The sequence below is a fragment of the Entelurus aequoreus genome, linkage group LG11 (assembly GCF_033978785.1).
Source record: "Entelurus aequoreus isolate RoL-2023_Sb linkage group LG11, RoL_Eaeq_v1.1, whole genome shotgun sequence".
NCBI classification, from domain to species: domain Eukaryota; kingdom Metazoa; phylum Chordata; class Actinopteri; order Syngnathiformes; family Syngnathidae; genus Entelurus; species Entelurus aequoreus.
The window spans coordinates 73778060-73901185 of record NC_084741.1 but is presented as its reverse complement, the minus strand read 5'-3'; the positions used below and the strand labels follow the sequence as shown (position 1 = coordinate 73901185).

The window sequence follows — 123126 nt, the reverse complement described above, 5'->3', positions numbered from 1 at the left end:
GTCACAATTATACACCTACTGTGTCACAATTATACACCTACTGTTGTCACAATTATACACCTACTATGTCACAATTATACACCTACTATGTCACAATTATACACCTACTGTGTCACAATTATACACCTACTATGTCACAATTATACACCTACTATGTCACAATTATACACCTACGTGTCACAATTATACACCTACTGTGTCACAATTATACACCTACTGTGTCACAATTATACACCTACTATGTCACAATTATACACCTACTGTGTCACAATTATACACCTACTATGTCACAATTATACACCTACTATGTCACAATTATACACCTACTATGTCACAATTATACACCTACTGTGTCACAATTATACACCTACTATGTCACAATTATACACCTACTGTGTCACAATTATACACCTACTGTGTCACAATTATACACCTACTATGTCCACAATTATACACCTACTGTGTCACAATTATACACCTACTATGTCACAATTATACACCTACTGTGTCACAATTATACACCTACTATGTCACAATTATACACCTACTATGTCACAATTATACACCTACTGTGTCACAATTATACACCTACTGTGTCACAATTATACACCTACTATGTCACAATTATACACCTACTATGTCACAATTATACACCTACTGTGTCACAATTATACACCTACTATGTCACAATTATACACCTACTAGTGTCACAATTATACACCTACTGTGTCACAATTATACACCTACTATGTCACAATTATACACCTACTATGTCACAATTATACACCTACTGTGTCACAATTATACACCTACTGTGTCACAATTATACACCTACTATGTCACAATTATACACCTACTGTGTCACAATTATACACCTACTATGTCACAATTATACACCTACTATGTCACAATTATACACCTACTATGTCACAATTATACACCTACTATGTCACAATTATACACCTACTGTGTCACAATTATACACCTACTATGTCACAATTATACACCTACTATGTCACAATTATACACCTACTATGTCACAATTATACACCTACTGTGTCACAATTATACACCTACTATGTCACAATTATACACCTACTATGTCACAATTATACACCTACTATGTCACAATTATACACCTACTGTGTCACAATTATACACCTACTGTGTCACAATTATACACCTACTATGTCACAATTATACACCTACTGTGTCACAATTATACACCTACTGTGTCACAATTATACACCTACTATGTCACAATTATACACCTACTATGTCACAATTATACACCTACTGTGTCACAATTATACACCTACTAGTGTCACAATTATACACCTACTATGTCACAATTATACACCTACTATGTCACAATTATACACCTACTGTGTCACAATTATACACCTACTATGTCACAATTATACACCTACTATGTCACAATTATACACCTACTGTGTCACAATTATACACCTACTATGTCACAATTATACACCTACTGTGTCACAATTATACACCTACTATGTCACAATTATACACCTACTATGTCACAATTATACACCTACTGTGTCACAATTATACACCTACTATGTCACAATTATACACCTACAGTGTCACAATTATACACCTACTATGTCACAATTATACACCTACTGTGTCACAATTATACACCTACTATGTCACAATTATACACCTACTAGTGTCACAATTATACACCTACTATGTCACAATTATACACCTACTATGTCACAATTATACACCTACTGTGTCACAATTATGCACCTACTATGTCACAATTATACACCTACTGTGTCACAATTATACACCTACTATGTCACAATTATACACCTACTATGTCACAATTATACACCTACTATGTCACAATTATACACCTACTGTGTCACAATTATACACCTACTATGTCACAATTATACACCTACTATGTCACAATTATACACCTACTGTGTCACAATTATACACCTACTATGTCACAATTATACACCTACTATGTCACAATTATACACCTACTATGTCACAATTATACACCTACTATGTCACAATTATACACCTACTGTGTCACAATTATACACCTACTATGTCACAATTATACACCTACTATGTCACAATTATACACCTACTGTGTCACAATTATACACCTACTGTGTCACAATTATACACCTACTGTGTCACAATTATACACCTACTATGTCACAATTATACACCTACTATGTCACAATTATACACCTACTGTGTCACAATTATACACCTACTATGTCACAATTATACACCTACTGTGTCACAATTATACACCTACTGTGTCACAATTATACACCTACTATGTCACAATTATACACCTACTGTGTCACAATTATACACCTACTATGTCACAATTATACACCTACTGTGTCACAATTATACACCTACTATGTCACAATTATACACCTACTATGTCACAATTATACACCTACTGTGTCACAATTATACACCTACTGTGTCACAATTATACACCTACTATGTCACAATTATACACCTACTATGTCACAATTATACACCTACTGTGTCACAATTATACACCTACTATGTCACAATTATACACCTACTGTGTCACAATTATACACCTACTGTGTCACAATTATACACCTACTATGTCACAATTATACACCTACTATGTCACAATTATACACCTACTATGTCACAATTATACACCTACTGTGTCACAATTATACACCTACTATGTCACAATTATACACCTACTATGTCACAATTATACACCTACTATGTCACAATTATACACCTACTGAGTCACAATTATACACCTACTATGTCACAATTATACACCTACTGTGTCACAATTATACACCTACTGTGTCACAATTATACACCTACTATGTCACAATTATACACCTACTATGTCACAATTATACACCTACTGTGTCACAATTATACACCTACTGTGTCACAATTATACACCTACTATGTCACAATTATACACCTACTATGTCACAATTATACACCTACTGTGTCACAATTATACACCTACTATGTCACAATTATACACCTACTATGTCACAATTATACACCTACTGTGTCACAATTATACACCTACTATGTCACAATTATACACCTACTGTGTCACAATTATACACCTACTATGTCACAATTATACACCTACTGTGTCACAATTATACACCTACTGTGTCACAATTATACACCTACTATGTCACAATTATACACCTACTGTGTCACAATTATACACCTACTGTGTCACAATTATACACCTACTATGTCACAATTATACACCTACTATGTCACAATTATACACCTACTGTGTCACAATTATACACCTACTATGTCACAATTATACACCTACTGTGTCACAATTATACACCTACTATGTCACAATTATACACCTACTGTGTCACAATTATACACCTACTGTGTCACAATTATACACCTACTATGTCACAATTATACACCTACTATGTCACAATTATACACCTACTATGTCACAATTATACACCTACTATGTCACAATTATACACCTACTGTGTCACAATTATACACCTACTGTGTCACAATTATACACCTACTGTGTCACAATTATACACCTACTGTGTCACAATTATACACCTACTATGTCACAATTATACACCTACTATGTCACAATTATACACCTACTGTGTCACAATTATACACCTACTATGTCACAATTATACACCTACTGTGTCACAATTATACACCTACTATGTCACAATTATACACCTACTGTGTCACAATTATACACCTACTGTGTCACAATTATACACCTACTGTGTCACAATTATACACCTACTATGTCACAATTATACACCTACTGTGTCACAATTATACACCTACTGTGTCACAATTATACACCTACTGTGTCACAATTATACACCTACTGTGTCACAATTATACACCTACTATGTCACAATTATACACCTACTATGTCACAATTATACACCTACTGTGTCACAATTATACACCTACTATGTCACAATTATACACCTACTGTGTCACAATTATACACCTACTGTGTCACAATTATACACCTACTATGTCACAATTATACACCTACTGTGTCACAATTATACACCTACTAGTGTCACAATTATACACCTACTATGTCACAATTATACACCTACTGTGTCACAATTATACACCTACTATGTCACAATTATACACCTACTGTGTCACAATTAACACCTACTATGTCACAATTATACACCTACTGTGTCACAATTATACACCTACTGTGTCACAATTATACACCTACTATGTCACAATTATACACCTACTGTGTCACAATTATACACCTACTATGTCACAATTATACACCTACTATGTCACAATTATACACCTACTGTGTCACAATTATACACCTACTGTGTCACAATTATACACCTACTATGTCACAATTATACACCTACTATGTCACAATTATACACCTACTGTGTCACAATTATACACCTACTATGTCACAATTATACACCTACTGTGTCACAATTATACACCTACTATGTCACAATTATACACCTACTATGTCACAATTATACACCTACTATGTCACAATTATACACCTACTATGTCACAATTATACACCTACTGTGTCACAATTATACACCTACTGTGTCACAATTATACACCTACTATGTCACAATTATACACCTACTGTGTCACAATTATACACCTACTGTGTCACAATTATACACCTACTATGTCACAATTATACACCTACTATGTCACAATTATACACCTACTGTGTCACAATTATACACCTACTGTGTCACAATTATACACCTACTATGTCACAATTATACACCTACTATGTCACAATTATACACCTACTGTGTCACAATTATACACCTACTATGTCACAATTATACACCTACTATGTCACAATTATACACCTACTGTGTCACAATTATACACCTACTATGTCACAATTATACACCTACTATGTCACAATTATACACCTACTGTGTCACAATTATACACCTACTATGTCACAATTATACACCTACTATGTCACAATTATACACCTACTGTGTCACAATTATACACCTACTATGTCACAATTATACACCTACTATGTCACAATTATACACCTACTGTGTCACAATTATACACCTACTATGTCACAATTATACACCTACTGTGTCACAATTATACACCTACTATGTCACAATTATACACCTACTATGTCACAATTATACACCTACTGTGTCACAATTATACACCTACTGTGTCACAATTATACACCTACTATGTCACAATTATACACCTACTATGTCACAATTATACACCTACTGTGTCACAATTATACACCTACTATGTCACAATTATACACCTACTGTGTCACAATTATACACCTACTGTGTCACAATTATACACCTACTATGTCACAATTATACACCTACTATGTCACAATTATACACCTACTGTGTCACAATTATACACCTACTGTGTCACAATTATACACCTACTATGTCACAATTATACACCTACTAGTGTCACAATTATACACCTACTATGTCACAATTATACACCTACTATGTCACAATTATACACCTACTATGTCACAATTATACACCTACTATGTCACAATTATACACCTACTATGTCACAATTATACACCTACTATGTCACAATTATACACCTACTGTGTCACAATTATACACCTACTATGTCACAATTATACACCTACTATGTCACAATTATACACCTACTATGTCACAATTATACACCTACTATGTCACAATTATACACCTACTATGTCACAATTATACACCTACTATGTCACAATTATACACCTACTGTGTCACAATTATACACCTACTATGTCACAATTATACACCTACTATGTCACAATTATACACCTACTGTGTCACAATTATACACCTACTATGTCACAATTATACACCTACTATGTCACAATTATACACCTACTATGTCACAATTATACACCTACTGTGTCACAATTATACACCTACTATGTCACAATTATACACCTACTATGTCACAATTATACACCTACTGTGTCACAATTATACACCTACTATGTCACAATTATACACCTACTGTGTCACAATTATACACCTACTGTGTCACAATTATACACCTACTATGTCACAATTATACACCTACTGTGTCACAATTATACACCTACTATGTCACAATTATACACCTACTATGTCACAATTATACACCTACTGTGTCACAATTATACACCTACTATGTCACAATTATACACCTACTGTGTCACAATTATACACCTACTATGTCACAATTATACACCTACTGTGTCACAATTATACACCTACTATGTCACAATTATACACCTACTGTGTCACAATTATACACCTACTATGTCACAATTATACACCTACTATGTCACAATTATACACCTACTGTGTCACAATTATACACCTACTATGTCACAATTATACACCTACTGTGTCACAATTATACACCTACTATGTCACAATTATACACCTACTATGTCACAATTATACACCTACTATGTCACAATTATACACCTACTGTGTCACAATTATACACCTACTATGTCACAATTATACACCTACTATGTCACAATTATACACCTACTTGTCACAATTATGCACCTACTATGTCACAATTATACACCTACTATGTCACAATTATACACCTACTATGTCACAATTATACACCTACTATGTCACAATTATACACCTACTGTGTCACAATTATACACCTACTATGTCACAATTATACACCTACTATGTCACAATTATACACCTACTGTGTCACAATTATACACCTACTGTGTCACAATTATACACCTACTGTGTCACAATTATACACCTACTATGTCACAATTATACACCTACTATGTCACAATTATACACCTACTGTGTCACAATTATACACCTACTATGTCACAATTATACACCTACTGTGTCACAATTATACACCTACTGTGTCACAATTATACACCTACTATGTCACAATTATACACCTACTGTGTCACAATTATACACCTACTATGTCACAATTATACACCTACTGTGTCACAATTATACACCTACTATGTCACAATTATACACCTACTATGTCACAATTATACACCTACTGTGTCACAATTATACACCTACTGTGTCACAATTATACACCTACTATGTCACAATTATACACCTACTATGTCACAATTATACACCTACTGTGTCACAATTATACACCTACTATGTCACAATTATACACCTACTGTGTCACAATTATACACCTACTGTGTCACAATTATACACCTACTATGTCACAATTATACACCTACTATGTCACAATTATACACCTACTATGTCACAATTATACACCTACTGTGTCACAATTATACACCTACTATGTCACAATTATACACCTACTATGTCACAATTATACACCTACTATGTCACAATTATACACCTACTGAGTCACAATTATACACCTACTATGTCACAATTATACACCTACTGTGTCACAATTATACACCTACTGTGTCACAATTATACACCTACTATGTCACAATTATACACCTACTATGTCACAATTATACACCTACTGTGTCACAATTATACACCTACTGTGTCACAATTATACACCTACTATGTCACAATTATACACCTACTATGTCACAATTATACACCTACTGTGTCACAATTATACACCTACTATGTCACAATTATACACCTACTATGTCACAATTATACACCTACTGTGTCACAATTATACACCTACTATGTCACAATTATACACCTACTGTGTCACAATTATACACCTACTATGTCACAATTATACACCTACTGTGTCACAATTATACACCTACTGTGTCACAATTATACACCTACTATGTCACAATTATACACCTACTGTGTCACAATTATACACCTACTGTGTCACAATTATACACCTACTATGTCACAATTATACACCTACTATGTCACAATTATACACCTACTGTGTCACAATTATACACCTACTATGTCACAATTATACACCTACTGTGTCACAATTATACACCTACTATGTCACAATTATACACCTACTGTGTCACAATTATACACCTACTGTGTCACAATTATACACCTACTATGTCACAATTATACACCTACTATGTCACAATTATACACCTACTATGTCACAATTATACACCTACTATGTCACAATTATACACCTACTGTGTCACAATTATACACCTACTGTGTCACAATTATACACCTACTGTGTCACAATTATACACCTACTGTGTCACAATTATACACCTACTATGTCACAATTATACACCTACTATGTCACAATTATACACCTACTGTGTCACAATTATACACCTACTGTGTCACAATTATACACCTACTGTGTCACAATTATACACCTACTATGTCACAATTATACACCTACTGTGTCACAATTATACACCTACTGTGTCACAATTATACACCTACTGTGTCACAATTATACACCTACTATGTCACAATTATACACCTACTGTGTCACAATTATACACCTACTATGTCACAATTATACACCTACTGTGTCACAATTATACACCTACTGTGTCACAATTATACACCTACTATGTCACAATTATACACCTACTATGTCACAATTATGCACCTACTATGTCACAATTATACACCTACTATGTCACAATTATACACCTACTATGTCACAATTATACACCTACTGTGTCACAATTATACACCTACTATGTCACAATTATACACCTACTATGTCACAATTATACACCTACTATGTCACAATTATACACCTACTATGTCACAATTATACACCTACTATGTCACAATTATACACCTACTATGTCACAATTATACACCTACTGTGTCACAATTATACACCTACTATGTCACAATTATACACCTACTGTGTCACAATTATACACCTACTATGTCACAATTATACACCTACTATGTCACAATTATACACCTACTATGTCACAATTATACACCTACTGTGTCACAATTATACACCTACTATGTCACAATTATACACCTACTGTGTCACAATTATACACCTACTATGTCACAATTATACACCTACTATGTCACAATTATACACCTACTGTGTCACAATTATACACCTACTATGTCACAATTATACACCTACTGTGTCACAATTATACACCTACTGTGTCACAATTATACACCTACTATGTCACAATTATACACCTACTGTGTCACAATTATACACCTACTATGTCACAATTATACACCTACTGTGTCACAATTATACACCTACTATGTCACAATTATACACCTACTATGTCACAATTATACACCTACTGTGTCACAATTATACACCTACTGTGTCACAATTATACACCTACTATGTCACAATTATACACCTACTATGTCACAATTATACACCTACTGTGTCACAATTATACACCTACTATGTCACAATTATACACCTACTGTGTCACAATTATACACCTACTGTGTCACAATTATACACCTACTATGTCACAATTATACACCTACTATGTCACAATTATACACCTACTATGTCACAATTATACACCTACTGTGTCACAATTATACACCTACTATGTCACAATTATACACCTACTATGTCACAATTATACACCTACTATGTCACAATTATACACCTACTGAGTCACAATTATACACCTACTATGTCACAATTATACACCTACTGTGTCACAATTATACACCTACTGTGTCACAATTATACACCTACTATGTCACAATTATACACCTACTATGTCACAATTATACACCTACTGTGTCACAATTATACACCTACTGTGTCACAATTATACACCTACTATGTCACAATTATACACCTACTATGTCACAATTATACACCTACTGTGTCACAATTATACACCTACTATGTCACAATTATACACCTACTATGTCACAATTATACACCTACTGTGTCACAATTATACACCTACTATGTCACAATTATACACCTACTATGTCACAATTATACACCTACTGTGTCACAATTATACACCTACTATGTCACAATTATACACCTACTGTGTCACAATTATACACCTACTGTGTCACAATTATACACCTACTATGTCACAATTATACACCTACTATGTCACAATTATACACCTACTGTGTCACAATTATACACCTACTATGTCACAATTATACACCTACTGTGTCACAATTATACACCTACTATGTCACAATTATACACCTACTGTGTCACAATTATACACCTACTGTGTCACAATTATACACCTACTATGTCACAATTATACACCTACTATGTCACAATTATACACCTACTGTGTCACAATTATACACCTACTGTGTCACAATTATACACCTACTATGTCACAATTATACACCTACTATGTCACAATTATACACCTACTATGTCACAATTATACACCTACTGTGTCACAATTATACACCTACTGTGTCACAATTATACACCTACTATGTCACAATTATACACCTACTGTGTCACAATTATACACCTACTATGTCACAATTATACACCTACTGTGTCACAATTATACACCTACTATGTCACAATTATACACCTACTGTGTCACAATTATACACCTACTATGTCACAATTATACACCTACTGTGTCACAATTATACACCTACTGTGTCACAATTATACACCTACTATGTCACAATTATACACCTACTATGTCACAATTATGCACCTACTATGTCACAATTATACACCTACTATGTCACAATTATACACCTACTATGTCACAATTATACACCTACTATGTCACAATTATACACCTACTGTGTCACAATTATACACCTACTATGTCACAATTATACACCTACTGTGTCACAATTATACACCTACTATGTCACAATTATACACCTACTATGTCACAATTATACACCTACTATGTCACAATTATACACCTACTGTGTCACAATTATACACCTACTATGTCACAATTATACACCTACTATGTCACAATTATACACCTACTGTGTCACAATTATACACCTACTATGTCACAATTATACACCTACTATGTCACAATTATACACCTACTACGATTCGTGGATGAGGAAAAGTGAGAGTGAAGGACTAGAGGGCAGTGGAAGCGATTCAGATAGGGAAGATGCTGTGAGAGCCGGGGGTGACCTGATATTCAGCTGGGAATGACTACAACAGTAAATAAACACAAGACATATATATACTCTATTAGCCACAACACAACCAGGCTTGTATTTAATATGCCACATAACAAACACCTCCCCCCTCCCGTCCATATAACCCACCAATACAACTCCAACACCCGCACAACACACTCAATCCCACAGCCCAAAGTACCGTTCACCTCCGTAAAGTTCATACAGCACATATATTTCCCCAAAGTTACGTACGTGACATGCACATAGCGGCACGCACGTACGGGCAAGCCATCAAATGTTTGGAAGCCGCAGCTGCGTACTCATGGTACCACGTCTGCGTATCCAACTCAAAGTCCTTCTGGTAAGAGTCTCTGTTGTCCCAGTTCTCCACAGGCCAATGGTAAAGCTTGACTGTCATTTTTCGGGAATGTAAACAATGAAACACCAGCTATGTGTTTGTGTTGCTGCAGCCGGCCGCTAATACACCGCTTCCCACCTACAGCTTTCTTCTTTGCAGTCTCCATTGTTCATTGAACAAATTGCAACAGATTCACCAACACAGACGTCCAGAATACCGTGGAATTTTGCCGTGAAAACAGACGACTTAATAGCTGGCCACCATGCTGTCCCAAAATGTCCGCTACAATCCGTGACGTCACGCGCAGGCGTCATCATACCGAGACGTTTTCAGCAGGATATTTCGCGGGAAATTTAAAATGTCACTTTAGTATTGGCATGTGTTGCAATGTTAAGAAGTCATCATTGATATATAAACTATCAGACTGCGTGGTCGCTAGTAGTGGTTTCAGTAGGCCTTTAATTTAGAGTTATTTGGACACTAGGGGAACATATTCTAAGTAACAAAGATTTAATTTAGAGGTCTTTGGACACTAGGGGAACATATTCTAAGTAACAAAGACTTAATTTAGAGTTTTTTGGACACTAGGGGAACATATTCTAAGTAACAAAGACTTAATTTAGAGTTATTTGGTTAGGGTTAGAGGGTTAGGGCCATGGTTAGAGGGTTAGGGTTATAATAAGGCCATGCCGAATAAGACATTAATAAGTACTTAATAATGATTAGTTAAGAGCCAATATGTTACTAATTTGCATGTTAATAAGCAACTAATTAATGGTGAATATGATCCCCACACTAAAGTGTTACCATGTTTTTTTACTGGTGCACTTGATGAAGCGTGCATGAACATCACCTTGTTCAAACAACAGAACCAACATAAACTCACAACAAATGACACACCTGCAAATCAGTCTGACTTCTGCTGTTGTCGTATCCGTAATACGCCGATAGGGAGAAGTTTGTATTTACACCATGAGTCGGGTGTGTTTTGACCTCCGCCGAACCCCTGAGCCCGACTCACCGAACCCCTAGGGTTTCATCCAACCCAGGTTAAGAACCACTGTTTTAGGGGCTATAATTAGTATATGTAATATTTTTTTAAATCCTGAAATGCAAAAAAGTCACTGGCAATGACGGTAATGCATGTTATTTTCAGGGCAGTAAAAATTAGTCATTATTTTTTTTCCAGCCAATACAGATAACTTCCAACTATGAAGTTTATTATTCCATGGCTGTTGTTATTTACACTGTAGATAATAATGTAATACAGATAACTTCCAACTATGAAGTTTATTATTCCATGGCTGTTGTTATTTACACTGTAGATCAGGGGTGGGCAATTAATTTTTACCGGGGGCCGCATGAGCCACCCGAGCACTGCTGGAGGGCCACATCGACAATATTTCAATTAAATTTTGCTCAATATTATTTTTGATATATACCGTAAGATAAATAATAATAATAATAATAGTAATACTTCAACATAGTGTGTGTAACAGCATTCCATGACTAATATATATAAATTAACATTAATAATAAATGACAGTAAAATAAGCACACGTATGACTGAGGAGTCATAGTGTAACTTTGTGTGGTGTTTGAGTTGTCCGACTTTTTGTGTGGCCATAAACGCACCAGTGGTTTAGTGGTATGCGTGTTGGTGACAGATGACAAGTTGCTTTTGGCCTGGTTTGTACGGCAGAAAATGACTAGTTTTTCCAGATAGAAGTTTTTTACTCATGTTTTTGGTGTGGTTATGTCCGAATATAAACAGTTTTGCTCAATAAAGTGATCGATATAATTCCTGGCCTCGAAGCATCTCGATAGACGTTACAATAATTGAACGGTGTTCAATTGAACGGTGTTGACGAACACCGTTAGGGCCGCTTGTTGTCACTGTCACTCAAAGTTGCATTGCAAAATGACACAGAATAAATATGTTTATTTTGTTTAGAATTCAGATGGGATTTCATTTGGTGCACGGCATATACTTGCTGCGCGCAGCAGACGCTTGAGCAGTGCGCAATTGCGCAGGCACGCACCTTAGAGGGGACGTTGCTTTGCAGTTCATGTGTTGTTGAAAACACGCCATTCCTCATCAACTTTTCTCTTTTTAGCGTCTCGGGTGTAAACCGTGCATCACTTGTCGCTGCATGTGCACCTTCACTCACAGGTTACACACGGACACACGCCCATAAATAATACTTTTCAAAATAAAAACAGCACAGTTGTATTGCGCGCAGGACATAGATGTTATTTCAACTTTATTTTGTAATTGCAGTTGTTCACATTCACTCACAATCACACGCATACGTCCACACGGAAGTAATACAAATAACGATTTTCAAAACAAAAGCAGCACCGTTGTATTGCACACTCGACATAGATACTTTTTTAAATTTATTTTGTAATTTATAATTGGCCTCACGCGGGCCGGACAGGGACGCACAAAGGGCCGGATGCAGCCCACGGGCCGCAGAATGCCCAGGTCTGCTGTAGATAATAATGTAATACAGATAACTTCCAACTATGAAGTTTATTATTCCATGGCTGTTGTTATTTACACTGTAGATAATAATATAATACAGATAACTTCCTACTATGAAGTTTATTATTCCATGGCTGTTGTTATTTACACTGTAGATAATAATGTAATACAGATAACTTCCAACTATGATGTTTATTATTCCATGGCTGTTGTTATTTACACTGTAGATAATAATATAATACAGATAACTTCCTACTATGAAGTTTATTATTCCACGGCTGTTGTTATTTACACTGTAGATAATAATGTAATACAGATAACTTCCTACTATGATGTTTATTATTCCATGGCTGTTGTTATTTCCACTCTAGTCACTGAACCAGAAATGGAGTTTCATCTTCTTGTGTACGACAACATACTGAATCATGGATGCATTATGAAACACAAGAAGTGATACCTTGATGTGTGTGTGTCACTTTAAGAAAGAACAGCTGCTGCCTCATTTGACTGTGCAACGCCAACAGGAAGCACTTCTTTCGTACAGGAAGTAATTGGAGACGCAGCGTGCCGTGTTCTGACATCCATTAAGGAAATGGAACTCGGAAAAAGGAAAAGGTCTGGAATTGTAGGATCATGTTGGACTTATAATAATTAGTAGGGTAAATGTTATTTCCCTTTTTTATTATTTGGCATTGTATATTCCTTTCTATACAGATAGGAATTGTATTAGCAGGTCAGATGTAGTGATATTTTAGTCCAGCAGAGGGCGCTCTAATGAAAGACCTGCAGAGTCAACACAGACAAATTTCCCCACACTTTGTGTGTGTGTGTGTGTGTGTGTGTGTGTGTGTGTGTGTGTGTGTGTGTGTGTGTGTGTGTGTGTGTGTGTGTGTGTGTGTGTGTGCACTTGTCTCCCCATCCTTGTGTGGACATACACTTGATAAACCTTTCTGTGAGGATCTTTTAAGTTGTGAGGACATTTGCCTGCTCCTCACAACTACAAAAGTAAAAACATTTTTTTACTTTGTGTGTTTTGCATTCTGAAGTGAGGTTGCAACTAGGGATGTCCGATAAATGCTTTAAAATGTAATATCGGAAATTATCGGTATCGTTTTTTTAATTATCGGTATCGTTTTTTGTTGTTGTTTTTTTTGTTTTTGTTTTTATTAAATCAACATAAAAACACGAGATACACTTACAATTATTGCACCAACCCCAAAAAACCTCCCTCCCCCATTTACACTCATTCACACAAAAGGGTTGTATCTTTTTTGTTATTAATATTCTGCTTCCTACATTATATATCAATATATATCAATACAGTCTGCAAGGGATACAGTCCGTAAGCACACATGATTGTGCATGCTGCTGCTCCACTAATAGTACTAACCTTTAACACTTCATTTTACTCATTTTCATTCATTACTAGTTTCTATGTAACTGTTTTTATATTGTTTTACTTTCTTTTTTATTCAAGAAAATGTTTTTAATTTATTTATCTTTTTTTTTTTTTTTTTTTTAAAGTACCTTATCTTCACCTTACCTGGTTGTCCAAATTAGGCATAATAATGTGTTAATTCCACGACTGCATATATCGGTTGATATCGGTATCGGTTGATATCGGTATCAGTAATTAAAGAGTTGGACAATATCGGAATATTGGATATCGGCAAAAAGCCATTATCGGACATCCCTAATAATAATGTGTTAATTCCACGACTGCATATATCGGTTGATATCGGTATCGGTTGATATCGGTATCGGTAATTAAAGAGTTGGACAATATCGGGATATCGGCAAAAAGCCATTATCGGACATCCCTAATAATAGTGTGTTAATTCCACGACTGCATATATCGGTTGATATCGGTATCGGTAATTAAAGAGTTGGACAATATCGGAATATCGGATATCGGCAAAAAGCCATTATCGGACATCCCTAATAATAATGTGTTAATTCCACGACTGCATATATCGGTTGATATCGGTATCGGTTGATATCGGTATCTGTAATTAAAGAGTTGGACAATATCGGAATATCGGATATCGGCAAAAAGCCATTATCGGACATCCCTAATAATAATGTGTTAATTCCACGACTGCATATATCGGTTGATATCGGTTGATATCCGTATCGGTAATTAAAGACTTGGACAATATCGGAATATCGGATATCGGCAAAAAGCCATTATCGGACATCCCTAATAATAATGTGTTAATTCCACGACTGCATATATCGGTTGATATCGGTATCGGTTGATATCGGTATCGGTAATTAAAGCGTTGGACAATATCGGAATATTGGATATCGGCAAAAAGCCATTATCTGACATCCCTAGTTGCAACTCTCTACTCCCATCTAGGGCTAGATGTATATTTTTTCATCATTCTAGCTATAGTGGAAAGGGGGGCCCTCACAACCCACTAACCAAACGTGGGTCCACACAAAGTAGGCAAGACATGTGTGTGTGTGTGTGTGTGTGTGTGTGTGTGTGTGTGTGTGTGTGTGTGTGTGTGTGTGTGTGTGTGTGTGTGTGTGTGTGTGTGTGTGTGTGTGTGTGTGTGTGTGTGTGTGTGTGTGTGTGTGTGTGTGTGTGAGAGACAATCATTGATACTTGAACTTTAGTGATCAGGTTTGACTGTTGAAGCTCAATATCTTTGCCCTCCTCGTGGAATGTTTGCAATGTTTGTTTACCATAGAGAAGGAGCGCTCAATCTGCTCACCCTTACCATCCTACAGCACCGTACGGGTAATTCCGCCTCTTTTGTAATGTATATATCAGTATGTTGTGTAATGTGTATATCAGTATCAGTATGACGCATACATCCTCATATCTGCCTGGACATTATCTGTCACATATTAAGTCCATGAAATATGCAACATTTCATGGACTTTTTCAATGTATAAAAGCAAGTCTGATTCTTGCGCTAACAAAACCACAGCTGAAGGCATTGTTGTGTTTGGAGCAGAGCAAATGGAAGTCTGCTTTGTGTAATTAGTGATCATAACCACTAGGACTGTGTCAAAGAGAGCAGATTAGAGACGGTCTATTACAAATGAGATTTATTTATACAGATGCAGTCCAATATACATATTAGAATAAATGCTTTGTTTCTTTTCAAACAAAAAGCCCGAACCTACACCACCCAGTTTAAGAAGGCAACACACAAATTGAATCAAGCCCTTACTTCCTAACAACCTGCATCAGCTACTTAATGGGAAACAAGAAGCAAAGTGAGCAGAAGGCAAAAAGGCTGCTAGTGTCAGCGGTGAAAGAGAAAAAGGGTCCTCGGTCCCACCCATCACTATTCATTTAAAGGTGTAGCATAGCATAAATCATCCAGAAGAAAGGTCTTAAAAGGTACAAATGACATGTCCCCTCAGGGAAGTTAGGATTTCAAAGCATTGTCATCTAGTGTTGAATAAATATGTCTTTGTGGACATTTATAGTGACTGTTCAGTAAAGATGGCCATTTCAAAGAAAAAAAGGCTATTATGAAATTGCCAATAACTTGTGATTAGGTTTTGCTGATGGAGCCGCGCCACACGTCTGCTTATCTCCATTTTAAAAACGGCTAAATGCCCTCCAAACTACTAGAGTCCATTGAAAAGAGCTAACTGGAGTGGTCCATGTGTGAGGTGCTGGTCTCTACCCACCTCTTCTTGCTCTAACTCCCAGTCAATTATTCTGGCAGCACATGCCCTTATTGGAGGAGTTCTGGGTGGGCTCCACCGTGATGGGCACCACGTTGGAGGCGGGAGAGAAGTCCGAGTCACTTCGCCCTGACATCTGCCGCTGAGACACGATGTTGTAGATGGCTGAGGAGGGATGGAGAGTGTTAGCTAATGTTGCTAAGTCAGGTTGAGGTATTCACTCCATTAGAGTTCCACTATTATAAGTCAGGTTGAGGTATTCACTCCATTAGAGTTCCACTATTATAAGTCAAGTTGAGGTATTCACTCCATCAGAGTTCCACTATTATAAGTCAGGTTGAGGTATTCACTCCATTAGAGTTCCACTATTATAAGTCAGGTTGAGGTATTCACTCCATTAGAGTTCCACTATTATAAGTCAGGTTGAGGTATTCACTCCATTAGAGTTCCACTATTATAAGTCAGGTTGAGGTATTCACTCCATTAGAGTTCCACTATTATAAGTCAGGTTGAGGTATTCACTCCATCAGAGTTCCACTATTATAAGTCAGGTTGAGGTATTCACTCCATTAGAGTTCCACTATTATAAGTCAAGTTGAGGTATTCACTCCATTAGAGTTCCACTATTATAAGTCAGGTTGAGGTATTCACTCCATCAGAGTTCCACTATTATAAGTCAGGTTGAGGTATTCACTCCATTATAGTTCCACTATTATAAGTCAGGTTGAGGTATTCACTCCATCAGAGTTCCACTATTATAAGTCAGGTTGAGGTATTCACTCCATCAGAGTTCCACTATTATAAGTCAGGTTGAGGTATTCACTCCATTAGAGTTCCACTATTATAAGTCAGGTTGAGGTATTCACTCCATTAGAGTTCCACTATTATAAGTCAGGTTGAGGTATTCACTCCATTAGAGTTCCACTATTCATCTGTGTGGAAATTCCCTGCACTAATGTCAACATGTTTCTACTTTATTACCACCATCTAGTGACTATCATACTTTTACACAGGCTAGTTTCTACTTTATTACCACCATCTAGTGGCTAGCATACTTGTACACGGGCTAGTTTCTACTTTATTACCACCATCTAGTGGCTAGCATACTTGTACACGGGCTAGTTTCTACTTTATTACCACCATCTAGTGGCTAGCATACTTTTACACTGGCTAGTTTCTACTTTATTACCACCATCTAGTGGCTAGCATACTTGTACACGGGCTAGTTTCTACTTTATTACCACCATCTAGTGGCTAGCATACTTGTACACGGGCTAGTTTCTACTTTATTACCACCATCTAGTGGCTAGCATACTTTTACACTGGCTAGTTTCTACTTTATTACCACCATCTAGTGGCTAGCATACTTGTACACGGGCTAGTTTCTACTTTATTACCACCATCTAGTGGCTAGCATACTTTTACACGGGCTAGTTTCTACTTTATTACCACCATCTAGTGGCTAGCATACTTTTACACCGGCTAGTTTCTACTTTATTCCCACCATCTAGTGACTAGCATACTTTTACACTGGCTAGTTTCTACTTTATTCCCACCATCTAGTGGCTAGCATACTTTTACACTGGCTAGTTTCTACTTTATTACCACCATCTAGTGGCTATCATACTTTTACACTGGCTATTTTCTACTTTATTACCACCATCTAGTGGCTAGCATACTTTTACACTGGCTATTTTCTACTTTATTACCACCATCTAGTGGCTATCATACTTTTACACGGGCTAGTTTCTACTTTATTCCCACCATCTAGTGGCTAGCATACTTTTACACGGGCTAGTTTCTACTTTATTCCCACCATCTAGTGGCTAGCATACTTTTACACGGGCTAGTTTCTACTTTATTCCCACCATCTAGTGGCTAGCATACTTTTACACGGGCTAGTTTCTACTTTATTCCCACCATCTAGTGACTAGCATACTTTTACACGGGCTAGTTTCTACTTTATTCCCACCATCTAGTGGCTAGCATACTTTTACACTGGCTAGTTTCTACTTTATTACCACCATCTAGTGGCTATCATACTTTTACACTGGCTATTTTCTACTTTATTACCACCATCTAGTGGCTATCATACTTTTACACGGGCTAGTTTCTACTTTATTCCCACCATCTAGTGGCTAGCATACTTTTACACGGGCTAGTTTCTACTTTATTCCCACCATCTAGTGACTAGCATACTTTTACACGGGCTAGTTTCTACTTTATTCCCACCATCTAGTGACTAGCATACTTTTACACCCTAACCCTAACCCTTTTACACTTTTACTAACCCTAACCCTAACCCGGTAAGTGTGATTATAAAGTGTTTGGCAACACTAGTTGAAGAATATACAAATAAATACTTGTGAATGGAATGAGAATGAAGAGGAAGAAAGTGAGGTAAGATAGAATCACCAGTGAGGATGGTTTGGAAGGCAAGCTCCACATTAGACGAGTCCAACGCCGACGTCTCCAAAAAAGACAAGCCATATTTTTCTGTGAAAAAGACACGCACATTATAGCACCGCTACTAACCCTAACCCTTAGTTTGCTTACTTCCTTGGCGTTAGCTAGTTACCTGCGAAGGCCTTGGCCTCGTCCGTGGGCACCGCCCTGAGGTGACGTAGGTCGCTTTTGTTTCCCACCAGCATGATAACGATGTTGTTGTCGGCGTGGTCTTGGAGCTCCTTCAGCCAGCGCTCTGCGTTCTCGTAGGTCAGGTGCTTGGCGATGTCGTAGACAAGGAGCGCGCCGACGGCGCCGCGATAGTAGCTGCGTGGTAAAGACAACTACCGCTTTCGTATTGGATCTTCTTATTTGACGTGGGTGTGCCTTACGCAGAAGTGATGGCTCTGTAGCGCTCCTGTCCGGCCGTGTCCCAGATCTGAGCCTTGATGGTCTTGCCCTCCACTTGGATGCTCCGTGTAGCGAACTCCACACCGATGGTGCTCTTGCTCTCCAGGTTGAACTCGTTGCGGGTGAAGCGAGACAACAGGTTGCTTTTGCCCACGCCCGAGTCTCCAATCAGGACCACTTACAAAAGACAAAACAAAGAAAGGGATGAGTCTAAGGATCTTCAACAATGCTGGATTGTGGTTGACATCAGGAGAATTTACAAGTCTGTTTTCCCATCATTTGGATTTAACACAACTTTGTGCAAACTTACTGTCGGAGTCATGGAATCCAGGAGTTGTACATATTTTTGTTATTGGAAAGATCTTTTGTAATGTGGATTAAAAGGTTTGCTTTTGTCTTGTTGGTCCCAAAACATAATAATGCAGTATGTTCTGGTACATGTATAATAATAATGCAGTATGTTCTGGTACATGTATAATAATAATGCAGTATGTTCTGGTACATGTATAATAATAATGCAGTATGTTCTGGTACATGTACACATAATAATGCAGTATGTTCTGGTACGTGTACAATAATAATGCAGTATGTTCTGGTACATGTATAATAGTAATGCAGTATGTTCTGGTACATGTACACATAATAAAGAATGTAGAATGTTCTGGTACGTGTACAATAATAATGCAGTATGTTCTGGTACGTGTACAATAATAATGCAGTATGTTCTGGTATGTGTATAATAATAATGCAGTATGTTCTGGTACGTGTACAATAATAATGCAGTATGTTCTGGTACATGTATAATAGTAATGCAGTATGTTCTGGTACATGTACACATAATAAAGAATGTAGAATGTTCTGGTACGTGTACAATAATAATGCAGTATGTTCTGGTACGTGTACAATAATAATGCAGTATGTTCTGGTATGTGTATAATAATAATGCAGTATGTTCTGGTACGTGTACAATAATAATGCAGTATGTTCTGGTACGTGTATAATAATAATGCAGTATGTTCTGGTACGTGTACAATAATAATGCAGTATGTTCTGGTACGTGTACACATAATAATGCAGTATGTTCTGGTACGTGTACAATAATAATGCAGTATGTTCTGGTACGTGTACAATAATAATACAGTATGTTCTGGTACGTGTACAATAATAATGCAGTATGTTCTGGTACGTGTACAATAATAATGCAGTATGTTCTGGTACGTGTACAATAATAATGCAGTATGTTCTGGTACGTGTACAATAATAATGCAGTATGTTCTGGTACATGTACACATAATAAAGAATGCAGAATGTTCTGGTACGTGTACAATAATAATGCAGTATGTTCTGGTACATGTATAATAGTAATGCAGTATGTTCTGGTACATGTACACATAATAAAGAATGTAGAATGTTCTGGTACGTGTACAATAATAATGCAGTATGTTCTGGTACGTGTACAATAATAATGCAGTATGTTCTGGTATGTGTATAATAATAATGCAGTATGTTCTGGTACGTGTACAATAATAATGCAGTATGTTCTGGTACGTGTATAATAATAATGCAGTATGTTCTGGTACGTGTACAATAATAATGCAGTATGTTCTGGTACGTGTACACATAATAATGCAGTATGTTCTGGTACGTGTACAATAATAATGCAGTATGTTCTGGTACGTGTACAATAATAATACAGTATGTTCTGGTACGTGTACAATAATAATGCAGTATGTTCTGGTACGTGTACAATAATAATGCAGTATGTTCTGGTACGTGTACAATAATAATGCAGTATGTTCTGGTACGTGTACAATAATAATGCAGTATGTTCTGGTACATGTACACATAATAAAGAATGCAGAATGTTCTGGTACATGTACAATAATAATGCAGTATGTTCTGGTACGTGTACACATAATAAAGAATGTAGAATGTTCTGGTACGTGTACAATAATAATGCAGTATGTTCTGGTACATGTACAATAATAATGCAGTATGTTCTGGTACATGTACACATAATAATGCAGTATGTTCTGGTACATGTACACATAATAAAGAATGCAGAATGTTCTGGTACGTGTACAATAATAATGCAGTATGTTCTGGTACGTGTACAATAATAATGCAGTATGTTCTGGTACATGTACAATAATAAAGAATGCAGAATGTTCTGGTACGTGTACAATAATAATGCAGTATGTTCTGTTACATGTACAATAATAAAGAATGCAGAATGTTCTGGTACATGTCCACATAATAAAGCTGAAGTTTTAAAAAGGGCAACTGCACTTTTTTGTAGAATGTGGCCTATCACCAGTTCCAGGTCTTATGTGGCTGTCAATGTGTCCCAACTTGTCAGATTATATCAAGGGCCACCTTCTGTCCAGGTGAGAAGCATGATTTGTGATCTACAACAAACTGACGGGCACTCCAGGATGTAAACATCAGCACACAGGAAGTGATCACGGTGCCGCTGTAAATAGTTCATCTGCGTCAGTACTTATAATATTAATATGACTAATACTTGGTAAATATTCAAGTCACCAAATGTAAATGGAGTATTAAAGGCCTACTGAAAGCCACCACTAGCGACCACGCAGTCTGATAGTTTATATATCAATGATGAAATCTTAACATTGCAACACATGCCAATACGGCCGGGTTAACTTATAAAGTGACATTTTAAAATTCCTGGGAAATATCCGGCTGAAACATCGCGGTATGATGACGTATGCGCGTGACGAAGTCCGAGTAACGGAAGTTATGGTACCCCGTAGAATCCTATACAAAAAGCTCTGTTTTCATTTCATAATTCCACAGTATTCTGGACATCTTTTGCAATTTTTTTAATGAACAATGAAGGCTGCAAAGAAGACAGTTGTAGGTGGGATCGGTGTATTAGCAGCGGACTACAGCAACACAACCAGGAGGACTTTGTTGGAGCGCTAGCCGCGCTAGCCGCCGACTTCACCTTGACTTCCTACGTCTCCGGGCCGCCAAACGCATCGGGTGAAGTCCTTCGTCCTTCTGCCGATCGCTGGAACGCAGGTGAGCATGGGTGTTGATGAGCAAATGAGGGCTGGCTGGCGTAGGTGGAGAGCTAATGTTTTTAGCATAGCTCTGTGCAGTCCGGTTGCTAAGTTAGCTTCAATGGCGTCGTTAGCACAGCATTGTTAACCTTCGCCAGCCTGGAAAGCATTAACCGTGTATTTACATGTCCACGGTTTAATAGTATTGTTGATTTTCTATCTATCCTTCCAGTCAGGGGTTTATTTCTTTTGTTTCTATATGCAGTTAAAGCAAGATGCTATCACGTTAGCTCGTAGCTAAAGCGTTTCGCCGATGTATTGTCGTGGAGATAAAAGGCACTGAATGTCCATTTCGCGTTCTCGACTCTCATTTTCAAGAGGATATAGTATCCCAGGTGGTTTAAAATACAAATCTGTGATCTACAATAGAAAAAGGAGAGAGTGTGGAATCCAATGAGCCAGCTTGTACCTAAGTTACGGTCAGAGCGAAAAAAGATACGTCCATCGCTGCCTCTCAAGTCATTCACTGTAACGTTCCTCATCTACGAATCTTTCATCCTCGCTCAAATTAATGGGGTAATCATCACTTTCTCGGTCCGAATCTCTCTCGCTCCATTGTAAACAACGGGGAATTGTGAGGAATACTAGCTCCTGTGACGTCACGCTACTTCCGCTACAGGCAAGGCTTTTTTTTTATCAGCGAGCAAAAGTTGCGAACTTTATCGTCGATTTTCTCTACTAAATCCTTTCAGCAAAAATATGGCAATATCGCGAAATGATCAAGTATGACACATAGAATGGATCTGCTATTCCCGTTTAAATTTTAAAAAATCATTTCAGTAGGCCTTTAAATGGTTACTTATCTGATTTCATGAGCGGACTAGAGGACCTTCCATTGGCTACTCTGGAAGTGGACTTTTATTTCATATTTAAAGAGAAATCTCCATCCGTTGTATATCTTTCATATTGATTGTGAACGAGAGGCAAATTCCCTAAAAAAGAGCAGTTCCCCTTTAATGTCCACCACTGAGGAGAATTATTTATTTGTACTTCCTCCAATTCAGACGCTGTCTTTAAAATGCTTTAGATAAAGAACGTCTAAGGTGACTCATCCTTGCTATTAGGAAATAGGAACTTTAATGTTGTTGCAATTGCATTGACAAAGAAGCAAGTCATGTTTCAACACTGGTATTGCTGCAACGTGTTAGTCATGGCGAGGATGGCCTCACGAGACAAGAGGACGGGGCGGCATGGCGTGGTTGGTAGAGCGGCCGTGCCAGAAACTGCTCCCCGCCTCTTGCCATCCCAATCACAACTGCCGTTGTGTCCTTGGGCAGGACACTGGTGAATGGTGGTCGGAGGGGCAAACTGGCAGCCACGCTTCCGTCAGTCTACCTCGGGGCAGCTGTGGCTACACATGTAGCTTACCACCACCACCACCACCACCAGTCTACCTCAGGGCAGCTGTGGCTACACATGTAGCTTACCACCACCACCACCACCACCACCAGCAGGTGTGAATGAATGATGGCTTCTCACTTCTCTGTGAAGCACTTTCAGTGATATAAATCTAATCCATGATCATTATTAAGACACTAGTCTACTTTAAGTTCAGCTCTAATGGTCTTTACCTTGTTAGGGCAGAATAAAGCAAAAAGAGGTAACTGCGATTATTTGCATGCTGGCTTTCTTTAGCTACTATATATTATTTACAAACCTTGTTGGCGTAGCACTACGCAGCCAGAAGACATCAAACTTCCATTCCAGCTGTAATATTGGATGAAGTAATGATCATAAAGCAGCCGAGCCCAAGCCTGGATGTTCACGTGAACTATGATGCTAATTCTGGGAGGAGGAACCTGTTTGGTCAGATTAGTTGTTGCTTCAAATGGCTTTGCAAAAATATATGAAATGCTAGAACAGGTTACATCACTTTTAAATTGATGAGGGCAGACTAACTTAATGACAAGTTTTTGTATCAGAATTCCGGTCTATGCATTAAGACAGTCCTTTTTCAAAACTATATTTAGGTTTTTAGGCAGACTGGTTCAGGGTTTCCCCTTAATGTGACTGATAGTGGCCTTTCAAGTACCATTATAATGACTAACATGAAAATACAGTAGCGTAACAGGCCCAAGTATTCATTAAAAACAAGGCAGATGTTTTATTTAACAAGTATATCTAACATTTTAGCCACTGTAAGATTGCAAACAGTTTGAACAGTAACACTGCATTTGAATATTTCATTAAGTGATTATTTGGCATACCACTAGATGGACCCTGCATACCAGTGGTGGTACGTGTATCAAACATCACTGCACTAAACACTTGAAACATTCTCAACAAAGTACATTATACAATACACAGCAACAATTGAACAAATATCAAAATATATGTTAGTACTAATTAATCAATACTTTTGGACTGGTTGGAAAACTGGGTGGGGATCTCAGGCACAGTTTTAAGCTGGTTCAAGTCATATCTACAAGATAGGAACTATTTTGTTTCCATTGGTGACTTTGTATCAGAAGCAACCAACCTAAGGTGTGGAGTCCCCCAAGGTTCAATCTTGGGGCCGACTTTATTTAACATCCATATGCTCCCACTAGGACAAATCATGCAAAATAATAACATTGACCATCATTGCTATACCGATGACACCCAAATCTATGTAGCGCTATCGCCAAATGACTATCGCCCCATAGATCTTCTGTGCCAGTGCATTGAGCAAGTCAAACACTGGATGTGCCAAAATTTCCTACAACTAAATGAAGATAAAACTGAGATCATTGTTTTTGCTGCTAAAAAAGAAAGCTTTAAAGTCATCCAACACCTTCAATCCCTGTCCCTGAAAACCTCAAATAAAGCCAGAAATCTTGGGGTTATTTTAGATTCTGATTTACATTTCGACAGTCGCATCAAATCAGTAACAAAATCGGCCTACTATCACCTCAAAAATGTAAAAAGACTTAGAGGGCTCATGTCAGCTCAAGACTTAGAACAACTTGTACATGCCTTTATTACCAGTAGGCTAGACTATTGTAATGGTCTCCTTGCAGGTCTTCCCCAAAAAAACTGTCAGGCAGCTACAGCTTGTTCAGAACGCTGCTGCTAGAGTTCTAACAAAGACCAAAACATGTGAGCACATTACAGCAATTCTTAAATCCTTACATTGGCTCCCTGTACATCAGAGAATAGATTTCAAAATCCTCCTGCTCACATATAAATCCCTACATGGTCTAGGGCCCAAGTATATTACTGATATGCTCCCACTATATACGCCCTCTAGATCACTAAGATCTTCTGAGAGCAATCTGTTAGCGGTTCCCAGAGTAAAGTCCAATCAAGGGAGAGCATCATTCAGTCACTATGCAACAAATAGCTGGAATAAACTTCCTGAAGATGTCAGACTCTCCCCAACTCTGACTACTTTTAAAACCAGACTGAAAACGTGTTTGTTCACCTTAGCTTTCAGCTAAATCTTTTAACTTTCGCACTGTTTTTATTTTTATTGTCTGCATTTTAATTTTGCTTTTATTCTCTTTCATTTCACTTTGTTGTCTGTGAAGCACTTTGAGTCTGCCTTGTGTATGAAAAGTGCTCTACAAATAAAGTTGCCTTGCCTAATAATGACCACATTTGTTTTTAAATGTATGCATACCTTTTTTGAGCCTTTTCAAAGACAATCATACCATAGCAAATTAAGCAAAATATACGACGATTTCACGGTGACCACACCCCCACCCCCAACCACGCCCCCAGCGCCACAGGTATCTTGGCAATCTAGAGAAAGTTCTGTATTTGTCTCATCCATTGATAGACATCTGTTTCATCCATGGACTTTTCTGGGGCTCTAACATTGATCCCTGTGGGACACCATGAAGGTTATATTGTCATTCAGAAGAATATTGAACTGTTATGTCATTAGATAAAGAATGTTTCTGGGGCTCTAACATTGATCCCTGTGGGACACCATTAAAGTCATTCACAAGTATATTGAACTGTTATGTCATTAGATAAAGAATGTTTCTGGGGCTCTAACGTTGATCCCTGTGGGACACCATTAAAGTCATTCACAAGTATACTGAACTGTTATGTCATTAGATAAAGAATGTCTCTGGGGCTCTAACATTGATCCCTGTGGGACACCATTAAAGTCATTCACAAGTATACTGAACTGTTAGGTCATTAGATAAATAATGTTTCTGGGGCTCTAACATTGATCCCTGTTGGACACCATTAAAGTCATTCACAAGTATACTGAACTGTTATGTCATTAGATGAAGAATGTTTCTGGGGCTCTAACATTCATCCCTGTGGGACACCATTAAAGTCATTCAGAAGTATATTGAACTGTTAGGTCATTAGATAAATAATGTTTCTGGGGCTCTAACATTGATCCCTGTGGGACACCATTAAAGTCATTCACAAGTATATTGAACTGTTAGGTCATTAGACGAAGGATATTTCCATGCAGATAAAGAGTTTGTTACTGATACAAGGTATGCAGTACTCTTATTAGTTCAGTCATCTTGAGCTCCAGCCAGTAAAGCGGAAGGAAGCCTGGCGTTGGCGAGTTGGACAACTTCCTGCGCTGATGCCTGACAAGGTGGAAGTAACTCGGACAAAAAGAGAAGCGTTACACAAAGTTCAAAAGCAATACAAATCAAAGGCAAACATTCATTTTGCTGAATGCTCGCACCTTGTCTTTGCTGGGTGACAAAGCTTTTGTACGGCCTTCATGCAGGTATTTCCAGTTTGACAACACATCCTGCTTTGTTTAACTTTCCTTTGCTCTCGTCATCAACATCAGCCATTTTCTCCTAACCAAACGTATTTCTTTGTTACTGTTGCGTTTGACCAGATGTTCCTCCAAGTGGGATGTAAAACGCTGGTCAGTCCCAAGTTCCTTAATGACATATACACTGAACTCAAAGGTACCACCAAGCACAGAATAGGTATTTTGTAATTTATTGTCAAATATTTCAGAATAGAGACCAGCCTCGAACAACACATCCAAATGCGTAGCCCAAGTTGATCTGGCATTCCAAAGGAAAAAGCAACTCTTTTCACACAAAGAAAGCCCCCCCCCCCCCCCCTCCTCTCAACACTGATAAGAAGAGAGACTTGGGGGTTGTGTTCACATTCCTGATGGTTTACGACCCTGTCTAAACAGGCAATCTGAAGACAAAGAGAAACTAGTATACAGAGTATACATGGAAAAATATGAGCTGATTCAAACATGATTATGAAGAAAGAAATAGCTCTTAAACATATGCATTATCCACTGGTGCTTGACCACTAAATATGTCTTTTTGCATACGTGTGCTTAGTCACCAGGCAGTGCTTGTGCTGCCATTGTCAAAGTAGGCCTTAAAAAGGCTAATGTTCCTTTTGCTGGAATAACAATTCATCATATCACCCATCCATCCATCACTCAGTACTTCTTCATGTGGGCTCTTTTCTTCAATGTATGACGAGTGTGCTTGTAGACCTTTATATCACACATGTTGTAGACCTTTATATCACACATGTTGTAGACCTTTATATCACACATGTTGTAGACCTTTATATCACACATGTTGTAGACCTTTATATCACACATGTTGTCAACTTTCACTTCATAAATAAAAGTGAGTTGATGATGTAGGGATGGGCTTCAAGTGTCATTGTGATAGAAGAACCTGCTTAGATGTCATCAATGCAAATGACCCACTGGATGTCCAAAAGAAATAAATCCCACATTTAGTGTTACATCCTGACTTGACATACGTTACTTTCTCTGTCAGATGTGTCACCTTGTGTTTAGAATCCACCTGTGTCTAAATCAAACACATATTCACACTTCACACCTTTTCATCAGTGTTAGTCAGCAAATACAATGTCTATTTTATTTCTGTTTTGTCAACAACTCCATTTTGAAGAGTAGTCCCAGTTTTTGGACCTTCTCAACAGTCACCTAGAACAAAGATGCTTCCATCGCCCGCCTACAAGAGGACTACTCTCTCAACATACAACAAAGATGCCTACAAGATGACTACTCTCTCAACAGACAACAAAGATGCCTACAAGATGACTACTCTCTCAACATACAACAAAGATGCCTACAAGATGACTACTCTCTCAACAGACAACAAAGATGCCTACAAGATGACTACTCTCTCAACAGACAACAAAGATGCCTACAAGATGACTACTCTCTCAACAGACAACAAAGATGCCTACAAGATGACTACTCTCTCAACAGACAACAAAGATGCCTACTAGACTACTCTCTCAACAGACAACAAAGATGCCTACAAGATGACTACTCTCTCAACATACAACAAAGATGCCTACAAGATGACTACTCTCTCAACAGACAACAAAGATGCCTACAAGATGACTACTCTCTCAACATACAACAAAGATGCCTACAAGATGACTACTCTCTCAACATACAACAAAGATGCCTACTAGAGGACTACTCTCTCAACAGACAACAAAGATCCTTACAAGATGACTACTCACTTAAAGGCCCACTGAAAGCCCCAACTAGCGACCACGCAGTCTGATAGTTTATACATCAATGATGAAATGTTAACATTGCAACACATGCCAATACGGCCGGGTTAACTTATAAAGTGACATTTTAAATTTCCCGCTAAACTTCCGCTTGAAAAACTCCTTAGGATATGGCGTATGCGCGTGACGTATGCGTGTGACGTCACGACGGCAAGAGAAGTATTCGTACCCAATGTGTCACCGTACAAACTGCTCTGTTTTCATCGAACAATTCCACAGTATTCTGGACATCTGTGTTGGTGAATCTTTTGCAATTTGTTTAATGAACAATGGAGACTGCAAAGAAGAAAGTTGTAGGTGGGATCGGTGTATTAGCGGCTGGCTGTAGCAAAACAACAAGGAGTACTTACTTGGAAAGCAGACGCGCTAGCCGATGCTAGCCGATGCTAGCCGCCACTGCATCTGTGATCGGGTGAAGTCCTTCGTCGCGCCGCCGATCGCTGGAACGCAGGTGAGCACGGGTGTTGATGAGCAGATGAGGGCTGGCTGGCGTAGGTGGAGCGCTAATGTTTTTATCATAGCTCTGTGAGGTCCGGTTGCTAAGTTGCTAAGTTAGCTTCAGCGTCGTTAGCAACAGCATTGTTAAGCTTTGCCAGGCTGAGAATTATTAACCGTGTAGTTACATGTCCATGGTTTAGTAGTATTGTTGATCTTCTGTCTATCCTTCCAGTCAGGGATTTATTTATTTTGTTTCTATCTGCATTGGAGCCAGATGCTATCACGTTAGCTCAGTAGCTAAAGAGCTTCGCTGATGTATTGTCGTGGAGATAAAAGTCACTGTGAATGTCCATTTCGCGTTCTCAACTCTCATTTTCAAGAGGATATAGTATCCCAGGTGGTTTAAAATACAAATCCGTGATCCACAATAGAAAAAGGAGAGTGTGTGGAATCCAATGAGACCTTATACCGAAGTTATGGTCAGAGCGAAAAAAGATACACCCTGCACTGCCTCTCTAGTTCTTCACTCTAACGTTCCTCATCCACGAATATTTCATCCTCGCTCAAATTAATGGGGTAATCGTCGCTTTCTCGGTCCGAATCTCTCTCGCTCCATTGTAAACAATGGGGAATTGTGAGGAATACTAGCTCCTGTGACGTCACGCTACTTCCGCTACAGGCAAGGCTTTTTTTTTTATCAGCGAGCAAAAGTTGCAAACTTTATCATCAATGTTCTCTACTAAATCCTTTCAGCAAAAATATGGCAATATCGCAAAATGATCAAGTATGACACATAGAATGGATCTGCTATCCCCGTTTAAATAAAACACATTCATTTCAGTAGGCCTTTAACAGACAACAAAGATGCCTACAAGATGACTACTCTCTCAACATACAACAAAGATGCCTACAAGATGACTACTCTCTCAACATACAACAAAGATGCCTACAAGATGACTACTCTCTCAACATACAACAAAGATGCCTACAAGATGACTACTCTCTCAACATACAACAAAGATGCCTACAAGATGACTACTGTCCAGCACACAACAAAGATGTTTACAAGATGACTACTCTCTCAACACACAACAAAGATGTTTACAAGATGACTACTCTCTCAACACACAACAAAGATGTTTACAAGATGACTACTCTCTCAACACACAACAAAGATGTTTACAAGATGACTACTCTCTCAACACACAACAAAGATGTTTACAAGATGACTACTCTCTCAACACAGAACAAAGATGTTTACAAGATGACTACTGTCCAGCACACAACAAAGATGTTTACTAGATGACTACTCTCTCAACATACAACAAAGATGTTTACAAGATGACTACTGTCCAGCACACAACAAAGATGTTTACAAGATGACTACTCTCTCAACACACAACAAAGATGTTTACAAGATGACTACTCTCTCAACACACAACAAAGATGTTTACAAGATGACTACTCTCTCAACATACAACAAAGATGTTTACAAGATGACTACTGTCCAGCACACAACAAAGATGTTTACAAGATGACTACTCTCTCAACACACAACAAAGATGTTTACAAGATGACTACTCTCTCAACACACAACAAAGATGTTTACAAGATGACTACTGTCCAGCACACAACAAAGATGTTTACAAGATGACTACTCTCTCAACACACAACAAAGATGTTTACAAGATGACTACTCTCTCAACATACAACAAAGATGTTTACAAGATGACTACTGTCCAGCACACAACAAAGATGTTTACAAGATGACTACTCTCTCAACATACAACAAAGATGTTTACAAGATGACTACTGTCCAGCACACAACAAAGATGTTTACAAGATGACTACTCTCTCAACACACAACAAAGATGTTTACAAGATGACTACTGTCCAGCACACAACAAAGATGTTTACTAGATGACTACTCTCTCAACATACAACAAAGATGTTTACAAGATGACTACTCTCTCAACACACAACAAAGATGTTTACAAGATGACTACTCTCTCAACACACAACAAAGATGTTTACAAGATGACTACTCTCTCAACACACAACAAAGATGTTTACAAGATGACTACTCTCTCAACACACAACAAAGATGTTTACAAGATGACTACTGTCCAGCACACAACAAAGATGTTTACAAGATGACTACTCTCTCAACACACAACAAAGATGTTTACAAGATGACTACTGTCCAGCACACACCTCTTGGCTTAGCTTGAAGCGCTGGAATCCGCGGAGAGCTAAGGTATGCTAATGTTCAGACAAAATGCTTACTTATGTTACAGCAGGTGCATTCAGCCGCCGGAAGGAGAGGAAATACACGCCGGAAGGAGAGGACATACACGCCGGAAGGAGAGGACATTACACGCCGGAAGGAGAGGAAATACACGCCGGAAGGAGAGGACATACACGCCGGAAGGAGAGGAAATACACGCCGGAAGGAGAGGACATACACGCCGGAAGGAGAGGAAATACACGCCGGAAGGAGAGGAAATACACGCCGGAAGGAGAGGAAATACACGCCGGAAGGAGAGGAAATACACGTCGACTTGGGTCAGGTCAGTCAGGTGTTGTGTTTAGCTCGCTAGGAAAACAAAATGGACTCACCTTTGAAGAGGTAATCATATTCATCTTCTCTGCCTGTCATAGTTTCTCCTCTTCGCCTTCGTCGAAGCGGGCTTTTCTCCTCCTTGTTGTGTAGTTTCCTGCGAGGAGACGAGAAGAGGAGAAGAAGAAGAAGAAGAGCACGTCCTTGTCAAAGCACACGTCAGCTGATGAAGAAGAACTCCTCCCTTCTCTTCTCTTCTCTTCCTCACTAACTTTGTCGTCGTCGTCTTCCTCGCCTCCTGTCACTTCCCTACAGCTAAGGCGTGACGTCACAGCCTCCGCTGGGCTCCCATTGGTCCAGCAGCGCCAGACACCTGTCACGCGCCCTAAGACGATTGGTCGGTCGAGGTGTCACTCATGCTCCTCCCAGTGGCTGACGTCACGTGGCGGCCGTACAGGAAGTAGTATGTGGCTGGGAGCCTCAACAGGTGCGAGGTAGCAGACGTGCTTTTAGTTGGTGTTTCAAAAGTGCTTTTAGAGACAATAATAGCACAAATAAAAATATTAAAAAGTGCTTAAGTAGAAAGAATGAAGTGAAATGAGAAAGAAAAGTACTGCATGCAAGACTATTAGTTACAATTGACTATTAGTTACAATTGAAAGCAATTCCAAAATGACTTTAAGGGCTGATGATGCTTTATCAGTATCATGCTTCATCCCCCACTTTGAAAGGTGTGCTCATTGTAGTCATTAATCAGTCATTCATTAAGGGGACAGCGTGGGAGAGTGGCCGTGCCAGCAACCTGAGGGTTCCTGGTTCGATCCCCACCTTCTACCAACCTCGTCACCATCCGTGTGTCCTTGAGCAAGACACTTCACCCTTGCTCCTGATGGGTCTGTGTGCGAATGTGGAAATAGTGTCAAAGCGCTTTGAGTACCTTAAAGGTAGAAAAGCACGACACAAGTATAACCCATTTACCATTTATTTACCATTTATTTACCATTTATTTACCATTAATCCTGACTTCCTCATTTTCATTTATAAAAAAATGTGCACAAATTGTTGCTTTAACTTTAGTTTTGTAGGATAAGGTGTTTTATATTGTGCTCCTTATCAATTGTCATCAATTTGAATTCATTAATATTTACTTTGTTTATTTATCACAGTTGTCAGTATCAAATGACTCAAGTTGGACTAAAAACAATGTTATTAATTGTTGTAAATTGTATTTAGGTTTTTTTTTAATGTTAAAGGCCTACTGAAAGCCACTACTAGCGACCACGCAGTCTGATAGTTTATATATCAATGATGAAATCTTAACATTGCAACACATGCCAATACGGCCGGGTTAACTTATAAAGTGACATTTTAAAATTCCTGGGAAATATCCGGCTGAAACGTCGCGGTATGATGACGTATGCGCGTGACGAAGTCCGAGTAACGGAAGTTATGGTACCCCGTAGAATCCTATTCAAAAAGCTCTGTTTTCATTTCATAATTCCACAGTATTCTGGACATCTTTTGCAATTTGTTTAATGAACAATGAAGGCTGCAAAGAAGACAGTTGTAGGTGGGATCGGTGTATTAGCAGCGGACTACAGCAACACAACCAGGAGGACTTTGTTGGAGCGCTAGCCGCCGACCTCACCTTGACTTCCTACGTCTCCGGGCCGCCAAACGCATCGGGTGAAGTCCTTCGTCCTTCTGCCGATCGCTGGAACGCAGGTGAGCACGGGTGTTGATGAGCAAATGAGGGCTGGCTGGCGTAGGTGGAGAGCTAATGTTTTTAGCATAGCTCTGTGCGGTCCGGTTGCTAAGTTAGCTTCAATGGCGTCGTTAGCACAGCATTGTTAACCTTCGCCAGCCTGGAAAGCATTAACCGTGTATTGACATGTCCACGGTTTAATAGTATTGTTGATTTTCTATCTATCCTTCCAGTCAGGGGTTTATTTCTTTTGTTTCTATATGCAGTTAAAGCACGATGCTATCACGTTAGCTCGTAGCTAAAGCATTTCGCCGATGTATTGTCGTGGAGATAAAAGGCACTGAATGTCCATTTCGCATCCTCTGACCACACATTAATTGTCTTATGCTCAGGTTTAATTGATTTAAAAACAGATTTATATGTGGGTATTAGATGTATGGTGTTGTGATCCGAGTTGGAAAGGGGGGGCTTTGGTTTTGCTGAGTATCCCCCCTTTATATTGCCATAGCATTCATCTAGAATCTTGTCATTTCTTGTGTCACATTTGACAAATTGTTCAGTCTCCAGTTTACAATGGTTAAAGTCACCCAAAAAGAAAACTGGGTGGGACATAAACAGCGGCTATGATGATGTTGCCAAACTCTCTAGGCAGGTAGTGAGGTCTCATTGATAAACACAGCAGTTCTACGTCGGGGCTTTTTTCACAGTGAGCTGTTTACACCACTTGTCACTCACGTACACGCCGACTCCGCCCCCTTTTCTCTTCCCGGAAGCGTCAGAGCGGTCAGCTCGTACGAGTGACAATCCCAATAAACACAACAATTGAGAGGAGACACAAACACCACACACAACAATTGAGAGGAGACACAAACACCACACACAACAATTGAGAGGAGACACAAACACCACACACAACAATTGAGAGGAGACACAAACACCACACACAACAATTGCGAGGAGACACAAACACCTAAGTTAAGGGAGTGTACAGTGTAGTGTTGTTGCTAAGGGGAGAGTACAGTGTAGTGTTGCCGCTAAGGGGAGTGTACAGTGTAGTGTTGTTGCTAAGGGGAGAGTACAGTGTAGTGTTGTTGCTAAGGGGAGTGTACAGTGTAGTGTTGTTGCTAAGGGGAGTGTACAGTGTAGTGTTGTTGCTAAGGGGAGAGTACAGTGTAGTGTTGCCGCTAAGGGGAGTGTACAGTGTAGTGTTGTTGCTAAGGGGAGAGTACAGTGTAGTGTTGTTGCTAAGGGGAGTGTACAGTGTAGTGTTGTTGCTAAGGGGAGTGTACAGTGTAGTGTTGTTGCTAAGGGGAGAGTACAGTGTAGTGTTGCCGCTAAGGGGAGTGTACAGTGTAGTGTTGCCGCTAAGGGGAGTGTACAGTGTAGTGTTGTTGCTAAGGGGAGTGTACAGTGTAGTGTTGTCGCTAAGGGGAGTGTACAGTGTAGTGTTGTCGCTAAGGGGAGTGTACAGTGTAGTGTTGCCGCTAAGGGGAGTGTACAGTGTAGTGTTGCCGCTAAGGGGAGTGTACAGTGTAGTGTTGTTGCTAAGGGAGTGTACAGTGTAGTGTTGTTGCTAAGGGGAGTGTACAGTGTAGTGTTGCCGCTAAGGGGAGTGTACAGTGTAGTGTTGCCGCTAAGGGGAGTGTACAGTGTAGTGTTGTTGCTAAGGGAGTGTACAGTGTAGTGTTGTTGCTAAGGGGAGTGTACAGTGTAGTGTTGCCGCTAAGGGGAGTGTACAGTGTAGTGTTGCCGCTAAGGGGAGTGTACAGTGTAGTGTTGTTGCTAAGGGAGTGTACAATGTAGTGTTGTTGCTAAGGGGAGTGTACAGTGTAGTGTTGTTGCTAAGGGGAGTGTACAGTGTAGTGTTGTTGCTAAGGGGAGAGTACAGTGTAGTGTTGTTGCTAAGGGGAGTGTACAGTGTAGTGTTGCCGCTAAGGGGAGTGTACAGTGTAGTGTTGTTGCTAAGGGGAGTGTACAGTGTAGTGTTGTTGCTAAGGGGAGTGTACAGTGTAGTGTTGTTGCTAAGGGGAGTGTACAGTGTAGTGTTGTTGCTAAGGGGAGAGTACAGTGTAGTGTTGTTGCTAAGGGGAGTGTACAGTGTAGTGTTGTTGCTAAGGGGAGTGTACAGTGTAGTGTTGTTGCTAAGGGGAGTGTACAGTGTAGTGTTGTTGCTAAGGGGAGTGTACAGTGTAGTGTTGCCGCTAAGGGGAGTGTACAGTGTAGTGTTGTTGCTAAGGGGAGTGTACAGTGTAGTGTTGTTGCTAAGGGGAGTGTACAGTGTAGTGTTGTTGCTAAGGGGAGTGTACAGTGTAGTGTTGTTGCTAAGGGGAGTGTACAGTGTAGTGTTGTTGGCCCAGAGAAGCCGGCGGCGTTTCTGGGTGTTGTTGATAAATGGCTTTGGCTTTGCATAGTAGAGCTTTAACTTGCACTTACAGATGTAGCGACCAACTGTATTTAGTGACAGTGGCTTTCTGAAGTGTTCCATGTGGTGATATCCTTTACACACTGATGTGGCTTGTTGATGCAGTACAGCCTGAGGGATGGAAGGTCACGGGCTTAGCTGCTTACCTGCAGTGATTTCTCCACATTCCCTGAACCCTTTGATGATATTACGGAGTGTAGATGGTGAAATCCCTAAATTCCTTGCAGTAGCTGCTTGAGAAAGGTTTTTCTTAAACTGTTCAACAATTTGCTCAGGCATTTGTTGACAAAGTGGTGACTCTCGCCCCATCCTTGTTTGTGAATGACTGAGCATTTCATGGAATCTACTTTTATACCCAATCATGGCACCCACCTGTTCCCAATTAGTCTGCACACCTGTGGGATGTTCCAAATAAGTGTTTGATGAGCATTCCTCAACTTTATCAGTATTTATTGCCACCTTTCCCAACTTCTTTGTCACGTGTTGCTGCCATCAAATTATAAAGTTAATGATTATTTGCACAAAAAAATAAAGTTTATGAGTTTGAACATGAAATATGTTGTCTTTGTAGCATATTCAACTGAATATGGCTTGAAAAGGATTTGCAAATCATTGTATTCCGTTTATATTTACATCTAACACCATAAGATGGCAATTCTAGATTGTTTTTGCTGAAAAGTCGTTTTTTGTACATTTGTGCTTGAATATTATTGTAACTCCAGCTTTATAGTAGCATTTCTTGGATGAAGACTTTCCCTGCAAGCATAATGAGACATACAGTATGTATTAGAAAGAAGAGCACATTGTGAGCTAAAAGCTTTATTTGTGGCGTCACACCCAGCAGCGACAGCACCTCAACTATTAGCCACCAAGCAAAAAACACCAATCATTTCTTTTTGAAATATTACAACTTCTTCTTTTGTGGACGGACATAATGACACCTAGTTGCATGTTTCACCCAGAGGATCAATTGGCGGGAGGGTACGAATTCATAATAATGAATCATCAATGTGCAGCCTCCACAAGTCCTAATCAGTCGTTGGATGTGCACGCCGGGCTCAGGGGGCGGTCCGACCACACCCGCCCCGCCCTCCTTCCTCTGTGCTCCGCCTCCCCTGAGGGTGCTCAGATGTTCTTGCAGCAAGGCTTCTTCTCCTCCGGGTGTGGCACTATGGTGGGGCTGAGGGTCACGGCGCTGATGGAGCCTCGCACCACTTCCCTGCCGCTCACCTTCTTGTGGATCTCTAGGGGTGGACATTCAGCACAAGTCACAAACACAATCTAATGTTCAGAAGAATGCTTCTTGCTTCCTTCCTAAGCAGCAACATGGAGAGGGAATAATGTGGGCAAGCAGTAAGTAATATCATTATTATAACCCCCAGCAGTGAGCCACCACATCCAGCAACACACTTGCTAGCTATCACTTTGTCACACCCACCTGCGGCAGGTGTCAAAGTCCAGCTCTCACAAGCCTGCCGTTAAGTGCTAAATGTCCTCCACTTCCCATTTGGACAGAAAGAAATACATTGACTGCAAGCTATTTCATGTCTTTGAAACAAATGTTAGAATGTCATATATTCCTAACAATTGTTTTTGTTCAAACCACAATTCATACCTAAATATCGGCTTGACTCAGGATTTCAAAGCAAGTTGTCCATCAAACGGTACGCTGTCAAAGTGATGCTTACGGTAGACAACTGGTAGCTCAGTCGCCCAATTTGTATTTTTAAGTACTGTTTCTCATTTACAGTAACACACTGTAAAACGAACTGTTGATTTTACAGTAAAATAATGGTACCCAGCAGGCATGGAAACAAGGTTGAGAACTTGTTGAATTAGGTCCTAATGTTGAGCAACTCTAACATAACCATGAAACAACTCTAACATAACCATGAAACAACTCTAACATAACCATGAAACAACTCTAACATAACCATAACCCTAAACAATAAATATTTGTTGTATAGTTTCATTATTTAGTGTTCCCAGCGAGGGCAGCCATGACTGCCATGCTAAGCAAGGACAAGAGTGGTCAGTCACTAAGTGGTCAGCTGTCAATCAAAGGGAATAAGTGGTTAGCTGTCAATCAAAGGGAACATTTATGATTTAACAAGCTGAGGGCCCAAAAGAGAGGAAGTACCTGTTAGGACGGTGTTGAACGCAACCTCCACGTTAGTCGACGCCAGAGCGGACGTCTCCAGAAACAACAGGCCACTTTTCTCTAAAGAAAATGAGAAAATCTACATATGAGATGAGGATGTTTCACATAGCGAATGACAAGAAAGGACTGACATTCTGTGCTCTTTTATTCTTCTTTATTGAATCGTGACCACACCAAAAAAGATCTGCTTTTCTGTTTGGGCCACAGAGGTTCTCCGCTGTAATACACCTTTCCACCACCTGTGGCAGTAATGCATCAGTCAGGTGACTGAGTGACGCATGTCAAACTCAAAACGATCAGAAGAAGTCCAAAACTAAACTCAATGGGATTTTTCGGACGCAAAAATGATGATTAATAATTGAATGTAAGTCCCTTTTTCTGCATTCATGTTTGATGGAAGCTGAGTTGTTGTTGTTCATGTGAGTATTCATAAGGGACTAACACACACTTTCATGTTGAACTGTACGTGGCAGGACCTGGACTATGGGTGAGGGCTGACATCCGGGCAACTGAGCTACTACATACGGGTTCTTGGAGCCATAGCAACCAGACTGCCGGGTTTAACCTACGCTGGTTAAACCTGGCATTCTGCCTCCAAAATGCCGAAAAACGGTGTTGTTTTTGGTTGTGCTAACCACAACTGGAAACAGGGAAAACAAAGGTTGTATTTTGTTCTGCCAAAGCGTGATAAAAGCCCACAGAGACGAGACAAATGGCTCGCAGCTTTACACCGGGAAAACGAGGACGGTTCTCACTGGAGTCCCCCAAAGTCCCGGGTCGTGTGTTCGGATCACTTCGTTTCTGGTAAATATAAGGAACAAAAATCCACCTTCTTAACCACAACTTGGCTATACCGTCCGTGCTAATGTTGTACTTGTTGAATTTGTACCTTTAAAACGTTCGACAGCTGAAGTTGTTGTACAAAAACAACATGCGGTATATACTATATAGTCTATAGCCTAGCTAGCTATTTTCGAAAACCGGTTTCGTTTAAATTTGCACTTAACAGTTGGGTTTTTAAAAACCAATAAAGCCTATAATTTTCATGTTGCCATTCAATACATGTAGCCCTCAAATCTCTCAATATTTTATACACTAACACTCGATCTTGTTGTTGATAACTTCCGTGTCTCTTTCTTAGTAGCGCGCAGGCTAAGCTAACTAGCAAGCTAAGCTAAGCATGAGAAGCTTTAAAGTTCACTGAGACGAGTCTGACGCAAATAATACATTTTCGTTTTTTTCACACGATATGCGAATAAGTAAAAATGCGTAAATGAAGGATTTAACGCCGACTTCCAAGCCACAACGCTCGTTAAATGCTGGTTCTGTCAATGCTGTGTTCGCTGTGAGCTGCTTTGTTTTCAACCAATTCCCGGTTGCTAGGGGATTGGTAGGCGGAAGTGACGTAGGTCCGCCCTCACCCATGGCGGCGCAAATGACTGCACGGATTGCTTTCCCAGGAAGCAAAACAATTAGACTGGACTTTGCTTGAAGGTAAATATATAAATTATAAATGATAAATAATAAATAAAGCTGATAAAGATGATAAATAATAAATAAAGCTGTCCTGCCAGTCTGCTGTGTGTCACTGCCAGAGGAGGTTCTGTCCTGCCAGTCTGCTGTGTGTCACTGCCAGAGGAGGTTCTGTCCTGCCAGTCTGCTGTGTGTCACTGCCAGAGGAGGTTCTGTCCTGCCAGTCTGCTGTGTGTCACTGCCAGAGGAGATTCTCTGTCCTGCCAGTCTGCTGTGTGTCACTGCCAGAGGAGGTTCTGTCCTGCCAGTCTGCTGTGTGTCACTGCCAGAGGAGATTCTGTCCTGCCAGTCTGCTGTGTGTCACTGCCAGAGGAGGTTCTGTCCTGCCAGTCTGCTGTGTGTCACTGCCAGAGGAGGTTCTCTGTCCTGCCAGTCTGCTGTGTGTCACTGCCAGAGGAGGTTCTGTCCTGCCAGTCTGCTGTGTGTCACTGCCAGAGGAGGTTCTGTCCTGCCAGTCTGCTGTGTGTCACTGCCAGAGGAGGTTCTGTCCTGCCAGTCTGCTGTGTGTCACTGCCAGAGGAGGTTCTCTGTCCTGCCAGTCTGCTGTGTGTCACTGCCAGAGGAGGTTCTCTGTCCTGCCAGTCTGCTGTGTGTCACTGCCAGAGGAGGTTCTGTCCTGCCAGTCTGCTGTGTGTCACTGCCAGAGGAGGTTCTGTCCTGCCAGTCTGCTGTGTGTCACTGCCAGAGGAGGTTCTGTCCTGCCAGTCTGCTGTGTGTCACTGCCAGAGGAGGTTCTCTGTCCTGCCAGTCTGCTGTGTGTCACTGCCAGAGGAGATTCTCTATCCTGCCAGTCTGCTGTGTGTCACTGCCAGAGGAGATTCTGTCCTGCCAGTCTGCTGTGTGTCACTGCCAGAGGAGGTTCTGTCCTGCCAGTCTGCTGTGTGTCACTGCCAGAGGAGGTTCTCTGTCCTGCCAGTCTGCTGTGTGTCACTGCCAGAGGAGGTTCTGTCCTGCCAGTCTGCTGTGTGTCACTGCCAGAGGAGGTTCTGTCCTGCCAGTCTGCTGTGTGTCACTGCCAGAGGAGGTTCTGTCCTGCCAGTCTGCTGTGTGTCACTGCCAGAGGAGGTTCTGTCCTGCCAGTCTGCTGTGTGTCACTGCCAGAGGAGGTTCTGTCCTGCCAGTCTGCTGTGTGTCACTGCCAGAGGAGGTTCTGTCCTGCCAGTCTGCTGTGTGTCACTGCCAGAGGAGGTTCTCTGTCCTGCCAGTCTGCTGTGTGTCACTGCCAGAGGAGGTTCTGTCCTGCCAGTCTGCTGTGTGTCACTGCCAGAGGAGGTTCTGTCCTGCCAGTCTGCTGTGTGTCACTGCCAGAGGAGGTTCTGTCCTGCCAGTCTGCTGTGTGTCACTGCCAGAGGAGGTTCTGTCCTGCCAGTCTGCTGTGTGTCACTGCCAGAGGAGGTTCTGTCCTGCCAGTCTGCTGTGTGTCACTGCCAGAGGAGGTTCTGTCCTGCCAGTCTGCTGTGTGTCACTGCCAGAGGAGGTTCTGTCCTGCCAGTCTGCTGTGTGTCACTGCCAGAGGAGGTTCTGTCCTGCCAGTCTGCTGTGTGTCACTGCCAGAGGAGGTTCTGTCCTGCCAGTCTGCTGTGTGTCACTGCCAGAGGAGGTTCTGTCCTGCCAGTCTGCTGTGTGTCACTGCCAGAGGAGGTTCTGTCCTGCCAGTCTGCTGTGTGTCACTGCCAGAGGAGGTTCTGTCCTGCCAGTCTGCTGTGTGTCACTGCCAGAGGAGGTTCTGTCCTGAGCAGGAGTTTGGGTCTCCATGCATCAAACATCTACTGAGGTGATTATTTTGATGATGAGATGATGTTGTTGTGTTGTAACCGCTTAAATTTTGTTGATTGCTAATTGATTTTGCTAAATCTGTTTTGATTATTTAATTCTTTACTTTGACATATTTGATTATTGACCTTTGATTATGAATACATGTATTTTGTTATAATGGATGAATTACATTTTGACTATTTTTAATATGCTTATTTTGATTAATTATATAGGCCTATTTAACGCATGCAACTTTGAAATGTTAATATAAATGTACTATATATAATATACGATACTAATATTGCCTCTGTTTATTACCATTACAGATTGTGGGTGCTTTGTTTTTCCTGTTGTTGTTCACCTTTTGACACTTTTGGGATTTCAATAAATGTTTGTAAACTGTTACCAACTGCGTGCCTTGCCATCCTTGATTTGAAAGTCTGGTTTGCAAAGGTTACATTACCTTCACCCGAGGCGGGGTGTGACAAAAATAATCATATATATAAAAACATGAATTAATGCCCACCACACTGTCTATAAGTCTCTGCTTAGGTAGCAACTTCTACTGTAAAATAATCATATATAAAAACATGAATTAATGCTCACCACACTGTCTATAAGTCTCTGCTTAGGTAGCAACTTCTACTGTAAAATAATCATATATAAAAACATGAATTAATGCTCACCACACTGTCTATAAGTCTCTGCTTAGGTAGCAACTTCTACTGTAAAATAATCATATACAAAAACATGAATTAATGCTCACCACACTGTCTATAAGTCTCTGCTTAGGTAACAACTTCTACTGTAAAATAATCATATATAAAAACATGAATTAATGCTCACCACACTGTCTATAAGTCTCTGCTTAGGTAACAACTTCTACTGTAAAATAATCATATATAAAAACATGAATTAATGCTCACCACACTGTCTATAAGTCTCTGCTTAGGTAACAACTTCTACTGTAAAATAATCATATATAAAAACATGAATTAATGCTCACCACACTGTCTATAAGTCTCTGCTTAGGTAACAACTTCTACTGTAAAATAATCATATATAAAAACATGAATTAATGCTCACCACACTGTCTATAAGTCTCTGCTTAGGTAACAACTTCTACTGTAAAATAATCATATATAAAAACATGAATTAATGCTCACCACACTGTCTATAAGTCTCTGCTTAGGTAACAACTTCTACTGTAAAATAATCATATATAAAAACATGAATTAATGCTCACCACACTGTCTATAAGTCTCTGCTTAGGTAACAACTTCTACTGTCGGAATGTAAAAGAAAACTGTTTCAGTTTCCGGTCAGTTTCTTCGGTCCTGCTGACTTTTATGTCAATCAAGCTGTTTTTGAATCAAAGGATTGCTTTTTGACAGGAAAAAAGAAGGCTTTGTTTTTGTTGACATTTTTTGGAGGTGGAAATGAAAGTAATGTTCTTCAGGAGCGCGACAAGGACCTAAACACCTGAAAGTTTTGGTCCTACCTGCAAAGTCTTTGGCCTGGTCCATGGGCACCGACCTGTCGGACTCCAGGTCACACTTGTTGCCCACCAACATGACCACGATGTGAGGGTCGGCGTGGTCGAAGAGCTCCTTCAGCCAGCGCTCCACGCTGTCATAGGTCAGGTGTTTGGTGATGTCATAGACCAGCAGGGCGCCCACCGCCCCCCGGTAGTAGCTGTGGAGAGGGGAAGACATTCATTGTCACGTTTGATCTCCGCCCCCGGCCGCTTGAATAATGTTAGCTGCTGCTCAAATGAGGACATTTACACTTGGAATAAGTCCAAAAGCCAAAGATCGGATGACTTTTTCCAGCAATAATCCAATTTGACTGAAGAAGAACTCACGCTGAGGTGATGGCCCGGTAGCGCTCCAGTCCCGCCGTGTCCCAGATCTGGGCTTTGACGGCAAAGGTGTTGAGCTGGACCGTCCGCGTGCTGAACTCCACGCCGATGGTGGTGCGACTGTCGTGGTTGAACTCGTTTTTGGTGAAGCGGGACAGCAGGTTGCTCTTGCCCACACCCGACTCCCCGATCAGGACCACTGAGGGAGGAACATGGTGGCCTTTCAGTCAAGGTCAGAGGAACATGGTGGCCTTTCAGTCAAGGTCACAGGAACATGGTGGCCTTTCAGTCAAGGTCACAGGAACATGGTGGCCTTTCAGTCAAGGTCAGAGGAACATGGTGGCCTTTCAGTCAAGGTCACAGGAACATGGTGGCCTTTCAGTCAAGGTCACAGCTTTAGGAGCCAGTTTGAGAGTTGATTTGACAAAATATTTTGTAAGAAGCACATGTGATAAATGCCAATGTTGTTAAAGACCTACTGAAAGCCACTACTAGCGACCACGCAGTCTGATAGTTTATATATCAATGATGAAATCTTAACATTGCAACACATGCCAATACGGCCGGGTTAACTTATAAAGTGACATTTTAAAATTCCCGGGAAATATCCGGCTGAAACATCGCGGTATGATGACGTATGCGCGTGACGAAGTCTGAGTAACGGAAGTTATGGTACCCGTAGAATCCTATACAAAAAGCTCTGTTTTCATTTCATAATTCCACAGTATTCTGGACATCTTTTGCAATTTTTTTAATGAACAATGAAGGCTGCAAAGAAGACAGTTGTAGGTGGGATCAGTGTATTAGCAGCGGACTACAGCAACACAACCAGGAGGACTTTGTTGGAGCGCTAGCCGCGTAAGCCGGCGACTTCACCTTGACTTCCTACGTCTCCGGGCCGCCAAACGCATCGGGTGAAGTCCTTCGTCCTTCTGCCGATCGCTGGAACGCAGGTGAGCACGGGTGTTGATGAGCAAATGAGGGCTGGCTGGCGTAGGTGGAGAGCTAATGTTTTTAGCATAGCTCAGTGCAGTCCGGTTGCTAAGTTAGCTTCAATGGCGTCGTTAGCACAGCATTGTTAACCTTCGCCAGGCTGGAAAGCATTAACCGTGTATTTACATGTCCACGGTTTAATAGTATTGTTGATTTTCTATCTATCCTTCCAGTCAGGGGATTAATTTCTTTTGTTTCTATATGCAGTTAAAGCAAGATGCTATCACGTTAGCTCGTAGCTAAAGCATTTCGCCGATGTATTGTCGTGGAGATAAAAGGCACTGAATGTCCATTTGGCGTTCTGGACTCTCATTTTCAAGAGGATATAGTATCCCAGGTGGTTTAAAATACAAATCTGTGATCCACAATAGAAAAAGGAGAGTGTGGAATCCAATGAGCCAGCTTGTACCTAAGTTACGGTCAGAGCGAAAAAAGATACGTCCATCGCTGCCTCTCAAGTCCTTCACTGTAACGTTCCTCATCTACGAATCTTTCATCCTCGCTCAAATTAATGGGGTAATCATCACTTTCTCGGTCCGAATCTCTCTCGCTCCATTGTAAACAACGGGGAATTGTGAGGAATACTAGCTCCTGTGACGTCACGCTACTTCCGCTACAGGCAAGGCTTTTTTTTATCAGCGAGCAAAAGTTGCAAACTTTATCGTCGATTTTCTCTACTAAATCCTTTCAGCAAAAATATGGCAATATCGCGAAATGATCAAGTATGACACATAGAATGGATCTGCTATCCCCGTTTAAATAAAAAAAAATCATTTCAGTAGGCCTTTAAAGGCCTACTGAAATGAATTTTTTTTATTTAAACGGGGATAGCAGATCTATTCTATGTGTCATACTTGATCATTTCGCGATATTGCCATATTTTTGCTGAAAGGATTTAGTATAGAACAACGACGATAAAGATTGCAACTTTTGGTATCTGATAAAAAAAAGGCTTGCACCTACCGGAAGTAGCGTGACGTAGTCAGTTGAACATATACGCAAAGTTCCCTATTGTTTACAATGATGGCCGCATGAAGTGAGAGAGATTCGGACCGAGAAAGCGACAATTTCCCCATTAATTTGAGCGAGGATGAAAGATTTGTGGATGAGTAAAGTGCAAGTGAAGGACTAGTGGGGAGTTGAAGCTATTCAGATAGGGAAGATGCTGTGAGAGCCGGGGGTGACCTGATATTCAGCTGGGAATGACTACAACAGTAAATAAACACAAGACATATATATACTCTATTAGCCACAACACAACCAGGCTTATATTTAATATGCCACAAATTAATCCTGCATAATAACACCTGCGTGTTTGTTATGCTAGCTCCTAGCTCCTCTGCTAGCTCCTAGCTCCATAGAACACGCCAATACAATTCAAACACCCGATCAACACACACAATCACTCAGCCCAAAAGACCGTTCACCTAACCCAAGGTTCATAAAGCTTATATATTTTTAAAAAGTTACGTACGTGACGCGCACTTACGGTACGGTACGTGTTATGCTAGCTCCTAGCTCCTCTGCTAGCTCCTAGCTCCATAGAACACGCCAATACAATTCAAACACATGATCAACACACACAATCACTCAGCCCAAAAGACCGTTCACCTAACCCAAGGTTCATAAAGCTTATATATTTTAAAAAAGTTACGTACATACGCAAAAAAAAGCCAAAGCTGCATACTCACAGTAGCACGTCTGCGTCTTTGTCATCCAAATCAAAGTAATCCTGGTAAGAGTCTGTGTTGTCCCAGTTCTCTACAGGCGTCTGTGTATCCAAATCAAAAGTCCTCCTGGTTAGAGTCTCTGTTATCCGAGTTCTTCCATCTTGACTGCATCTTTCGGGAATGTAAACAAAGAAGCGCCGGCTGTGTACTGTTGTGGCTGACTACGTTCGAAAAATACGTCCATTTCGCACCGACAACTTTCTTCTTTGCTTGCTTGGCTTCCTTCTCCATAATGCAATGAACATGATTGAAACAGATTCACGAACACAGATGTCCAGAATACTGTGGAATTATGAAATGAAAACAGAGCTTTTTCGTACCGGCTTCAATGTGGAAGGCATACCCGTGTTCGTCGGGCTACGTCACGCGCATACGTCATCCTCAGAGGCGTTTCGAACCGGAAGTTTAGCGGCAAATTTAAAATGTCACTTTATAAGTTAACCCGGCCGTATTGGCATGTGTTATAATGTTAAGATTTCATCATTGATATATAAACTATCAGACTGCGTGGTCGGTAGTAGTGGGTTTCAGTAGGCCTTTAAAGTTTCTTCATATGTAGTCGTCCTATAGGACGCTGTATCGATCCGTTGTGGTGAAGAAGGAGCTGAGCCGGAAGGCAAAGCTCTCAATTTAGCGGTCGATCTACGTTCCCATCCTCACCTATGGTCATGAGCTTTGGGTTATGACCGAAAGGACAAGATCACGGGTACAAGCGGCCCAAATGAGTTTCCTCCGCCGGGTGGCGGGTCTCTCCCTTAGAGATAGGGTGAGAAGCTCTGCCGTCCGGGTGGAACTCAGAGTAAAGCCGCTGCTCCTCCACATGGAGAGGAGCCAGATGAGGTGGTTCGGGTGGCATCTGGTCAAGGTGCCACCCGAACGCCTCCCTAGGGAGGTGTTTAGGGCATGTCGGATCGGTAGGAGGCCACGGGGAAGACCCAGGACACGTTGGGAAGACTATGTCTCCCGGCTGGCCTGGGAACGCCTGGGGAGAGGAAAGTCTGGGCTTCCCTGCTTAGGCTGCTGCCCCCGCGAGCCCACCTCGGATAAGCGGAAGAAGATGGATGTATGGATGGATGGATGGATGGATGGATGGATGGATAGTGCAATCACATTTTTCACTGCAGGGTTTAGAAGTTTATAAACTATGAGACTGTGCTAAATCTTTTTCTCATGCCATTACATCAGGCCTCAGATAGTGGGGTGCCATGCTTTATCAGTATCACGCAGTATCACGCAGTATCACGCAGTATCACGCAGTATCATGCAGTATCATGCAGTATCACGCTCTAAACGCTGCACTACAAAACATGCTCATTGTAGCCAATAATCCTGACTTCCTCATTTATAGTCTTAAAAATGCACACATTCTTTTATTCATTTTTTTTGATGGTTCAAAGTCTTTAAGTGTGTAATTTTCAGTATCAAATGGTTCAAGTTGGTCAAAAAAAAAGCCCAGTTGTGTCTCCTGTACACAACTTGACAGTCCACAATGTTGCTGGAGCTCAAATCCTCATCAGGTGGAACAAGTTGGGCTTCTATTATGTCACTTTCAGTTGGAAGTGTCTGACTGGCAGAGGGCCAAACGTCACATGGAGACTAGAGAGGGTGTGTTTGTCAACCTGTCTTTACAACGTCACATGGAGACTAGAGAGGGTGTGTTTGTCAACCTGTCTTTACAACGTCACATGGAGACTAGAGAGGGTGTGATTGTCAACCTGTCTTTACAACGTCACATGGAGACTAGAGAGGGTGTGTTTGTCAACCTGTCTTTACAACGTCACATGGAGACTAGAGAGGGTGTGATTGTCAACCTGTCTTTACAACGTCACATGGAGACTAGAGAGGGTGTGTTTGTCAATCTGTCTTTACAACGTCACATGGAGACTAGAGAGGGTGTGATTGTCAATCTGTCTTTACAACGTCACATGGAGACTAGAGAGGGTGTGTTTGTCAACCTGTCTTTACAACGTCACATGGAGACTAGAGAGGGTGTGTTTGTCAATCTGTCTTTACAACGTCACATGGAGACTAGAGAGGGTGTGTTTGTCAACCTGTCTTTACAACGTCACATGGAGACTAGAGAGGGTGTGATTGTCAACCTGTCTTTACAACGTCACATGGAGACTAGAGAGGGTGTGATTGTCAACCTGTCTTTACAACGTCACATGGAGACTAGAGAGGGTGTGATTGTCAACCTGTCTTTACAACGTCACATGGAGACTAGACAGGGTGTGTTTGTCAACCTGTCTTTACAATGTCACATGGAGACTAGAGAGGGTGTGATTGTCAACCTGTCTTTACAACGTCACATGGAGACTAGAGAGGGTGTGATTGTCAATCTGTCTTTACAACGTCACATGGAGACTAGAGAGGGTGTGATTGTCAACCTGTCTTTACAACGTCACATGGAGACTAGAGAGGGTGTGATTGTCAACCTGTCTTTACAACGTCACATGGAGACTAGAGAGGGTGTGATTGTCAACCTGTCTTTACAACGTCACATGGAGACTAGAGAGGGTGTGATTGTCAACCTGTCTTTACAACGTCACATGGAGACTAGAGAGGGTGTGTTTGTCAACCTGTCTTTACAACGTCACATGGAGACTAGAGAGGGTGTGATTGTCAACCTGTCTTTACAACGTCACATGGAGACTAGAGAGGGTGTGATTGTCAACCTGTCTTTACAACGTCACATGGAGACTAGACAGGGTGTGTTTGTCAACCTGTCTTTACAACGTCACATGGAGACTAGAGAGGGTGTGATTGTCAACCTGTCTTTACAACGTCACATGGAGACTAGAGAGGGTGTGATTGTCAACCTGTCTTTACGTCACATGGAGACTAGAGAGGGTGTGATTGTCAACCTGTCTTTACAACGTCACATGGAGACTAGAGAGGGTGTGATTGTCAACCTGTCTTTACAACGTCACATGGAGACTAGAGAGGGTGTGATTGTCAACCTGTCTTTACAACGTCACATGGAGACTAGAGAGGGTGTGATTGTCAACCTGTCTTTACAACGTCACATGGAGACTAGACAGGGTGTGTTTGTCAACCTGTCTTTACAATGTCACATGGAGACTAGAGAGGGTGTGATTGTCAACCTGTCTTTACAACGTCACATGGAGACTAGAGAGGGTGTGTTTGTCAACCTGTCTTTACAACGTCACATGGAGACTAGAGAGGGTGTGATTGTCAACCTGTCTTTACAACGTCACATGGAGACTAGAGAGGGTGTGATTGTCAATCTGTCTTTACAACGTCACATGGAGACTAGAGAGGGTGTGATTGTCAATCTGTCTTTACAATGTCACATGGAGACTAGAGAGGGTGTGATTGTCAATCTGTCTTTACAACGTCACATGGAGACTAGAGAGGGTGTGATTGTCAATCTGTCTTTACAACGTCACATGGAGACTAGAGAGGGTGTGATTGTCAACCTGTCTTTACAACGTCACATGGAGACTAGAGAGGGTGTGTTTGTCAACCTGTCTTTACAACGTCACATGGAGACTAGAGAGGGTGTGATTGTCAACCTGTCTTTTCTAGGTCTAACCAGTCACGTGAGGTCACCTCGGGGAATGTGCTACCTGGCTGCAGGTAATTGCTCACCCAGTTCTTCCACTACTCACTGACTGCTTGTACAAACAACAGCCTTACTTCACACTGGACTCTTGATTCCAGGGAATGTAGCGGGGCCCCCCCGGGGGGTCTCAAGGGTTTTAATGTGTGACCGTTTGGCTTGTTTGCAGCAAAAGTAACAACAATTGTCAAACAATCACAGGGGTGTGTTTAAAAGTAAATATACATGTGACCACACTGGTTAATATTTAAAGAGTGTCTGTTGAACTGTAGAAGTTATTTATTCATGTAGTTGGACAGCCCAGACATGCATTGTGGGAGGACACTATGTTTACTTATTTGTTGTATACTCAGTCTGGTATTGCCACTAACATTGTGGGAGGACACTATGTTTACTTATTTGTTGTATACTCAGTCTGGTATTGCCACTAACATTGTGGGAGGACACTATGTTTACTTATTTGTCGTATACTCAGTCTGGTATTGCCACTAACATTGTGGGAGGACACTATGTTTACTTATTTGTCGTATACTCAGTCTGGTATTGCCACTAACATTGTGGGAGGACACTATGTTTACTTATTTGTCGTATACTCAGTCTGGTATTGCCACTAACGTTGTGGGAGGACGCTATGTTTACTTATTTGTTGTATACTCAGTCTGGTATTGCCACTAACATTGTGGGAGGACACTATGTTTACTTATTTGTCGTATACTCAGTCTGGTATTGCCACTAACATTGTGGGAGGACACTATGTTTACTTATTTGTTGTTGTTTGAAAGACAAATGGTATTCTTGCTGAATGATTTGATGTGGATCAAAGGTGTGACCCGCAGCTCGTCTTTTTCATGACTCACCACCAATAGGGCTACCGCAATGCATTGTGGGGCTGCGGCTGTGTTTACATGGCTGTACTGTAATTGTGAGAGAGATCAACAACCTGGATTCAAATGGATCCTACAAAATCGAAAACTGTACCGAGACAAACTGTACCCAATTCCAAAGGCTGGCTACCTCCAAAAAAGCGGTTAAATGGGTGGAATTGATCCATATGAGCACATCCAATGGACGTGAGCTCCCCCTATTGTCCGCATCTCCTCCATGGAGTCAGTTTTTGTACAATTTGGGAATACAAAGTCTGTTAAGTCTCATTGTCCCATGTTCAAATTGCACGGAATCATTTAGTGAGGGGGTCAGGTTTACCTGAAAATACAAGCAAATTAGTACTTTAAAATACTTTGATCACTGCACTACTTCTCCGAATATAATACTCATTTATGTTTGTGCTTCCACACCACTAAAAGTCAACAGACAACATGCTTTTTTCCAACTGTACGTTGTTTGTAGCCTGGCTAACGCTAAGAGCCTACTAAATGCTACGTATACAAGAGAATAAAACAGGTGTAAAAATGCACCAAGTGATGGCGTTAAAAGTGATGTTTGATGGTCTCACGGCTGCTATTCAGGTGTCTCTTTATTAGCTTACTAGCTCCAGTTCCTTGGCTTTGATTTCACGCTGGAAATGAGGAAAAATCCCACCAAAATGTTTAGTTTTTTTCCTGAAACGATCATGACAACAATTGCGGGAGTTGGTGATGCTGCCGTGCTTTAAACTTGAAGAAAACTTCATCACAAAGTCTGGCATTCAGTGGTGTAAACGAGGTAATTCAGAGGCCTGCAAGACCCACAATGCATTGCTTTTACTACCTATTCTGAAACAGATATTAAGACCAGGACCACACTGAACCAAAAATGGCACAAAGAACCGTATCTATTTGTTTAAGTTTGATTTTTTTACACCACAACCCAAATACATTGGGACCGCACTTCCTGTCTTTGCTCACATTCTAACTAACACTTGACAAAAATTGGTCGTGGAAGAGGAGTTTTGAAAAGCTGCACCATATGAGCAACACCATTATTAACAAAAGCTTTCATTAAGGTAGAACTATTGCATGCTATATTATTTAACATCTTAAGAGTCCACTTTTTTTCATTAATATGCTGGAGCAATAATCAATGTTGACATCATTAAAAGATAAATGTATTAAGAAGCTTACACCCAAGACCTCTTACTTAGCAAGACTAAGTACTAATGACGTGCACCAAGAGAACCCTGGGTGGAAACAAACATTCTTAGCAGCCAGGAATACGTTCTAGACCAGGGGTCACCAACGCGGTGCCCACGGGCACCAGGTAGCCCGTAAGGACCAGATGAGTAGCCCGCTGGCCTGTTCTAAAAATAGCTCAAATAGCAGCACTTACCAGTGAGCTGCCTCGATTTTTTAAATTGTATTTATTTACTAGCAAGCTGGTCTCGCTTTGCTCGACATTTTTAATTCTAAGAGAGACAAAACTCAAATAGAATTTGAAAATCCAAGAAAATATTTTAAAGACTTGGTCTTCACTTGTTTAAATAAATAAATTAATTTTTTTACTTTGCTTCTTATAACTTTCAGAAAGACAATTTTAGAGAAAAAATACAACCTTAAAAATGATTTTAGGATTTTTAAACACATATACCTTTTTACCTTTTAAATTCCTTCCTCTTCTTTCCTGACAATTTAAATCAATGTTCAAGTAAATTAATTGTTTTTATTGTAAAGAATAATAAATAAATTTTAATTTAATTCTTCATTTTAGCTTCTGTTTTTTCGACGAAGAATATTTGTGAAATATTTCTTCAAACTTGTTATGATTAAAAGTCCCAAAAAATATTCTGGCAAATCTAGAAAATCTGTGGAATCAAATTTAAATCTTATTTCAAAGTCTTTTGAATTTCTTTTAACATTTTTGTTCTGGAAAATCTAGAAGAAATAATGATTTGTCTTTGTTAGAAATATAGCTTGGTCCAATTTGTTATATATTCTAACAAAGTGCAGATTGGATTCTAACCTATTTAAAACATGTCATCAAAATTATAAAATTAATCTTAATCAGGAAAATTTACTAATGATGTTCCATAATTATTATTTTTTTTTTTTTTTTTTCAAAAAGATTCGAATTAGCTAGTTTTTCTCTTCTTTTTTTCGGTTGAATTTTGAATTTTAAAGAGTCGAAATTGAAGATAAACTATGTTTCAAAATTGTCATTTTTTTCGTGTTTTCTCCTCTTTTAAACCGTCCAATTAAGTGTAAATATCATTAATTATTAATAATAACATAGAGTTAAAGGTAAATTGAGCAAATTGGCTATTTCTGGCAATTTATTTAAGTGTGTATCAAACTGGTAGCCCTTCGCATTAATCACTACCCAAGAAGTAGCTCTTGCTTTCAAAAAGGTTGGGGACCCCTGCTCTAGATTGTCCTTCAATATTTGACATGTGGCAGAAAGCTTATCAATGTTGTCACAATACTGTTCAAATGTGATGAAGTGACTCTCACACTTTGACTTGTTGCAGATGCATGCATGTGATGGGGGACTAAAAGATTCAAATATACCAGGATCTCACAGCATTTATTCACAGTAAAATGCTGCAATATAGTAATATTACCATACCCTTATATACCCCGTTTCCATATGAGTTGGGAAATGGTGTTAGATGTAAATATAAACGGAATACAATGATTTGCAAATCCTTTTCAAGCCATATTCAGTTGAATATGCTACGAAGACAACATATTTCATGTTCAAACTCATAAACTTTATTTATTTTTTGCAAATAATAATTAACTTAGAATTTCCTGGCTGCAACACGTGCCAAAGTAGTTGGGAAAGGGCATGTTCACCACTGTGTTACATGGCCTTTCCTTTGAACAACACTCAGTAAACGATTGGGAACTGAGGAAACTAATTGTTGAAGCTTTGAAAGTGGAATTTCTTTCCCATTCTTGTTTTTTGTAGAGCTTCAGTCGTTCAACAGTCCGGGGTCTCCGCTGTCCTATTTTAGGCTTCATAATGCGCCACACATTTTCCATGGGAGACAGGTCTGGACTGCAGGCGGGCCAGGAAAGTACCCACACTCTTTTTTTACCAAGCCACGCTGTTGTAACACGTGCTGAATGTGGCTTGGCATTGTCTTGCTGAAATAAGCAGGGGCGTCCATGAAAAAGACGGCGCTTAGATGGCAGCATATGTTGTTCCAAAAGCTGTATGTACCTTTCAGCATTAATGGTGCCTTTACAGATGTGTAAGTTACCCATGTCTTGGCCACTAATACACCCCCATACCATCACACATGCTGGCTTTTCAACTTTGCGTTGATAACAGTCTGGATGGTTCGCTTCCCCTTTGGTCCGGATGACACGATGTCGAATATTTCCAAAACAATTTGAAATGTGGACTCGTCAGACCACAGAACACTTTTCCACTTTGCATGAGTCCATCTTAGATGATCTCGGGCCCAGAGAAGCCGGCGGCGTTTCTGGGTGTTGTTGATAAATGGCTTTGGCTTTGCATAGTAGAGCTTTAACTTGCACTTACAGATGTAGCGACCAACTGTAGTTACTGACAGTGGTTTTCTGAAGTGTTCCTGAGCCCATGTGGTGATATCCTTTAGAGATTGATGTTGTTTTTGATACAGTGCCATCTGAGGGATGGAAGGTCACGCTCATTCAATGTTGGTTTCCGGCCATGCTGCTTACGTGGAGTGATTTCTCCACATTCTCTGAACCTTTTGATGATATTATGGAGCGTAGATGTTGAAATCCCTAAATTTCTTGCAATTGCACTTTGAGAAATGTTGTTCTTAAACTGTTCAACAATTTGCTCACGCAGTTGTGGACAAAGTGGTGTACCTCGCCCCATCCTTTCTTGTGAAAGACCGAGCATTTTTTGGAAAGCTGTTTTTATACCCAATCATGGCACCCACCTGTTCCCAATTAGCCTGCACACCTGTGGGATGTTCCAAATAAGTGTTTGATGAGCATTCCTCAACTTTATCAGTATTTATTGCCACCTTTCACAACTTCTTTGTCACGTGTTGCTGCCATCAAATTCTAAACTTAATGATTATTTGCAAAAAAAAATAAAGTTTATGAGTTTGAACATGAAATATGTTGTCTTCGTAGCATATTCAACTGAATATGGCTTGAAAATGATTTGCAAATCATTGTATTCCGTTTATATTTACATCTAACACCATTTCCCAACTCATATGGAAAGGGGGTTTGTAATATGACAAAAATGACTGTACATTCAAATTCAACGCAGTTCTTCTGAAAAACTGCACTACAAGAGATGCTCAGTGTAATTATTAATCCCCACTTCCTTATTTTGACGAAAAAAAACACAAAAAAAAAACCAGCCCAAAATATTTTATTTATTTTTGTTTTGTAGGTTGAAGTGTTTTATGTAGTGTACTTAATGTTGCGGATCAATTTAAATGTATCATTATTTATTGACTTTACTTTTCAGTATCAAATGGTTCAAGTCAGTCAAAAAAATTTTTACAATTTAAACAAGGCTAAAAAATATTTTTGGAATTTCCGGCAAATTGATGCAGGATTGAAAAAAACAATGTCAATGAAGTTATTTGTTGTAAATTGATCTATATTTCTTGTTCTTTAATGTTACGCAGAGGTGTACTCGTAACAATGTTATAGACAAATGATATTATGTATGTGGGGTGGTGTGAAATATTTTCTTATTCCTGGGGGGTTGGAAGAGAAACTAATGAGAAGCTCTACTTTAAGGGTTGCATAGATACTTTCTTCACCCTTGGGCCGCCAAAAGCGATCCGTATGGGCGGCAGCACTACTCAGTTGTAATGCACTTTTCCACCACTTGTGGCAGTAATGACAATATCAAACAAACAGAAGAAGTCTTGAGATAAAGTCATTTCTTAAGTGCACAAAGTATGACTAATGTGGTTAAAGCTGTGTTATCGTTTGCACTTCAATTTAGTTAAGAAACATATTCATTATTATTTATTATTATTGTTTATTTAGTCAGAATTCATTTATTTCAGCACTGCGTAATTGTATGTACACTTATTTTTCATCATTTTTGATGAGTCCCTTCTTTGCAGTATATTTGATTACAGAAGTACTTATTTTTGTAATTAGCCTGACCTAAGCCTTAATAATAATACTTGTGATTAACACATTCTTTCATAGCAGTTGACTAGGTGTATCCTGTTAAACTCTAAGTAGGTTACATATAATTATTCAACATCATTAAAAGCAAAAGCAAAATGACTAATTCTGTGGTAATATTTGAACAGGCTCAGAGTCTCTGTGTAGTGGGAAAGTTGGGCACTGAGGTGAAAAGGGTGAAGAACCACTGGCACAGACCAGGTTGATAAAGGTTGTTAAAGGTGAAGAACCACTGGCACAGACCAGGTTGATAAAAGTTGTTAAAGGTGAAGAACCACTGGCACAGACCAGGTTGATAAAAGTTGTTAAGGGTGAAGAACCACTGGCACAGACCAGGTTGATAAAGGTTGTTAAAGGTGAAGAACCACTTGCATAGACCAGGTTGATAAAGGTTGTTAAAGGTGAAGAACCACTGGCACAGACCAGGTTGATAAAGGTTGTTAAAGGTGAAGAACCACTGGCACAGACCAGGTTGATAAAGGTTGTTAAAGGTGAAGAACCACTTGCATAGACCAGGTTGATAAAGGTTGTTAAAGGTGTAGAACCACTGGCACAGACCAGGTTGATAAAGGTTGTTAAAGGTGAAGAACCACTTGCATAGACCAGGTTGATAAAGGTTGTTAAAGGTGAAGAACCACTGGCACAGACCAGGTTGATAAAGGTTGTTAAAGGTGAAGAACCACTTGCATAGACCAGGTTGATAAAGGTTGTTAAAGGTGAAGAACCACTGGCACAGACCAGGTTGATAAAGGTTGTTAAAGGTGAAGAACCACTGGCACAGACCAGGTTGATAAAGGTTGTTAAAGGTGAAGAACCACTTGCATAGACCAGGTTGATAAAGGTTGTTAAAGGTGTAGAACCACTGGCACAGACCAGGTTGATAAAGGTTGTTAAAGGTGAAGAACCACTGGCACAGACCAGGTTGATAAAGGTTGTTAAAGGTGAAGAACCACTGGCATAGACCAGGTTGATAAAGGTTGTTAAAGGTGAAGAACCACTGGCATAGACCAGGTTGATAAAAGTTGTTAAAGGTGAAGAACCACTGGCACAGACCAGGTTGATAAAGGTTGTTAAAGGTGAAGAACCACTTGCATAGACCAGGTTGATAAAGGTTGTTAAAGGTGAAGAACCACTGGCACAGACCAGGTTGATAAAGGTTGTTAAAGGTGAAGAACCACTGGCACAGACCAGGTTGATAAAGGTTGTTAAAGGTGAAGAACCACTGGCACAGACCAGGTTGATAAAGGTTGTTAAAGGTGAAGAACCACTGGCACAGACCAGGTTGATAAAGGTTGTTAATGGTGAAGAACCACTGGCATAGACCAGGTTGATAAAGGTTGTTAAAGGTGAAGAACCACTGGCACAGACCAAGTTGATAAAGGTTGTTAAAGGTGAAGAACCACTGGCACAGACCAGGTTGATAAAGGTTGTTAAAGGTGAAGAACCACTGGCACAGACCAGGTTGATAAAGGTTGTTAAAGGTGAAGAACCACTGGCATAGACCAGGTTGATAAAGGTTGTTAAAGGTGAAGAACCACTGGCACAGACCAGGTTGATAAAGGTTGTTAAAGGTGAAGAACCACTGGCATAGACCAGGTTGATAAAGGTTGTTAAAGGTGAAGAACCACTGGCACAGACCAGGTTGATAAAGGTTGTTAAAGGTGAAGAACCACTGGCACAGACCAGGTTGATAAAGGTTGTTAAAGGTGAAGAACCACTGGCATAGACCAGGTTGATAAAGGTTGTTAAAGGTGAAGAACCACTGGCATAGACCAGGTTGTTAAAGGTGAAGAACCACTGGCACAGACCAGGTTGATAAAGGTTGTTAAAGGTGAAGAACCACTTGCATAGACCAGGTTGATAAAGGTTGTTAAAGGTGAAGAACCACTGGCATAAACCAGGTTGATAAAGGTTGTTTATGGTGAAGAACCACTTGCATAGACCAGGTTGATAAAGGTTGTTAAAGGTGAAGAACCACTGGCACAGACCAGGTTGCACACAATAACAATAACAAGACAATAACAAGTTGCTTAGCAATATCATCATCCATAGCAGACAACTTGTGTTGACAAGTGTGATCATGTGGGGTCTATGTTTGTGTCACGTGACAGAGGGGGAGTGGTCACCACAAAGGTGTTTGTGTCACATGACAGAGGGGGAGTGGTCACCACAAAGGTGTTTGTGTCATGTGACAGAGGGGGAGTGGTCACCACAAAGGTGTTTGTGTCACGTGACAGAGGGGGAGTGGTCACCACAAAGGTGTTTGTGTCACGTGACAGAGGGGGAGTGGTCACCAAAAAGGTGTTTGTGTCACGTGACAGAGGGGGAGTGGTCACCACAAAAGTGTTTGTGTCACGTGACAGAGGGGGAGTGGTCACCACAAAAGTGTTTGTGTCACGTGACAGAGGGGGAGTGGTCACCACAAAGGTGTTTGTGTCACGTGACAGAGGGGGAGTGGTCACCACAAAGGTGTTTGTGTCACGTGACAGAGGGGGAGTGGTCACCAAAAAGGTGTTTGTGTCACGTGACAGAGGGGGAGTGGTCACCACAAAGGTGTTTGTGTCACGTGACAGATGGAGAGTGGTCACCACAAAAGTGTTTGTGTCACGTGACAGAGGGGGAGTGGTCACCAAAAAGGTGTTTGTGTCACGTGACAGAGGGGGAGTGGTCACCACAAAGGTGTTTGTGTCACGTGACAGAGGGGGAGTGGTCACCACAAAGGTGTTTGTGTCACGTGACAGATGGAGAGTGGTCACCACAAAAGTGTTTGTGTCACGTGACAGAGGGGGAGTGGTCAGGACAAAGGTGTTTGTGTCATGTGACAGAGGGGGAGTGGTCACCACAAAGGTGTTTGTGTCACGTGCCAGAGGGGGAGTGGTCACCAAAAAGGTGTTTGTGTCCCGTGACAGAGGGGGAGTGGTCACCAAAAAGGTGTTTGTGTCACGTGACAGAGGGGGAGTGGTCACCACAAAGGTGTTTGTGTCACGTGACAGATGGAGAGTGGTCACCACAAAAGTGTTTGTGTCACGTGACAGAGGGGGAGTGGTCACCAAAAAGGTGTTTGTGTCACGTGACAGAGGGGGAGTGGTCACCACAAAGGTGTTTGTGTCACGTGACAGAGGGGGAGTGGTCACCACAAAGGTGTTTGTGTCACGTGACAGATGGAGAGTGGTCACCACAAAAGTGTTTGTGTCACGTGACAGAGGGGGAGTGGTCAGGACAAAGGTGTTTGTGTCATGTGACAGAGGGGGAGTGGTCACCACAAAGGTGTTTGTGTCACGTGACAGAGGGGGAGTGGTCACCAAAAAGGTGTTTGTGTCCCGTGACAGGGTGGGAGTGGTCACCAAAAAGGTGTTTGTGTCACGTGACAGAGGGGGAGTGGTCACCAAAAAGGTGTTTGTGTCACGTGACAGAGGGGGAGTGGTCAGGACAAAGGTGTTTGTGTCACGTGACAGAGGGGGAGTGGTCACCACAAAGGTGTTTGTGTCACGTGACAGATGGAGAGTGGTCACCACAAAAGTGTTTGTGTCACGTGACAGAGGGGGAGTGGTCACCAAAAAGGTGTTTGTGTCACGTGACAGAGGGGGAGTGGTCACCACAAAGGTGTTTGTGTCACGTGACAGATGGAGAGTAGTCACCACAAAAGTGTTTGTGTCACGTGACAGAGGGGGAGTGGTCAGGACAAAGGTGTTTGTGTCATGTGACAGAGGGGGAGTGGTCACCACAAAGGTGTTTGTGTCACGTGACAGAGGGGGAGTGGTCAGGACAAAGGTGTTTGTGTCACGTGACAGAGGGGGAGTGGTCACCACAAAGGTGTTTGTGTCACGTGACAGATGGAGAGTGGTCACCACAAAAGTGTTTGTGTCACGTGACAGAGGGGGAGTGGTCACCAAAAAGGTGTTTGTGTCACGTGACAGAGGGGGAGTGGTCACCACAAAGGTGTTTGTGTCACGTGACAGAGGGGGAGTGGTCACCACAAAGGTGTTTGTGTCACGTGACAGATGGAGAGTGGTCACCACAAAAGTGTTTGTGTCACGTGACAGAGGGGGAGTGGTCAGGACAAAGGTGTTTGTGTCATGTGACAGAGGGGGAGTGGTCACCACAAAGGTGTTTGTGTCACGTGACAGAGGGGGAGTGGTCACCAAAAAGGTGTTTGTGTCCCGTGACAGAGGGGGAGTGGTCACCAAAAAGGTGTTTGTGTCACGTGACAGAGGGGGAGTGGTCACCAAAAAGGTGTTTGTGTCACGTGACAGAGGGGGAGTGGTCACCAAAAAGGTGTTTGTGTCACGTGACAGAGGGGAAGTGGTCAGGACAAAGGTGTTTGTGTCACGTGACAGAGGGGGAGTGGTCAGGACAAAGGTGTTTGTGTCACGTAACAGAGGGGGAGTGGTCACCACAAAGGTGTTTGTGTCACGTGACAGAGGGGGAGTGGTCAGGACAAAGGTGTTTGTGTCACGTAACAGAGGGGGAGTGGTCACCACAAAGGTGTTTGTGTCACGTGACAGAGGGGGAGTGGTCACCAAAAAGGTGTTTGTGTCACGTGACAGAGGGGGAGTGGTCACCAAAAAGGTGTTTGTGTCACGTGACAGAGGGGGAGTGGTCACCACAAAGGTGTTTGTGTCACGTAACAGAGGGGGAGTGGTCACCACAAAGGTGTAGTTTACCTGCACTCAAGGTGTGGGAGTGCACACTTCTTACAGGTTTGAATTCCACGCTCAAAGCAATCCGGTTTCTAATTGTAGAAGAAGCGGCGTTGAGGACGTTACTGGTCAAACAGGAAGTTCCTTCCTTTCAAGTCATTTTGGAAGGAGTCCCACAGCTCTGTATTTACTGGAAATGGCTGCAGTGAAAGTGTGCAGGGGCCATTTTGAAATCTTTGTATGTAAAAAACATGCACAAAGTGATGTTCTATATATCATTTGAGAGCTTCTCATAGTTTTAGATGGGGGGTGTCCACACTGAAAAGTCAAAGCATGCGGGGGCCATTTTCATATTTTTTTGTTTTTAAAAATGCTAAATAAGATATTACACAAAGTACCGGCCAAAAGTTTGGACACACCTTCTCCTCGGTCAATGTCTTTTCTTTATTTTCATGACTATTTACATTGTAGATTGTCACATCAAAACTATGAATGAACACATATGGAGTTATATCCATCCATCCATCCATCCATCTTCTTCCGCTTATCCGAGGTGGGGTCGCGGGGGCAGCAGCCTAAGTAGGGAAGCCCAGACTTCCCATTCCCCAGCCACTTCGTCCAGCTCTTCTCGAGGGATCCCGAGGCATTCCCAGACCAGCCGGGAGACCCCATACTCAGAGGTACGGGGTATCGGACTGTCTGATTGTGGCGGTCTGCTCCTTGTATGATCAGTGTCAGAGCTTGGTCCGCATTGCCGGCAGTAAGTTGGACACGTTTCCAGTGAGGGTTGGACTCCGCCAAGGCTGCCCTTTGTCAAATTCTGTCCATAAAAGTTATGAACAGAATGGGACACAGTCAAGGCGTTGAGGGTATCTGGTTTGGTGGCTGCAGGATTAGGTCTCTGCTTTTTGCAGATGATGTGGTCCGGATGGCTTCATCTGGCCAGGATCTTCAGCTCTCACTGGATCGGTTCTCAGCCGAGTGTGAGATGAGAATCAGCGCCTCCAAGTCCGAGTCCATGGTTCTCGCCCGGAAAAGGGTGGAGTGCCATCTCCGGGTTGGGGAGGAGACCCTGCCCCAAGTGGAGGAGTTCAAGTACCTCGGAGTCTTGTTCACGAGTGAGGGAAGAGTGGATCGTGAGATCGACAGGCGGATCGGTGCGGCGTCTTCAGTAATGCGGACGCTGTATCGATCCGTTGTGGTGAAGAAGGAGCTGAGCCGGAAGGCAAAGCTCTCAATTTACCGGTCGATCTACGTTCCCATCCTCACTCATGATCTTTGGGTTATGACCGAAAGGACAAGATCACGGGTACAAGCGGCCCAAATGAGTTTCCTCCGCCGGGTGGCGGGTCTCTCCCTTAGAGATAGGGTGAGAAGCTCTGTCATCCGGGAGGAGCTCAAAGTAAAGCCACTGCTCCTCCACATGGAGAGGAGCCAGATGAGGTGGTTCGGGCATCTGGTCAGGATGCCACCCGAACGCCTCCCTAGGGAGGTGTTTCGGGCACGTCTGACTGGTAGGAGGCCACGGGGAAGACCCAGGACACATTGGGAAGAAAAACGATAAAATTAAGAGTTATGTACTTAACAAAAAAATAACTGAAAACATGTTTTATTTTCTAGTTTTTCAAAATAGCCACCCTTTGCTCTGATTACTGCTTTGCACACTCTTGGCATTCTCTCCATGAGCTTCAACAGGTAGTCACCTGAAGTGCTTTTCACTTCACAGGTGTCATAGTTTTGACGTGACAATCTACAATGTAAATAGTCATGAAATTAAATAAAACAGTGGCCTGCACTGTTTATATTTGTAATATACCATGTTGACTAAGAATATTATTATTACTTACAGTATTACTTTGAAAATGACATTCCATTCCCTTCTTTGGCTCTTTGTTCTTACATTTTCACTCTTTCTTTTGCTCCTGACAACATGCTGCAGGCCGCACTAAGAACACCCCTGCTGTGAGGATATGTCACTGTAAATGACTGTCAATGTTACCGTGAAAGCAATCATTAGCCAGACATTTGACGACAATTTACATTGAACATGTTCACAGCAGTGCTTTTACTGGCATGTTTCACTAGCAGATATTTGTTACTTGTTTTTTACTGCTTGGCTCTGACACACTTGCATTGTTTTGTTATCACACACTAGCCTGTTAGCTCACATTCTGCAACAACCAAGCAAAATGTTAGCATAACTAAGTGACAACTGTGTAACAACCTATCAAAATGTTAGCATAACTAAGTGACAAATGTGTAACAACCTATCAAAATGTTAGTATAACTAAGTGACAACTGTGTAACAACCTATCAAAATGTTAGTACAACTAAGTGACAACTGTGTAACAACCTATCAAAATGTTAGCATAACTAAGTGACAAATGTGTAACAACCTATCAAAATGTTAGTATAACTAAGTGACAACTGTGTAACAAGCTATCAATATGTTAGTACAACTAAGTGACAACTGTGTAACAACCTATCAAAATGTTAGCATAACTAAGTGACAAATGTGTAACAACCTATCAAAATGTTAGCATAACTAAGTGACAAATGTGTAACAAGCTATCAAAATGTTAGTATAACTAAGTGACAACTGTGTAACAACCTATCAAAATGTTAGCATAACTAAGTGACAACTGTGTAACAAGCTATCAAAATGTTAGCATAACTAAGTGACAACTGTGTAACAAGCCATCAAAATGTTAGTATAACTAAGTGACAACTGTGTAACAACCAATCAAAATGTTAGCATAACTAAGTGACAAATGTGTAACAACCTATCAAAATGTTAGCATAACTAAGTGACAAATGTGTAACAACCTATCAAAATGTTAGTATAACTAAGTGACAACTGTGTAACAACCTATCAAAATGTTAGTATAACTAAGTGACAACTGTGTAACAACCTATCAAAATGTTAGCATAGCTGTGTGACTAAGCAAGGGACATAACTAAGTGATAAGTGTGTGACTAAGCAAGGGACATAACTAAGTGACAAGTGTGTGACTAAGCAAGGGACATAACTAAGTGACAAGTGTGTGACTAAGCAAGGGACATAACTAAGTGAGAAGTGTGTGACTAAGCAAGGGACATAACTAAGTGACAAGTGTGTGACTAAGCAAGGGACATAACTAAGTGACAAGTGTGTGACTAAGCAAGGGACATAACTAAGTGACAAGTGTGTGACTAAGCAAGGGACATAACTAAGTGACAAGTGTGTGACTAAGCAAGGGACATAACTAAGTGACAAGTGTGTGACTAAGCAAGGGACATAACTAAGTGACAAGTGTGTGACTAAGCAAGGGACATAACTAAGTGACAAGTGTGTGACTAAGCAAGGGACATAACTAAGTGACAAGTGTGTGACTAAGCAAGGGACATAACTAAGTGACAAGTGTGTGACTAAGCAAGGGACATAACTAAGTGACAAGTGTGTGACTAAGCAAGGGACATAACTAAGTGACAAGTGTGTGACTAAGCAAGGGGCATAACTAAGTGACAAGTGTGTGACTAAGCAAGGGACATAACTAAGTGACAAGTGTGTGACTAAGCAAGGGACATAACTAAGTGACAAGTGTGTGACTAAGCAAGGGACATAACTAAGTGACAAGTGTGTGACTAAGCATGGACATAACTAAGTGACAAGTGTGTGACTAAGCAAGGGACATAACTAAGTGACAAGTGTGTGACTAAGCAAGGGACATAACTAAGTGACAAGTGTGTGACTAAGCAAGGGACATAACTAAGTGACAAGTGTGTGACTAAGCAAGGGACATAACTAAGTGACAAGTGTGTGACTAAGCAAGGGACATAACTAAGTGACAAGTGTGTGACTAAGCATGGACATAACTAAGTGACAAGTGTGTGACTAAGCAAGGGACATAACTAAGTGACAAGTGTGTGACTAAGCAAGGGACATAACTAAGTGACAAGTGTGTGACTAAGCAAGGGACATAACTAAGTGACAAGTGTGTGACTAAGCAAGGGACATAACTAAGTGACAAGTGTGTGACTAAGCATGGACATAACTAAGTGACAAGTGTGTGACTAAGCAAGGCACATAACTAAGTGACAAGTGTGTGACTAAGCAAGGGACATAACTAAGTGACAAGTGTGTGACTAAGCAAGGGACATAACTAAGTGACAAGTGTGTGACTAAGCAAGGGACATAACTAAGTGACAAGTGTGTGACTAAGCAAGGGACATAACTAAGTGACAAGTGTGTGACTAAGCATGGACATAACTAAGTGACAAGTGTGTGACTAAGCAAGGGATCATTAGACTTCATGTGTGGCACAAAACTTGGTCAACTTCTTCCAGGTTGTATTTTGGACTCATTTTTGTACTGACCGATGCATTGATCTGATCACTGACTGATACATTGATCTGATCACTGACCGATGCATTGATCTAATCATTGACCGATGCATTGATGTGATCACTGATGATGCATTGATCTGATCACTGACCGATGCATTGATCTGATGACTGACCGATGCATTGGTCTGATGACTGATCGATGCATTGATCTGATCACTGACCGATGCATTGATCTGATGACTGACCGATGCATTGGTCTGATGACTGATCGATGCATTGATCTGATGACTGATCGATGCATTGATGTGATGACTGATCGATGCATTGATGTGATCACTGACGATGCATTGATGTGATCACTGATCGATGCATTGATCTGATCACTGACCGATGCATTGATCTGAATACTGACCGATGCATTGATCTGATGACTGACCGATGCATTGATCTGATGACTGACCGATGCATTGATCTGATGACTGACCGATGCATTGATCTGATGACTGATCAATGCATTGATGTGATCACTGACGATGCATTGATGTGATCACTGATCGATGCATTGATCTGATGATTGACCGATGCATTGGTCTGATGACTGATCGATGCATTGATCTGATGACTGATCGATGCATTGATGTGATCACTGACGATGCATTGATGTGATCACTGATCGATGCATTGATCTGATCACTGACCGATGCATTGATCTGAATACTGACTGATGCATTGATCTGATCACTGACCGATGCATTGATCTGATGACTGACTGATGCATTGATCAATGATTGATGCATTGATCTGATCACTGACCGATGCATTGATCTGATGACTGACTGATGCATTGATCAATGATTGATGCATTGATCTGATCACTGACTGATGCATTGATCTGATCACTGACCGATGCATTGATCTGATGACTGACTGATGCATTGATCAATGACTGATGCATTGATGTGATGACTGACTGATGCATTGATCTGATCACTGACTGATGCATTGATGTGATGACTGACTGATGCATTGATCAATGATTGATGCATTGATGTGATCACTGACCGTGTACACAGCAGTACGGTCAAAACAAATTGCATGAATAATTTAATGATTGATGCACTAAGTTAGAGAGATGACTCACATGAGTTGAGAGTAAAAATCCTCCGAGTGACATTTACATGTTTTGTTGTCTTCTTGCTGCTAAAGTATTGTTTTGTCTGGGAAATAGTTGTGTCAAGATGTTATTGATCATAGCCAGGTGAGTTTTGTCAAGATGTTATTGATCATAGCCAGGTGAGTTTTGTCAAGATGTTATTGATCATAGCCAGGTGAGTTTTGTCAAGATGTTATTGATCATAGCCAGGTGAGTTTTGTCAAGATGTTATTGATCATAGCCAGGTGAGTTTTGTCAAGATGTTATTGATCATAGCCAGGTGAGTTTTGTCAAGATGTTATTGGTCATAGCCAGGTGAGTTTTGTCAAGATGTTATTGATCATAGCCAGGTGAGTTTTGTCAAGATGTTATTGATCATAGCCAGGTGAGTTTTGTCAAGATGTTATTGATCATAGCCAGGTGAGTTTTGTCAAGATGTTATTGATCATAGCCAGGTGAGTTTTGTCAAGATGTTATTGGTCATAGCCAGGTGAGTTTTGTCAAGATGTTATTGATCATAGCCAGGTGAGTTTTGTCAAGATGTTATTGATCATAGCCAGGTGAGTTTTGTCAAGATGTTATTGATCATAGCCAGGTGAGTTTAGTCAAGATGTTATTGATCATAGCCAGGTGAGAGTGAGGACAAGGGTGGTCTTGTTGCCCACAATGTCAGCGCGAACATGGAAGGATTCAACAAGGTCAAGACCCAGGAAGGCTGGTATGTTTTTGGAAGTAGAAGAACTTGACTCACCCTTGAAGACAAAATTGTAGGCCTCGTCTGAGCCCATGTTGCATCCATCCACTTCTTCTTCTCCTCACCGAGCAGCAAGACGTCACTAGTCGGAGTCTTCCTGGGTGCACGACATGTTGTTTGCAGGCCTGGGAGCGGCCGGCCTCAGCACGAGGGGCGTGTCTTCAGGCTGAGGCAGGTCGATCTGGTGGGAGGGGCCAGCAGGTGAAATGGAAGGGTTGGTCAGGTGCCCCCTGCTGGTGGGAATAAAGTACTGCATGCAGAAGGTTTCTTGGTAAATCTGTGAGGAATGAACTGGAATAAAAAGCAATGCAAAAACTGATATTATTTATATTAAAAGACTAAACTTTCTGCCAGCTTTACATTATTGGGGACTAAGTATATTATTATTAAATATTAGCTACAACATTTGAGCTTTTACTCATTTGCTCTTTTTTTTTTTTTTTTTTTTAATGTCCTGCCCAGCTTCTCAGGCAAATCATATTGTAGATGTAGATGCCCGTATCGGCTGTTCACATTTACTTTACAAAAGAGAAGTGTAGGATACTTCTCTTGTTGCCTTATTTGTATTTTGACTTTATTAAATGTATTTATATTATCATTTGGTGCACTCATTTGCTCTTTTATCTTACTTTCCCCTGTAAAAATATAATCCTGATAACAGGCGTCCCCTGCTGGCGGGAATAAAGTACTGCATGCAGAAGGTTTCTTGGTCAATGTGTGAGGAATGAACTGGAATAAAAAGCAATTGCATAAATGGAAATGAACATTGGATAGGGGTGTCCAAACTTTTTCCTCTGAGGGCCGCACATTGAAAATGTGGGGGCCATTTTGACATTTTTCATTTCTAAAACAAATACAATATAAACGTGTTTTTCTCCTTTAGATCTCCCTTCAAGTTTATTCCCAGGGCCTGCAAGGGTCTCAGTCATAACAATGTTAAAAATATCTTTGATTTATTTCCTTAATCAAAGCTTAAATCAACTTAAGGCAAACTTTTTGGCTCAGGGGCCACATTGGCTATTGACATTTGACAGACAGGCCGAGCGAGCACACCGTGCATTTCAAAGTTGGAACTAAGAGTAGGCTTCTGTGACTAGAGAAAGAAAAACACCAGGCTTTTTTAGTGTGTTGTGTCGACTGCAGACATTCTCTGTGTGTTTTATGCCGGAAAAGTCTTTGTCCATCTTAAACATTCATTTTTGTTCCACATTTACCCCCGCACGTTACCAGCATTTGTGAACTGTTGACAGCAATTTAAACTACTATTTTTTGTTGGTAAATGAGGTATGATGAGAGGTTGTCATCACACTTCAACATCTCTAACATTTACATTTACATGCTGCCTCTTTGCTGGGTCACCATTGCAAATAAGACTTCTTCCTTTCCTTAACCTGGATGAATAAATATAGAAATACAAGTATACTAGGGAGTGAAGATGACTTTAAGTTGCTAAATGCTTATATACAAGATTACCCAGAAGGCTTAGCGCCGCCAAGAACAACAAAAGAATCACATTGCGTGATGCAGGGGTATAATTTTGCATATGAGAGATGCTACAACCAATCCAAGATAGCGAAATAAACTCCGCTAACTAAACAAAACATCTTAGCTTTGCCTTTTAACTTATAAGTTAGTATAATATCCAGTCTATCATTTATCTTAAAACTGTATCACTAAGTGTTTCATATCAGTTGATATTGATAATTACTTATATTCTTAATGACTTATCGAAAATAAGAACCAGGAGAAAAATATAGGAAATATTAAGGATTGAATGTAAAATGTCAACACAAGCATGGAAAACACTTAATCAATGTAAACACAATTCTAAAATCACACTGAACACGTAACAATAACTTCTTTAAACGAAGGAGCAACAATAACAAAACATGTAAACACAGAGAACAACTAGTTTAGTGGCAGGAAGTTACAGCTGTGTAACATTATGCTTATCTAAGTATGAACATGTATTTATGTTACGCAGTCATTATTATTGCACCAAATGACGATTATTTTAAAGCAGCACATTTGTTATTTATTCAGTCCTGAACTTTAGTTCCTAGCTGTTGTTTCCATACACCCCAACAGCGAACACACCAGGGTTGAAAAGAAGAGGTGAGCGAGACTAAGGACTACGGCACCTTTTGAAAAAAAACTGCAATACTGTCGAGGTGACTTTTCCTCTTTTATCCACAATTTCTTGACTCTCTGCAGCACTGATTTGTACTTTCACTTCTCACTCCATGCAGAGAATCAGGACGGCGCAACCAAATTTGATTGTTGATACTGTTGCCTCATTGGCTGTTTAGTGTCTCTCCCATTGATCACTTCCTGTTTTACCAGAGTGCCTTTGTTCACGCAAGCAACCTTGCTTTGCAACTTCCGAGCCGAGGGAGAAATAATACACACATGTATATTATGAAGAAAGAAAAAAGCTCTGGTTTATTTCTTTCAAAGCTGCACCTGATGAAGGATAGACTACTAAGATGCAGCCACTTGGGTGAGCGGTTCTTCCAGGTACTGCACCAGAGCCTCTGCCTGCAAAACAACAAGATGGCGTTGATGACGGTCACGGATTGATGACAACTCCTGGGATAAAACTCTCACCTTGGCTTTGAGCATCCCAAAGCCCACCGTCTCCTTGGCGTACATGCACAGAAGCAGGTTGGCCACACGAGTGATGGCCACCCTTCCCTCCTGACAATGGCTCAACTTATCACATGATCTCGTACAAATGCTTAGTCTCTTACCATGCAGTCCATAAGGATGAATGATCACACTTATCTTAACTTATCACATGATCTGGTACAAATGCTTAGTCTCTTACCATGCAGTCCATAAGGATGAATTTCAGCTTGTCTTCGTTGAAAGCTTGGTGGCCGTTCTTGTCGTACGCCGCCCAGATGTTGCTGGCGATGGCGGCGGTGACCCGAGCGTCGGTGTCGCCGTAGCCGGAGTACGCCAGCAGGGAGCCTTCGTTGTTCAGTAAACTGACCAAAGTGGAAAGTTAAAGTGCTTCTATGCACACATTGTGACAATACACTTATGAGCAAGCATCAAAGGATGAAGGTGGCACATTTTGCACACTTCTTCCAAACGAAGCGTTAGTCACAAGGGCTGGTCTTAGAAGACTCGAGGTCATGGCATCAATTACTAACAACTTAGTCAATGATATGGCTTTTCTGGGGGAAAAATGGCTGATTTTCTGAGGGAAAGCTGACTTATGGGGAGGTTTTTAATCACAAATATTTATTAAAAAAACGGGATTATGCAGTGTTGGAAATGTTGATTTGAAAATATGCAGTATAGTGTACTAGACCACCATGCACTTGAATATGCAGTCTAGTGTACTAGACCACCATACACTTGAATATTCAGTTTAGTGTACTAGACCGCCATACACTTGAATATGCAGTCTAGTGTACTGGACCACCATACACTTGAATATGCAGTAGTGTACTAGACCACCATACACTTGAATATGCAGTCTAGTGTACTAGACCGCCATACACTTGAATATGCAGTAGTGTACTAGACCACCATACACTTGAATATGCAGTCTAGTGTACTAGACCGCCATACACTTGTCAACATGAACATCCACTATGTTTTAGTGTGCTCAGCCTTGACATATTTCCACACTTGCATGACCACTACGGGTGGTCCATTTGTAATATTTCCAGTGAAATACCGCGCAGGCAACCTTTACAGCCATCCTCAAGTTTGCTCCCTGGACCCGGAAGGGTCTTCTTAGATGTAAAAATGTTAAAAATATGTAAGTCATATTCAACGCTAACTTAAATTCCCATAACAACTTTATGTCAAAACCCCTTTTTTAATGACAAAACCCCAAAATATGCTTTTTTTTTTAAGTGGAATATTTGATTTGAAGTAATTGGAGCCTTAAATAAGTCAATAATTCATAACAATATTGATTTGAATTCGTTAATATATATTTTTTAAGGCAATGGCCGTTTAAAAATAAAAATCCACCACAATTCTTGGGGAACCAAAAGAACTTCACTTATAAAAGTGTTAAAAAATAAGTCATACTTATGTTATTGTTTTACTTTCACGCCAAAGTCTCTATCCATCCATTTTCTACCACTTGTCCCTTTTGGGGTGGCGGGGGGTGCTGGAGCCTATCTCAGCTGCATTCGGGCGGAAGGTGGCGTACACCCTGGACAAGTCGCCACCTCATCACAGGGGGCCAAAGTCTCCAGTCTAGATCAAATGTATCCATCTAATGACTATAGGTTTTCATTATGTTTTGGTTTAATGCCCTTTTTGTCTAATGAAATATTGTTTTTATATGGCAAACGCACAAAATGTGCAATATTTTCCCCTAAATATATTTCAAATTGGAATTTTTGATGTCAATTACTGGGAGCCTTGAATAGTTCCACGCATAATAACAGCATTGATTTTGATTCATTATTTTTTTTTCAGTAAAAACAGCCTGCATGGCAGCTTTATGTAATTAGAGTCAAAACTGCAACTTTCTCTTGTTACTTTTCACCTGTTTGCTTTTTTAATCCACTTGCTTATGCTTTTTGTAGTATTTGTAGAATACAGCGTGGGCCGCTAAAAAAATGTCTTAATGAATCAACTTATTTGTACACTTGTGTAACAATGAAAGGTGGTCCAATGTATTATTTAGAGTGGGAAATGTGTTTTAAAATACACAGCAAGACATCTTATGATTGTCAAAGAAGCTATTAACAATAATTGGAAGAATATAAAAGACTAGTGCAGTAAGTGAGTGTACAAGTAGCAAAAGAACATCTTTAGAAAGTATTAGACAAACATGTTCCGAGAAAGGGCTGGCAAAAACAAGTCCTATTCCATGTTGAGTTAGTAGCGAACAGCAAAGTTGACATTATTTACTGAAGCATTTTAGCATCTTAGCATCTTGCTGTAAACTAGGCTAGCTGGACTTACAGCGTGCTCTGGACTCCGTTTGTGTTCGCTTGGCTCAGAACCTGCGTCAGTGCTTTTGGTCGTAACATTGCGTTGGCTTCTACTTCAAAAAGAAAGAATTTACTGCGCAAAAAGACAAAATCCTGCCAGATATATTCCGCACACCGCGGTCAGCTGATGGCGATGTTGTCTTCCTGTTCTGGGTTCGCAATGCATTGTGGATGTTGTAGTCGGAACTTCGTGCCCATCGGTTAAAATACAATGTTTCACAAAATGTTATGCGTTAATTCACTTCTTACCAATTGATTTATAATCCAAGATAGTATTTTAGCACTTTGTTTAAGAACAGAAGCTGGCTTAGTTGGCTAGCGTGCATATTTCATAAGCAGGAAGTGAGCCGGACGTGACGTCATTTAAAAACCAAGCAATACGAGTCCATCCCCTAGTGGCGCCACGCCCACTGCGTGACGTCATCCAGGAAGAAAAACAACAAAATACGGCGTCAACAACAGAACAGGAAGTCTCTCCAAAAAGACGCCAATTCTTATCAATTTGTAAGTTGCTACACTTTAATCTTCATTGTTTGTCGAAAGTCCTTCTCTTTTATGTTACCTTTCATATTCTGCCACGTGACTTTTAGTTTGAGTGATTGAAACTTGAATTAGTAGATTGCACAGTACAGTACATATTCCCTACAATTGACCACTAAATGGTAACACCCCAATAAGTTGTTCAACTTCTTTAAGTACAATTGACCACTAAATGGTAACACCCCAATAAGTTGTTCAACTTGTTTAAGTACAATTGACCACTAAATGGTAACACCCCAATAAGTTGTTCAACTTCTTTAAGTACAATTGACCACTAAATGGTAACACCCCAATAAGTTGTTCAACTTCTTTAAGTACAATTGACCACCAAATGGTAACACCCCAATAAGTTGTTCAACTTCTTTAAGTACAATTGACCACTAAATGGTAACACCCCAATAAGTTGTTCAACTTCTTTAAGTACAATTGACCACCAAATGGTAACACCCCAATAAGTTGTTCAACTTCTTTAAGTACAATTGACCACTAAATGGTAACACCCCAATAAGTTGTTCAACTTGTTTAAGTACAATTGACCACTAAATGGTAACACCCCAATAAGTTGTTCAACTTCTTTAAGTACAATTGACCACTAAATGGTAACACCCCAATAAGTTTGTCAACTTGTTTAAGTACAATTGACCACTAAATGGTAACACCCCAATAAGTTGTTCAACTTGTTTAAGTACAATTGACCACTAAATGGTAACACCCCAATAAGTTGTTCAACTTGTTTAAAGGCCTACTGAAACCCACTACTACCGACCACGCAGTCTGATAGTTTATATATCAATGATGAAATCTTAACATTATAACACATGCCAATACGGCCGGGTTAACTTATAAAGTGACATTTTAAATTTGCCGCTAAACTTCCGGTTCGAAACGCCTCTGAGGATGACGTATGCGCGTGACGTAGCCCGGCGAACACGGGTATGCCTTCCACATTGAAGCCAATACGAAAAAGCTCTGTTTTCATTTCATAATTCCACAGTATTCTGGACATCTGTGTTGGTGAATCTGTTGCAATCATGTTCATTGCATTATGGAGAAGGAAGCTGAGCAAGCAAAGAAGAAAGTTGTCGGTGCGAAATGGACGTATTTTTCGAACGTAGTCAGCCACAACAGTACACAGCCGGCGCTTCTTTGTTTACATTCCCGAAAGATGCAGTCAAGATGGAAGAACTCGGATAACAGAGACTCTAACCAGGAGGACATTTGACTTGGATACACAGACGCCTGTAGAGAACTGGGACAACACAGACTCTTACCAGGATTACTTTGATTTGGATGACAAAGACGCAGACGTGCTACTGTGAGTATGCAGCTTTGGCTTTTTTTTGCGTATGTACGTAACTTTTTTAAAATATATAAGCTTTATGAACCTTGGGTTAGGTGAACGGTCTTTTGGGCTGAGTGATTGTGTGTGTTGATCATGTGTTTGAATTGTATTGGCATGTTCTATGGAGCTAGGAGCTAGCAGAGGAGCTAGCATAACACGTACCGTACCTACGTGCGCGTCACGTACGTAACTTTTTAAAAATATATAAGCTTTATGAACCTTGGGTTAGGTGAACGGTCTTTTGGGCTGAATGATTGTGTGTGTTGATCAGGTGTTTGAATTGCATTGGCGTGTTCTATGGAGCTAGGAGCTAGCAGAGGAGCTAGGAGCTAGCATAACAAACACGCAGGTGTTATTATGCAGGATTAATTTGTGGCATATTAAATATAAGCCTGGTTGTGTTGTGGCTAATAGAGTATATATATGTCTTGTGTTTATTTACTGTTGTAGTCATTCCCAGCTGAATATCAGGTACCGTGAGTATGCAGCCTTGGCTGCTAAACATTCGATAACTTGACCGTATGTGCGCGTCACGTACGTAACTTTTTAAAAATATATAAGCTTTATGAACCTTGGGTTAGGTAAACGGTCTTTTGGGCTGAGTGATTGTGTGTGTTGATCAGGTGTTTGAATTGTATTGGCGTGTTCTATGGAGCTAGGAGCTAGCATAGGAGCTAGGAGCTAGCATAACAAACACGCAGGTGTTTTTATGCAGGATTAATTTGTGGCATATTAAATATAAGCCTGGTTGTGTTGTGGCTAATAGAGTATATATATGTCTTGTGTTTATTTACTGTTGTAGTCATTCCCAGCTGAATATCAGGTCACCCCCGGCTCTCACAGCATCTTCCCTATCTGAATAGCTTCAACTCCCCACTAGTCCTTCACTTGCACTTTACTCATCCACAAATCTTTCATCCTCGCTCAAATTAATGGGGAAATTGTCGCTTTCTCGGTCCGAATCTCTCTCACTTCATGCGGCCATCATTGTAAACAATAGGGAACTTTGCGTATATGTTCAACTGACTACGTCACGCTACTTCCGGTAGGTGCAAGCCTTTTTTTATCAGATACCAAAAGTTGCAATCTTTATCGTCGTTGTTCTATACTAAATCCTTTCAGCAAAAATATGGCAATATCGCGAAATGATCAAGTATGACACCTAGAATAGATCTGCTATCCCCGTTTAAATAAAAAAAATTCATTTCAGTAGGCCTTTAAGTACAATTGACCACTAAATGGTAACACCCCAATAAGTTGTTCAACTTGTTTAAGTACAATTGACCACCAAATGGTAACACCCCAATAAGTTGTTCAACTTGTTTAAGTACAATTGACCAGTAAATGGTAACACCCCAATAAGTTGTTCAACTTGTTTAAGTACAATTGACCAGTAAATGGTAACTCCCCAATAAGTTGTTCAACTTGTTTAAGTACAATTGACCACTAAATGGTAACACCCCAATAAGTTGTTCAACTTGTTTAAGTACAATTGACCACTAAATGGTAACACCCCAATAAGTTGTTCAACTTGTTTAAGTACAATTGACCACTAAATGGTAACACCCCAATAAGTTTTTCAACTTGTTTAAGTACAATTGACCACTAAATGGTAACAGCCCAATAAGTTGTTCAACTTGTTTAAGTACAATTGACCACTAAATGGTAACACCCCAATAAGCTTTTCAACTTGTTTAAGTTGGGGTCCACGTTCATTAATTCATGGTAATACTTTGCAGCCTGGCGACACTGTTGATGAAATCTTTCTATTCAACTATGTCAAACTCCATGTTGGTTATGGTCACCCTCATATATATCATGTGATTATTATATCTTTTTTTACGTACCTTGTCAAAAACATCTTTAGATTTTACTGTGATTCAAAATCTGCCAGTTTTTTTCCTTTCTTTACAGCATACTACTGTAATGGAATGGAAAAACAGTACCAATATATATATACTGTATATATATATATATACATATACACATTTTTTTACAGTAAAATCCATGCAACGGAGCTGCCAGTTTTGTACTGTAGAATCTACAGTTGTTGTTTTTATATTGTATTTAGGGCTGCAACTAACGATTAATTTGATAATCGATTAATCTGTCGATTACTACTTTGATTAATCGATTAATAATCGGATAAAAGAGACAAACTACATTTCTATCCTTTCCAGTATTTTATTGAAAAAAAACAGCATACTGGCACCATACTTATTTTGATTATTGTTTCTCAGCTGTTTGTACATGTTGCAGTTTATAAATAAAGGTTTATCAAAAAAAAAAAAAAAAAAAAAAAATTTCCTCTGCGCATGCACATAGCATAGATCCAACGAATCAATGACTGAATTAATCGACAACTATTTTTATAATCGATTAGTTTTTGCAGCCCTAATTGTATTACTGTATATGGAAAAAATGGTAACAAAGTTGATTTTTTTGGCAAGAAAAAAAAATCTGGCAGCTCGGTCGCCAGAATTTTATGGAAAGTCTATTGTTATTTTTACAGTGTTCAATATGATGAATAACCCGCTTTGAAATCACAAGTCACTCAGATATTGAAGTATTTATTTTAATTTTAACAAAAGAAAATATTTTGGAATATATAATACATTTGTTGCATTATTAGATCATATTAAAATTTAAAATATATGCAATTGTATGCAGTACATTAATTTTTAAATGTCAAAATGGCACGAAGAAATACATTTAGTAAGAAAAGATGAAGTACTTTTATTTGGTGGGCCAGATAAAAGGAAGTGGCGGGCCAGATACGGGCCTCCAGTTTCAGACCTGTGAGGTGGGGAAAGTTATGGATTTTTAAATGCCTATCAATTCAGACATGGACGATTATAAAATGGATTAGTAAACGTGGATAATGGATGTATTTATTGTAAATAAAGTTGTCAAATGTGTGGACCTCACTGAGAGATCCAGCAGCTCCTCCATTATTGGGCACATATGATCCATTTGTGCACACATTTGCATTAGTTTAATACATGTGCAAATGAATTGAACTGTTTTAGTTATTACAAATGCACTGTTTTTAAGTGTTGCAAATGATAAAGACTTATTTAGTGAAAGGGAAATCAATGTAAAACTGCATAAATGAATGATGCATGAATAATGGACTCTTAGCCCCTGAATGGTGATGTTGAGGTGGCCAAAGATTCCCCCGTCTAGTCACCTCGAGATGTAAGAAAGATCCCGCCTGCTTGAATCTACCAGCAGGATTTGAAGAGCACACGTAATAAATAATGAGAATGTAGTAAATACTAAAAAAAAGAGATGGCAGCAAACCTTGTCTTGCTTCATGCATGTCATTTATTTCTTATAAATATTAAGGTTGTTGATGTTTGGGCATGTAAGGATTGATTGTGAGTCCTGCGCTGACCATTCCAGTTAGAATCCATTCTCAATGCAACACGCTTTCAAACCCATTCTTGCAATGAATTATTTGTTATAAACAATTGTATTGAAACTTTTTGAAAACAGGTTAGAGTTTAGAAAAGCTCCTTCTGGCCTAAAATGTCTTTTTAAAAAAGGCTTCTTATTAAAAAAAAAAAAAGTTTATTAAACGTATTTATCTTTAAATTGATTTTCGATTTTTCGAATGGATTCAATGAATAAGAATCCATTTTTTTGTGCACCCCTATCAAATATATTAAGATATAGTATTTTTTCTCCAAAGTAGGCAGGATGTCTGTGACCATGAAGAGGGCAGATGGGGTCACGGTGTTCACGGTGACCTCTGACTCCAATAGCGTCTTGCCTCCTCTATTCCAAATCCTCAAGAGTCTTTGCTTCAGCCCCGTTTGCTGCTCCGTGTCCCGGCACCTGAGGACACTCATGGGGACGTCTCAGTCCTTACTGGGGGTGAGACTTGCACCTTTTCAAGTGAGTTGAGTGGAGCACCCAGTGACCACCACCTGTGTCCGTGCTAGGCCCTGCAGATCATGGTGGGCTTGCTCAACATGGGCCTGGGAGTCATCTCCATGTGTCACGGTTACACCTCCTGGTGGCCCATGGATGCCAATTTCTTTTCCGTGTGGATGGGAGCCGTGGTGAGCAGCGTAACGCAAACCCAACAACACTCATTCTCTCTCCACTGAAAAAGTGTTCAAAGGTCACTTGAACTGTCGTTGCTTTATGTTCTTCTCTTTTAGTTTGTGTTCTTTGGCATCTTCTGCATTTTGTCGGAGAAGTACCCGAGTCCATGTCTGGTGAGTCACTTCTTATATTTGCAATGGCACTTGGCCAGTCGTACCGTGCCCAGGCCCATACCACACCTAAAGCACGCTACGTTTAGTTGGCATCTGTGCCCACTTCACCTCACCTGGCACTAGGCCATTAGGGGTGGGAATCTTTGTGCACCAAACCATTCCATTCTCGATTCAAACCAGTTCTCACCAGTGACGTGCAGTCAGGGGAGGCAGGGGAGGCGGGGCCTCACGTGCCATCATGGATAGAAAAAAAATGTAAAAAGAAAAAAAATTAATTAAATTGTTATATGTATCCAGTGATTATACTTTATAAAGTTATTTTCCATTTAACCTCACCAGTTTTAGATTATTTTTATTCAAAATCGCTGAATTTTCACATTTGCCGTTCAAATACTGAGAAGAAGTGAAGTGAAGTGAAGTGAATTACATTTATATAGCGCTTTTTCTCAAGTGACTCAAAGCGCTTTACATAGTGAAACCCAATATCTAAGTTACATTCAAACCAGTGTGGGTGGCACTGGGAGCAGGTGGGTAAAGTGTCTTGCCCAAGGACACAACGGCAGTGACTAGGATGGCGGAAGCGGGGATCGAACCTGCAACCCTCAAGTTGCTGGCACGGCCGCTCTACCAACCGAGCTATACCGCCCTTGCGGTATAGCTAGATTGCCAAGAGACTTGCGGTGAGTCAGCAGCCAGTTGAGCCTCACCATGGATTGCGCAATGACTCGGCTAATTGCTGGCCTGCTGTGCAGTGAGAGCGTATTGCTATATGAATTATATTATACATGTCCATAATTTAGTTAGCTGAGGTATATAATGTACAGTGTATTTTGTCAACAAATGTATGTGTGTAACGTATTTCTTGTGCTGAGCAATCATAAAACGGCTGCGAAGACGCACTGTGTGAGGCACGCAGTTCTCCCGCCTCCTGGTGGTAGAGGGCGCTAGTGATAACAGGGATCATTCTTGCGATTACTCCACTGCAGAATAAGTGACAACAAGCTACAGTTAGCAAGTCAAGTGCAGCGTCAGCGATCGTTTATTTTTTCCTCTCGCCTGGACTTTTAACATGGAAGATTACATATCTAAAATAAAAGAGTTTTCTAAACTGGACTTTCAATGGAAGCAGGAGGTAATAATTAAAGGAAGACCAACGCCGGAGCTAAAAGGTTTGCTTCAGACAGTGATCTCCATCAAGACAGAGAGACTTTTAAAACTGAAGAAAGATAAGGAAGACTTCTATAAACAAGTTATCGATGCTTTTGTTCAGAAGGAGCGGCGCATGGACTTCATTTATAAGTAAAGATTAGACCACAATAATGTTTTTTTTATTAAATGTGCTTTTTTGTGTGCTACAGTTTGTATGTGTAAAGTATGCTGGTATGAGCTTTTAAACATAACCCGTTAACGGCTGCCAATCAAATGGTGAATAAGATACTCTTTAGGGTTCATATGTTTGTAAATGTGACTGTGATGAAGTCAGTGCCTCACCAGCCATGAACCTCACCGCACGTCACTGGTTGTCACAATGTATAATTTGACATAATCATTATTATAAAACTTATAAAATGAAAACCTCTTTCTGGTTGCATAGAGATGGTCTTAAAACATATTCAAAATCATTGATTCTTATATAAAAAAGATTTTGATGACGATAAAATAATATGAATATGAAATTATGAATCGATTTAGACAGGATGAATAAGAATTGCGATTCGAATGTGAATCGATTTTTTTGCGCACCCCAACATGCACACTCACATGGGTTCTCCCCTCAAGCTCCTCCCTGCCCTAATAGTTGATTTTCTTATTATTTTTATTGAGGGTTCCAGGTTCGATTCCCTCACAGCCGTCACCTTCTTTCTCCCAGTGCCAGCCACGCTGCTGTTAATGGAACTTACATCATGACTTTTACTATGTAAAGGGCTTTGATTGTAAGATTGTAAGATGACAGACAATCTCCATAGAAGGACTTTTCAGAGACAATCTCCATAGAAGAAGTTTTCAGATGTGTCTGCACAGACTGGGAAAACGTGTCAGGGTTTCCTACAATTCGGTGCTCATTTCCACTGTTTCTCAAATAACACATTCATATCTTTTTTCAGGTCATCATCAATGTCATTTTGAACCTCTCGGGTGTGGGCTTTGCCATGGTTGCCGTGGTGATGTGCGCCCTCAACATCGCCACCCTACACCACAGCCTGTGGGATGCCTGTGAGCCGGACGGTGACTTCTGGGACTTTGACAGTCTGACCACTATGCCCCCCCGCAAAGAAGGATTCATCCAGCGATGCTTGGAGGAGAAAAAGCTGATTATCGTGAGTAAGAACGCAGCTAAGATGATGATGATCATCATCATCATCAGTCTGCTCCAACGTACGCTTCTAGAGCCAAAAGCAGTGAAGTTGTCACGTTGTGTAAATGGTAAATAAAAAGAGAATTCAACAAATCCTTTTCAACTTATATTCAATTGAATAGACTGCTAAGACAAAATATTTCATGTTACAGCTGAGCAAATAATCATGAAGTTAGAATGTAATGGCAGCAACACATTGCAAAAAAGGCATTTTTACCAGTGTGTTACATGGCCTTTCCTTTGAACAACACTCAGTAAAGGTTTGGGAAGTGAGGAGACACATTTTTTAAGTGGAATTCTTTCCCATTCTTGCTTGATGTACAGCTTAAGTTGTTCAACAGTCTCCCTTCTCATATTTTAGCCTTCATACATTTTCAATGTCTGGACTACAGGCAGGCCAGTCTAGTACCCGCACTCTTTTACTATGACTGTTGTAACACCTGGCTTGGCATTGTCTTGCTGAAATAAGCAGGGGCGTCCATGGTAACGTTGCTTGGATGGCAACATATGTTGCTCCAAAAGCTGTATGTACCTTTCAGCATTAATGGTGCCTTCACAGATGTGTAAGTTACCCATGTCTTGGCCACTAATACACCCCCATACCATCACACATGCTGGCTTTTACACTTTCACCCTAGAACAATCCGGAAGGTTCTTTTCCTCTTTGGTCCGGAGGACACGACGTCCACAGTTTCCAAAAACAATTTGAAATGTGGACTCGTCAGACCACAGAACACTTTTCCACTTTGCATCAGTCCATCTTAGATGAGCTCGGGCCCAGCAAAGCATTTCTGGGTGTTGTTGATAAATGGCTTTGGCTTTGCATAGTAGAGTTTTAACTTGCACTTACAGATGTAGCGACCAACTGTAGTTACTGACAGTGGTTTTCTGAAGTGTTCCTGAGCCCATGTGGTGATATCCTTTACATACTGATGTGGCTTTTTCATGCAGTAGCGCCTGAGGGATCCAAGGTGTGTAATATCATGGCTTACATGCAGATATTTCTCCACATTCTCTGAACCTTTTGATGATATTACGGAGCGTAGATGGTGAAATCCCTAAATTCCTTGTTGAGAAATGTTGTTGTTCAACAATTTGCTCAGGCATTTGTTGACAAAGTGGTGACCCTCGCCCCGTCCTTGTTTGTGAACGACTGAGCATTTCATGGAAGCTGCTTTTATACCCAATCATGGCACCCACCTGTTCCCAATTAGGCTGTTCACCTGTGGGATGTTCCAAATAAGTGTTTGATGAGCATTCCTCAACTTTCTCACTCTTTTTTGCCACTTGTGCCAGCTTTTTTGAAACATGTTGTAGGGATCAAATTCCAAATGAGCTAATATTTGCAAAAAAGAACAATGTTTTCTATTTGGAATGTTAAATATCTTGTCTTTGCAGTCTATTCAATTGAATATAAGTTGAAAAGGATTTGCAAATCAATGCAGCTGAGATCGGCTGCAGCACCCCCGCCACCCTGAAAGGGACAAGCGGTAGAAAAATGGTTGGATGGATGTATTCTGTTTTTATTTACCATTTACACAACGTGACAACTCCACTGCTTGTGTACATGCCTTTAGTTTCAATGTTTTATTTTTGTAACAAGTCCTTCTTCCACCAGATGCTCCTGAGGGGCATCAATGGTGTCCTGCTGGTGTTGTGCCTTGTAGAGCTCAGCCTGGTCTTGTGCTCCTCAGCTTTGTCCATCAAGGCTCTGAGGAGCAGTGAGAAGGTAAATGTCTTAGCTCACACTCCACTTTCACTTCAAGTCTGTGTGAAGAATGCACTGTCTTCACTTCAAGGTATTGGGAACATCTCCAAAATACACATTTTGCTCAAGTCATTTTTTTGGATTGATTGATTGAGACTTTTATTAGTAGATTGCACAGTACAGTACATATTCCCTACAATTGACCACTAAATGGTAACACCCCAATAAGTTTTTACACTTGTTTAGGTCGGGGTCCACGTAATCAATTCATGGTACAAATATCAACCGTCCAAAAGGCGCGTGAAGAATCAGAGCTTCTCTAGTCCCGTATAGTACTTAGTCCTATACAATCAGTACATACACTAATTAATAATAATGTTGACTACTAGGATACTTAGTCCTATACAATCAGTACATACACTAATAATAATGTTGACTACTAGGATACTTAGTCCTATACAATCAGTACATAATTAATAATAATATTGACTTGTAGGATACTTAGTCCTATACAATCAGTACATAATTAATAATAATATTGACTTGTAGGATACTTAGTCCTATACAATCAGTACATACACTAATAATAATGTTGACTACTAGGATACTTAGTCCTATACAATCAGTACATACACTAATAATAATGTTGACTACTAGGATACTTAGTCCTATACAATCAGTACATAATTAATAATAATATTGACTTGTAGGATACTTAGTCCTATACAATCAGTACATACACTATTTAATAATAATGTTGACTTCTAGTATGCTTAGTCCTATACAATCAGTACATAATTAATAATAATGTTGACTTGTAGGATACTTAGTCCTATACAATCAGTACATACACTAATTAATAATAATGTTGACTACTAGGATACTTAGTCCTATACAATCAGTACATACACTAATTACTAATAATGTGGACTTGTAGGATACTTAGTCCTATACAATCAGTACATACACTAATTAATAATAATGTTGACTACTAGGATACTTAGTCCTATACAATCAGTACATATGCTAATTAATAATAATGTTGACTACTAGGATACTTAGTCCTATACAATCAGTACATACACTAATTAATAATAATGTTGACTACTAGGATACTTAGTCCTATACAATCAGTACATACACTAATTAATAATAATGTGGACTTGTAGGATACTTAGTCCTATACAATCAGTACATAATTAATAATAATGTTGACTACTAGGATACTTAGTCCTATACAATCAGTACATACACTAATGAATAATAATAAGTAACTTACTTGTTGCTATCCTTTGGTCTTCCATGAAAGAAAGAAATATGGCTGGATTCCTCGTGCTTTAAGTCCCTGGGTGTGCTCTTCCATAACGATACTAGATGGCTAATATTAGCAGACCATCATGAAGACAGTCACCTCCCAAGTTACTAGATGGCCAATATTAGCAGACCATCATGAAGACAGTCACCTCCCAAGTTACTAGATGGCCAATATTAGCAGACCATCATGAAGACAGTCACCTCCCAAGTTACTAGATGGCCAATATTAGCAGACCATCATGAAGACAGTCACCTCCCAAGTTACTAGATGGCCAATATTAGCAGACCATCATGAAGACAGTCACCTCCCAAGTTACTAGATGGCCAATATTAGCAGACCATCATGAAGACAGTCACCTCTCAAGTTACTAGATGGCCAATATTAGCAGACCATCATGAAGACAGTCACCTCCCAAGTTACTAGATGGCCAATATTAGCAGACCATCATGAAGACAGTCACCTCCCAAGTTACTAGATGGCCAATATTAGCAGACCATCATGAAGACAGTCACCTCTCAAGTTACTAGATGGCCAATATTAGCAGACCATCATGAAGACAGTCACCTCCCAAGTTACTAGATGGCCAATATTAGCAGACCATCATGAAGACAGTCACCTCCCAAGTTAATAGATGGCCAATATTAGCAGACCATCATGAAGACAGTCACCTCCCAAGTTACTAGATGGCCAATATTAGCAGACCATCATGAAGACAGTCACCTCCCAAGTTACTAGATGGCCAATATTAGCAGACCATCATGAAGACAGTCACCTCCCAAGTTACTAGATGGCCAATATTAGCAGACCATCATGAAGACAGTCACCTCCCAAGTTACTAGATGGCCAATATTAGCAGACCATCATGAAGACAGTCACCTCCCAAGTTACTAGATGGCCAATATTAGCAGACCATCATGAAGACAGTCACCTCCCAAGTTACTAGATGGCCAATATTAGCAGACCATCATGAAGACAGTCACCTCCCAAGTTACTAGATGGCCAATATTAGCAGACCATCATGAAGACAGTCGCCTCCCAAGTTACTAGATGGCCAATATTAGCAGACTATCATGAAGACAGTCACCTCCCAAGTTACTAGATGGCCAATATTAGCAGACCATCATGAAGACAGTCACCTCCCAAGTTACTAAATGGCCAATATTAGCAGACCATCATGAAGACAGTCACCTCCCAAGTTACTAGATGGCCAATATTAGCAGACCATCATGAAGACAGTCACCTCCCAAGTTACTAGATGGCCAATATTAGCAGACCATCATGAAGACAGTCACCTCCCAAGTTACTAGATGGCCAATATTAGCAGACCATCATGAAGACAGTCACCTCCCAAGTTACTAGATGGCCAATATTAGCAGACCATCATGAAGACAGTCGCCTCCCAAGTTACTAGATGGCCAATATTAGCAGACTATCATGAAGACAGTCACCTCCCAAGTTACTAGATGGCCAATATTAGCAGACCATCATGAAGACAGTCACCTCCCAAGTTACTAGATGGCCAATATTAGCAGACCATCATGAAGACAGTCACCTCCCAAGATACTAGATGGCCAATATTAGCAGACCATCATGAAGACAGTCGCCTCCCAAGTTACTAGATGGCCAATATTAGCAGACTATCATGAAGACAGTCACCTCCCAAGTTACTAGATGGCCAATATTAGCAGACCATCATGAAGACAGTCACCTCCCAAGTTACTAGATGGCCAATATTAGCAGACCATCATGAAGACAGTCACCTCCCAAGTTACTAGATGGCCAATATTAGCAGACCATCATGAAGACAGTCACCTCCCAAGTTACTAGATGGCCAATATTAGCAGACTATCATGAAGACAGTCACCTCCCAAGTTACTAGATGGCCAATATTAGCAGACTATCATGAAGACAGTCACCTCCCAAGTTACTAGATGGCCAATATTAGCAGACCATCATGAAGACAGTCACCTCCCAAGTTACTAGATGGCCAATATTAGCAGACCATCATGAAGACAGTCGCCTCCCAAGTTACTAGATGGCCAATATTAGCAGACTATCATGAAGACAGTCACCTCCCAAGTTACTAGATGGCCAATATTAGCAGACCATCATGAAGACAGTCACCTCCCAAGTTACTAAATGGCCAATATTAGCAGACCATCATGAAGACAGTCACCTCCCAAGTTACTAGATGGCCAATATTAGCAGACCATCATGAAGACAGTCACCTCCCAAGTTACTAGATGGCCAATATTAGCAGACCATCATGAAGACAGTCACCTCCCAAGTTACTAGATGGCCAATATTAGCAGACCATCATGAAGACAGTCACCTCCCAAGTTACTAGATGGCCAATATTAGCAGACCATCATGAAGACAGTCACCTCCCAAGTTACTAGATGGCCAATATTAGCAGACCATCATGAAGACAGTCGCCTCCCAAGTTACTAGATGGCCAATATTAGCAGACTATCATGAAGACAGTCACCTCCCAAGTTACTAGATGGCCAATATTAGCAGACCATCATGAAGACAGTCACCTCCCAAGTTACTAGATGGCCAATATTAGCAGACCATCATGAAGACAGTCACCTCCCAAGATACTAGATGGCCAATATTAGCAGACCATCATGAAGACAGTCGCCTCCCAAGTTACTAGATGGCCAATATTAGCAGACTATCATGAAGACAGTCACCTCCCAAGTTACTAGATGGCCAATATTAGCAGACCATCATGAAGACAGTCACCTCCCAAGTTACTAGATGGCCAATATTAGCAGACCATCATGAAGACAGTCACCTCCCAAGTTACTAGATGGCCAATATTAGCAGACCATCATGAAGACAGTCACCTCCCAAGTTACTAGATGGCCAATATTAGCAGACTATCATGAAGACAGTCACCTCCCAAGTTACTAGATGGCCAATATTAGCAGACCATCATGAAGACAGTCGCCTCCCAAGTTACTAGATGGCCAATATTAGCAGACCATCATGAAGACAGTCACCTCCCAAGATACTAGATGGCCAATATTAGCAGACCATCATGAAGACAGTCGCCTCCCAAGTTACTAGATGGCCAATATTAGCAGACTATCATGAAGACAGTCACCTCCCAAGTTACTAGATGGCCAATATTAGCAGACCATCATGAAGACAGTCACCTCCCAAGTTACTAGATGGCCAATATTAGCAGACCATCATGAAGACAGTCACCTCCCAAGTTACTAGATGGCCAATATTAGCAGACCATCATGAAGACAGTCACCTCCCAAGTTACTAGATGGCCAATATTAGCAGACCATCATGAAGACAGTCACCTCCCAAGTTACTAGATGGCCAATATTAGCAGACCATCATGAAGACAGTCACCTCCCAAGTTACTAGATGGCCAATATTAGCAGACCATCATGAAGACAGTCACCTCCCAAGCCTCCATTCTTGCTTGTGTTGTTTCTTGGTTGACTTTTGGTGGGCGGGTTGTTGTGCAGCGCTAAAGTAGGAGGTCCCGGGTCTTAGACGGAGATGCGTGACACATGTTTCTTACCAAGGTCCCCAGCATCCCCAGCCATGTGCCAACGTGAAAAGGAAAAGTCCCTATGGGGAAGGCTAGTTCCTGGAACTAAACTCCAGTGTGGTAGTTGTTAGTACTTATGGTCTGGAAAATAGTGTAATTGATAGTCTTGTATGTTGCTATTGTCCAGTCATGTGACCGAGAGGCACTTCAGTCCCATTAGGCTGCTGTCTATTTACATGCATCACTGCACATTTGGGCATATTTTGGAAGGTTTAGAGGCAAATATATAAGTGATCATGAAAAAAAAATCATTAAAATAGATAGATAGATAGATAGATAGTGTTGCGTTTGACCAGATGTTCCTCCAAGTGGGATGTAAAACGCTGGTCAGTCCCAAGTTCCTTAATGACATATAAACTGAACTCAAAGGTACCACCAAGCACAGAATAGGTATTTTGTAATTTATTGTCAAATATTTGAGAATAGAGACCAGCCTCGAACAACACATACAAATGCGTAGCCCAAGTTGATCTGGCATTCCAAAGGAAAAAGCAACTCTTTTCACACAAAGAAACCACCCAAATGAAAATATTGATCCAAAAACTTTACTATACTAGGTATTGATAGTATCGACATTTGCATTGATCGCCCCTACTTCACATTGCAGCTGTATGTGTGTAGCCTGCCCAGCCATTCCTTTTCATCTAGTCCTCCAGTGATAACAACACTTGGAAATAAATACATAGTTTCTTTCACGCCATGAATCTTTCCTGTGAGTCCAATCTTCAGCCATGTAAACACATCACTAGTTACTGAAGGTTGTATGTACAATTATTGTATTTGTACATTCAACATTCCTACTTTAATTTGAGCAGCAAACACGTCCGAGGAGCTGCTTGGGAGCCCGTAGAGATGTCTCTTTTGCAAAGCCCTGACCGTTTCTCTTCTCTTTTAGAGCCTGGATGATCTGGAAGGTTACCAAAGTCTTGAGGAAGAAGTCATCTCTGCCAAGCCTTCGTCCTAAACTTCCTCTTTCAGTACACAACTTTTCTGTCTGTTGATGGACTTGAATGTTCTTTCTTCTTCTGCACTTCTTTAGACATGCAGAGATGTTGTATCAGTCCAGAATACTTTGCTCTCACAACTCTCCATATGCCTTACTTACTCATATATACTTTCATCTTATTATGCTTCATCATTTTTGGAAAGACAAGAACAATTCTACAGCTTTCGCCGCATTATTTGTCCTATTTTGCACATTTTAATGAGTGAAATGCATCCAGTGACATCGCAGTAAATAAATGTCACCAGCCAGGAGCCTGGTCACACCTGAGGAAGGCAAGGTAACAAGCCAGGAGCCTGATCACACCTGAGGAAGGCAAGGTAACAAGCCAGGAGCCTGGTCACACCTGAGGAAGGCAAGGTAACAAGCCAGGAGCCTGGTCACACCTGAGGAAGGCAAGGTAACAAGCCAGGAGCCTGGTCACACCTGAGGAAGGCAAGGTAACAAGGTAGGTAGCTCGTCAACGCAATCGGCAGAAAGTATCCATTTATGTTACAGCCTTAAAATGGAATACATTCATTTTTTTCTTCTCAAAATTCTAGCCAAAAGAGCCCATGATGACAATGTCAAACCTTTTTGTTTGTTCCATTTGCAAATGTATTAAAAATAACAAACAAACTCACCTAAGTAATCACAGGCTTTGCTCAATACTTAGTTGATGCACCTGTGGCAGCAATCACACCTCAAGTCTTTTCCACCACAAACTTGGCACACCTCTTTGGACACTTTCAAGTCCAGTGCCATCTGTGTCACTTACCGGTAATGGCAAAACTGTTTGATTTGGTGTGCAGTGTAAACGTTACTGTTTGATTTGGTGTTAAGTTAAAGTAGCAATGATAGTCACACACACACTAGGTGTGGTGAAATTTGTCCTCTGCATTTGACCCATCCCCTTAATCACCCCCTGGGAGGTGAGGGGAGCAGTGAGCAGCAGCGGTGGCCACGCCCGGGAATCGTTTTTGGTGATTTAACCCCCAATTCCAAGCCTTGATGCTGAGTGCCAAGCAGGGAGGTAATGGCTCCCATTTTTATAGTCTTTGGTATGACTCGGCCGGGGTTTGAACTCACCCATCTCAGGGCGAACACTCTAACCACTAGGCCACCGAGCAGGTACGTGTGCAGTGTAAACGTTAGTTTGATGTGGTGTGCAGTGTAAACGTGTTTGCCCACCAGAGGTGTGTCCACTGTAGTAAAACTAAATATTGCAACGTTCACACGCTTCCATGTGCAGTAATGTGCAACGTACATGACATATTATTTCATTTATATAAGGTCAACATGGAAATGTTTATATCGTTTAAAAGGGAACTGCACTTTAAAAAAAAAAGTTGCCTATCCTTCACAATCAAAAAGTTTTTAAAACTTGTAAAAATTGGCTGGTTCTCAATGGCTAGCAATGCAGCTAATGTTAGCAATCAATTCTACCACTAAATCACTTCGAAATGCAACAAAAACCAGTCAGCAATACTTCATTTACCTTCTGTAAACTGCATAATAACCAACATTGTTACTGTAAGAGCAAACACTGAGGAACTCTTTCTAGCGTAGTAACGATATTAGCTGTAAAAGCTAACTACGGAAAGTGATAAAATAGCTTCTACGTCAACACAGAAGGTGTTTGAGTTAGTAACACAACACTGAGATACAACACTAATCTGTACTGAGTGAAAAACATCAGATTACAGTGTCTGTCAAGTATGTTTTGTTTGTACACAGCTAGCTAGACTATGCTGTTTGTCACCATACACGCAGGATGCGCTGTCAATATCACCATCAGTATCAAGTTCTTGTTTGTCACGATACACGCAGGATGCGCTGTCAATATCACCATCAATATCAGTATCAAGTTCTTGTTTGTCACCATACACGCAGGATGTGCTGTCAATATCACCATCAATATCAGTATCAAGTTCTTGTTTGTCACGATACACGCAGGATGCGCTGTCAATATCACCATCAGTATCAAGTTCTTGTTTGTGACGATACACGCAGGATGTGCTGTCAATATCACCATCAATATCAGTATCAAGTTCTTGTTCGTCACGATACACGCAGAACGTGCTGTCAATATCACCATCAATATCAGTATCAAGTTCTTGTTTGTGATGATACACGCAGGATGTGCTGTCAATATCACCATCAATATCAGTATCAACTTCTTGTTTGTCACGATACACGCAGGATGTGCTGTCAATATCACCATCAATATCAGTATCAAGTTCTTGTTTGTCACCATACACGCAGGATGTGCTGTCAATATCACCATCAATATCAGTATCAACTTCTTGTTTGTCACGATACACGCAGGATGTGCTGTCAATATCAATATCAGTATCAAGTTCTTGTTTGTCACGATACACGCAGGATGCGCTGTCAATATCACCATCAATATCAGTATCAAGTTCTTGTTTGTCACGATACACGCAGGATGTGCTGTCAATATCACCATCAAGTTCTTGTTTGTCACGATACACGCAGGATGCGCTGTCAATATCACCATCAATATCAGTATCAAGTTGTTGTTTGTCACGATACACGCAGGATGTGCTGTCATTATCACCATCAATATCAGTATCAAGTTGTTGTTTGTGACGATACACGCAGGATGTGCTGTCAATATCACCATCAATATCAGTATCAAGTTGTTTGTGACGATACACGCAGGATGCGCTGTCAATATCACCATCAATATCAGTATCAAGTTGTTGTTTGTCACGATACACGCAGGATGTGCTGTCAATATCACCATCAATATCAGTATCAAGTTGTTAATTGTGACGATACACGCAGGATGTGCTGTCAATATCACCATCAATATCAGTATCAAGTTGTTAATTGTGACGATACACGCAGGATGTGCTGTCAATATCACCATCAATATCAGTATCAAGTTGTTAATTGTGACGATACACGCAGGATGTGCTGTCAATATCACCATCAATATCAGTATCAAGTTGTTGTTTGTGACGATACACGCAGGATGTGCTGTCAATATCAGTATGAGGTGTGACTAGTCGAATGAAGGAGGGCCACTTCTTGCTTTCTTCTGTGAGTTTATTGTTAGGCACTTTCATGAACACGCTAACAACACACCACAACAACAGTCAGCTTTTTGGTCTACCGTAAAGCAGTTTGTCTGCCGTAAACAACAATGTTGTGACACTCTTAAACAGGACAATACTGCCATCTACTGTACATGCATATGTGACGTGACTCACGTGATGGACAGTTTAGGCTCACACAAGTTCAGTAAATAATTTAAATTTGGAACCCAGCATCATCGTTTTCACAGATGTTTGGTTGTTCGAGGTAGAGAGTGTTTAAACGTAGAGTTGTAATTCTTTTTGAAAGGCACAAAAACCAGGTCGGGTATTGAGAAACTTACATTTATGAATATAAAACTTAGCCAATAGTATAATGAGGTTGCAAAGGTAAAATTAATTTTCACATTTTCAAAATGTTTTTTTTTATTTATTTTTTTATAAACCTTTATTTATAAATTGCAACATTTACAAACAATTGAGAAATAATAATAATCAAAATAAGTACAAAAACAGTACAAAACAGCGCCAGGGGGTTGTAAACTCAATAAAGTAACTAAAATAGAATGCAAAAAAAATAATTATATATATATATATATATATATATATATATATATATATATATATATATATATATATATATATATATATATATATATATATATATATATATATATATATATATACATACAAAAAACAACAGCAAAAACAAAACAAACATCAACAACAACAAGAACACAAAAATATATATATATATATAACAAAGTGCAAAGCCATAGGCTCACACAAATTCAGTAAATAATTTAAATTTGGGACACAGCATCATCGTTTTCACAGATTTTAGGTTGTTCTAGGTAGAGAGTGTTTTAAAGTAGAGTTGTAATTCCTGTGTAAATCCAAATGTGTTACTGCCCCTTTAAGGATTATGTCGTCATCGCTGGGGGCGGGGCGTAACCCGGATAAACTCACTTCCGGCGTGCTATCAGAGGGTCGACATGCTTGTGTCAACTCTCCTTCTCTAAATGTGTTTTTAATGAAGTATTTGCGGAGATTTGCTGTTGTTTTCACTAAATATCCAGTGGCGCGCTTTTCTCACGCGGCAGTTTGTGGAGTGGCGCCTGAAAGTGCCATGTGTAAGCCGCTGAAGACCAAAGTGCTCACTTTGTCACCGGCGGCCGGCGACGAGCCCTCGTTTTTGACGCGGGAAGCTCGTGCAGGTGAGATGACGTAATGGTTAAAAAGGACCGACAAACCCTTTCAACGTAGACTTTTTAAAACCTTTTTTTACTGCACGCACAATGTTGAGCAGGCGACGACGTAAGAATGGCAGAAAGTTGCGTAAGTTTCTTATGGGTGAGGGCGGACCTACGTCACTTCCGCCTACCAATCCCCTAGCAACCGGGAATTTGTTGAAAACAAAGCAGCTCACAGCGAACACAGCATTGACAGAACAAGCATTTAACGAGCGTTGTGGCTTGGAAGTCGGCGTTAAATCCTTCATTTACGCATTTTTACTTATTCGCATATCGTGTGAAAAAACGAAAATGTATTATTTGCGTCAGACTCGTCTCAGTGAACTTTAAAACAAATTGGCAACCAAGGTAATCAAAAAGGTTAACCAACGAACGAGATTTCTCTACAGAATTTCCTCTCTGGTCAACAAAAGCACCTTGAGGATTCTGGCGGGAACTCTCGTTCAACCCTTTTTTCATTATGCATGCACCTCCTGGTAACCTAGCACCTCCAAAACCCTCAAATCTAAACTCCAAACATCTCAGAACAAGCTAGTCAGGTTACTTCTAGACCTCCACCCCAGATCACACCTCACTCCTACCCACTTCTCTAAAGTGGGCTGGCTCAAGGTGGAGGACAGAGTTAAACAACTTGCACTGAGCCTGGTCTATAAAATCCGCTACACCTCCCTGATACCGAAGTACATGTCAAACTACTTCCTTAACGTAAATGACCGCCATAACCACAACACCAGGGTGAGCTCCACTAACCACTTTAAACCCAGATTCCCATCTAACAAAGGTCTTAACTCATTCTCCTTCTATGCCACATCAATGTGGAATGCACTCCCAACAGGTATAAAAGAAAGGGCATCTCTATCCTCCTTCAAAACCGCAATAAAAGTTCACCTCCAGGCAGCTACAACCCTAAACTAACACCCTCCCCGGATTGCTAATAATCAAATGTAAACAATCAAATGCAGATACTTTTTCTCTTTCTTATGCCTTCCGATCTCTCTCTCTCTCTCTCTCTCTCTCTCTCTCTATGTCCACTACTTGATGTCCATACCCCCCCCCCCCCTCCACACCCCTGATTGTAAATAATGTAAATAATTCAATGTGATTATCTTGTGTGATGACTGTATTATGATGATAGTATATATGATAGTATATATCTGTATCATGAATCAATTTAAGTGGACCCCGACTTAAACAAGTTGAAAAACTTATTCGGGTGTTACCATTTAGTGGTCAATTGTACGGAATATGTACTTCACTGTGCAACCTACTAATAAAAGTCTCAATCAATCAATCAATCAATCAATCAATCAAAGCTTCTCAGGCTTAGCTTAGCTTGCTAGTTAGCTTAGCCTGCGCGCTACTAAGAAAGAGACGCGGAAGTTATCAACAACAAGATCAAGTGTTAGTGTATAAAATATTGAGAGATTTGAGGGCTACATGTATTGAATGGCAACATGAAAATTATAGGGTTTATTGGTTTTTAAAAACCCAACTGTTAAGTGCAAATTTAAACGAAACCGGTTTTCGAAAATAGCTAGCTAGGCTATAGACTATATAGTATATTACTTACGTAACTTAATCCTCTTCTTCCCGGATGGGAAATAAGGCTTCGACGAATCGACGCAATTCATCTCGCTGCTGTGCTTGTCTCTGTGCCTCGCCCCATGTAAGCTTCATCTCTTTCAGCTCCCCTTCAACTGTTCTTCGCCAGGTGTTCTTTGGCCGCCCTGGCTTACGTTTTCCCGGTGGTGTCCATCTTAACGCTGCCTTTGGTATCCTCTCGTTGTCCGCTTTTCCAAAATAGCTAGCTAGGCTATAGACTATATAGTATATACCGCATGTTGTTTTTGTACAACAACAACTTCAGCTGTCGAACGTTATAAGGTACAAATTCAACAAGTACAACATTAGCACGGACGGTATAGCCAAGTTGTGGTTAAGAAGGTGGATTTTTGTTCCTTATATTTACCAGAAACAAAGTGATCCGAACACACGACCCGGGACTTTGGGGGACTCCAGTGAGAACCGTCCTGGTTTTCCCGGTGTAAAGCTGCGAGCCATTTGTCTCGTCTCTGTGGGCTTTTATCACGCTTTGGCAGAACAAAATACAACCTTGGTTTTCCCTGTTTCCAGTTGTGGTTAGCACAACCAAAAACAACACAGTTTTTCGGCATTTTGGAGGCAGAATGACGGGTTTAACCAGCGTAGGTCGACAGGTTAAAGAGTAATGGCAACGGTTTGTTTTCAACGCCAGTCTGGTTGCTACGGCTTGAAGAACCCGTATGTAGCTCAGTTGCCCGGATGTCGGCCCTCACCCATATGCACCTGTTGGACTGTTACAGAAGCTCATATTATTTCATTTTTTAAATTTTTCTCCTTCATTAATGTGCATTTTTGATCAATAGACAATTAAACTTTTAACAACAAAGCACATATTTACACACCTATGCTTGAGAAGGAACAGGATGAAGAAAATCTTATATTTCCTGCTCCCTTCAACATAATAAGTAGTAGGGATGTCCGATAATATCGGCCTGCCGATATTATCGGACGATAAATGCGTTAAAATGTAATATCGGAAATTATCTGTATCGTTTTTTTTATTATCTATCGTTTTTTTATTTTTTATTTCATTAAATCAACATAAAAACACAAGATACACTTACAATTAGTGCACCAACCCAAAAAACCTCCCTCCCCCCATTTCTTTCTGTTATTAATATTCTGGTTCCTACATTATATATCAATATATATCAATACAGTCTGCAAGGGATACAGTCCGTAAGCACACATGATTGTGCGTGCTGCTGCTCCACTAATAGTACTAACCTTTAACACTTCATTTTACTCATTTTCATTCATTACTAGTTTCTATGTAACTGGTTTTATATTGTTTTACTTTCTTTTTTATTCAAGAAAATGTTTTTCATTTAGTTATCTTATTTTATTAATTTTTTTAAAAAGTACCTTATCTTCACCATACCTGGTTGTCCAAATTAGGCATAATAATGTGTTAATTCCAGAACTGCATATATCGGTTGATATCGGTATCGGTTGATATCGGTATCGGTAATTAAAGAGTTGGACAATATCGGAATATCGGATATCAGCAAAAAGCCATTATCGGACATCCCTAATAAGTAGTCTTACTTAATGGCTAGCCCAGATTCACAAGCATACAAACCAAACAAATACATCCAAATATAATGAAAACAAACAAAAAACACACACAAAAAAACAAGTGCAAAACTCCATGAAGTACAAACCGAACAAAAAAAAGTAATATACACCTCACGGGATGATACAAAACAAATACAAAACCAGACAAAAAATAAGTAAAATAGTAAATATAAAGCAAAATGTAAACACTTAACGGCTGTCCATATGATCTTATTGTTCTGTCTTTATTGGGGGTGTAACGGTACAGAAACATTTCGGTTCGGAGGTCACGGTTCGGTTCATTTTCGGTACAGTAAGAAAACAACAAAATATACATTTTTGGGTTGTTTATTTACCAAATTTGCAAAATCTTGCAAATTTGTTTCTTTCTGTTATTAATATTCTGCTTCCTACATTATATATCAATATATATCAATAGAGTCTGCAAGGGATACAGTCCGTAAGCACACATGATTGTGCGTGCTGCTGCTCCACTAATAGTACTAACCTTTAACACTTCATTTTACTCATTTTCATTCATTACTAGTTTCTATGTAACTGGTTTTATATTGTTGTACTTTTTTTATTCAAGAAAATGTTTTTAATTTAGTTATCTTATTTTATTTTATTAATTTTAAAAAAAAAGGACCTTATCTTCACCATACCTGGTTGTCCAAATTAGGCATAATAATGTGTTAATTCCACGACTGTATAAATCGGTATCAGTTGATATCGGTAATTAAAGAGTTGGACAATATCGGATATCAGCAAAAAGCCATTATCGGACATCCCTATTAGATACCTCTTTTACCTGCACCCTGCATCCCGCTGTTTCCGACATCTACAAAGCAATTAGCTAGCGGCTGCCACCTACTGATATAGAAGAGTATTACACGGTTACTCTGCCGAGCTCTAGACCGCACCGACACTCAACAACAACACATCATTTGCAGATTATAATTACTGCTTTGCAACAAAATATTTTTAACCCAAATAGGTGAAATTAGATCATATCCCACGGCACACTTGTGGTTGAAAAACACTGCTCTATAGTACCGGTAGTTGTAGCTGCTGCTGCTAAGTTAGCACAAGTCATTTGTTGTTGATTTTTAGCAGCTTTTATTACTACTTCAGACTATTTGTCATCTTTTCGTTGTTTGTGAGCTTATCAGCAGCTGTTTATGCCAGAATCGTGCTATCCTCTCTCTTGCTTTTAGCTGCGATGTAAACGTGACTTGCTTCTTCTCTCTGACGTGAAGGAGTTTAAGGATCTGTGGCCCAGACTCGCAGTGGTCGTGGACGGAGGGCCAATCGGAGACCAGAGTCGTCTCGGGTCGACCGGGGTGGACCTTTCTGTACACAGCAGGTACCGCATCATCCGAGCCGGGTGGTAAGTTCTTCTACTTATGTGTCTATTATGTTACTAACAATAAAAGGATACTTCATACTATTATTATCATCTTAAAAGGTGTTATGCTGAATCATAAAGCAACAGTCAAACTAAAAAGATTTGTACAATATACTTTTACAAAAAACTTTCACCTCTATGTACTTTTTAGTTAGGTCAACAAATACATATGAACTATAGTAAAATAAATTAGAAAATTCCTGCGGATTTTGTTTTAGATGTAACTACAAAATGAGCCACTGAGCTAGCCTAAAACAGTAGCATGTTTACATAAAAATGCTAACACTTAGCACTATGCTTACGATAGCATGATAACAGTCAGCATGTGTCATATACCAAGTTATATGACTCAAAGGTGTATGGCTGCGGAAATAGAAAAAAAAAGTGTAAAATTAGAGAAAAAAAGTTTGCAAACTTAAGTTAGCTTGCTGGTATGCTATCGTTTGCATGCTAACAGTTAACAAGTGTCACATACCAATTTATATGACTCTGGGCTGAACGGTTGCAAAACTAGCTCTTAATGTTAGCATGCTAGCAAGCTAACGTGAGCATGATAAGTTAGCTTGTGTCACACCAAGTTATATGACTCTAAAGTGAATGGCTCAGGAATTAGAGAGAAAAAGAGTACAATTAGCTAAAAAAAGTTAGCACCTTAATGTTAGCACGCTAACATTAAAGTGCTAGCAGTTAACAAGTGTCACATACCAAGTTATATGACTCTTAAGGTAAACGGTTGCAAAATTAGCTCAAAAAGGTAGCACTTTAATGTTAGCATGCAAACATAAACCTGCTAACGGTTAGCATGTGTCACATACCAAGTTATATGACTGTATGGCTCTGTAATTAGAGAAAAAAATGTACAGTTAGCTAAAATGTTAGCACTATAATGTTAGCACGCTAACAGTTAACAAGTGTCCCACAGTGAATGGGCGCTGGCATTGCAGCAGGCCCATAATTTGAAAAACCCCAAAAAGAAAGTTAAAGTTTAAGGTAAAAATATGAATTTACTTCTGACAGATTTAAAAAGTGTAAATCCCAAATATAAATGGTTAATTAAATTATATATATATATATATATATATATATATATATATATATATATATATATATATATATATATATATATATATATATATATATATATATATATATATATATATATATATATATATATATATGTATATATATATATGTATATGTATATATATATATGTATATATATATATGTATATATATATATATATATGTATATATGTATATATATATATATATATATATATATATATATATATATATATATATGTATATATGTATATATGTATATATGTATATGTGTATATATGTATATGTGTATATATACATGTATATGTGTATATGTATATGTGTATATATATATATATATATATGTATATGTATATATATATATATATGTATGCATGTGTATATATATATATATATAATATATGTATGTATATATATATATGTATGTATATATATATGTATGTATGCATGTGTATATATATATTATATATATATATATATATATATATATATATATATATATATATATATATATATGTATGTATGTATGTATGTATATATATATATATATATATATATATGTATGCATGCATGTGTGTATATATATATATATATATATATATATATGCATGTGTATATATATATATGTATGCATGCATGTGTGTATATATATATATATATATATAATATATGTATGTATATATATATAATATATATGTATGTATGTGTATATATATATATATATATATATATATATATATATATACATATATATATATATATATGTATGTATATATATATCTTTTTTAAAATAGGAATGAATTTACAATATTGAAAAAATATAATTTCGAATGTGAACTTTATTATTGTTAATGTATTAAAACAGACATGTATTATTGTTTTGTGTTAGTAAATAAACTGAATAAATACATAAATATCCAAAAGGGTTGCTATACATAATTAATTGTAATTATCTCTGAATATGTTGAGTACTTAACCAACCAACTAACTAAACATGCAGTGCTTGTGATAATGTCATACAATGTTATATCAACTTTGGCCTGCATTCAAATCAAAAACTCTTTAATTGGCTTTTTAGTGCCTTTTCTTCCACCGTGGACGTGCTGGAAGGTAAATATGGACTCTCCTCTCTGGATTTGGGATAAAACCACATCACAAAAGTCCACACACTGACTGGAACACAACAAGCTTTTTTTTTTTTATGAACTTTTGTCTCAACCTCAAGACCATTATTTTTCCTCAGGAACATTTGAAACCCTGGACTTTGGAAACACTCTACGGTTATAAAGTAGACCGCTCGCAATATTTTTATAATGGGAATGGATTTTATTTTTGTGGCTTTATTGTTGAATTATGTTGGTCCTTTATAATAGATTTATGTGGAAGTTTTCCATCTTGTTTCAAAAAGTATCTTATCTATACCCTTTTTTGCATTTCTATTTATTATTATTATTCTTTTAGAAAAGAATGCCTTCATGCATGTTAAAAACTGTTACTTGTGTCAATTTAAGTTAAATCTTGTACAATAAAGACCTCAAATTTCTCCTTAACAACAAAAAGCAATTTAATAAGTGTGTTTCTCTCCTTTATGTTTATTTCTAGTGTCAAATGTTTGAAGTCATATCGGCAATTCAACCACAGCCCATTAGAGACTCGATACTTTTATTGTGGGGAAAAAAAATGCCAGGAAGAAGCATTAAGCAATCAGCAGGAAACAAAACGTGCAAACCAATATTCCCGCAGTAACATTTTTGTATTCATTAATCAAGTTTGCTGTTAAGTGTATTTGCTGTCTTAGCGTCATTGTGTAAGTCCACTTGCCCTGGAGCTTGTAAGAACCTAGTAGGATGTCGTACGAGAACATTATGAAATGTGCTCATTTTATTTGATCCCTTGTCATGCCTGAGCATTTGCAGCTCGTGGGATTACAAAGAAAACATCACCAACTTTGTGGAAAGACAATACTTCAGGTCTCCAGACAGATTTTCCTGCGAAATAAACAAAAGTAGTGCACTCGGTTGTCGAAATCTTATTGCATAGTGTCGCTAACAAACTTTAGAATGTCGTACGAAAAATCTGCAGTCAGCAGGAATGTGTTGAATATTTTGTCCATGGTTGTAGGGATGGGCGATACCACACTTTTAGGATCCGATACGATACCGATACTTTTTCTTGCATTTTCATCGATACCGATACCGATACCATTAATTTCTTATTGGCAATTTTTGTCAGTCAAAAATATTATTACTATTATTATTTAAGACAAATCACAAGACAAATACAGACCATTTATACCACATGTATTATGGTCAATATATAATACAAGTAAAATTAAAATAAATAACATAAATATGAAAAATAAATTAAATATTATATATAATAATAATTAGATATTAGGGCTTATTTTTTAAAGTTTGTGATATAATTAGCAATTAATGAAATATGAAATAGGCTAATGTTTTCGAAATGTAAGAAATCATGTTACAGATTAAAACCAAAATCACATTCAATCATATATTTCAAGATTTTCTTGGAAAAAAATAAAACTGTAATGCAAAGATGAAGAATCTCCAAATTGTATCTCTTTCTTATCTTGTTTTAAATACTCAAGCAATTTTCAACTAACAGTAAATTCCCCTGTGTGGAAATCATTTGAATTTAGGATAATCATTTAAACAAAAATATTCAGTAAAAAAATAAAATAAACAATGCCTGACACTGGATATGCCTGGCTGCATCGCTGTCGGCTGGCTGTGTGAGTGTTGCACGTTGACCACGCTCATTGGCTGTCTCCTGTCACGTGACTGGGCCAGCTCTATACTCTGCCAGCTACAGGGCTGTCCCAGCTCTATACTCTGTCAGCTACAGGGCTGTCCCAGCTCTATACTCTGCCAGCTACAGGGCTGTCCCAGCTCTATACTCTGCCAGGTACAGGGCTATCCCAGCTCTATACTCTGTCAGCTACAGGGCTGTCCCAGCACATAGGAAGTTAAGTAAGTCATCAAAAACATCTGAAAGTCATGCTTGCACCCCCCACACGCCGTTTTTTGGTTTATATCCATACTTTTTTCAGAAAAGTGATGCCAAATGTGTAGCGTGTGAGTATCGATACATCGATACCACAGGATCGATACGCACATCCCATGGTTGCCACAGCCCGAGCAGGTGGAGTATTAAAGGCCTACTGAAAGCCACTACTAGCGACCACGCAGTCTGATAGTTTATATATCAATGATGAAATCTTAACATTGCAACACATGCCAATACGGCCGGGTTAACTTATAAAGTGACATTTTACATTTCCCGCCACACTTCCGGTTGAAAAACTCCTTTGGATATGATTTATGCGCGTGACATCACAAAATCCACGGAAGTGGTTGGACCCCATCGAACCCGATATAAAAACCTCTTGTTTTCTTCGACAAAATTCCACAGTATTCTGGACATCTGTGTTGGTGAATCTTTTGCAATTTGTTTAATGAACAATGGAGGCTGCAAAGAAGAAAGTTGTAGGTGGGATCGGTGTATTAGCGGCTAAGTACAATACTTACAGCAACACAACAAGGACTACTTACTACGCCTAGCCGATGCTTGCCGCCAAACCCACGGATGAAGTCCTTTGTCGTGCCGTCGATCGCTGGAACACAGGTGAGCACGGCTGTTGATGGGAAGATGAGGGCTGGCTGGCGTAGGTGGAGCGCTAATGTTTTTATCATAGCTCTGTGAGGTCCGGTTGCTAAGTTGCTAAATTAGCCTTAGCGTCGTTAGCAACAGCATTGTTAAGCCTTACCAGGCTGAGAATGTTTAACCGTGTAGTTACATGTCCATGGTTTAATAGTATTGTTGATCTTCTGTCTATCCTTCCAGTCAGGGATTTATTTATTTTGTTTCTATCTGCATTTGAGAACGATGCTATCACGTTAGCTCAGTAGCTAAGTGTGTCACCGATGTATTGTCGTGGAGATAAAAGTCACTTTAAATGTCCATTTGGCGTGCTCGACTCTCATTTTCAAGAGGATATAGTATCCCAGGTGGTTTAAAATACAAATCTGTGATCCACAATAGAAAAAGGAGAGAGTGTGGAATCCAATGAGCCAGCTTGTACCTAAGTTACGGTCAGAGCGAAAAAAGATACGTCCATCACTGCCTCTCTAGTCCTTCACTGTAACGTTCCTCATCTACGAATCTTTCATCCTCGCTCAAATTAATGGGGTAATCGTCGCTTTGTAGCTCCGAATCTCTCTCGCTCCATTGTAAACAACGGGGAATTGTGAGGAATACTAGCTCCTGTGACGTCACGCTACTTCCGCTACAGGCAAGGCTTTTTTTTATCAGCGAGCAAAAGTTGCGAACTTTATCGTCAATGTTCTCTACTAAATCCTTTCAGCAAAAATATGGCAATATCGCGAAATGATCAAGTATGACACATAGAATGGATCTGCTATTCCCGTTTAAATAAAAAAAATTCATTTCAGTAGGCCTTTAAGCTAGTCAAACGACGCAAAAACAAAATCTGATTTTCGCAGTTCCTTAAGTCGACACGAAATGAACAAAATCACTGCTAGTGCCATCCATTTTCTTCCGCTTATCCGAGGTCGGGTCGCGGGGGCAGCAGCCTAAGCAGAGAAGCCCAGACTTCCCTCTCCCCAGCCACTTCGTCCAGCTCCTTCCGGGGGATCCCGAGGCGTTCCCTCACATAGTCTTCCCAACGTGTCCTGGGTGTTCCCCTTGGCCTCCTGCCGGTCGGACACCTCCCGAGGGAGGCGTTCGGGTGGCAACCTGAGCAGATGCCCGAACCACTTCATTTGGCTCCTCTCCATGTGGAGGAGCAGCGGCTTTACTCTGAGCTCCTCCCGGATGACAGAGCTTCTCACCCTATCTCTAAGGGAGAGACCCGCCACCCGGCGGAGGAAGCTCATTTGGGCCGCTTGTACCCGTGATCTTGTCCTTTCGGTCATAACCCAAAGCTCATGACCATAGGTGAGGATGGTGTTGCGTCTGACCAGTCTGCCTCTCAGGGAATTAAAGTCACTGGTCAATCCCAAATTCTTTCGATGACATATATGCTGAGTAAGAAGGACCATCAAGACAGAATGGGAATATTATCAAGTTTTACTAAAGCTTTAGGAGACCAGCCCACATCAATACAGTCATCTCGGGATGGTCTAACATTCAAACGGAAAGAGACTACCGTATTTTTCGGACTATAAGTCGCAGTTTTTTTCATAGTTTGGCTGGGGGTGCGACTTATACTCAGGAGCGACTTATGTTTGAAATTATTAACACATTAGCGTAAAATATCCAATAATATTATTGATGTCATTCACGTAAGAGACTAGACGTATAAGATTTCATGGGATTTAGCGATTAGGAGTGACAGATTGTTTGGTAAACGTATAGCATGTTCTATATGTTATAGTTATTTGAATGACTCTTACCATAATATGTTACGTTAACATACCAGTTGGTTATTTATGCCTCATATAACGTACACTTATTCAGCCTGTTGTTCACTATTCTTTATTTATTTTAAATTGCCTTTCAAATGTCTATTCTTGCTGTTGGCTTTTATCAAATACATTTCCCCCAAAAATGCGACTTATCTTCCAGTGCGACTTACAGTATATATGTTTTTTTCCTTTTTTATTATGCATTTTTGGCCGGTGCGACTTATACTCCGGAGCGACTTATACTCCGAAAAATACGTTACTTCTCATTCCGGCCGCTTGTACCCATGATCTTGTCCTTTCGGTCATAACCCAAAGCTCATGACCATAGGTGAGGATGGCGTTGCGTCTGACCAGTCTACCTCTCAGGGAATTAAAGTCACTGGTCAATCCCAACTTCTTTCGATGACATATATGCTGAGTAAGAAGGACCATCAAGACAGAATAGGAATATTATCAAGTTTTACTAAAGCTTTAGGAGACCAGCCCACATCAATACAGTCATAATACTCGCGATGGTCTAACATTCAAACGGAAAGAGACTACTTCTCATTCCGGCCGCTTGTACCCGTGATCTTGTCCTTTCGGTCATAACCCAAAGCTCATGACCATAGGTGAGGATGGGAACGTATATTGACCGGTAAATTGAGAGCTTTGCCTTCCGGCTCAGCTCCTTCTTCACCACAACGGATCGATACAGCGTCCGCAATACTGAAGACGCCGCACCAATCTCACGATCCACTCTTCACCCCACTCGTGAGCAAGACTCCCGGGTACTTGAACTCCTCCACTTGGGGCAAGATCTCCTCCCCACTGCTGGTGGTTGTTTCCTATTTCCTAGCATGATCCCGTTACGCTACGCACAAACATGTTTTTGAAGCGTGTCTTAGCAAGATCTTATGTATTGATCAATGTTATTGCTTGGTTAACGAGTATCCAGTTTACAGGCAGTTTTATGGAGCGACAACAGTTTGGCTGCAGGATAAACTAAAGCCATGCTGGCGGCTACTGTTGAAATGTGTGATGCGATCCTGTAGTGACGCTAACAAATATGAAGAATGGTGTTAGACCAGACCTGGGCATTCTGCGGCCCGCGGGCCGCATCCGGCCCTTTGTGCGTCCCTGTCCGGCCCGCGTGAGGCCAATCATAAATTACAAAATACATTTAAAAAAGTATCTATGTCGAGTGTGCAATACAACGGTGCTGCTTTTGTTTTGAAAAGCGTTATTTGTATTACTTCCGTGTGGACGTATGCTCGTGCGCGATTGTGAGTGAATGTGAACAGCGGCAATCACAAAGAGGGGCACATTTGAGAACGTGTCACTCTCCCGACGCACTGTAACGAGGCAGGTTGAGACCATCGCTGGAAACTTGGAGCTTCAGCTGAAGAGCAGAACGGCCGACTTTGACTGTTTTTCGCCGGCTTTGGATGAGAGCTGCGATGTACGTGACACCGCCCAGCTGCTCATCTTCTTATTTGGGATAACTGCAGACTTTCAAATCACGGAGTAGTTGGCAGCCAAGCAGTCAATTAAAGAGACAACCGCAGGTAATGACTTGTTCACATAGGTAAATGGGTGTTTGGACATGTTAGGACTGAAATGGGACAAGCTGGCAGGTGAGACAACAGGTGGTTGTCCAAATCTGACGGGGAAAAATGTTGGACTTTTAAAGAGGATGCAGTATAAAGTGACAGAAATTGACATTTTTGCATTGTATTATACATCAGGAAGTGTTGTGTAAGACAGTGTTCAAATAAAACCATCAAAAGCAATCTGCTTTTGTATAAAGTTAAGTTAGGTTAAATGAAATTATTATTATTATTATTTATCTTACGGTATATCAAAAATAATTTGAGCAAAATTTAATTGAAATATTGTCGGTGTGGCCCTCCAGCAGGGCTCGGGTTGCTCATGCGGCCCCCGGTAAAAATTAATTGCCCACCCCTGTGTTAGACAAAAAATCTGTACCGTATTTCTTTTAGGCTATAGAACACACCGGTGTTTAAACCGCACCCACCAAATTTTAGAAGAAAAAATATTTTACGTATATAAGCTGCACGGAAATATACCGCAAAAGACGGTACTCATAAAAACTGATGAAAATTAACTGAACATACAATAAGGCAGTGTTGAAATAAAATTAATTATAATTCAATCAGTAATATTTAAAAAAAAATACACAGTACAGGCCAAAAGTTTGGACACACCTCAACACTTCAATGTGTTTTTCTTTATTTTCATGACCATTTACCTTGTAGATTGTCACTGAAGGCATCGAAACTATGACACCTATGGGCAGTGTTGGGAGTAACACCGTTATTTTCGGCGGTAACTAGTAGTGTAACGCGTTATTTTTTATATTCAGTAACTCAGTTACCGCTACTACATGATGCGTTACTGCGTTATTTTACGTAATTTTTTTATGTAGTATCTGCTAGAAACTGAAGATCTGAGTGTTTTATTGGAGCGCTGCGGTGTCGTCCTTCTGTGTCACAAGGAAAAGAAGAGGGGCGCTTTATTGGGGGGGGGGGGGGGGGGGTCGTGTCTGTGTTTACTAACAAGACATCATGGCGGAGCCAGAAGTCGAGTTTCTTAACATGGAGATATTCTCACTACTTTTGTCGAGCACAAAGAAAAGAACATTTCAGTTAAATGTAAGTTGTGTCTTGGATCAAAGATCCTATCTACTGCCCAAAACAGCAATTCAAATCTGCTGAAACAGCTACAAAAGCAACATGCTTCGACGAAGCTAGTAAAGAGGGACACACTTCACCTCCACCTCCAACAGCGGCTGGATTTTAACAGAGGGACTGCTAGCCAGGACAACATTGATAGAGCCATCGCAGCGTATGTGCTAGAAGACATGCAGGCTATTTCTACAGTGGAGTCACCCGATTTCAGGCAGCTGGACACAGCGGACGGTGAGCACATAAACATGGAAAGCGAGCTAAAGAAGACACTCCAAACTCTGCCTCTGCTCATCAGTCATCACTGAAGGTACACACACTCTGTCAATTCTCTTATATACTCTTTCATTCTAGACTTCTAGAGTGTTTGATTATCACATCACTCTAAATGTATAGACTATAAAGTTCACAAACATAAAGAGGGATGCTAGTGGGCCAGGCCAATCTTTCTTTTTCTCTAAACTAAAACTGGGGAAATGCGTAGAGTGTTCTGGGCTTCAGTACAGTGTTGATCTCCTGAAGACATGATTTTATTTCACAATTCCTTGAGAGAAAAAAAATGCCTGGTTAGGCTTTGTGTATCGCAGTATGTGTGCTGTATATAGTGACATGACATATAATCATGTCATGTGTGCCTTCCTTGGTTGAAGCCAGGTTTACAGCTATGTTGTTATTATGCTGTTTGTTAATTATGTATGTTATGTTGCAGCTATTTCAAATAGTTTTGTCAATTTGTTCTGGCCTGAAATAAATTGGCCCTTTGAAACATATCTTTGTCTTTGTGTGTTGTATGTAGACCACATTGTTTGTGTGTTGTATGTAGACCACATTGTTTGTGTGTTGTATGTAGAGCACATTGTTTGTGTGTTGTATGTAGACCACATTGTTTGTGTGTTGTATGTAGACCACATTGTTTGTGTGTTGTATGTAGAGCACATTGTTTGTGTGTTGTATGTAGAGCACATTGTGTGTTGTATGTAGACCACATTGTTTGTGTGTTGTATGTAGACCACATTGTTTGTGTGTTGTATGTAGACCACATTGTTTGTGTGTTGTATGTAGACCACATTGTTTGTGTGTTGTATGTAGAGCACATTGTTTGTGTGTTGTATGTAGAGCACATTGTTTGTGTGTTGTATGTAGACCACATTGTTTGTGTGTTGTATGTAGAGCACATTGTTTGTGTGTTGTATGTAGACCACATTGTTTGTGTGTTGTATGTAGAGCACATTGTTTGTGTGTTGTATGTAGAGCACATTGTTTGTGTGTTGTATGTAGAGCACATTGTTTGTGTGTTGTATGTAGACCACATTGTTTGTGTGTTGTATGTAGACCACATTGTTTGTGTGTTGTATGTAGACCACATTGTTTGTGTGTTGTATGTAGACCACATTGTTTGTGTGTTGTATGTAGACCACATTGTTTGTGTGTTGTATGTAGACCACATTGTTTGTGGGTTGTATGTAGACCACATTGTTTGTGTGTTGTATGTAGACCACATTGTTTGTGTGTTGTATGTAGACCACATTGTTTGTGTGTTGTATGTAGACCACATTGTTTGTGTGTTGTATGTAGACCACATTGTTTGTGTGTTGTATGTAGACCACATTGTTTGTGGGTTGTATGTAGACCACATTGTTTGTGTGTTGTATGTAGACTACATTGCTTAGCAGAGTTGAGTGATGCAAATGCATGTCAAGTTGATCAACACATTGTATTATTGTCCAGTGCAATAACAGTACTGAAATGAAGGCTTAAAAAATAAGTAACTAAATAGTTACTTTTCACAGTAACCCATTACTTTTTGGTGTAAGTAACTGAGTTACTTTTGAAATATAGTAACTAACTAGTTACTGGTTTTCAGTAACTAACCCAACACTGCCTATGGGGGCGGCATAGCTCGGTTGGTAGAGCGGCGGTGCCAGCAACTTGAGGGCTCCAGGTTCGATTCCCGCTCCCGCCATCCTAGTCACTGCCGTTGTGTCCTTGGGCAAGACACTTTACCCACCTGCTCCCAGTGCCACCCACACTGGTTTGAAATGTAACTTAGATTTTGGGTTTCACGATGTAAAGCGCTTTGAGTCACTAGAGAAAAGCGCTATATAAATATAATTCACTTCACCTGTGAAGTGAGACTACCTCTTGTAGCTCATGGAGAGAATGCCAAGAGTGTGCAAAGCAGTAATCAGAGCAGAGGGTGGAGTATTTTGAAGAAACTAGAGTATAAAACGTGTTTTCAGTTATTTCACCTTTTTTTTTGATAAGTACATAACTCCACATGTGTTCATTCATAGTTTTGGGAGTGTCACTTCACAGGTGTCATAGTTTTGATGCCTTCAGTGACAATCTAAAAGGTAAATAGTCATGAAAATAATGAAAAGTCATTGAATGAGAAGGTGTGTCCAAACCTTTGGCCTGTATTGTATGTTTAACTCTAAGTGCAAATAAAAATACAGCTTCACCACTAGTCAGATTTTTTGCACTTAAGAAACTTCTCTATGACTTTAGCTCCAGACTTCTTCTGTTTGTTTGGTATTGTCATTACTGCCACAAATGGTGGAAAAGGGTATTACAACTGAGTACCGCTGCGGTGCATGCGGACCACAGCTGAGAAACAGATATTGTTTGGCTGCCCTCTAGGGTCGTTGGCGGCTCAACAGTGGGCCTCGGCCTTATGGTTAGGAAACACGGACCAACAGATAACATGGGGGTGTGCATTACTACGTCAGTTAGCTAGTGGAACTACATGAACACCAAAGTTTCCTTTTTCTGTGGGGAAGCAGCAGTCAAGTTGTTGCGGAGGAACACAATCAGGCTAACGTTTGCTAGCACGATCCTGTAATGCTGCAAAAGAAAATAGAGTTGAATGTCAATCTAAAATATTTTTTTGTTTGGTAGGCTGTAGGTTAGTTAGCAGAAATATGCCAAAATTACAATTTGTAATTGGTAGGCTGTAGGTTAGTTAGCAGAAATATGCCAAAATTACAATTGTTTTTTTTTTTTAACCTTTTTATGTTTCTACTACCGTATTTTTCGGACTACAAATCACAGTTTTTTTCATAGTTTGGCCGGGGATGTGACTTACACTCAGGAGCGACTTATGTGTGAAATGATGAACACATTAGCGTAAAATATCCAATAATATTATTGACGTAAGAGACTAGACGTATAAGATTTCATGGGATTTAGCGATTAGGAGTGACAGATTGTTTGGTAAACGTATAGCATGTTCTATATGTTATAGTTATTTGAATGACTCTTACCATAATATGTTACGTTAACATACCAGTTGGTTATTTATGCCTCATATAACGTACACTTATTCAGCCTGTTGTTCACTATTCTTTACACATTTTAAATTGCCTTTCAAATGTCTATTGTTGGTGTTGGCTTTTATCAAATATATTTCCCCAAAAAATGTGACTTATACTCCAGTGCGACTTATATATGTTTTTCTCCTTCTTTATTATGCATTTTCGGCCGGAGCGACTTATACTCCGAAAAATACGGTATACAAATCGGAACGGTCCACCGTCTGTTCCCAAGCACTAACACAGCTATGATCTTCAAGCTTAAACCTTCAAAATGCAAACACGTATCTACCTAGCGTTACGACGTTTGGGTGGAGATGTAACAACCAAAAAATACGCCGAAGACGAGAGCGTTTAAAGGCCTACTGAAAGCCACTACTAGCGACCACGCAGTCTGATAGTTTATATATCAATGATGACATCTTAACATTGCAACACATGCCAATACGGCCGGGTTAACTTATAAAGTGACATTTTACATTTCCCGCTAAACTTCCGGTTGAAAACGTCTATGTATGATGACGTATGCGCGTGACGTCAATGGTTGATACGGAAGTATGCGGACACCATTGTATCCAATACAAAAAAGCTCTGTTTTCATTTCAAAATTCCACAGTATTCTGGACATCTGTGTTGGTGAATCTTTTGCAATTTGTTTAATGAACAATGGAGACTGCAAAGAAGAAAGTTGTAGGTGGGATCGGTGTATTAGCGGCTGGCTGCAGCAACACAGCCAGGAGGACAGAGATGGATAGCAGACCCGCTAGCCGCCGAACTCGCCTTAACTTCCTCCATCTCGCCGACCGCATCTGTGATCGGGTGAAGTCCTTCGTCGCACCGTCGATCGTTGGAACGCAGGTGAGCACGGGTGTTGATGAGCAGATGAGGGCTGGCTGGCATAGGTGGATAGCTAATGTTTTTAGCATAGCTCTGTGAGGTCCGGTTGCTAAGTTAGCTTCAATGGCGTCGTTAGCAACAGCATTGTTAAGCTTCGCCAGGCTGGAAAGCATTAACCGTGTAGTTACATGTCCATGGTTTAGTAGTATTGTTGATCTTCTGTCTATCCTTCCAGTCAGGGATTTATTTATTTTGTTTCTATATGCAGTTATATGCTATCACGTTAGCTCAGTAGCTAAAGAGCTTCGCCGATGTATTGTCGTGGAGATAAAAGTCACTGTGAATGTCCATTTCGCGTTCTTGCACTGCATTCTAGTCCTTCACTCTAACGTTCCTCATCCACGAATCTTTCATCCTCGCTCAAATTAATGGGGTAAACGTCGCTTTCTCGGTCCGAATCGCTCCAGCTGCATTGAAAACAATAGGAAAATGTGAGGAGCCTTTCAACTGTTGACGTCACGCTACTTCCGGTACAGGCAAGGCTTTTTTTATCAGCGACCAAAAGTTGCAACTTTATCGTCGATGTTCTCTACTAAATCCTTTCAGCAAAAATATGGCAATATCGCGAATTGATCAAGTATGACACATAGAATGGATCTGCTATCCCTGTTTAAATATAAAAAATTCATTTCAGTAGGCCTTTAATTTAACGAGGGTTGACAACGGTTTTGGTCGACGCTCACAAATTGATTAACGTGGACTTAAACACGTTGAAAAACTTATTGGGGTGTTACCATTTAGTGGTCAATTGTACGGAATATGTACTGAACTGTGCAATCTACTAATAAAAGTCTCAATCAATCAGTCACGTAACATCAGTTGAGTTCAAGACTTTCTTGTGGAGGACACAGCAGTGGTGACGGATTATGATGCTCTAGATTATTATTGTGCTTAGTTTTTCCACCAACGACTCGAAGGGTACCAACAAGGTCCGTCACTCTTTCCTATACTGGCCTCTTCACGCCCAAAAAAAGACGGATCAAAGCATCGCAGTTGATCTGCCGTTTACCTGCCTGGGTCTTTTTCACAGAACCTAGCGAAGGCTGCAAATTACTGCGACTGTCTGGGCTTAAAACAGTGACAAGGCATCCCCATAATCAGTCGTTTAGACGGTTCCACGGTCTGGTGAGACGTATGAGATATTTGATGGGACATTTGCTTGCTGCAAAACGTGCTAAACGTCGCACTCCAGTCCCTGTGTGGGGGAATAAAACCCTGATACTTTGTTGCCGTCCTGGCTGTTACGACCGCGATACATCAGAAGGTGCAGTTGCCAGGTCAAAGTAGTCTCGCCCTTCCTGAACAATAACACGGGGAAAAGCTCGGACGTCTGAAAGGGGCTATGGACGTCCATTAAAGTGCGTTGTTTGATGCCGATGTGTTGGTAGAAAGCTCACATGAGCCACTGCTCCTTCTCCTTGTTGAAGTGCTCAGCCCAGCGTCGCGTTAGCTCCAGGTAGTGTTCAGGTCCGTGCGGCTGATAGTCCAAGTAGACCCTGGTGGCGGTTTTCTTAGGCACCGCCTTCTCAATCTGCGTCCCCTCATGCCACTCGTTAAAGGACGTGATGGTGACCATCTCGGGCCGCACGCTAAGCGCCGCCTGCAGGGCCGTCTCGTAGTAGCGCCCGTTGACCCGGTTGCGGGTGCTGTGGCTGTTCCACGGGCGAATGCTGGTGTCTACGTAGCCCGGTCCCACGCTGGGGATGAAGAGGAGATTGTTGTCGTCGCAGAAACTCTTAACGGCCTTCCAGTTCTGGTGGGAGGAACCGAAGGAGAAGCCGTTGGAGGCGAAGTACGTGTACATGCCGTCGAAGCCGCCCACCAGGATGTCCTGCTTGTGGCGCTCTTCCACAATCAGAGCGATGAAGATGGCGTCGTAGGCGGAGCCCCGCAGGCTGTGGGAGCCCGTGGGCACCAAAAGTTCGGACCAAGACTCCGCGGGGGTCAGGTACGAGTCGTAGATGTAGAACAGAGGAAGCCTATTTCCCGTGCTGGAGGTGAACCTGTAGAAGGCTGCATGGTCGCCATACCTTCAACAGAAGTCACAAAAGCACATAGAATCACTTCATGGATGGTAATTGTGTTGTCCTTGTTCCACAGATCATGCAATGGTCTTATGATAGCCATTAGCACTACTTTTTAATGACTTAGCCATATCCTTGATAGCTTAGATTTACAATTGTCATGCTAATGGTATGACTGGCATGATTCCTTGCTTCTTGTCTGTTTAATAGATGTCATCAGTGTTTGAACCTGACACCAGTACAAATGGAACGCACCGTGATGATTTCAGCTACCTTTGCGATCCATAGCTCATACCGTTAACTTTTTGTGTCGTTTACCTCATGCTAACGATCATTTTGTTAACTGCTAGCTCTACCTTCCATTGCTGATATCTCTAATCTGATTACTTTCAATAGCTAAGACTGTACCATCAACTTTCTGCTAGTCACCTTTACTTTTTCCACGGCTTGTATTAATGGTCTGTCGCTACCAAGTGATGTCACATTTGAAGTAAGTCAACCTCATTTGATCCATTAGTGATATTAGGTGATATTAAGCTAAAAAGTGTCAGAAAACCAAAAACGTCCCGTGTGTGTGGTCAAAGCCCTCTGCTGTGTAATATTTAAAGAGTGGACTTTTGAATTTGGCACACTTTAAAAAGTCCAAAATGGGCTTTTTAAATAACCCAAAGCTCTTTCTAAAAGAACTTTACAGTTTAAACTATGCATGAAGTTCAGTCAGTAATGGAGGTGTAAAAGTGTCTACCTGTCAATGATGTACTTGATGTTGTCGTGCACACTTTGGTCGTTCCGTCCTCTGTAGGGTTGGATGTGGAAGGCAACCTGGAGGAAAGAAGTATAGATATCCACTCACCTTCTTGGTTTACGCCATTATTGTACATATTTACATTTGCATGCAAAATGTTGCCGCCGTTAGCGGGTTTTTTCACCCCCACAGTTGACTGACAGAAGCAGCCGTGCAACGAGGACTCCAACAGTACTCTAAAAGTTCATAATATCAATATTTCAAAAGGTGCACGGACGCTGAATTCAACGTTCAATATTAATGACTGGTGTGCAACAACTTGGGAAAACATGAAGGAAAAACGTCCTAAAAGAAGTCGGAACATCAGCACCAAAAGGTAACACGTCAGAAATGGTAAGCTAACCTGTTCTCCTAATTCAGCAAACTTCTGCCATTTGACTGATTTCTGGAGGTTTCAACATGAAACTTCAAAAAGTCCTGTGGTGACTACTTTCTGTTCCGTTCACATCCAAATTGCACATTTCACTCCCAAAGAAAATGTAAAAACTAGGGATGTCCGATAATGGCTTTTTGCCGATATCCGATAGTCCGATATTGTCCAACTCTTTAATTACCGATACCGATATCAACCGATTTATGCAGTCGTGGAATTAACACATTATTATGCCTAATTTGGACAACCAGGTATGGTGAAGATAAGGTACTTTTTAAAAAAATTTGTAAAATAAGATAAATTAATTAAAAACATTTTCTTGAATAAAAAAGAAAGTAAAACAATATAAAATCAGTTACATCGAAACTAGTAATTAATGAAAAAGAGTAAAATGAAGTGTTAAAGGTTAGTACTATTAGTGGAGCAGCAGCACGCACAATCATGTGTGCTTACGGACTGTATCCCTTGCAGACTGTATTGATATATATTGATATATAATGTAGGAAGCAGAATATTAATAACAAAAAAGATACAACCCTTTTGTGTGAATGAGTGTGAATGGGGGAGGGAGGTTTTTTGGCTTGGTGCACTAATTGTAAGTGTATCTTGTGTTTTTTATGTGGATTTAATTAAAAAACAAAAACAAAAAAAACGATACCGATAATAAAAAAAACGATACCGATAATTTCCGATATTACATTTTAACGCATATATCGTTAAAATGTCATCTCTAGTAAATACATAAAAATTTGAAGCAGAAGGTACACTGCAAAAAGTCAGTGTTCAAAAACAAGAAAAAAAATGTGTGGTATTTTACTTGAACTAAGCAAAATTATCTGCCAATACAACAAGAAAATTTGGCTTGTCAAGACTTTCCAAAACAAGTCAAATTAGCTAACCTCAATGAACCCAAAAATACCTTCAAATAAGTATATTCTCACTAATAACAAGTGCACTTTTCTTGGTAGAAAAAAAATGAGACCTTTTTGCTCAATATGTTGAATGAAGTAAATGCTAGTGCCATTATCTTGACATAATCATATGCGCTCGGCATCATGATTCTTTTTTTTCATGCTTGAAGTAATAACTTATTACACTAAATAAGTAGTTTTCTACTTGTGAGTGTTGATGACACAACAGTTGATATTCTAGTTTCAAGCATGTTTTACTCAATATAGCTCATCAAATCTCAGCAACAAGCTGTAATATCTTACTGACATCATTTAGGAGCAAAACACTTAAAACAAGTAAAACACTCTAACATGAAATCTGCTTAGTGAGAAGAATGATCTTATCAGACAGAAAATAAGCAAATATCAGCCTTATTTGACATATTTCATCTTACTTAGATTTCACTTTTTGCAGTGTTAACTTTTTGGCCCATGTGAAGATATTGTATATTGTATTAAAGATAGGCTCCAGCACCCCCATGGGAATTAATGGGTAAAAAACATTGAATGCAACATTAGGCTGACCATATTGTGAAATGGCAAAAAGAGGACACATGTATGCGTGCCAAGGCGGGCAGCACGCCAAGGCCGGGACCCGGTGAACATTTGCCAATGATACTCCAACTTGCTTTATAAATAATATATTTTTTTAAATAAAGCATTTTTTCTCCTCTGTTGACAGCAGTGTCGGCGCTAGGAATTTTCAAAATGGGGTCCCAGGGACCCCGTCAAGTCATAAAAATGGGGTCCCACAGTACATTTTTGGGGTCCCCCTTTTTTGTAAGTGTTTTGAAAACAAATGACAAATGTATGCATTATCCTGTTATATCTCACATTGTATGTTGTGTTCTACATTATCCTGTTATATCTCACATTCTATATTATGTTCTACATTATCCTGTTATATCTCACATTCTATATTATGTTCTACATTATCCTGTTATATCTCACATTCTATATTATGTTCTACATTATCCTGTTATATCTCACATTCTATATTATGTTCTACATTATCCTGTTATATCTCACATTCTATATTATGTTCTACATTATCCTGTTATATCTCACATTCTATATTATGTTCTACATTATCCTGTTATATCTCACATTCTATGTTGTGTTTTGGAAAAAGGTTGTCATAAACGTTACTTCATTCATTAAAAAAGATACAAAAGAAAACAAATGTGTATACATATGTAAATGTATTCAGTTATAAACGTTCATTCACTTTCTTCTTTCCTTCATGGATCTAAACTTTACCGCTGCTGCTAATTTTTTATATGTTTTTATTGAATAAGTTGTAGGTGTATTTATTTCAGTATAAAAGTGTCAAAAGTGTTTTGCTTGGGTCATGAAATGATGATAATGGTGTGCCAGGTCATACATACATTTTATATTTAAATCTCTGGAGTCTACATCAACTTCACATCTAGTCCTCATTTCAAAATGTTTTAGGTTTTTTTATGTTGTTTTTTTTGTTTGTTTGTTTTCCGCCCTTTTTTGTCAAACAAAACTATGTTTTTTATGGCAAACACACAAAATATGCAAAATCTTCCCCCAAAGTGGAAGATTTGATGTGAAGTAATGGGAACCTTTGATAGGTCAATAATTCATAATAACATTGATTTTGATTCAATATTATGTTTTGAGCAATGACCGTTTGAAAGGGAAAAAAAACATCTTTGTTTTACTAGTCAAAATTGCAACTTTTTCTAAATTACATTTCACCTTTAAGCTTTTTTATTTCACTTTTGTTATGTTTTTGTATATTTTAATAGTATTTTTAGAATGTGCCGTGGGCCTTTTAAACATTAGCTGTGGGCCACAAATGGTAAAAAAACAACAACAAAAAAACACAAAGTGCGTTAACGCCAACACTGCTTGACAGTATAACAAAATAAGTCACACTTATATTCTGTAAAATTCACAGTTTTGGAAAAAAAAATGCAGAGGTAGAAATATTCAAAATAACCTCTTGTATATAATGTAAACATAAATAATGCCTCAAAACAAATTAATTAAATTTAAACAAAAAACAGCAGACAAGCTCTCGCCCTGCACAGCTGTTTTGTGCTTTGTAGTGTCGATATGGGCTTGTAGATCTTTGGCCCCTTTATTAGCCACAGATACATACGTTGCTGCTTTGCACACAGTGCATTCTGCTTCCCATGTGTCACGGCCAGGACGAAAACACAAATACTTTTCCCGCAAATCATCCGTGAAGTTGCATTTACGTTTCGGCATTTCTTGTTCTCATGTCTGTCTCCACTCACTAGCTCTCTCGCTCTGTGTCTCTGCCCCTCCCTCACCAATGTTGCTAGTGCGCACACCTTCAGTTTTGTTTTTTTGAACCCCTTCTTAACATTAAAATACAGGCAACCCTAATTCAAAATGCCGGACATTTGAGGCATTTAAGAAACCCCGCCCGGACACCCCCGCAAAAGAGGACATGTCCGGAAAAGAGGATGTATGGTCAGCCTACGCAACATGCTAGATCTTGCAGCATGATTATTAGCTAAAACAACCTGATTTAATGCAAATTCAGTAGAATTTCAACCCTGCACTGTGCATTCCTCCATCACATAATTCCCAGCATGCTACACACTACAGCAGGGCTATTGAGGCCACACTAGTATTTGAGCCCAAGGACTTCATCCATTCAGGTAAGTGTTGATGATATTACTGGGGTAAATATATTTGATCTATGGTATTTAAGTGTAATAGAGGTGTAATTGCTTGTTATTGTATGAATGTAGACTACTCCAGCAGACTTCCACTCAAGCTAGCTAGCTGTTCCTGTACTTGTTAAAGGATTTTAGGGCCAATATCTCTAGCTAGCTAGGTTTATGTACCACCACAGTCTCATAATGAACCCAAAATATTTCCCCGTTAGCCGTGATGCTAATTTTGTCTATGGTAAATCCCATTCATTTATGCTAACAAAGTTAGCGATCCGAAATTACCTTTTTTGTGATGTGTAAAGTTCAAGTAGCAAATACTAAATCAAAAGGTGTAGTTTCCTCTGCCTTCTGTTCTGCTAGCCATTCTGTTGTCATACAAGAATGTAGCTTATAGTTTGACTGTTCATTTATTCATCTAGCCTATTTCTATTCATTTGTCCATCAGTCAAATATTTTTAAAGACTCCTCCAATTATTTAGATGACTATTTATATCTGTGTGTGGCATTGCATTGGTGGTTTACAAGAATAAATACATACAAACAGAATAATGCCACGTACACCATCTGCTGTGTGGAGACATTTCACCCCAACCAATGTAGGCGGAAAGGCGGTGTTCATTTGCAAATACTGTGCAAAGAGCTACGTCAGAAATGCCAAAAAGATGCAGCAGCATATAGACAAGTGTTCAATAATATATCATTATTGTCATTACCCATTCATTCCCATGGACGCTGTCCAAATCAAATCAACTTTATTTATAAAGCACATTTAAAATTTTCCACAGGGGTAGCCAAAGTGCTGCACAATGGGCAGGTTAAAAGATAATACGAGAACCGAGCAAACACAACATAAACAGAACACGATAAAGAATAAATAAATAAAACATTAGAACAGGTTGACAGCAGGTGTATTATGGGGTGCCATTGCAGGATGGATATCACTCAGTGTTAAAAGCCATGGAATAAAAGGATGTTTTTAAGAGAGATTTAAAAACAGGAAGAGAGGAGACTTGTCTAACACTCAGAGGTAGGTCGTTCCAGAGCTTGGGAGCAGCAGCGGCGAAAGCTCTGTCACCTCTAAGCCAACTTTGAATACTCAAAAAATGGTCAATATTTCCAAACTTCCAGAGCTTAACTTCCCGTGGTAAATTTCCGGAAATGTTCCGCCCCTTTGCAACCCCAACTGTTACATGCGGCCCTCTGATGGCAGCCATAACTGCCACGTGGCCCTCAATGAAAACCAGTTTGACATCCCTGCCTTAGGCTGTGGAAGAAATATAGATCAATTTATGGAGTCATTGTTGTTTTGGTTTTTTTAAAAAGGTAAACTTTTTTTTAATTTTTTTTTAGCAACTAACAAAAACAACAACTACACTATAGTGCTCTTTGGACAGCAAACTATTTGAGATTAAATGAACCCAGTGTTTCCCACACATTCATTTATTTGTGGCGGCCCGCCACGAAAGAATTACGTCCGCCACAAATAAAAAAATAAAAAAATGTGTTTTGTTTTTGGGTTTTTTTGTCCTGTCCAGCTTCTCAGGCAAATCATATAGTAGATGTAGATGCCCGTATCGGCTGTTCACATTTACTTTACAAAAGAGAAGTGTAGGATACTTCTCTTGTTGCCTTATTTGTATTTGACTTTATTAAATGTATTTATATTAGAAACACAACATGTGTATATAACAAAGTGTGCAAAGTGTGCAGGCAGTAGGAAACACATGGTTAAGTGTAGGGAGTAAAACTGATGGCAGTCTAAAGTTCAAGATTTTTGGAGCTCTTTGTTCAGTGGATCAGATGTTTGATGAAGCTCTGTGTCTATCTACCACCACTACTGTTTTCTGTTGATTTGTTACTGACTGTGGCAGGACACCTCTGCCTCTGCTTCACTTTATGTTGCTGGTAAATAATATGCTTGTAGTAGTAGGCTAAAGTTAAATGATTTAGTATGCACTAATTAAAGGGGCAGAGCTTTAAGAGACATTTTAGCTTTTATATGTTATAAGATATATTTTTTGTAAGAACCAGAATTAATAAATATATTTCAGTGAATAACTTATTGTTCAAATCTGTATATAAATATGTACATAAAGTGTTGTAATTATATTGTAAAATGGATGGATGGACGTTTAAAACAAAACTGTGATTATTAATTAGTAAGTATACATTTTTTTGAGCCTTTTTAGAGAAAATCATATCATTGTAGTAAATTATGCAAATTACTCGATGATGTCATGGTGACCACGCCCATAGCCACGCCCCCACCGCCACAGGTATCTTGGCAGTTTATGGGAAACACTGTGACCCAGCTTGGTTTCAGCCAAGTACTGCACCCCATCTTCATAGTTACTGACATACAATAATCCTCAACTATCATATACCTTAATTCACAATACTTGTACTTCATTTACTGAAATGGGTAAATTAATTTTCTAATAGTTAACATGAAGACCTACCTTAACAATGGAGGCCATATATATATGTAAGTAAGACAGTTCCATAATGTGCGGCCCAGTTAGCGGGAAGACATTTTGACATCCCATCAGGGACATGATTGTCCTGGGACACAAACTTGTCCCCAGGGATCTCCACGCGCGCACACGAGACCTCGCTTGGTGCCGACTATTTCAGGTCCTCTTCAGTGGCAGGTCAAGCAGCAGCAATGTGGTGCTGCACAATGCATGAGTGTGTGGGTGCTGCTCAAATACTGCACAGCTTATATAATCATGAAAGGTGTAAGGCTTGCTTTTTTAGCATGACCCCCCCAAGAGGGCTCGGTGGTGTATGTTCAACTGCGTGGTGCTGGAAGGCTCACGAAAGTGCTTTGAAAATAATGGAGGGAACACCGGATGAAGTTCAATGCACAGCACACTGCAAAAAGTCAGTGTTCATGAGGGGTATTTTATTTGAACTAAGCAAAATTATCTGCCAATAGAACAAGAAAATTCAGCTTTTCAAGACTTTCCAAAACAAGTCAAATTAAAGCTGCAAGCAGCGTTGGTCGGGTCCGCATTTTGGCAGGTCCTAGTCCTAGGTGTCCCAATACTTTTGTCCAGTGGTAGTCCTGAGTGAGACCTACATAGAGGTTTTTGTTTCGTGTCTCTACGATATTCGTACTGGGAGTTAGATACTTTTGTGTAGTGTACTACCTTCTCTGCGTTCTGTGCTCACGCTGGTGCTTCCTGCTTTTAAGCAGCCGTCTTACAACAACAGCAGCGGAGCAACTTTAGTGCTGCGGGTCTTTGAAGGCTCGTCAAATCTAAACGGTAGCACTACATGAAACGCCGTCGTCAACTTTTAATCAGAAGGGTTCAATCTCTCTCCTGTAGCAGTTTGAAGCCGAAACCACAAACGCGCTCGGAGGAGATAATGTTTGATGTTTGGTGACTGGTTTTAACAAAAATGTTGTTTTGAAGGAGGGATAGCAAACTTCCTGTTGATTTTTGCTGAAGGGTGTCAATCTATGAAATGTAGGTCTAGGTGAGACCTACATAGAGGTATTTGTTTCATGTCTCTAAGACGTTCCTACCGGAAGTTACAAGCAGTTTTGTCTGAGTTTTCCTCTGAGAAGCAGTTTTGTCTCTGTTTTATTCAAAAATTGCGCTAGAGCGCAATTTTGAGTTTTGGGGTTCGGTTATTTTTTTAGATCGCAATTTCCACCAGTCCCGATGTGTGTAAAAAAGTTTGGTGAGTTTTGAAGTATTTTAAGGGGGTCAAATTACAGCTCAAAGAGGCAAAAATGAGTGTTTTTAGTACATTTTTGTCTTAAATTGGAAATTGCCAACCTCCTGTTGGTTTTTGCCCAAAGATGTGTCATGACTTGTAGGTCTAAGTGAGACCTACAGATAGGTTTTTGTTTCATGTCTCTACGACCTTCCTAGTGGGAGTTACAGGCAGTTTGTTTTTGTTTGTTTCCTAGGGGGCGCTAGAGCGCAATTTTGATTTTTGGGGTTTGTTTTTTTTACTAAAGTGTGCTGCCACAGTTTTTCTATGTGTGTATGAAATTTGGTGAGTTTTGAAGCATGTTAAGGGGGGCAAAGTAGTGCGCAAAGCTGCGGAATAATAATAAAGAATAATAATAAACATTACAAATTCAATAGTGTCCGCCTGTACCCTGTATAAAGGACTGAGTCCTTTATACAGGGTACAGGCGGACCCTAATTAGCTAACCTCAATGAACCCAAAAATAGCTTCAAATAAGTATATTCTCATTAATAACAAGTGCACTTTTCTTGGTAGAAAAAAAAAGACCTTTTTGCTCAATATGTTGAAAAATATTCTTAAATGAAGTAAATGCTAGTGCCATTATCTTGACATAATGATATGCGCTCGGCATTACATTTCTTGAAACCAGCAAACTTATACTAAAAAGTAGTTTATTGTTCTTAATGGAAAGACAACAAGGCAAGTGCTTATTAGGAACATTGTTTATTTGACCAAGATCAAAAAATGATCTTAAAGTGTTTGACATGCAAAACATTCCTCACTTTTATCCGCTTCTTTCCAGTCCGGTTCAAACTGAACATGTTACACGGGGACAAGTTCGCCAACATAAGCTGAAAAGGGCGCACAAACGATGAATAATTCACATCCAAGACGTGTTTTGCGAGGACGTTTAAGGTGCGACTGAGATGTTAAAAGCTCCCCTGGTGTGTTGTGTTGTGTGCCCCTCAAAGTCCTACACCTCATGCCTCATGCCCGTCAAAGTCCTACACCTCATGCTTCATGCCCGTCAAAGTCCTACACCTCATGCTTCGTGCCCGTCAAAGTCCTACACCTCATGCCTCATGCCCGTCAAAGTCCTACACCTCATGCCTCATGCCCGTCAAAGTCCTACACCTCATGCCTCATGCCCGTCAAAGTCCTACACCTCATGCCTCATGCCCGTCAAAGTCCTACACCTCATGCCTCATGCCCGTCAAAGTCCTACACCTCATGCTTCATGCCCGTCAAAGTCCTACACCTCATGCCTCATGCCCGTCAAAGTCCTACACCTCATGCTTCATGCCCGTCAAAGTCCTACACCTCATGCTTCATGCCCGTCAAAGTCCTACACCTCATGCCTCATGCCCGTCAAAGTCCTACACCTCATGCCTCATGCCCGTCAAAGTCCTACACCTCATGCCGACAGAGCATTCAATCCAATGTAGCCTCGATTTCTCTCATGGCGTTTCTAGCCTGACATTGCATGTGGAATCTGTGACGTTATTTCTTAGCCCGCGGCTGTTTGGCCGCAC

The 123126-nt window shown here is 40.0% G+C and overlaps 5 protein-coding genes and 1 long non-coding RNA gene across 9 annotated transcripts in view; 2 read left to right on the top strand and 4 right to left on the bottom strand.

The window, feature by feature from the left end:
• Window positions 1-17037: 17037 nt before the first annotated feature.
• Window positions 17038-33429, bottom strand: rab11al (RAB11a, member RAS oncogene family, like). 3 transcript variants are annotated; one of them, XM_062063974.1, is made up of 5 exons: window positions 32824-32954; window positions 20488-20683; window positions 20229-20422; window positions 20066-20146; window positions 17038-17815 (listed from the first exon to the last, which is right to left on the bottom strand). In XM_062063974.1, exons 1-5 carry the CDS (start codon window positions 32909-32911, stop codon window positions 17676-17678), a joined length of 699 nt encoding a protein of 232 aa, XP_061919958.1. In that variant the 5' UTR covers window positions 32912-32954; the 3' UTR covers window positions 17038-17675. The 3 variants fall into 3 exon arrangements, with proteins under 3 accessions (XP_061919958.1, XP_061919960.1, XP_061919959.1); XM_062063976.1 differs by lacking the exon at window positions 32824-32954 and adding an exon at window positions 30450-30577 and having other exon boundaries at window positions 17039-17815; XM_062063975.1 differs by lacking the exon at window positions 32824-32954 and adding an exon at window positions 33157-33429 and having other exon boundaries at window positions 17040-17815.
• A 4610-nt stretch (window positions 33430-38039) lies between these two features.
• rab25b (RAB25, member RAS oncogene family b) lies at window positions 38040-67902 on the bottom strand. The gene is made up of 5 exons (XM_062063972.1): window positions 67746-67902; window positions 44538-44733; window positions 44175-44368; window positions 39365-39445; window positions 38040-38468 (listed from the first exon to the last, which is right to left on the bottom strand). Exons 1-5 carry the CDS (start codon window positions 67780-67782, stop codon window positions 38350-38352), a joined length of 627 nt encoding a protein of 208 aa, XP_061919956.1. The 5' UTR covers window positions 67783-67902; the 3' UTR covers window positions 38040-38349.
• A 2260-nt stretch (window positions 67903-70162) lies between these two features.
• On the bottom strand, window positions 70163-72993 carry lamtor2 (late endosomal/lysosomal adaptor, MAPK and MTOR activator 2). Its single transcript, XM_062063973.1, has 4 exons — window positions 72690-72993; window positions 70576-70738; window positions 70356-70445; window positions 70163-70286 (listed from the first exon to the last, which is right to left on the bottom strand). The coding sequence occupies exons 1-4, from the start codon at window positions 72755-72757 to the stop codon at window positions 70230-70232; spliced, it is 378 nt and encodes a 125-aa protein (XP_061919957.1). The 5' UTR covers window positions 72758-72993; the 3' UTR covers window positions 70163-70229.
• A 111-nt stretch (window positions 72994-73104) lies between these two features.
• On the top strand, window positions 73105-89348 carry LOC133660789 (transmembrane protein 176B-like). 2 transcript variants are annotated; one of them, XM_062064371.1, is made up of 7 exons: window positions 73105-73222; window positions 78295-78479; window positions 78548-78667; window positions 78770-78826; window positions 80932-81144; window positions 82801-82911; window positions 88678-89345. In XM_062064371.1, exons 2-7 carry the CDS (start codon window positions 78303-78305, stop codon window positions 88744-88746), a joined length of 747 nt encoding a protein of 248 aa, XP_061920355.1. In that variant the 5' UTR covers window positions 73105-73222; window positions 78295-78302; the 3' UTR covers window positions 88747-89345. The 2 variants fall into 2 exon arrangements, with proteins under 2 accessions (XP_061920355.1, XP_061920356.1); XM_062064372.1 differs by having other exon boundaries at window positions 73125-73222; window positions 78298-78479; window positions 88678-89348.
• Window positions 89349-92779: 3431 nt separating this feature from the next.
• LOC133660459 (uncharacterized) lies at window positions 92780-100550 on the top strand. Its single transcript, XR_009827823.1, has 3 exons — window positions 92780-93043; window positions 97498-97628; window positions 99787-100550. It is a non-coding gene; the product is annotated as an uncharacterized LOC133660459 (long non-coding RNA).
• Window positions 100551-109804: 9254 nt separating this feature from the next.
• Window positions 109805-123126, bottom strand: part of maneal (mannosidase endo-alpha like) — a 32394-nt gene continuing 19072 nt past the window's right edge. The window contains exons 3-4 of the mRNA XM_062063971.1: window positions 113823-113899; window positions 109805-113083 (exon numbers count right to left, since the gene is read on the bottom strand). Coding sequence (XP_061919955.1) covers window positions 112447-113083; window positions 113823-113899 — 714 coding nt within the window. The 3' untranslated portion in view covers window positions 109805-112446. The remainder of the gene's footprint in view (window positions 113084-113822; window positions 113900-123126) is intronic.

Excerpts from the sequence above, each read along its gene's own strand:
- rab25b (XM_062063972.1), bottom strand. The coding sequence starts at position 67,782 with ATGGGCTCAGACGAGGCCTACAATTTTGTCTTCAAGG. Across the intron at positions 44,734-67,745 it reads CTACAATTTTGTCTTCAAGG|TGGTCCTGATCGGGGAGTCG; the intron begins GTGAGTCAAGTT and ends TTCCTCCCTCAG. Across the intron at positions 39,446-44,174 it reads CCAGGCCAAAGACTTTGCAG|AGAAAAGTGGCCTGTTGTTT; the intron begins GTAGGACCAAAA and ends CATTTTCTTTAG.
- rab11al (XM_062063974.1), bottom strand. The coding sequence starts at position 32,911 with ATGTCCTCTCCTTCCGGCGTGTATGTCCTCTCCTTCCGGCGTGTATTT. Across the intron at positions 20,684-32,823 it reads ATGCACCTGCTGTAACATAA|TGGTCCTGATTGGAGACTCG; the intron begins GTAAGCATTTTG and ends GTCTTTTGTAAG. Across the intron at positions 17,816-20,065 it reads CTTCCAAACCATCCTCACTG|CCATCTACAACATCGTGTCT; the intron begins GTGATTCTATCT and ends ATCCCTCCTCAG.
- lamtor2 (XM_062063973.1), bottom strand. The coding sequence starts at position 72,757 with ATGTTACGACCAAAAGCACTGACGCAGGTTCTGAGCCAAGCGAACACA. Across the intron at positions 70,739-72,689 it reads AACGGAGTCCAGAGCACGCT|TTTACTGAACAACGAAGGCT; the intron begins GTAAGTCCAGCT and ends CACTTTGGTCAG. Across the intron at positions 70,446-70,575 it reads TCATCCTTATGGACTGCATG|GAGGGAAGGGTGGCCATCAC; the intron begins GTAAGAGACTAA and ends AGCCATTGTCAG.
- LOC133660789 (XM_062064372.1), top strand. The coding sequence starts at position 78,303 with ATGTCTGTGACCATGAAGAGGGCAGATGGGGTCACGGTGTTCACGGTG. Across the intron at positions 78,827-80,931 it reads AGTACCCGAGTCCATGTCTG|GTCATCATCAATGTCATTTT; the intron begins GTGAGTCACTTC and ends ATCTTTTTTCAG. Across the intron at positions 81,145-82,800 it reads AGGAGAAAAAGCTGATTATC|ATGCTCCTGAGGGGCATCAA; the intron begins GTGAGTAAGAAC and ends TTCTTCCACCAG.